This window comes from Petromyzon marinus, chromosome 43 (genome assembly GCF_048934315.1).
Source record: "Petromyzon marinus isolate PM22_M1 ecotype Great Lakes invasive population chromosome 43, UKy_Petmar_22M1.pri1.0, whole genome shotgun sequence".
Lineage (NCBI taxonomy): Eukaryota > Metazoa > Chordata > Hyperoartia > Petromyzontiformes > Petromyzontidae > Petromyzon > Petromyzon marinus.
The window spans coordinates 5,068,805-5,202,844 of record NC_133709.1 but is presented as its reverse complement, the minus strand read 5'-3'; the positions used below and the strand labels follow the sequence as shown (position 1 = coordinate 5,202,844).

The window sequence follows — 134,040 nt, the reverse complement described above, 5'->3', positions numbered from 1 at the left end:
CTTCACCTGATGAAGGCCGCTTGTGTTGTGGCCGAAACGTCGTGAGAATATTATTGTGTTATTTTATTTTATCAATTTATTATTTTATTATCATTCTACGTGACTTTACCGAAAGAACCAAAGAAGATGAATCATTGCAGTCACGAAAGCTTTAAATCGAAATTTAAACGCTGGAAGTTATTATTTTGCTAGATGGGCAATGTCGTTTTCTCATCTACGTATTGAGTTGCATCAACCATCACTGTGGCCTGCACTCCTTTAACGGACGAGGAATCGCAAAAACGACGCGAACTCTCTCCTGAAGCGTTCCCGTCGTGGCCAGCAGATCTCGACGTTGACGTTTACCTCCTGAACTTACCGTATACGCAAGAATAGAAAGGTTGCGATAATTATTTGTCGTGAGTGCATAAGTCGAGTTATTTTATTTTGCGAAGGCTATTCGTGCTATTTTTTTTCCTGGCAGCATATGTTTTGTTTGATAAAAGTTGCTGAAGGTCATTGTTTGCAGAAAAAAAAAAACCCTGGACATCGTTGCAATCGAGATGTCATATCTCACGGGATTGTCCTCACCCTGGAGGTGTATTGACTTTCGGCGTAGTGACTAGGGCTCTACTCGACAGAGTTCCGAACCGGCCACACGGCCTCCTGTGTGTTGTAGCGAGGCCTGCACACAGAAGGGGTGTAACACGCGACAACCCGAACTGTAGCTGTGGTGGTGCAAGACGGACGACGATGATGACGACGATGACCTCTGATTAGCACGGTTGGCTACGTACGGTGCGAAAGACATTCAACATACACACACGCATACATGATGCACGTTGTTGGAGACTATCGGCTCATCAAGAAGAATCCTGGAAATAATGAAGCTGCCGCCTGGATGGGCGCAAACGCGCACGCTAGATGAATATAACGAAATCATATGCTGAGAGCCTATGTTGTGTTTGATAAAAGATCAGAATATTCATCATTTGCATTTTCCATTCCCCTGGTCAAATCAAAACAGACGAGGTAGGTGTTCCTCCGTCTCAAGGGTTTTTATTATCCAAGTAGAGTATTTTAATAAAGAAACTGAAGGTGAATATTCTCGGGAGCTGCGAATTAAAGGGACGTGCACTACAGAGACATTCTCAAACCGTATACATGGAAACGCACTTAATTGCAATAATTTCCATGGAAACCCATCATCATGCCTGCACTCAAACAAGAACACTCTGTGCTTCCATAATGTGCAGGATGCTTTCATTCATCCTTACAAATTACAGCCTCTGCATACGTTCCTATCACTGTTTTAGAACATTATGGTCATCGTTTCAATGCATAAAATATCGCCTATTTAGCATGCAATGATTCGCTGCACAGCGATTCCATAAATAACAATAATTGAGGATATCGGGATTTGATTTGAGAATCAATTCTATTTTTGTTTTAATATTTACTCTCTAGCTTGTATTTTATTGCCGCCTTGGGGAGGATTTCATCCAGCAGTGGACTGACCGTGGCTGTGAATGATGATTAACACACACACAGCACTTGAATATGACCCAAGATCTCTGCTACTGCTGCTGCCTGTGATGTCGGTAATAACGGTGCGCGCTTTTCAAACTGCATGCAAACACTGGACTCATCCCCCCCCCCCCACACCATATCGTAAGAAGAGAAGGTCCTTGCCCTGTAAAACGGCACTTCGCCAGCATTGCTTAGAAGTGTAGTGTAGCAGCGCCGACTGGCGGCCAGAAGCAGCAATTGCGAGTGGACCCACCCAAGGGGACGAACTGGGTCAAGGGTCGTGGAAGAAATCCATCTTGTGGCTCCCAGAACTAGCTAGAAGGTTCGAAAAGGGGGGGAGGGGCGTGGCCACGGCAGGGCCGGGCCCAGCTGGAAACGTAAAAGGAGGCGAGAGAGGGAGCTCGGGGCTGTCTGTGGGAATCAGGGGTCGTCTCGCCGTGGAAGTCGTCTTCGTTGTAGCCGTCGCTGCATGCCGTCCTTGTCATCGCCCGACGTCGCCGCTGTTGCATAGCCAGCGAGCTACCCAGGCAGTTAGCGCCGTCGAGCTTGACGGTCAGCGTTACATTATGTGCTCAGTGAGTCGTGTAGCGTGAGTACGAGCACTATAGATAAAGAAGGTGCCTCTACAGTTATTGTCTCCGGAGTCCTACATTACACAAGCAAGCCTGATTGCCCATGAGACACTCGGCGTGTTGAAACCGGCCCGTGCAGAGCTTGCTTTGCGTCGAAACAATGCTGCTGGAATGCCACACTCCCAGACGGTAGGCGGTGCACCCGCTGATGTGGACACGGGATATGTAAAGGAGGCATTGTCTAATGATTATTTTGAGGTGTGAGCGCGGCGCATTCTATTCCCACGATCACCCCTCCCCTATACCCCTCCCCCCCGTCTCTCCCCCGTCTCTCCTCGCCCTGTCTCTCCCGTCATTTAGCTCTGGATAACTTACATTTTTTTACTCAATTATTTCATTTTAATCTGAACAAAACGCTACCACGATTGAGGCTTTTTTTTAATCAGTCCCGCATATTTACGCTGACATTTTTTGCACTCATTGTCTGTAACGCGACACGAATTTTTTTTAGCAATATTCTGAATGTCATAATTAAAAAAAATGTTGTTGGTATTTAATCAATTTCTAAGCTGTAGCATTCAGATCAAAACAAACCTATCGCAGAAATTCTCTTCCTATAAAACAGCGTTGACGTCCCATTTCAGCAGCTATTACCCCGAGGGGCAGGAATAGTCGCATTGAGACATTAGTGGAAGGCGCCTTAAAAACACATATACATTATTACAGGGTGCTTCAGAAATGTTTTAACACTTCTGAGAATTTGCAACAATAACCACGTGACATGTGCTGCTGCCTCCGGGCTCCTAGAGACCACCTGGTGAAGATTCCAGGGCACGCGTTGGCAACGATGGCGAACACGTAGGAGACTCTGTGACTTTTCGAAGCTATTAACATTACATTTGTTCTCATGTTACAGTGTATTTATCCATTCTTTGTCAATTAAAAACGATAGTCCCATGTGAGTGTAAACATTTTTTTGAAGCGCACTGTATTATTAATAGGTGCGAGTTCAGGATACGCGTGCACATTGAGGCCGTCGCCTTAATTCGAGTGTAATCCCATTGACAGAACTGACGCTGGTTTGATGATGACATTGACGAGGCTTCAGTGGGCGCAGGGTGGCACGGCCTAGAAGGGGGCCTGGTTTCGATTCCTGACCGGTGTGAATTTTTTCTCTTGCGCAGAGTTGTGACATTCTCCCCCAGTTCTGCATGGCATTCCTCCGGGTTCTCTGGTTTGCTCCCATACTAAAAGAAAGACTCATACGGTGCCACTGATATTGGCCAAACATACCAATGCAACAAAAAAAATTGCCTGTCGATTGCTCAATTTGAGTCACGTGATAACGGTCTTATGGGCGAGATCGTATAAATATAAATGTGTTGTTAAACGGCGTAATAAAATGGACCCCATACAGCAAAACATTTGGCAGAACCCCCCCTCCAACTCCCCTCCTCTTTAAAAAAAGAGTTGAGACTCAGTGAATCATTCCCGTCTAAACAAAACGTAGTAATTGATAATAATACAAATTACCTCTTCCTCCAGCACCAACCCTCCCTTCAAGATTCACCCTCCTCATCTTTATCCTCCGCCCTTCTTAGCCCCGCTCCCCGTTTCTGCCCCCCCACCCCTCCCCATGTCCCTGTCCTGTCCCCGTCCCTTCGTTCACATTCATCCGGCACCCTGTTCCTTTGCTATCGCTCTCTATTTAATCCGTATGCTTTAAGGAGGTTGGTCTTACTCATTGGTTTTTTTCGGTAAAGTCACGTATGTAGAAATAAAATAAATTAATATTATAACAAAAAACAATCACGACGTTTCGATCACAACGCAAGCGATCTTCACCAGGTGTCAAGAACAAATCACGGAGGTAAATACAACAAAAAGGTGAGAGGCGAGAATTCAACAAACCTGAAAAAAAACATTATATGAAGCACATCCAGTCAGGCCACCAACACTGACACTTCCTGGCGGACCACGAATTTCAGAAGAATGTTAAATTTCGTGTTCAACCTTTGGATTGCACATGCCAGCATAGATAGAATGAAAAATACGAGGTACACGGTCAGTAGAAATACATATACAAGTCCACCAAGAGGTAAGGAGGGAGGAAAGACGGACAGGGAGGCAGAGAGAGAGGGGTCGGAGGGATGAACAGAAGCTTAAATAGGAAATATGGTTGGAGGAGGGGAGGGGCCAGAGCGAGAGCGGCAGCTCAAACACGCACATCTTACACATACAAAACGGCAGCTCAAAAAAGGACCACCTCTTGTAAATACAAAACGGCAGCTCCAAAAATGACCACCTCTTGTAAATACAAAACGGCAGCTCAAAAAAGGGCACATCTTACACATAATTACAACGGTAACTTCCCCGTAGAAGTGTGATAATAAAGTATTAAAACTTTCGTGACTGCATAAAATTACTCATTGGTTTCTTCGGTAAAGTCACGTATGTAGAAATACAATAAAGTTATATTAAAACAAAAAACAATCACGACGTTTCGATCACAACGCAAGCGATCTTCATCAGGTGTCAAGAACAAATCACGGAGGTAAATACAACATTGACCTTTCTCCCGATCCCATTCCTCCCCCTCTTTGCCATCACCCCCCGCCGCCGCCCTTAAACCGGCCGCAACGCAAACCCAAAAACACCATCAGCAGGTGTAAGCCGAGCGGTGGTGGCCGTGGACGCCTGCAGTCCAGCGCCGTGGAGGCGTGGATTGGTGGATCGCACAACGTGTTACCGGAACGCTCCCTTCCCATCGGCGAGGTGCTATTCCGCTGGCACGCGCCAGGGGAATTCAGTATAGCAACAACAACAACAAAAATCCCGGGGGACTCCACCACTCCCACCTGTTCGTTCTGTGTATTGGATCGTGTTTCCCCCTCCGAGGGATCCGGTTTCCTCCCACGCTCATTAATTGTCCTATACCACCTTGATATACAGAGGACCGCAGAGCGTGGGAAATTGTCGTCGCCGGCTCACCGCTCGTTGTGGTTCCTCATCACGCCTCTCAGTCGCTCCTTTCTCTCCCTGCGCAAGGGTGAGCGGACACTGTGCGGCGCGTCGCAAGTCGAAGTGGCGATTATGACGATGATTTTACTTCCCTATCGGGTACTTTAAGACGTTTTGCGTCTGGACGCACCGGAAGATGATGCATGCCGCGAATGGCACGTCTGCCCGTGAATGCTTCAAACCCAACGAAATTGGGCCAGGCAATGCGAGTCGTTTGGCTGTCCCCGTCGGAACGTGGATTCCAGCATTGAAAGGCGCAAAACGAAGTGCACATCTCCGGAGTGGAAGGCTGCCGCGATGGTTTTAGAGTGCGGCTCTGGTGCAAGAGGGCGAGCTTAGCGTAAAGCTAAGCTGATGTCCGTCTGTGGCAGAGCGCTGGGTCCCAGGGCTTGACGATTACCACTTAAGGTAATAAGTTCTCTTGCGGCGAGCTTAATGCATGTCAGTTGCCTAATCGTTGTGACGATACGATTACAAAGCCGCATTCAAACTGATTTAATCCCCCAACGACATGTATTCTCGTCTGCAATAAACGCGTTACGGAAAGAAACAGCGCTTTCTCTCTCTCTCACCACAAACTCGGTTTGTGTCCTGTGCCTTAACGCTTCGACTGGAGAGATATAAGTGGCCGTATTGGATGCATTGGTCTGAGGTGCAAACTATGCATCGAGTTCGTCGATTAAAACCGATTGCTTAAGTTTGCGATGCAGCATCATCGCATCGTGCGTGTGGTAAGGAGTGACCTTTTAATTGTTTATCTCTTTGGCTTATGCCGTTCGTGTAAAATCAACCGCGGGCCACTAGGAGCCACGACGTTCAGCTGCAATGTGAAAAACATAAGCGATTATGGAATTGGGATCGTGATCCCCCAACATGCAGGAACAAGTAATTGATCACCGTGGGAGCGAATTGTTACACCCCAATAAGTTCTCAGTTTGATTCCAGAGCCCGGTTGTACATTATTTGCCTTTCCCAACAACCAGTTTAAAAAAATATATATATTTGAATTTGATTTTATATTTCCCACTGTATGTTCTTTCAATCAAGGCTATTGCTAAGATGTAGTTGTCTTATTGTTGCTTTGATTCAATGTTATGTTTGTCTTCCTTAAATAATGATACAATTGTATTAAACAATTGCATTAAACAATTGTATTGTGGCAATTCATGCTAACGTTAAGAATGTGATACTTCATTTGAAGCTTTTGTTACGTTGAGACGGTACGTATGGTAAACTATTAAAGACACTTACTAAACATTTATTTTTATTTTAGCAGGTAAGGCCCACTGAGCTATACAGCTCTTTTTCAGAAGCCACCTGGCCACAAATGATAGCTCAACGAAGTGGCTTATCGTGTGCAAATTTATTTATGAACTTCTCGGCTGTAAGGCGAACCACCAAGTGTAAGTACAAAGCACTTGGTCACATCTAGACTCTGTTGTGCATACCGTGTCATCTCATACGATGTACCCAATTTCTTGTGCAGGGAAATTGAGTTTTCAGGTCCATACGGCGTACAGCCGTTTCAATGCGGGGGTGGGGGGGGGGAAACACGTTTTTGTCTATTTGTTTGTGTTTCTCCCTCGTGATGGGACTTTGTAAGATGAACATTGAGATTTATAAGGGCACAGGGTGACCAATAAGGTCTGAATACTGTTATGTAATAAGGTACGGCACTGATAAGAGATTGACAGGTATGGTTGTGTCTTTAGTAACATCCAGGGGTCGACAGCCAACATAACGAGAAGAGACACGTGTTTCGAATTCGGTAAGAAACTCAACGTCAAGAGCCGCAATGCACGCGGTCTCCCAATGAATGCATCATGACGAAGCGGTCCTTAAAGAGCGGCAGGTTGCTGACCCCCTGCTCGATACGATGCAACGACGCGTCCACTTGAGGACCACGTGATGATACTTTTGAGTAAACAATGAATGAACGACGGCTGGGGGACAGCCAGGCGCCGAGAAAGCAACGGGATTGACTGAGGACTTGGAGAGAGATAAAAAGCTAATATGTAATATAAAAAAAACAAAAAAAAACACACGCTTTAATGAAATGTACCTTACAACTCGCACGACTTCAGGAAGTGGCCCCGAATCTTGCCATAACGTAAGGGGCTGTGGTGATTTACAGCCATCGTCAGTTTAGCGTGGACAATTATAGCCAAGCCGAAACATAACATATAAAAAAGAATGTTTTAAAACATGTTTTTTTATGATAGAATATAGTATTGTCATCAGTATGGCATAAGTATACCAAGTTTGCAGTCGATACCACATTGGGAAGTGGGTACAAATTGAGTTGCAATATTTGAGGATACAACAACAGACAGAGTGAGTTAAATAAAAGCGCGTAAAAAGATTTGGCGAGAGAGCAAGGAGGGGGAGAGAGGGGGGAGAAAGAGACCAAGGGACGGGGATGGTGGAAATGAGGAGAGGGAGGAGATTGGAGAGATTCGAGGGAGCCTTCTTAGAAGGTTCCTTCTGGAAGGTTCCAGGAGGAACACGCAGAAGCAAGTTTTATAGAGGGGACGTGACGGTGTGCTGATTTTTTTAAAATCTGAGAGCTGTCCTGCGTGGAACGAAAAAGTTCCCTTACCAAGGACGACTCGCGTGGACACTCTTGAACGTAGATCTTACATTAGCTTCGCGTACGTTCGAGTGATTAGGCATGCGCGCTTATTTATAGTGGGTAAATGTGTATGCGTGTGTATTCTGTGTGTTTATGTACTCGTGTGTTTGCATGGGCTTGCTGCTTTTGTGTTGAAGTATGCACGGACGCGCGTGTGTGAAATGCGCGCGTATGAAATGCGCGTGTGTGTGCGTGCGTGCGTGTGTGCGCGTGTGTGTGCGCGCGTGTGTGCGGGCCACCCACCCCCTCGTCTGCTGTTCCGGCCTTCATAGGTGCTCGTTAACAGCACTTGCCCCTACAGTCTGTTAAGGCTATAGGGGGATCTTTGTCGTTTTGTGTAATACGCACGTGTGTGCAATACGTGCGTGTGTGCGTACGCGTCTGCGTGCAATACGCGCGTGTGTGTGATACGCGTGTGTGTGCGCACTTGTGTGTGATACGCACGTGTGTGCAATACGTGCGTGTGTGTGTCCGTGCGCGTGTGTGTGCAATGCGCGCGCGCGTGTGTGTGATACGCGTGTGTGTGTGCGCTTGTGTGTGCGCGCGCGTGTGTGTGATACGCACGTGTGTACAATACGTGCGCGTGTGTGCAATGCGCGCGTGTGTGTGTGTGTGCGCGTGCGTATGTGTGCGCGCGTGTGTGTGTGCGCTCCGAACCTTGGTCGCATTCTCGCTCACGGGACGATTATCTGAACCGGTCCTGGGCCTTCCCTAAGTCGACTCAGCCTCCTATCAGCACATAGTCCCGTGTGTAAATGTCGCCACTGGGGAGACAAAGGCGGTCGGGCGTGATACTGGTCACCCCACCTCCGTGTGAACCGCTCCGGCCTTCATAGGTGCTCGCCAACAGCACTTGACCCAACAGTCTGTTAAGGCTATACGGGGTATATTTGTCTTTGTTGCCTGGGACTGTTGTTGTTTTGCTGCCTTGCCCAAATGTAGCATTTATTGTTGAAAGTTCGGCTACAATGTATGCACTTATGCAATTTGTTTACTCATATATCTTTTAATTTCAGTGACTTGCTTCCCTTTTCGCTGCATGAAAACTAAGAATAGGTTTTAGCCCTTTCTGGCAATAAAAGATATCCAAACGCCAAATAGAAACCTTTTTGCAAGGAAACGAGTCTGCATTAACCACACACAGAGTACTTGTGACAAAACGTGCAAAACAAACGCGCTACGATAAAGTATGTACTGTTCGCGTGTTGGCGCTCTCTGGTGTGACACTGATGAAACAAGGCCACGAAGAAGGCTGTCTGGTGTAGGCAGTCTAAGGACGGGGTGCCTTGCAGTAAATCTGAAACTTGCGAGCGAAAAGCAGACCTCGACGTGATAAATTCATTGCATCCATTCGTGTGCAATTTGTAAGGCCGCGGTGACACACGTAACTTATTTCATTTAAAAGGCTATAATCCCTTGTTCATCACGACGTCCTTTTTTTTTACTTCGATGTCTCAACAGCGTTACGGAGATCGCGTTACGCGAGGGTTCTGCCTTTGTAGTGAGGGTTGCGAGTTGACGCCGAGGAGGGGCGGAGGAGGCGCCTCAGGCCCTCACTTTCTATAAAGAGACGTCAAATTTTGAACGCGTTTGTGTAAAAGTTGTTTAATTTCCGCGCGACCTTCTTGTGCATTTGTGTAAATTTCCACGTGGGCATGAATATTAAAGAAGGGGGGGTGGGGGGGGGGGCTCTTTTGCAGTGACGTCGTACGCGGGACGGACAGACATTTCTGGGTGATTATAGTAGGTGATTTTGGGTCACATCGCGCAAGTCAAATGTGTGTCATAAACCCTCCTCCACCAGACGCAGCCAATCAATAAAGTTGTCACGTGAACAAACGTGCCAACCGATGACTGCTTCAGTACACCAGTGCGCTGGCTAGTAATCTACAACATTTTACAATTGGGGACAAACATTTTTGTGGATTTCTCTCCAGCACACCAGTTTGCTGAAGTGGTAATAAATTACCACTGAAGGTACCTCGGTCGGTCTGTAATTCACGTGATTTTCTCTCAGATATTCCTCAGACATCTGTTCACGTTAAGCGGTCTTTTTGTGTGAAAACCAGCTTCATGCCAAGCAGAGAAGGCTGGTCAAAACAATTCAAAAACAAATTTTCAAAACGTTTGGATTTAATGGAAATAATTAGAAAGTGTAATGTATTTACTGTACATGGTCTCTGTTCCATCGTTTCACTACGGATGAGTGGCCTTTTTATGTCAAGATAACGAAGTGCGGGGTCAATCCGATTAATGAGGAATGTGTAAAGTTCATAAATAACCTAGGTAAAAAAAAAACACATCGACTCTCAACCACAGTCGCAATGTTCAATATATATTTTGGTATTGTTCCTGGGATAAAATCAAGGTCTTGGAATGTCACTTCACTCGCACGCACACATGGGGTTGAAAGTTCAAATATGCCACTGCTTGGAAATGGCACCCATAATTTAAGTATCTCCCGAATAATCACATTTATCCGCAAGTGTCTTGTCTACAAAGAGAAGAGGAGGGAAGAAACGTGGCTTGTTGAATACGTACCCATACCTGTCATCACTCCAACGCAGACCATTTATAAGGGCTTCTTCCCTCCAGCTGAACGTGGTGCATTTCGTTAGCACACTCGAATTGCTGCCCAGAGGGGCACCGCTTTGATTTCATCACTCGGCGTGCTAGTTGCAAATTATGGCGCAGCTTTCTTAAAATCGCCCCCGCCCTCTATCCACTCAGCAGCATAAATGGGTACGACACAGTGAGTCGATCGGCAGGCCGCGTGTGGTGGGATAAATTGTGGGTATTCCTGCCTCTCTCTTTAGGGGTTTAACGATTAACCCCCCCACCCTAGCCCCGCCCTCCACCAACGAGCCTATGAATTGTCACAAAAAAATATATGTATTTGTTGCGTCTCATTTGTATTCTCTCACTTCCACCGTTGAGTTAGCCCCATTTGCCTTAACGTATATAATTTGCACTCAATTGTGATGCAAAGAAAACCATCGAAACTTACGCACGATGTGATTCATCTATCGCATTACTCGATGCTTTGATGCACCGTTACCCCATAGCGATATATCTAGGCGATGGAGGTGTCATTATATTTGTAAGTTGTAAACGTATACTGTAAACTTGTTGACTGTGTACTTATAATAAAACAATATATATAGCTTCAGCATAGGGACATCTCTACAGTGCACGCATGGAACACGTGATCATGCAATTTTAAAAATATATTTTTGCTTTACCAAGAATCAAACTCACGTCAGATGCTTTCCAACATGTGTTCATATTTGGAAGGTTCTCATTTTCAGTGTGGAGACTGGCAGGTAGAGCAACTCTCAGGGCTACAGCTTGTTGACATATTTGCAAATACAGGTATTTTTTTCAATCGCTGGATTGTGTCTTCAACACCCCAACAATTCACACCACTTCACCCCAGCCATATGCCTCGTCGGTGGCAGCGCACTGGAGACCAGAGGACAAAGAGTACATGAAATGTTCTTAATTGTCATAAGAGAAAACGGATTTATAAGTTACGGTAAATTGTGGAGTCCCTTAAGTCGGATTGGAAGTCCCACTCACGTAAGAGTTGTTGCTAGGGGCCCACGTCATCACTCCCACTGGACCAGCCAATCACCAGCCAGGAAAACAACAACAATGCAACACGGCCGTCATGACGGCATCGTTCCATATCTAAGGTACGGTAATTATGTTTATGTTTCGGTGTTAATGTTATTAACAATGCCAGTAATTTAATACGTAAGCTTTCATGACCAATGATATGATTCATGAGTAGTTGTTTTTTTTTTCTGGATAAGACCTCCACCACCTGACATAGCCTGATAAATCGGGTTACCACGTGGCCATACGCGCAAACTTATTTTTTCAGCGAACCGGTCATGTTGAAAAGAAAACAAACATGACAATGATAAACGACTAACCATATCCGTCGTTTCGCTGGGGGATGAATTTTCTCATTAATTTCATTATGCTATTAGTTACAGAACGTCTTACAAGTGGTCCTGACCAACCCCGAAACATATCACAAAAAATAACAAGTAAAACGTTTCGATTTTTACTTTACCAGGTAAAGCCCACTGAACTGTTCGCTTCTTTTTCAGAGGCTACCTGGCCACGAACAACAGCTCGACGAAGTGGCTTATCATGCCGAAAACTAACAGCAGCCAAATAACAATCTAAACTGGCGCGTCACTATTCACCCTAAGTTACGAAAAGTTTCGCATCTTTAGCTTTACGCCATTTGCCAGGGCGCGCCGTGCGAGTCGTTCTCTGTTCATCAGCCCAGGCTCACGCGTGTACACTTGGGGGGAGGGGGGCGAGAGGGGGCACACGAGACGTCGTGAATTAGCGTGTCATTTGTGCCGAGCGACAGTGACACATGTGCGGTTGGGGGGATGGGGGGGGGGAATCCGAACGGCAGGACGAAAGTAAATACGCTCAAGACCGCTTGACGGGTTGGTTGGGGTGCAAAGTTAGACGAGGCCACAGGTCAGGATGTGGGACTTTCCTGTGTTTACTTTTCAAGGTAACAAATTATGGCTGTGTTGCGGGGGCGGGGGGCATGGCTGAGGTCGCTGCGTTGAGCACGGCACGTAGCTTTTTGTGGGGGGGGGGAGGGGTTGATATTCTACTGGTGGTTCTTTCTGCTGTGAAGGGGAAGTTGGGTTTTGCTTACGGGCGCGCTCAGCCGGGGACATTAAGATGCTGAAGCTATGGTTGCCACCAGTAGCCTAACTATCGCGGGGCAGGCAGGGGGTGCCTTGCCCCCCCCCATCCCCGCCCCCCATGGTGGCCAAAGCTACTAGTTGGGGCCACTTTGACAACCACCATGAGATCTGTTTTCAACAACAGTGTAAAAATAACAAAATGTAAAACTGGGCGCCCCTACAGCGTTAAACGTTCGAGACCGTGAGCATAATGATGCGATCAGGCAAGAGGGGCTTCGATATATAAATAGTCTGGATGCGGCCCGTGCGAGACAAATGAAACATTGGGACCCCACTTGTTAATGTCGCCACTACGGCACCGGTTGCCACCTGTCCCGGTTGGACCAGGCCCGGGATTAGCATATTTGTCCGCGAGGCAGGAATTGATTTCTACCGAGGCTTGGCGGTGGCATTGTGTTGAATTTTATGACATTTTACTCCACAGTCAATACCACTGTTGACCCTTAAAGAAAATGTATAATTGGCAACGTTTCGGACAATGACCCTGTTTCATAACGCATAAACACGTGATATATATTGCTGGACATTTGTATATGTGTGGCAAACGGAAAAAAATATCTGGTTTGACTCATGAACTGTATGAAATTCCCATGGCAACGCTTTATAAACTGTCTACAAACCCAGAGCAGATATCTCAATCGCCGGTACCACCTCCAGTGCCATATCTTTAGTTGCTCCAATGTTTGTACGTGGCCAATAAACAGTGAACTATGCCATATAATTTTGAAATTAGTGGGGTTATCAAGTAACTCTTATTAGCCGTCTAAATAAATGTCCATTAAGCTTTGCTCCCTTAGGTGGCATCGATATTTGATATGGCCCGTGGACTTAAACGAGCCAGCACAGAGGGGAGTAAAAGGCAGGGGGGGGGGGGAATTTCTGCTTAGGACATAAATATAATCAGTCAGTACATCTGTGACAAAAAAATACATCTTCACCTAAAAGACAAAAAGTATGTTTTACACGTCTCGTCAATCACCAGATCAGTTTCTGGAAGTGCTGAATTTCTGCAACACTGGGTCAATTGGCACCATCCCTCCCTCTCTCTCACACACGGACATTTCTTTCTGATGCTCAACAAAGTGTACTTTGATGTTTCTAACTTTTCATATATATAAAACAAATTGCAGTGCCACATTCAGTATATGCATTTGTACATGACCATTGTCCTCTCCATCTATTGATTGCCCTGCCATCACAATGCCGAGAGAGATGCACAACTATCACTCTACTGCAGAGCGGTACTCTCTCATTTGTAGCCCTGCAAATACTCGCTGACGCCACTTCCGGCGAAAGGGAGGGCCTCCCCGCTCTAGAGAACAACTCGAGAGGGTGTTTTGGACGACTCTTCCACGCTGAAGACGTGGGAGCGACCCACGCATTACTCCACCATGCGACCTACCGATCGACTAACTGTGGTGTCTCCCCGGGGTTGATATGAATCGGGGGGGGGGAGGGTGTTAATAAACTTGCATGATTGTTTCGACTGCCGCGTCGGGCGATAGAACCGGCGACCTACAACCACCACGTGCTACCGATTATACTACCACGGCATCTTATCTCCTATCTATCCGCATGGAAAATGAGACGTGAAAGGGAATGAGTTTTACTTTTCACTTTGATGAAAGGCGTTTTTTTTTTGGGTGGATGTGATTACTCGCGTTGATTCTTATTCTTATATTGAAAATGTATTGAGCGCTTAACTAAAGAAACAAACGGCACGAAGGGGTGCATGAGATGGCAGGGGCGTGCAGGAGTATGAGAATTGGTGACCGCGATAGAGCGTAAGTAGGGGTTATGGAAGAGTAAGTGAATTTTTGTTTAAAAAAAATAATAAGATGGGTTTTTATTTTATGTATTTTTTTTACAAATTTTGTCATTCGCAACCGGGCGGAGACCATCACCATCTCTATACGCGGGCAAACGGAAAACCAAAATTCACAACCGCGATCTCGCTAGGTCATTATTGCGACTCGGTGCTTCGACAGGAATATGATGATCGTTTTGAGTCGGACAGTCCCACCCTCCCCCGCCCCCCGCGTCTCTCGCCTGGCAGGAACTTGTTGAACGTGTCAGCGACACTTTCTATTTCGCGAATGACGATCGCGTATCCCAGCGCTTTGCGCGGGCGTCCGTTCGGCGAGTGACCCCCCCCCCCCAACGCGAGATTGAGACCAGCAATTGTCGTCGCGAGCCCCCCTTGCACTTTTCGCTTTGCTTGAGTTGACAAAGCGGGATGGATCCATCGCAGCTTCAGGCGCGTTCTGAATTCCCATGTTGACTCAGCCGGGAGTAGAATGTACGGGGAGAGTCGTTGACAACAGGGGTCGTTGCCTCTGGCTCACGCCAGTGGCGAGCGATAGATAAAGAATCACAGAGCTCGGGCAATGTTGTGGCGCCGGCGCTCTGGCTGCCTTCCGGCTTATCTGTGGTTTCGCACGCCTCTGAATCATTCTCTCTTTCTGAATCGTTCCCTATCTCTGAGAGTGAATGAAAACTGTGAATTACAAGTGATCTCTATGGAGGGCCCTCTATAGGCTATTTTGGCCTCTTTTATATTATATATTCATTAACATATTCCACCGTAAATTGTTTTAACTAACATTTCAACTGATGTCACATTTTTTAAGTATTGCTGAAGGCCCCCCCCCCAATCCCCCCGCCAGCAGTGGCGTGAGCAAGAAAATAACAGGGTTGAACCTTTATCCAAGCAATGACTCCAATCATACTACAACAGCAGAAAGCAAGTTTTGCTGGCTGGATCAATGCATGAATTCCTGCCTGACTGGCGTGCAGCCAGTTGCGCTTGCGCGGTGGCGAAATCACCGCGCACGTCTGCGTGATGATGTCCCCGCATTCTACAGAATTGAGCCATGTTCGTGCGTGCTGACATCCCCCCCAACCCACCCCCGGCTCTATATCCCGTGCAAATGCGAGGGATACGCTATTATATAATATACAACAAACTATACATTTAAAAACAAAAAAAAGTGTTTGCTCGATGGCTGGCTGATGGGACGGGTGGGACGGAGGGACGATCACGTCCGAAGCACCGCGCGCGGCACCGCTCATTAATCGTACACAAAAAAAATGATAGAGGGGGAACGATCAGTGAATGTACGAGACACAATATCGCTCCAGATTTGCGAGGCGGTCGTGGATGAAGGAACGTTCCGTGAATCTAGTATTGGCTATCAGCACATGTCGAGTTTTCCGTGGTTGCGTATTAAGTCGCGTTGCAGCAGGGGGGGGGGGTTGGTGGTTCGTGGTAATTGATTGGTCTATTTATTTATTTAGCGGTGGACCTTTGAAGACCGCGTCCGATTGGCCAAAGCCGAGCGGCGGCGGCGGTTCTGAGTACAACATCGCTTTCTGAACAATAATGAGAAGCTGCTGCCTTGCTCGGCTCGGAGCAAACTCTCACTCCTCACTCACTCATGCGAGCCGAACGCGAAATTTCATCTTGACTGAAATTGACCGATGCCGTAAAACACATTTCTATTTTGTGTTAAATTGCTGCCCGTAAAAAGATGTTAACTCCCCCCCCCACCCCCCATTTTTTTTTACACACAGTGATTTCTTGAATAGTTAAACAGTCGTGACACATTCCCCAGATTACAAGTCGCACATTTTGACACGTGCTTGGAAGGAAACGCGTGGGGTGTGTGCGCGTGTATACGCGTGTGTGCGCGCGCGTGTGTGTGTGTCACCAGATTTGTATAACCATGTTGACATTGGGCACAATATTTATTCATGATCACGTTTGCTGACTACATGCCCCAAAGAGGCAAAGTGTTCAGCAACTAACGGCACTATTAGAATGTGTAACGCTTCGTGTGCGTCTTACTTTCGGGAGCATCAAAAAAAATCCGGAGATATACGCTGCTTTTTTGGGAACTACAGCTCCCGATTTCCGTACAAAACTTCGAATCAGTCTAAATAAAGAAACAAACAATAATACGAGTATAAATAATAATATAGTAATACGAGTATTATTATTATTATTTGTTCTTATTATTTGTTTAATGATACCCGTATTATATATATTTTTAATATGTATGTTTTATACGTATACAAAGTTCGAGCCATGTTTCTCTTTGCAATTTCTCCACGTTTTTCCGATAAACACAAATAAATTCAATCTAGATTTGAAGTTTTCGTGACTGAAGGGATCCATACTCTTTGGTTCTTTCGGTAAAGTCACGTGGGTAGAAAATAAAATAAAAATAAATGACTTCGGCAAAAAAATATTCTTGCTGTGGGTTTTCCCACCTGATGATGATTCCTTGTGTTGCAATCGAAACGTCGTGATTTATTTTTTTTATTTAATTTTATACCTACGTGACTTTACCGAAAGAACCAAAGAGTGCACAAATAAATTGTTGAAATTTGATTCGCTTAAATCGGTGGGTCTTACTGCAGCCTTGCACCCCATTGGTGCTCTCTCGTATTTAAAAAAAATAATGTTAATAAATACATAGGGTAAAGTCACGTAGAAGGGGAATAGTAAAATAATGCAAATAAAACAATACAATTCTCACGAGGTTTCGATTGCAACACAAGCAATCATCATCAGGTGTGAAAACCACAGCGAGAACATTTGATAAAAAGTGGCGCTTTTTTTCCTAACGTTAGCACCACATTTTCTTGCCGTGGTTTTCACACCTGATGACGATTGCTTGTGTTGCAATCGAAACGTCGTGAGAATTGTATTGTTTTATTATTATTTTATTATTTCCCTTCTACGTGACTTTACCGAAAGAACCAAGAATATGAATCCCTGCAGTCACGAAAGCTTTAAATCGAAATACATAGGGGTTTGATGAAACAAAGTAAGTTGTAGGAATAGGTTTTACCCTTTTAACTGGCACAAAAACTGACACCTTTGTTCAAGGCATCATGTTTGCAATAACCACAACACAAGCAGTCAAGTCAAACATGATGCCTTGAATAAAGGTGTCAGTTTTTGTGCCAGTTAAAAGGGTAAAACCTATTCCTATATCTTGTTTCTGGCAAAGGAGGTCTCATAAAAGTAAGTTGTAGTTACGTGCCGCTGCTTAATCTGTGTTTCGATGATAGGCCTTCTAAAAAAAGTCTGTCCATGTCTCGCACCCCCAGAGAGGGCATCTCGCACCCCCAGGTTAAGAACCGCTGGCTTTAATAAAGGTCCCTGACGGTCGATAAATGCAGTGGATGAATTTTGTAAAAAAAAAAGACTTGGAGGAGGGTGGAGGAGGCGTGGGAGAAGCCTCGTTTGTTGGAACCCAATGATTGGTGGGTGAGACGGTGTGGCGATGGTGGCACGCGCCTGCGTGTTCGATAGAAAATCCCCGCGGAAGCGAATATCACAGAACTACTGGCGACCCCTTTCAAATTACACATTTTTCATCCGCTAATCGTCAACGCAGCCTTAAAAAGAAAAACAAACAAACATATACTTGGAGATGTGTCTTCATACGAAGAAGTACCATTGCCTGAAACGTCACCAACTAGATATATTTCTTCGAACACCGCAGTGTTGTTGACTAATGTGTTGTGATTATTCTTATTTGTGCTTTATGGGCCACTGCCAACGTAGCGGCATAAATAAAATAATGCATCGCGACCACTAGGAGGTGCTGCTCTTTTCCCAATGCCGCGCTGCACATTTTCAATTTTACGGCAGCGAAACTGATTAATTATGTCTACTGTATACGGTGTATATTTTATTATTTAAGTCTACTGACTCGCTTACACGCAAGAACACGCGTGCCAAAAGCAGGACGTCACAGAATGTCATTACCACTAATTACTTAAGCGCTTTTGTTTAACCGGTTACCCGTGAGAAAAAAACAAAACACACACCAAGTCCACGTCTATCCATCCAATGGACATCTCAAAACACCAGCAATTGTTACTTTCATGTGTGTGCTGAACAGCTGCGTGAGCTATCAACAGCCGTCGCCCCATATCGTAAACTCCCGCAGTCTGCCTGCGTAGCCTTCAACGGAGGGACCGCACAACGACACGGACACTCCTCTACCAATGCCCTCTCGTCCTGGCCAGCAAAAACCTCGACATTGGGCATTTAGCTCCCGAGCACATTGCTGCTGCCGTACGCAAGCAAAATAAGTATCTGTTACACCCTCCCCTTGTCCCCTCCCCCCCCCAATATTATCTCCCTATCTTATCTATCTAGCCCCACACCCTCTTCATGTGCCACTCTCCACATCCATTTGGCTTCATGTCGGCCTCGTGATAATGCACCTAATGTCTACAGACCTATTCATCGGATTCTGGGAATACTTATATAGGGCACCATAATAGAGGATTAGTATGGAAAAGGCGTACCGCGTCGTCGAGTTGTAGTGCCTTACGCCGATAAATCCCTACACCCAAGCCAGCCAGGCAGTGTCCCGGAATGTATCGGGTGAGAAATTAAGCCCCCGAGTGTTTAGAGAACGGCACGTGGAAGGGGATATCGCAGAGCCACTGCCAGACCACGAACCAATTGAGCATCTCGGTACGCTTGACTTTCGCTCGTCTCGTGGTCAGTGCGCCTTACGCTGCTGCTACAAGTCCCGCAAAGTATCGAGTGAGAAATTGAAACCCCGCGTGCGACCCCCCCCCCAACCCACCCACCTCCCTGTAGCACGAGAGGAAGAGCGGTGGTGATCGCAAGGATCCGCAGCCAGGGGCTGGTCACTTTAAGATGTTTTTTTTTATTGTTCGTGTTTTTGTTTTTCATGTTTGTTGCGGGTTGCACCCGATTCAAGAGCCGAATGGCTCACAGGGCTATACCAAAATAAATGGAACTATGAAATGGCTGTCCGTGCGGTTGCTTGTGCCACCGCACGGCAGCAAGTCTCGTGGTGGAAGGGCGAATCGTTGGAAGCTGGTGAAGCTGGGCTGGCACAAGCGCTGCGATAGCCCTCGCAGGAGAAGCCCGGATCGACCGGCGAGCCCCGCCATGCACCTGCACAACAAATGTTTTGACGCCTCCTTATTTGTTTGCGAAACTCCCCCCCCCCCTCCCACCACTCCCAACCTTAGGGAGACTAAGGACCCCCCCTCTCTCCCACACCCCCAACCCCGCTGCAACATTCCCCCAGTGGTGAGACAAATCTAATAACGGATGAGCCAAGTTCCGATTGCTCGGCGCACCTCCGGCATAATCCGACACAGAAGATTCCTGGCTGCCCTCCTCAAACCCCTCCCCCCCCCCTACATCGCATCCCTGGCACACGAATGATGGCAGCGCTGGCTGACGGGGGATACCTGATGATGCTAATGATGATGCTAATGATGATGGTAATGATGATGCTAATGATGATAATAATGATGGTAATGATGATGTTGTTGCACACATGTTAAATTGGGCATCCGACTGGACATCTGTGACCAACTGGATACCTGTGGAAAAGAGCTTTACAGCTCATCGGATTCCTCCAGTATGAATACAATATTCTGATTGTGACCAGTTAAAACAACAACAACAACAACTGTTGTCACCCAGAACAAAACCGTGGGACAGATGACTCACAAGAGACAAGAAGGAGGAGGCGGAGGAGGAGGCGGAATCATCAAAGCGATGATTCACCACACCGCTACTCCTGCCACAATTATAAAGCTGCTGCTGCTGGAACGTCAACATCAGTCTCTCTACGAGTCGCTCGCTTTGATCGATCGTTCCACCACCATCACCAACAAGTGGCAGGGGGGGGGGTGCAGCCAGGCAACAACGAAACTCAGGGCGGTGATGTCACCACAGCGCTTGTGTCAGGCGATGTCGACTTCGAGGTCACGTGAAGTGTTGACGTGCACGCATCACACACACCAAACAAACTAGAGACCAGCTCCCCCCTACCCCGTAAAGCCTTTTAGAGGCTGATCGGGCAAGTGCTGCTAGCGAGCACCTATTCAGCCCGGGATGTGGACAAGAGGCGGTAGGTAGCTAGCACCACGCCCGGCCGCCTTTGTCTCCCCCATGTGCTTATGCTTCCGCACCGCACCAGCTACCAATGTTTCAGGGCGGTTCGACCTCGGGGAGGCAGGGGGACCGGTGCAGATAATTATCTCTGAATTACTGTATTGGTCGTGAACGCGAATCGAACTCGAATCGCCGGGTTCGTAGCGCAGTGCGCTAACCACTGCGCCACCGCTCCCGACAAACCACTGTGCCGCAGTATATACACACACACACAGTGTATACGCACACAGTAAAGTATGAGTTTTGATTCTAGTGTGCTGATCTTTGAAGGTGCATTGAAAAATGTTTGATACTCCTACTGATACTCCTGCTGTTATGGAGTGATTCATGCTGCCAGCTATGGCTGTAATGTTTGGTCGTGCATGTTATGTATATCATTTATTGTTAAATTCGAATCACAGTTCCTATGATGACTGTTACATTGTTTTTATAGCTTTATTTGGTGATTTCGAAAACGTTTTGGTTTAGCCATATTTGTTTGCTGTAGTACAGAGTTAGACTGATAACTTTAATCTAAATTGTCTTATGGTTGTTATTGTTTGACTTGCATCCCACTGGCATTTTTGTACACAGAGTTGATACGCGGTGCTTTTCTGGAAGACGTTGCTGTTTTTTTCCTGGATTTTTCTGTTTGCGCGATTCTGGAAGACTTTGCTGTTTTTTCCTGGATTTTTCTGTTTGCGCGTAGTCACTTTAAGATGTTTTCTTGTTCATTTTTTTGTTTGTTGCGGTTGCACCCGATTCAAGAGCCGAATGGCTCACAGGGCTATACCTAAAACTGAAACACAATACAGTCTTAAATAAGAATCCCACTCCTCCGTCTACATGATCTAAATGAGCTCAAGTTTCCCCCTGAAGCACGTGACATTTTTTGGGCACCCCCAACTCTGAATCCCTCCATTCACCCCACCCCCGGAGATAACAGAGACGCTGTTCTGCGCAGCGCCCTTCGTTCTGTTTGCTCCTTCCTCCTCTCTCCCTCTCATCAACACCTTTTTATTCCAGACATATTGGTCCTCCTCCCCCTCCTCCTCCCTCCCTCCTCCTCCCTCCTCCTCCCTCTTCCTCCCTCCTCATCCCTCCTCCTCCTCTCCCCTCCCTCCTCATCCCTCCTCTCCTGCTTACCCGGCGCTCCTTCTTTCTTCCCGGTGGTCATCCTGGAGCCGTGTCTTTTTTCGTTGTTCTTGACGACTTCCGTCCGGGGATCACTTCCTTCCCTTTGCCGGTCATCTTGGCCCCCTGTCTGCTGCCATTCATTCCCGTTTGGTTGCCCCCGTAACTTTTCCACCATTTCCCTCTTCATCCCCATTCTTTCTCTCCTCTCTTCCCTTTCCCCCTTAGTTTTCAATTATTTTCCCATTCATTACATCATTGACTCTTCTCCCCTCTGTGTTGTGCGCCACGGGTGCACACCGTACACAGTTGTATAATTATCAATCTCAGAAGTACGGGATTCCTTCCTTCCAACCTCATTGATACTGGACATCTGTGAAAAATAAAGAGCTTCATAGCTCATCGGGTTCCTCGAGTATAAATAACAAGACCATTCTGATTTAGACTCTTTGACGGAACGATATCCCCGTTTAATTATTGAAATTCTGGACGATGGCCAGCTATAGGCGACAATAACAATGGAGCGGGTAGCCAAAGGAGTATACGAATGTTGGGACATTACGTAGTCCGCCAGGGAGATGGAGCGATTAAATTAAACGAACCTCTAAGTGCTGCTATTAGCAGAGACAAAGACGAACCCGGCCTCCTGAGTTCAATACCCCCGGTCACATCAGCGGCAAGCATCAGTGACGAGAGATGTCTGTGATAACTGCACCGGTCGCGGGACCTCCCTTAGGTCGAGGCAGCCTTAAATAACTACCTGGTGCTGTGTGTACACATTAGCAATTCACGCGGGAGGCCAAGGAGGCCGGGCGTGGTGCTGACCATATCCCCCCCCCCCCACTTTCTCCGTCTCGAGCTTAATGGGTGCTCGCTAACAGGACTTGTTCCGACAGCTATATGCTGTCGGAACAAGTCCTGGCTGTAGCGGTGGAGAGGTGGAGGCGGTGGTGGTTGTAGCGGTGGAGAGGTGCATGGTAGTGGTAGCGGTGGAGGCGGTTGTGGTGGTGGTGATGGTGGAGTTGGTGGCAGTTGTGGCGGTGGTGATGGTGGATGCGGTGGTGGTGGTAGAGGTGGCGGTGGTGGTGAAAGAGATTGTGGTGGTGGCGTTGGTGGAGGAGGTGGTGGTGGTGACGGTGGAAGAGAAGGAGGAGGAGGTGACGGTGACAGTCACAAAGCGTGAGTCGTGGAGGCTTGAGGAGTTTTTATTATAAATCAGAGCCTGCGAGCCGAGAGGCTGGAGCTAGCGGAAGGGAGGGAGGGTGTTACCGCCTCTCCTCCTCCTACTCCACCTCGCGCAGAGAGCCCAGTGCGTGCGTTGCGTGCGTTTGTGATTCCTCGACAAGGAGACGTCGGAGTTTCAAGGCTTTTCACGTCTGCGGCGAGGCGAGTTTCGAATTCCCTCGGCGCGTTAAAGCGAGACGAGTGTCGCGTTTTATCCGCGCGCGGCGATGATTGGTTGAACGATTGACGGCGAGCGACGTTTCGTTGAAATTGTTCTTCTGCGTCGGTGATGGACGGCACACGCTGAGATGATGCGACCGAACGGTCATCAGTGGCGGTGAACATTTTACTTGTCCGGGTCAACTCGTTCGAGAGTTTTAACACTTGTGGGCAAGTGCTCGAGTTAGGTATGTTTGCACGGCGTTATAATTGTTATTATTTGTAAGTTTATTACTGGGGAAGCGTCATGTACTACGGCTGTATGGTACAAGGGATCGTTTTATCAAATGGACACACACAGCGCAAACATTTATCGTATTCTCCGGAGTATAAGACGCACCCCCCCCCCCCCATGTTTTTTAAGTAAAAAGTTTGGTCGGGGGGGGGGGCGTCTTATAATCCGGTACACGTGTGACATGACATGTCACACGTGGATCGGGCACGAAGTTGTGTTGCTCATCTTACTTTGCGGGAGCGTCTTATAACCCGGACTATACGTTAGTTACGTGACATTTTAACACCCTCAATATGCATATTACTGGAAATGTTCACGTAGAATTTGAGTAGACAGTACTCACTTGTATATGTGTGTAAAAAAATAATTTAACAACAAGTGCTTTTTAATGATCTGGTGCCAGTACGTGACGACGTGCAGTGTTTTAGCGAGTAAAATTAGAACGTTATAAAACAATGAAAATAATAAATTAAGCTACGTAGAGAGAGAGAGTTGAGTATACACATTGTAATACGATTTACCCCGCACCTCCGATTAGCACGGTTGGCTACGTACGGTGGGAAAGAAGTTCAGCACACATACGGCGATGGAGACAAATGAACGCTCACGCGCAGCCCTTTGCCAATCGACTGCCGGATTAAAGCTTCCCTGTGCCGTGTCGGTCATATGTGTGATTTGGCCATACTTCACCACGCTGATCAGTGTGGGTTGACGAAGGGGTCGATTCTGCGCTCGGCTAACATCAGTGGCGAAGAAGTAAACCGCCCCCCCCCCCCACCTCCCCACACTAATCAAAGTGGTGAAGTATGGTCAATAAACCCTCCCCCGTAACCGTTACCTCGTCGGGAGGTATTCATCCAGCAGTGGATTGACAAACGGCTGTGAATTATTCCAAATGTATTATACTGCATGTACTATACTGTATATCATGCACAGAACAGTGTATGCAGTGTACGTAAAATATGTCTGTGCGTTTACCATCAGTGAAAAACGTACGCTTGTAACATTGTAATGATCTATAACGATATAATGCGTACTGTGTCTAATGTTGTAATGACATAAAGCCATGAAGTTGTGAAAAGTGACGGCAAAAGTGCAGCCCTGCAATTAACATAGAGGCCTCCACTACTAGAGAGAGGGCGCGCTTGACAGCCCCCCCCCCCCCCCCCCCCAGAAGGGTAATTTGCCTACTCTTCCACGCTCTGTTAGACGTCTTGGAAGAGGTGGGAGTGACCCAGGCTTAGCCTCACCACACGGGACCCTCCGGGAGGATTTACAATAGAATGAGTAAGCAGGCAAAGCGCAGACGTTACTCCATATAATATGTGAGTTACAATACAATTGTACGTAACATAGCACAGCAACAGTTCAGCCCTGAAATGTCTCACGCCACTGCTGGACGGTGTAAGTACTCCGTTATTCGTACTCCGTTATTGTTGAGACATTGCAATCCACAATTGGCGCTCGTTTGCTAATTTATTTAGTTGGTTTGTGTACGTGCTGTCGCATGTTCATGCGTCTCTTTAAACTTTCCTCGTGTTCCCCTGACTTTCCCTTCCCCGCGCGGTTAAACTATTAAACTGTGTTGTGTGTGTTTAACCGGGTGAGAGCTCCTACCGTTTAGTACGCTTGGCTACGTACGGTGCGAAAGAAGTTCAACATACATACGCCGTAGGACATAGTAACCCTTGTACAAGAGTGAGCTGAGTGTCCAAATAACGACGGGCCACTGTTGTTGAGCGAACATTTTGTGGCCAGGTCGCTTCTAAAAAAACAAAATCAGTTCATACCTCGGTGAGCTTTGCCTGGTAGGATGGGGATGGTTTAGTGATGTATTTGTATGTGTTTGGGTGATTTGTTCACCTTTATTGTACTTTGCACGACTATCATTTCAGTTTAGTTTCAGTTTTATTTATTTGGAATAACCCTGCGAGCCATTCGGCTCTTGATTCGGGTGCATTTATAATTTACTGTACACAAATTGAGACATCCCCTACAAAAACTATAAAATATACCAGGAATGGCACCTTTTGTTTATGCTGCGTACGAAACTGTGCAAAACAAATCCCATTTTGATGTTAGATCACAATAACTATCATAATACAAATTAGATTAAAAATCTAAGTCTAACTCTATACTAAATAAAAAAAATCGGGCTAAACTAAACCTTTCTAGAAATTACTAAAACATTGCTATAATAACAATGTAACAGTAATCATTAAAAATGTGATTGAAAGTTAACAATAGCGACATACATAACATATATTACTAAACCTAGCATCCTTCGCTAGCTGCATGAGTCAATCCATAATCGCAGGAGTAACAATAGTAGTAGCAGCACACTATAATCAAAATACATGATAATTTATCATGTTGTGCTGTTTGTCGTTGTGACGTTCTTGTCCCGTGCCCCATACTGGACACGGTGAATAACCATTCTGATTCTAATTCTGAATAATGCCGTGGCATCACGGCCACCAACACTGGACTTAATCTAGAGGTCGTCGGTTCGATCTCCGGGCACGGCAGTTGAAACAATGGCACCAGTTTCTCATATGACCCCCCTCCCCCAACCGTGCCCCCACCTCTCTTCACCCAGCAGTACGAACGGGGGGTATAACGTGTGGTGGAGTAGAGTGTGCACACCCTGTCACCTGCGTGGAAGAGTAGGCCAAAAACACTCGACCTTCTGCAGAGCGGGCTCTTTAGAGCTGCCCGTTCGATCCGATCTCCAGGCGCGCGAATTGCAAGAGTCGGACAGTTTTTAGTTTTTTTAAATATCCCCTTCTGCGTCCAAGCAAGCAATCAAAACGGCTATTAACGGTAGGCACCACGGTAGGTGAGATGTTAACTACCTCGCCTGATGTGCAACGAGGTCGTCGGTTCCATCGCGACCCTGACGCCTGCTGTATAATTGTGAGTTTGCGTCTCTCTCTCTCTCTTCCCGTGGATTTTTCTCCGTCCTCCGCTTCCCCCCCCCTCCCTCCAGATTTTGTGAATCGAGCGTTTTTGAGTATTTGCCTCCCGTGCATTTCCACTTGATGACGATAAAGCCACTTTCGTTGAGCTGTATCATTTTGTGATGGCCAGAGTCGCTTCTGAAAAAGAGCTACGGAGCTCAGTGGGGCTTTACCTGGTAAAGTAAAATAAAATGTTAACAAGTGGATTGCTGCGGGGTAAAGCGTGGGGTAACCAAACACAAATGAGCCTCTTCCAACAAAACGTCTCGCGTGGAAGTGTCGGCCACAGATCCCTTCCAGGAGTATGCTCTCTTTCGATATTAGAAGTGGTGGCGTGATCGAAGCAATTGAGCGAGCGTATAATTGCTATTACATTTAGCGGAAGGAAAATTGTAATGGGGGGGGGGGGGGGGGGTGGAAAGGTTAAGTCCACTCGTTCGCTGTGCGCGGCTTGAGTCACATTGGAGCTTAACAATGGAGTGGCGGTGTGGGGTGAGGGGGGTTGCGCATGCCGTGGATGTTCGCACTTAAAAATGGGTCGCCTTTGGAGGAGAGACGTGGATGCAGCGCTGTGCGGCATTCCATTCGGGCTTTTGCTTTTACAAAACTAAACTGCCGATCAATGCGACATTGGAGCACAACAACGGCCTTGCATTCCTTCGGGGGTTGGGTGGGTGGGGGGGCGGCGAACTGATGTGTTTGGTCGAAATAACAATTCAGCAGCGTTTTCACTCAACGCAGACGAAATGCGGGCTCCTAATAATTCGCATTACTTGAACGGTCTCCATCTGGCGACAGCAGCAGCCACGGCCAAATCCACCGCTGGATGAAGGCCTCTTCAAGCAGTCGCCATCTCTCACGATTCCGCGCACGCAAACAAATTGCACGTGTAGCGAGCACCCTGCACACGAGCCGATTTTTAATCGCTCCATCTCCGCAGTGCACGCGTCCTCGGATGCATTCCATTCCGTTCCTTGGCTGCCACCCCACAGATATTCTTTGACAATCAGCCACCAAGCTCTCGAGATGTGAACTACCTCGCTTGGTATGCAGGAAGTCGTGGGCCCGATCCCGACCCTGACGCCTGCGTATGTGTAGTTTGTGTGTTCTCCCCCATGGTCGAGTGGATTTCTGCTCCAGATTTGCCCTCTGGGGTTTTCCCCCTCCTCATTTCGAATCGATATGTGTTTAGAGTTTTTGGTTGCTGCCAATTTCCGCGCGATGGGCCACTTTGTTGAGCTATCATTTGTGATAGCCAGGTCGCGTCTGAAATGAGCTGTATAGCTCAGTGGGCCTTACCTGGTGAAATGAAATAAAAATAAATATTTTTAGTTTAGTTTTCCTGCCCAAGCCCGCATAATTCTCTTAACAGTTTAAATGGCACCGCTAGCCTGCGAGCGTTCTCTAATCCTCATCCTGTTCCTCGAATTAAAAGCATCGCCTCTGAGAAACAAAAATAACTATTGTTTACATTTGATATTAAACTGCAGTATTAGGCTTGCAGCGATTTCCCCTCTCTTAGTAGAATACAAAATAGTAATAATTATATAAGCACATCGTTGATCTACAGCCCTTTCATATTCTTAGTTCTTTCGGTAAAGTCACGTTGAAGGGAAACAATAAAATAATAAAATATATAGAACAATAAAAACATTCTCACGACGTTTCGACCATAACACAAACGGTCGTCATCAGGTGTGTCGGTTTGCGTAAAAAAATGTATGCAAAAATTCCCTTCAACGTGACTTTACCGAAAAAACTAAGAATATGAATTACTGCAGTCACGAAAGCTTTAAATCAAAATTCTACAGCACTTTGTCAATCTACTTTGATGGATGAAGACCTCCCATCGCCGTGTCGGTCATGGGGGCTATTTTGAGTTGTTTGACCATACTTCACCGCGCTGGTCAGCGTAGTGCGGAGGTGGGGGGGGGGGGTTAACGTACCAGTTCACATATCACTCACCACAAATGTTCTTTCCCCGTGACCGGCAATCGAACTCGTGTCCTCGGCTGCAGTGCAATCCGCTGCTCCACTGTTCCACGCCCCCACCCCCACCCCCAAACCACCCCCCTATTTAAATTCCCTGTGCTGGTGTCTTGCTGGACTTGTCAATTTAATTGATGCCATTGGTTGGACTGTCACTAAAGCAGGGACACGGTGTCACACACACACACGCGATCATCGTTGCACCGCTTACCTTAATCCCACTGTCAAAAGTAACCCGTTGATACATTTTTTGCTGGAATTGACCCCAGTGCCTAAGACATAAATCACCGGCCTTGCGGCTGAAGATAAGTATGTAATGACAAACTTTTTTTCTTTTACGTAGAGGTGTTGTGTAGTGTGTTTAAACAACAAAAAAATATGAAGCAGATGCATTGTCTGATTATTTAAGTTTGTTCTAAAACAGCAATGAACACTTACTTAGATACTACTATCCATTCCATTTGGGGGGGGAGGGAGAGGGTAGAATTATTGAGAACTGCCTTTTGTGTTCAGTTCTCGTTGTCCTTCAGTCGCCCACGCAGGGAAACTAAAAACAACATGCGGATATTCGTGATGCACCGTAGCGGGGGGGGGGGGGGGGGGGGTGTTTAATCCATCCTGCTACTTTGGCCGCACCAAAAAACAATCGCCGGTAAAATTTACGATCGAGGGAAACTGCGGCAAAACTGAATGACAATTCCAGCAAAGTTGAAGTTTATTAACTGCTGAATGATTTTTTTTAAATCACGTGGTCTCGTGTATTGCTTATCTGGTTTTCATTCCGCAACAGCTGCCATAAATGTTCCCGACTCTCTCGCTTACCTACAACATGAAGCAACAGTATTCAACACTCCTGTCTCTGCTGACGAAACCCTGAAGGTGGAAACCTGTCCAGAATCTGGCAACGTTAACACTGCAAAACAAAAAAAAACACATTGGCCCAGAAGGCGCAGAGGTCGAATAATTTTTTTGTTGCTTACCGTTTTGTGCCGAAACAGAGCATGGTATAATATTTTCTTTATTACAGTTGGGTCAACAGCTTACACTCAATACTCGTGCCTTTCATCTTGTTCCATGTCTTGAGTTGGATTACCGGCTACGGCCAACGTCAATGGCAAAGTGACACGCTGAACAACGTGAAGTGTACAGGCCTTCAAAGCTCATTGATAAAGACGATGAATGATCAATATGTTTGACGTCTGAAAGGTACCACTCATCCGCACCTCCGATTAGCACTGTTGGCTACGTACGGCGCGAAAGAAGTTCGCCGTACATACGTACAGCCGAGCGCGAACTCGACCAACTGCTGAAGCAATATTTCCCCGCCACCCTCCCCATAGAATATTGTACGGTAACGCCGTGCGTTTATTAGCCTGTGAATTGCATCTTCTCTTTCCAGACAGGGTCTGGCGCCCGGTCTCTCTTTCTACGGCGATCTATAGGCAATTTTGCCGAATGAAGTGCGCGCGGGCGCCACTCGCATTAGTTGAAATTTAAAGGCTCTGTATCGTGCGCCTTCTTGCAGCGTGTCAAATTGATTCTTCACGGTGTCCCGACTCATCACGGACACTTCGGGCTTCTCATCCGCCAAATCTCCTCCGCGTGATGGCTTCCCTTCCACGCGTACGTCTCGTCCGCGCCCGCGAATGAAATTCCAACCCACGTTCTCGCAGGCTGCAACCGAGGCCGCACGCGCACACGCGCGCGAGCGCGCCACCCGGTTGACCTTTCATTTATTTGGCGACACTTTATGCGCATTGATTGGCCGGTGTGTGACACGAATCTTCCGGAATGTTGCACCCAATTTTCGTCCGGTCTCAGAAGCTAGCTTCATCAGGCGACAGCCATCATGGGACAGCCACAAATGTGGCTGTCGCCTGCTGGGGCTGGTCGTGATTATTGGCGAAACGTCGTACACTCAAATTGTAATTTTTTTTATTGGATTTGCTCTCCAACACAGCGATGGTGCTGTGCTAGTAACGAATTGGCACGTTCTGTTTACGTGACAAACCTTACTAATTGGCTGTGTCAGGTGGTGGCGGGTTTAACGACAGGCGCAGAACGTATAAGCTCTGCACAGAAAGGTGCCCAAATAGGGAATTGAACATGGGCCCTCTCTTGCTCCGAGGCACGGGTGTGTTTTCCCACCGCCCCGCTCTGCCGCCCGTTGAGACTTTTTCGTTGATGATCTGGGCAGTAATGTCAAAGGCCAACTTGTATGTTATTCGATCATTAATAAGGATCGTGAGAGTGGTGAGGCTCTGGCCACCCGACTTCACACAGTGTTTTATTTACTCTCGGGCTGGGCTACCTGATTATTTAAACACAGTAAATGATTACCAATAGTCACGTTCGAATACCTCGCTCGTCAGATAACGTGAAAAAATATCTCACAACAACGCGCACGGCCATGTGCGTGTGTGTGCACGCTTACGAACCTGGCGACCCAGGTTCGATTCCCGCTCACGGCCAACATCAGTGACGATTGTCTGAACCGGTCCTGGGCCTCCCCTAGGGCGACTCAGCCTCAAATTTGTACCTGGTGCGGTGCGTAAAAACATCGCCACTAGGGAGACAAAGGCGGCCGGGCTTGATGCTGGCCACCGACCCCCTCGCGTGCCGTTCTGGCCTCCATAGGTGCTCGCAAAGGGCACTTGCCCCAACAGTCTCTGAAGGCTATACGGGAGATATTTGTGTACCGCTGTGCGGGAGGTGATGGCCGGGTGCTTGGTGTCATCTTGGGCACCACGAGCTTGCCGTCACACCGGGCACGGATCATGGGGCCGGGGGTTTCTCGCCTTCAGGAGGCAGGATGTGGCGGTTGGTGAGGCACTCGGTTAATCGATCACTAAACAGGGGTTTCATTACAATTTGTTGGCGACGAATTGCCTTCACAGGCGAATGCTCCCAGCTCTGTCGCAGCGCTTTAACGTCTCGTTGCCGCTTGAGGCTCTATTTGTAATCACAGTACAATAAAACAAAACCTATACTCTACGTATTAAAAAAGGGGACAGGGTTTTAATTTCCACCGCGGGGCTGCTAACGGGAGATAAGAACCACTTCAAATGCCTTTTTGAGCAGGAAACCGCCGATCTTTTCCTTAAAAAAATGTTTACATTGTATTTTACTATATATACTGCGCACATTTTAAAACAGTGCCGGATGTATGTTACGTGAACGATTTATTGTTTTTTTCTGCGGAATTTAAAAACGCCATTTGCGCCTTTATCCGAGCATCCTGTGGACAGGTATAGTGAGCAGGCAATAGCAAAACACAGCAACAAGTGGAGTATGCAAAACCTTATCTCTGTGTGGATTCCGAATGCTCAGACCGGCTGTGATTCGGGGATAGAGAGCTGCTAGGCCTACCCAACTAAAGGGTAATACAGGGTGTTCTTTTGGGTTAGGTCGAGTAAATATAAAAATGTGTCGTTAAACCCGCCACCACCCGACACAGCCAACTAGTAAGGGTTGTCACGTAAACAGAACGTGGCCAATTCGTCACTAGTACAGCACTACACCGGTGTGTTGGAGAGCCAAGCCACAACATTTACAATCTGAGTACGACGTTTCGCCAGTAATTACAACTAGCTTCATCGGGCGACAGGCAAATTTGTGGAGAAGTCCTCCTGTTTCGTCCTTATAAAAATAACCTCTATTATGGATGATATTGGTCGCGAGAGCCTACGTGTTAAACCAACACATTTTATTTGTCTAATTCCGCCTACGTTTGGCCAAGCGACCAGCTACAGTATTTGACAAAGTAACAGTTTTTTGTTTGTTTGTTATTGTCCCCGTTAGATCTCAGAAGCTACGCAGAGTTGAGGCCTTCTGGTTAGTTGTTTCTCGGGATGCTGGACTTCCCGGGCATGCACCAGGTGTTTTAACTTTGGCTGCGCAAAGTGGCCCAGGACAACGGGCGGTGGAGCAAATGAACGCCGTTGTGTGGCTGTTACCTCGCCGCATGCGTTGGGTCGCCTCTGCTTTTCTTCCCTTTCCATACCCGGACGACGCGAGGCAGCTACTCGTTCGTGGAATCGATCGAGCACGCCCCCTATTCACTCGAGGGGACTTCTCGCGAGCAAACAGGGGACCCCATAATTATTCAATCACAGTTTCCGTGGACGAGTGAACAGATGTCCCGACGGATGGGCACTTGTGATTTTAAATGTAGCTGAAATGCCAACTTTGTGGTGGGGGGGGCTGAGAGTGGCTCCTATTAGACGCATTTATTCGTGCAAATTGCCCCGTCGTATCTGCGCAGTAAGGGTCAGGTAAACGCGCCTCTGCCCGGTTACCCCTCTCCGTCTTCTTATTCGCACAAAGGATCAGATAAGGGGAAGGAATTAGCGCTTCCACCCTGGGTGACTCACCTGTGGATAAGACACGGACAATTCGATTGCTTGAGCATCGCTTCCAAGTGACTCTTCTTATCCACGCATAATCACGTAGAATAGGAAGGGATCGATATGGCAATGAAAGGATTTCGTGTGGATTGATCGGGGGGCGGGAGGGCTGGGGCAATGGGAGTAGCGGATATTAGGGCAGGGGTGGGGTTGGGGGGGGGGGGAGGCTCCTATAAGCGAAGACTCCGGCGCACATACGAGGCCCTGGTCACGTGTTTTCGGGCTCCGCCGCGTTTTGCTATTGGGCACGACGCACGAGGGTTCCGCTCCACGTTCCGGACGGACACACACTCACTCAACCGATCGGACGAGCGAGCGAGCGAGCGAGCAGTCGCGTGCAGCCGCGGTGGCCCACGGGGTTTGCTTCGCTTGCGGCCTCGGTGAGTTTCCTCTCGCTGGGGGTCCCGACTCGACGGGTGGGTTTGAACGATGAGGTCGGCCCGTGCGCGGACGCCCGGTGGATCACTGCGCGCGCAGGATTGCGGGAGAAGGCAGCGTTCGTCCAGAAGTCGATGGATTGACCTTGGCCGATGTCCGACGATGGGGCTGCGAGTGCCGAGTGCGTGGGTGATGTTAAGTCAGCCCAGCTGTGGCGGAGCGTGGGAGCGGGTCTAATGGTAACCTCGCAAGGGGTTGGATTCTCCACATAAATTAAAGAAACCACACCACTGAGACTTGGCGCGATTTTGGCCGTGTAGGACCAGACATTTTTCTGCATTCTCCAAACACATTTTTTTCATATTAAACTATTTTAACGAGATAAACTCTCCAGATGGAAACACCTTCCGACATGCACGGTTGGCTACGTACGGTGCGAAAGACGTTCAACATACGTGCGTACATACATCACTTTTGCAAGGGTGTCCAGACACACATTGTAATTGCATTTGCTCTTAGATTTTTATTAATGATCGTATTCTCTAGAATATCAGATGCCCTGGATAGTAAGACGAACCCCAGCACTTGTGCCCGTTTTTAATAAAGTTCAACAAATCTGGACACACACGCACCCACCTATCAGATAATAAGACATCTAAGTTTTTATTTAAAATACAGGGGATTGAGGGGGGGGGTCATAGTCTAGAGAATACAGTATATCCCAGTTTTGTTACCAGAGATTATATAATTAATTTCAATTAAATCTTGACTTAAAGCTTTCGTGACTGCAGCAATTCATATTCTTTGGGTCTTTCGGTAAAGTCACGTGGATAGGTTCAAAGAAAATAACAAACAAACAAAAACCTACGACGTTTCGATCGCAACATCATCATCAGGAGGAGGAAAAAAAAACCCCATCGTAGTTTTTTTAAATTCTTTTTTTTGTTATTTTCTTTTTGTTATTTTCTTTGAGCCTATCTCCGTGACTTTACCGAAAGACCCAAAGGATATAATTTCAATGAATCATATTACTATATATATAAAAAAATATATAGAATCTATGCCTCGATTTTCCCGGTTGGCTGCTGGCACGGCTCCTCTCCAGCCCAACAATAACTCGGTAGGTGGTCGCTGCTTGCGGACCGTTGCCACCGCAACTTAGCTGGGCAACTGGCGACGCAGGATCTTGGGTGTAACGAATCAAGGTTGAATTGAAACGGCGGAAGACGTTCCGAAGGCATATGATGTATGGCGACACGCCGCAGATGTGGGAGTAAGGAATGCCGATGACAAGCACGGTTCATTTCAAATCACTCGAGTTTTTGTCAATTTGTGCTCCCATTCATGTTAAGTCTTTAGCCAACATAGTCTTGAAATCCTCGTTACTATATACGTGTAAAAAAAAACAACCTTACAATCCGTATTTCGTTGGGATTTTATTATGTAAAAAAAGCAAACTACTTTGAGTGCTCCGCGCACAAAGATTGTCAGAAGAACAGGGAGATGATTGCTGTGTTATTTTACGTTGCAGAACCACGGGTTATCTACGAGTAATAGTGCAACAACAATAATAGCAGCAACAATTATAATTAACTGTAAATTACTCAATTGGGATTACACGTAGCAACATTGCTCCCGACTGCAAAAAAAATACTTGGCAGGACTACTGATAAAGTACAGTACTGGTACCTCAGTGAGGCTTTAATTCATGAATGGCTTTTTATTTCGTAACATTACGTGTGCAGAAGGTTGGAGAGTGGTGGCACCGTGATAGTTTATATATATTTTTAGTATCAGGTCAGGCCCACTGAGCTACATAGCTCTTTTTCAGAAGCGACCTGGCCATAAATGATAGCTCAACAAAGTGGATTATCGTGTAGCAACGTATAGCCGCAGCCAAATACCCTAAACGCGTGATGTTGATTGTAAGTGTGGAGGGAAATACCGGAGGACCCGGAGAAAAATCCACGTGACCAGCAGGGGGTGGGGGGGGGGGAGACAAGTTGATGCAATATTGGAAAATGAACAAGTGTAACAAATAGGTTTTCAGCAAAATTTAAAATACCCACACAATGGGATCGGACACGCGCGAGCTCATAAGAGTATCGCGAGTGGCCAGATCCCATCATCATCACCACCACTAACTGTCGTGATGGTCGATCCACTGCTGGATGAAAGGCTTCCTTCCCCAAACCGTTGCCACCGCCACCTCTCGTGACCCTGCGATGCATTTGCCGACAAACCGATCTCATCGCTTCATCTCTTCCGTGGACGTCCTCCACTCGGGACGCATTCCAATCCGTGGCTTTCCACTCCAGCTCATCGCTTCCGATACCTGCGTCCTTAGTCTCTGGTATTACTCGGGCTCAATGCCCGAGGAAGAGCTGCGGAGATGGGACAAGCACCGACACAGCCGGATACATACAGTGAGGGAAAAAAAGTATTTGATCCCCTGCTGATTTTGTACGTTTGCCCACTGACAAAGAAATGATCGGTCTATAATTTTAATGGTAGGTTTATTTGAACAGCCTTGTGTAGGTCTACAATCTTGTCCCTGACATCCTTGGACAGCTCTTTGGTCTTGGCCATGGTGGAGAGTTTGGAATCTGATTGATTGATTGCTTCTGTGGACAGGTGTCTTTTATACAGGTAACAAGCTGAGATTAAGAGCACTCCCTTTAACAGTGTGCTCCTATTCTCAGCTCGTTACCTGTATAAAAGACACCTGGGAGCCAGAAATCGTTCTGATTGAGAGGGGGTCAAATACTTATTTCCCTAATTAAAATGCAAATCAATTTATAACATTTTTGACATGCTTTTTTCTGGATTTTTGTTGTTATTCTGTCTCTCACTGTTCAAATAAACCTACCATTAAAATTATAGACCGATCATTTCTTTGTCAGTGGGCAAACGTACAAAATCAGCAGGGGATCAAATACTTTTTTTTCCCTCACTGTACAAAGGGCATCATCTACAAAGAGCAGGTGTCTTGCGGCGTCACGCATCAGGGATCTTCCTCGGCGGTGGGCGTAAAATTATTATTAGGTCCTCGTGGGATCTTTAATAATGGACCAGAGCTTTGTTCTATAACATTAAAAATACATTTGAAAGAGCACCCCCCCCCCCCGCATCCTCTTTATCAGAGCCGCATTCAAAATTTCAACACGCACAGGATTTTCATATGTCTCGACCGTAAACAAACCTCACTGTTATGGCATGCTATTTGCATGAAGGACGCTGTATATAAAATTACGGTATTATTGTTATTACGGATATTGATTGCACACCTCTAGCCTCCCCGTGTCGCTGTTGTGAATCAGGGAATATTCCTCCAAAATGTCACCTATTTTTACCTTTTAAGACCATGGGGTGCTATTGACGTTGGCGTTTTGACACACACACACAAAAACCCGGATCATTTGTAAAAAAAAATTGATTGCATATAACCTCTTTCTCTGCATAGTGTAATTTGGTTATTGTAATAATCTCCACTCCTATACGCAGGCTTTCACAATCAATGTTGTGATTCATAAGTGGGTTATTTTTGGGTTATGTTATCGTGGAGGTATGGTGTCAAGATGCTTGCTTGCTTTTTAACGCTCCGATTTGGCTGACAAAAACCAAATCGATTGGCACAATGGTATTTATTGCAATTCAATGATTGGGACGATATTGGTCGTGAAAGCTGACGTATAAAATGTAATGGCTCCCCCCCCCCCTGACGTGACAACTTAGTTTTAATTGCTTCTTTAAAGATGGTGGAGAATTAAAGTAAAAAAATAACATTCCACTTGCACGACACTCACACCCAAAATAAATTAATTATGAATCATAGGATGACGATGTTTGCTGCGTTTACCGCACGGTGAAAGTTTAACACGGAGGCTCTCGCGGGAGTACTCAGATTGTGAATGTTGTGGATTTGCTCTCCAAAACACCCGCGTGCTGTACTAGTAACGAATTGGCATGTTCTGTTTGCGTGACAAACCTCACCAATTAGCTGTGTCGGGTGGTGGCGGGTTTAACGACACATTTATTTGCATTCAGATTGTGAATGCTGTGGATTTGCTCTCCAAAACACCCGTGTGTTGTTGATGTAACGAAATTGGCACGTTCTGTTTACGCGACAAACCTCACCAATTAGCTGTGGCGAGTGGTGGCGGGTTTAATGACGCATTCATATTTGCGCGATCGAACCTAACAACAAAAAAAACCTATATTCTGGACGAATGGTGAAATATTCCACACAGCGCAGATGAAAGTTTTTTTTTATTTTTTTTACGAGCGCAATCTTTTGTCGTCGCGTACCGTACCCGTGTCGATTCTGTTCTTTTTGAGATAGCGCAAAGTGCACCCCGCCATATAATTTGCAAGCTACGGGGGCTGTCGCGCGGTGGTCAGCGAGGAAGCTCGCGAAGAGCTGAAGGCCGAACCGACGTGTCCATTTCAGTGGGCCGGTGTCCACGTGGAATATTAAATAATGTCGAGCCAGCGTGCTTCGGGGGAGATACGCGAATTATTTCAGGTGACCCACGAAATGAGGACACGTCTGGGGATTCCAGATACAGCTCTGTGTCGTCTGCGCGTGCGTTCGTGGCAGCTGAGGCGCTGGGAATCTGGTGGTCACGTGAGTTTATGTCAGCATAACGTTTATTTTATTAAAGCAACAAAATGCAAAAAAAAAACGCAGTCGCCAAGCACAGAGCTCAGAGGCCATGAACGTCAAACGGCCGCCGACAAACAGCACTGTATCGATGTTGTAATCGATAAAGAGTTGACACGTTGCTTGGCTTTGAGCGAGGTTAGAGTTGTAGGAGCTTGGGGCGTGAGAGAGACGGTGGGAGAGAGAATCCAAAGTGGAACAGCGGGAGCAGTGCGAGGGAAGAAGCAGAAAGACCCTCGGTGGTGTAGCCCGCAGTGTGGTGGTGGTTGAGTGAGTGTGTGGGTGAGTGTATGGTTGAGTGAGTGTGTGGGTGAGTGTATGGTTGAGTGAGTGAGTGTGTGGGTGAGTGTATGGTTGAGTTAGTGTGTGGGTGAGAGTATGGTTGAGTGAGTTAGTGTGTGGGTGAGTGTATGGTTGAGTTAGTGTGTGGGTGACAGTATGGTTGAGTGAGTGAGTGTGTGGGTAGGTGTATGGTTGAGTGAGTGTGTGGGTGGGTGTATGGTTGAGTGAGTGAGTGTGTGGGTGAGTGTATGGTTGAGTGAGTGAGTGTGTGGGTGAGTGTATGGTTGAGTGAGCGAGTGTGTGGGTGAGTGTATGGTTGAGTGAGTGTGTGGTTGAGTGTACAGTTGAGTGAGTGTGTGGGTGAGAGTATGGTTGAGTGAGTGAGGGTGTGGGTGAGTGTATGGTTGAGTGAGTGAGTGTGTGGGTGAGTGTATGGTTGAGTTAGTGAGGGAGAGTATGGTTGAGTGTGTGAGTGTGTGGGTGAGCATATGTATGAGTGAGTGTATGGTTGAGTGAGTGTGGGGGTGAGAGTTTGGTTGAGTGAGTGTGTGGGTGAGTGTATGGTTGAGTGAGCGAGTGTGTGGGTGAGTGTATGGTTGAGTGAGTGTGTGGGTGAATGTATGGTTGAGTGAGCGAGTGTGTGGGTGAGTGTATGGTTGAGTGAGTGTGTGGGTGAGAGTATGGTTGAGTGAGTGTGTGGGTGGGTGTATGGTTGAGTGAGTGTGTGGGTGAGAGTATGGTTGAGTGAGTGAGTGTGTGGGTGAGTGTATGGTTGAGTGAGTGAGTGTGTGGGTGAGTGTATGGTTGAGTTAGTGAGTGTGTGAGTGAGAGTATGGTTGAGTGTGTGAGTGTGTGGGTGATTATATGTATGAGTGAGTGTGTGGGTGAGTGTATGGTTGAGTGAGTGTGGGGGTGAGAGTTTGGTTGAGTGACTTAGTGTGTGGGTGAGAGTATGTTTGAGTGAGTGTGTGGGTGAGTGTATGGTTGAGTTAGTGTGTGGGTGAGTGTATGGTTGAGTTAGTGTGTGGGTGAGTGTATGGTTGAGTTAGTGTGTGGGTGAGAGTATGGTTGAGTGAATGAGTGTGTGGTGTAACGGTTAGTGTGCCGCGCTAGGAATCCGGCGACCCGAGTTCGATTCCCTCTCACAGCCAATATCTAAACCGGTCCTGGGCCTCCCCTAGGTCGACTCAGCCTTAAATGAGTACCTGGTGCGGTGCGTAAAAACATCACCACGAGAGAGACCAAGGCGACCGGGCGTGGTGCTGGCCACCCACCCCGTTGTGTGCCGTGCCGGCCTTCATAGGTTCTCGCTAACAGCACTTGCCCCAACAGTCTGTTCAGCCTATACGGGGGATCTTTGTCTTTGTGTGGGTGAGTGAGTGTTGGGTGAGTGTGTGAGTGAGTGAGTTGGCACAGTAGGAGGCACAGGTGATGCATCGGCTAGTCATCTCAGTCAGTCGACCCGTGGCACCTGGGTCTGCCCCGTGACCTCCTGCCGGCGGGCGTTCGACACTTCACGTGGCCTCAACGTGCACCTAGCCTGGCACAAGCGTCGTGGTGACGTCACCGCCACTAATGGCGGTTGATGAGTGAGTGCTGGGCGAGTGTGTTATTGTAACCTGCGGTGTGATGGTTGAACACTGCATGGAAGGGACGGCAAAGCCAGTCTGGTAGTTCAAATCCTCAACAGGGGTGGAGGAATTGCAGAGTGGCGATCACGGGCACACAGTAACCATGCCCAGCAGCGATAGAAGAGTCATGAGGAGGTGACTGACCGCCGACGAGTGAGTGACCGGAGTGTATCCGTGAGTGCTGAATCATCGGCCAACCCGACGACTTTACATTGAATTCTATGAGGTCCGGCGAGGTAGGAACTGCAGTTCTGTTTCCTAGTGCTGCGGGAGCTAATGCAGCTACGGGAGCGTAGCTTTGTTTCAAGGGATGCGACACAATGATAAACTCACGTTAATTGCTAAACAGGTTGAGTAAACGATGTGCACTTTGCTCTAGCTCTCACGCCCCCGTGTGTGTATGTATGTATGTTGGACTTCTTTCGCACCGTACGTAGTCTAATCGGAGGAAAGCCTGCGATGCCCGCAGATTTATTGGGCCGTAAGAACTCACAAAGGGGGCTGGTGGAACAAAGACTGGAATTTGTGCAAAAGAAGCGTGGAGAGATGCAACGCTTGACAGTTCACTGGCGGACACAGAGGGGTGCACGTGGATTGGAGAGCATAACGCAGAAAGGCTCGTGCCATGATTAAAGCCGTTGAGAGAGAATTTGCATGTTGAACTTCCTTCCCACCGTACGTAGCCAACCGTGATAATCGGAGGTGCGGAGTTAAGCGGACTTGGGCAAAACACTTAGGGGCCGTCCATAAATGACATCGCGCACCTAGGGGGTGGGGGGGGGTCGGACATGTGTGACGATGTGTGACGAGGGGGGGGGGTGGGGGTTGAGAAATGAGACGTCACATCAAAATGCGCAACTTTAAATAAATATAGGCAACACGTTCTACTTAATTAAATATACTTTTAAATAAATGTTTTCTCCTACAACATCAGAGTGCAGCGCCACATTAAATACGCACTACAATGACTAATAGTTTAAAGCGATTTGAAGCATGTTTTCTATTTTTTTTGGGAGGGGGGTGGCAGAGCTTTGTGACGTCATATTTGAGGGGGGGTCTGACTTTTTGTGACGCCGTGTGACGAGAGGGGGGGAGGGGGTGGTCAAAAATCGTCCATAATCGCGTGACGTCATTTATGGACGGCCCGTTAGTGGTTAGAAGGAACGAAGGCCGGTGGCTAAGACTCATCGTGGAGTTGCAGCCAAGGAGTGGAGCGCGTCCGGGCAGACGTCCAGTAACAATGCACCACTTCAAGGTAATGGATTTACGTGTAGCTCTTCTGGCATTGTGAGATATTATTATTCCCATGATGTGCCCCAGGTTTCCGTTCCTCAGGTGGCGACCCTACACTGTCCTCGACCTTGGCTTCGACCTTGAAGGTCACTGACGCAGTTCGTGAATTTGAGCCTCGATCTTTGTTAAATGAACAATATCCAGCATTTGTTTTCACATGACTGAGTAATTTCCATTTTGACTTAAAGCTTTCGTGACTGCAGGGAATCAAATTGTTTGGGTCTTTCGGTAAAGCCACGTAAATAGAAAAATAATAAAATGATAAAAAATAATAACAATATCACGACGTTTCGATCGCAACACAAGCAATCGTCATCAGGTGACAGCTGCTGGAGCAGGAAAAAAATATTTATTTTTGCTGGAGCAGGAAAAAAAAATATTTTAAAAATATATATTTTTTTCCTGCTCCAGCAGCTCTCACCTGATGACGATTGCTTGTGTTGCGATCGAAACGTCGTGATATATTTATTATTATTGTTTATATTTTATATATTTTTTTCTATCTACGTGCCTTTACCGAAAGACCCAAAGAATATGATTTCCATTTAATGCTGATACTATTTATCTTGCTCCTCCTTCAACAACTCCCCTACTCTCGTTGTCTCTTCCAGTTGTGGCCCTCCGACAGGCACCTCCGGTTGTTGAGGGAACTTGTTTCACGTTACTTTTAATGATCCGTCTGCCTCCTTTTGCCATCATAAAAAAATGTGGACAACAGCGAGTTGGAGAGCTCTTGCAAAGTTAACAATGAAAAGCCACAGAACAATGTGGCTGAAGAGCCAGGTCATTGACGAGTTCCGACTTCTACGTATGGCTGATGTTGGTACAGAGCAACGTCTCTAATTTTACATTCGGGTGGTTGAGCCGGATAGTTTTGTCAGGGGTAGCGGAGTGTGTGTCACTGTGGTGATGCCTCCGTATTTGTGGATCGGTTATTGAGTAGTTATACATTCCATTAACATTGCGATGACATCGGTGAGCATTAACAAACGCTCAATATTGCGCATGAAGCATGGGAGAGGCGTGCTTGGAATTACGCTGATAGACAGAAGGCGGAGCATGTGGATCGGAGAACCTATGCAAGTTCGGGATAACATATCGACCGCTGGGGCAGGACAAGTCAGTGGTCGGTGGTCGAGGCTAACGGTAGATTGGCAGCCAAAGGAAAGAACACACCCGAAAGGATGCCCACCATGGAGATGGAGCGAAGGAATCGTCGAATGTGCACGTGATCGATGGCTTGCTGCATCGCAAGAGCGCGAGAGGTGAAGAGGCTTGCGGAGGCCTTCATACAGCAGTGGATCGATCACGGACGCCTTGTTAAATAATAGGTGTGCTTTTAAATAAAACGGAGTAGCTAACAAGGCAAACATTTAAATTGTGCATGTGCACCTTCTGTGAAGCGCAAAAATGTTATTTCATCAGCACAGTTGTGATGTTACACTTAGCTATGAATGCTTTGTGAATTCAGTGAACAATCTTCTATGCCACAGTGAAATTAACGAACAACATTCTTAAGCACTGCACCGTATGCACATTCATCCAAGGGGCACATTTGCATTACATCTGTGTACATGAAATCGAGTTGTCAGTTCACAGGAGCATCAAACACAGCTGTGAAATATACTGCGCTTGCGATGTATTCCTACAGATTCAGGGACACACGACCCCACGAGTTGGTAGTAGGGCTGAAGGATTTGGGGAAAATATCTAATTGCGATTTTCTGACAGATATTGCGATTACATTTTTTTTAAGTCAAGCTTCAGTTCAATATTGACTGTGTAATAGATTTAAAACACGTGATGGAGCATTGCCATACGATACCATCAAAATATAAACTGCTCTATATATTCTAATGCAAGGATGACTACTTTAACGATATGACTTGCTTCCAACATGTATTTATTGAAATGTTTTAATTGAAATAGAACAATCAGACATAGAGCAATTCTTAAATAAATAAAGTTATAATACTAAAAAAGAAAACAATTCCTATAATAAAGTAATAGGACTTTTCAAATCGCAAAAAATCGCAGCCTCTGCGATTTGCTGTTCGCATTGTTTCAAATTTGCGATTTCGATTTGAAAACGATTAATCGTTCAGCCCCAGTTGGTAGCACTCCTGAGGCATCGCGATGCTATTCCTCTCAATCCGAGGGACAAGAGGTATGGTCCACGAAAGGCTGTCCCCACTGCCAAGGCATCGCCACGACCACAAGCTGCTTAGCCGGATTTCCATGGAGTCTATCAGCAGAGCACACGGCGTCCGCACCTTGAATCGCGCAACTGGCATACAGCAGCATTAGCGGATGCAAATAAGCACAACATTCAAATTGCTAATCAGAATCAGAAAGGGGTTTTATTCGCCATACACAGACACGGAATTTACTTTGGCAGGATGGTGCATACATTCAACATATAGGAATCTAAAATCTTAAATAAGTGGTAAACAATCTTACTATAATAAGGGTACAAAGTCTAACTAACACCAAGGGGCTAAAGTATATAAAATTGAATAAATATCGAATATAAAATAGCTTTAAGATACAATCTAAAAATAAAAAAAATACAAATAGGGTAACAGTTAATATTGGCAAGGTGTTATTTTGTAGATAAAATGTTAAAATCAGTGTAAGCCCTTGGCCTTTTTTAACAGGCCAGCAGCAGATGGGAAGAAACTGTTTTTGTGGCGTGAGGTTTTGGTCCTGATGGACCGAAGCCTTCTGCCGGAGGGGAGTAGCTGAAACAGAGAGTGTCCAGGGTGGGAGGAATCGGCCATGATCTTCCTCGCTCGCCTCATGGACCTTGTCGTGTGCAGGTCCTCGAGGGTTGGTAGATTGCAGGCAATCACTTTCTCAGCAGTGTGGATGATACACTGCAGTGTGCTCTTGTCCTTGGCAGTGGCAGCAGCGTACCAGACGGTTATTGAGGAGGTGAGGATGGATTCAATGATTGCTGTATAGAATTGCACCATCATTGTCTTTGGCAGGTTGAATTTCTTCAGCTGCCGTAGGAAGTACATCCTCTGTTGTGCTCTCTTGGTGAGGGAGCTGATGTTCAGTTCCCAATTGAGGTCCCGGGAGAGAATAGTGCCACAGGAAGCGGAAGGACTCTACAATTTTGACTGGGGAGTCGCACAGGGTGATGGGGGTGAGTGGGGTTGTATTCTTCCTGCAGTCCACAACCATCTCAACTGTCTTTAGAGCATTTAGCTATAAGTTGTTCTGGCTACACCAGGTCACCAAGTTGTCAGCTTCCCACCTATAGTCAGACTCATCCCCACCAGAGATCAGCCCAATGAGAGTGGTGTCGTCCGCATACTTCAAGAGTTTGACGGACAGATGATTGGAGGTGCAGCTGTTGGTATACAGGGAGAAGAGCAGTGGGGAAAGGACGCAGCCCTGAGGAGTTCCGGTGCTGATGGACCTGGAGTCAGAGACTTGTGTTCCCAGCTTAACGCACTGCTTCCTGTCAGACAGGAAGTCTGTGATCCACCTGCAGGTGGAGTCGGGCACGTTCAGCTGGAAGAGCTTGTCCTGAAGCAGGGCAGGGATGATGGTGTTGAAGGCAGAGCTGAAGTCCACAAACAGAATCCTGGCGTAGGATGCTGGGGAGTCCAGATGTTGTAGGGTGAAGTGGAGGGCCATGTTAACTGCGTCGTCCACAGACCTGTTGGCTCTGTAGGCAAACTGAAGGGGGTCCAGGAGAGGGTCTGTGATGGCTTTGAGGTGTGCCAGGACCAGGCGCTCAAAATACTTCATTACCACAGATGTAAGGGCGACCAGTCTATAATCATTTAGTCCTGTTGGCCTTAGCTTTTTGGGCACAGGGATGATGGTGGAGGACTTGAGACAGGCTGGTACATGGCATGTCTCCAGGGAGGTGTAAAAGATGTTGGTGAACACCGGAGACAGCTTGTCAGCGCAGTGCCTGAGGGTGGCTGGAGAGACAGAGTCCGGCCCAGCTGCTTTGCGTGGATTCTGCCTCTTGAAAAGTCTATTAACTTCTCCCTCCTGAAAGGAGAGAGTCGTCTCTGTAGTATGGGTGGGGGATGGGGCCTCTTGGGTGGGAAGGGGTAGTTCAGGACAGTCCAATTGTCTTTCAAATCTGCAGTAGAACTCGTTCAGGTCTTTGGCCAGGCGGGAGTCGTTAGTGGTGTGGGGGGCTCTGGGTTTGTAGTTGGTGATCTGCCTGAGCCCTCTCCAGACAGAAGCAGAGTCGTTAGCAGAGAACTGGTGTGTTAGTCTCTCTGAGTACAGTCGTTTAGCCTCTCTCACCGCTTTGCTAAACCTGTTCTTCGACTCCCTGGAATCTGTTTCTATCCCCACTCCTAAACGCTTCCTCCTTCTCCAACCTCAACCTTCTGAGCTTTGCTGAGAACCAGGGCTTGTTGTTGTTGAAGTTCACCCTGGTACGTGTTGGGATACAGCAGTCCTCACAGAAGCTGATGTAGGACGTCACAACCAGGTCAGGCTATCAGGAATACCGCTTGTTACAATTAGCCTGATTTAAATGAAAAGCAACCAGCGCGCACAGGCAGATGCCACGGTGGGGTTGGGGGGGGGGACAAACGGAGAACAGACACAGCAGGGCAAGCCGGCTTCACTCACATGGATGATGCACGGCCACTCGACTGTAAACAGCGTACGTGGCCTTTAGTGCGGCTGCTAATGGGAAGCAATTAATGTGTTCACAATAGGGAGCTCGTGAGAAAGGATTTTAATGGATGGAAACACACGGCCACTCAATTAACATAGCCCACATTCTCAAACGGACATCTTGATCGCGGTCGATATTGCAATAATCTCCAAGGACACACGTTGCCTGCCGTTTATATAATAGATACAATTATCACAAGTTTAATGCTGTTCATCTTTCAGAGTTATGCGCACAGAAGTTCTGTCGAGTGTACGGATTCCGTGAGAATGGCATGCGCCCGTCTGCCCTTTTAAGACTGACCCTAATTTGAAAAGCTCGCGTGGTATGTTTTGTAAAAATGTGTAAATAATTCACAACACGGATGACGATCTTGGTAAAACTATAGGACAGGTGGCAACCCTCCTTTGAAATGATTGCAGTCACCAGGGGCGGAGCCACAGGGGGTGCTGGGGGGGGGGGGGCTGGGGGCTCAGCCCCCCCCCCCCTGAAATTTTGGGAAAGTCGGTAATCGGGATAACTAGATATCCGGCTGCTGCAAAATGCTGCAGGCTGCCACCTCGTGTGCTGCCCTGCAGGCTGCCACCTTGTGCTGCCACCTTGTGCTGCCCTGCAGGCTGCCACCTTTTGCTGCCCTGCAGGCTACCACCTTGTGTGCTGCCCTGTAGGCTGCCACCTTGTGTGCTGCCCTGCAGGCTGCCACCTTTTGCTGCCCTGCAGGCTGCCACCTTGTGTGCTGCCCTGCAGGCTGCCACCTTGTGCTGCCCTGCAGGCTACCACCTTGTGTGCTGCCCTGCAGGCTACCACCTCGTGCGCTGCCCTGCAGGCTGCCACCTTGTGTGTTGCCCTGCAGGCTGTCACCTTGTGCTGCCCTGCAGGCTGCCACCTTTGGCTGCCCTGCAGGCTGCTTGAGCGGCAGCCTTTCAAACTCATTAGCCACATCAGCGGCTCCGACCTATTAATAAACTCCGCGTTCAAATCCAATAAAATGTGTTTTATACATTTGTGGCGCCCAATGGAAAACATAAACAGTGGATATCTCACAATATTGAAGTCAGCCCCCCCCCCCCCAAGTCAAAATCCTGGCTCCGCCCCTGGCAGTCACCTTATTCTCTATTGTGGAGACTCTAGACGTGTGAGACAATGTTCATTTAGCCATGCTGCTTGCTGTATTGGCAGGGGTGCACAAATCACTGTAAATGGAACAGCAGCAAAACAACTCGACACATTAAATTTTGATTTAAAGCTTTCGTGACTGCAGTAATTCATATTCTTAGTTTTTTCGGTAAAGTCACGTTGAAGAGAAACAACAAAATAACAAAATATATATAAAACAATAAAAAATTCTCACGACGTTTCGACCATAACTCAAACGGTCATCATCAGGTGTGTTGGTTTGCATAAATTTATTTTTAAACGGCACATTTATTTATTTATAATAATAAAAAAAACGTTGGCGTCACGCGCAGCGATTTGGCAGTTTGCCCAGGACTAGTCCATCTATTTTTTTGAAAAGAGGAGGGGGGAGACGAAATTTTTTATAATGTATGCTGTCTGAAAGCCACTGTAAGCGTGAACAATCAATTAAGAACTGAAATGGTTTATCAAATCTTTCCAATGATTGCTAAGATAGAATCCATCTTCTCGGTTGAAATTGTCTCTGTGCTTGTATATGTGGATAGCCTCATGAACGAATCTCTCATGGAAGCCAGATGGCTTACAAAGAACCTCCGTCTTGGAAAAGTCAATGGCATGTGAGCCTACTGAATTAGAACAATGATCTGCTACGGCCGAGGTGTTGGTCCTACCGTGTTTAAGGTCTGCTTTATGTTCACGAATGCGGTCCGAGACATGGCGTTTGGTTTCTCCAATGTAACTACTACCACAGAGGCAACTTAGTTTGTAGACACCAGGGTATTGTATGTCCGGAATCACATCTTTTACAGACGGAACCAGATCACGGATTTTATGTAATGTGTTGAAACGGACCTGGATCTTGTGTTTATTCAAGATTTTGGAGATCTTTTTTGTGATCCCAGCAATGTAGGGTAAAGTGATGGTTTTGAAAGGCTCCTCAAGAGGGTTCTTCTTCATGGTTTGAGTGATAGCTTTGCGGATTGTATAGTCGGAGTAACCATTAGCCCTAAGAGCTTGGTGTACGTGCTTGAGTTCACTGCTTATGTGTTCCTGGTCGGATATGCATTGGGCTCTATGATACAGAGTCTTGATGAGAGAATTCTTCTGTGATGGATGGTGGTGGGAATCCGGTTTCAGATAAATGTGCCGTTTAAAAATAAATTTATGCAAACCAACACACCTGATGATGACCGTTTGAGTTATGGTCGAAACGTCGTGAGAATTTTTTATTGTTTTATATATATTTTGTTATTTTGTTGTTTCTCTTCAACGTGACTTTACCGAAAAAACTAAGAATATAACTCGACACATTGATTAATAACACTGTGGCCTTATTAGACGTGTTTTTTTTTAAATAGGCAACGTTTTGGCCAATGGCCCTCCTCCACAGCACATGAAGGACCATTTCCCGAAACGTCACCTTTCAAACATTTTCTTTTAGGGCTACAGTGTTACTGGCGAATGTGTCAGGGCGTGTTATGGGTGACTCATCTTCCCAGCGGTTAAATGCATTGCCATAATCAAGAGCCGTAATTATTTTCTAGAATCATGTTTTTTTTAAATATATGTACTTGTGAAAATCGCGGCCTCTGGTGAACCTACAGGGGTCACGTTAACCCATTACAGATAACATAATGATATAAAGTATCATACTCTTGTCAATCCGCTGCTGGATGATGGCCTCCTTAATGCTATTTGGTGATCATGGGGGGTTGCTTTTTTGTACCATACTTCACCATTCTTTGGCACGTGTCGTGAAGGGTACTGCAAGATCCGACCATGTCCGTCGAGTGCTCGCTGAGCTGCATTGGCTTCCAGTTTTGCCGAACGAATACATTACAAGGTGGCACTCGTTACACACAAAGCGCTTGTCACAAATGAACCACAATACCTTGTCGATCACATCAAGAAGCAGATATCATCACGCAAACTCCAGTAATCCTCGCTCGTGGCTTTTAACCAGCGAACAAAGACGGAACGTCGTGATTTTTGTTGTTTAATTTTTTCACCTACGTGACTTTACCAAATAGAACCAAAGAGTATGGATCCTTGCAGTCACGAAAGCTTCAAATCTAGAAAAGACGGTCACCGCATAGCGTTCCTGTCAGATGCGCTTTTGCGGCCGTTTGGAACGCTCTTCCCTCGGATATTAGGACGCCACTGGAGCTATGCATTTTAAATCTAAATTGAAAACTAAATTTCTCAAGAATTTCACTTTTGTGTTTAGTTTCGTTGACCTTCCTCCGCGCACCTCCTTATTAGCACGGTTGGCTACGTACGGTGCGAAAGAAGTTCAACATACATACATACGTACATGTCACACTGGTTAGTGCGAGTGGTTGAAGCAAGAGGGTGCTGGGCGGTAGGGGTGTTGCAGGGTGACTGATCTCACGGTGCAGCTGATGTTAGCGATAGAAGTGCTGCCCGTCCATGCATATTCCTGGCAAATTGCATTTTCAGAATGGCCGTAATTGCTTCGCTGTGGCAGTCATTCATTTTCTTCTCTCAAGAACAGAAAGTACACATCCCACAAATTCTCAATAAATTGAATATTGTAAAGCATTCTAATAATCCATGTGCAAATGACTGCACGCACTGCCAAATAAATGGTGGCAGTGTTTGGTTATCAAGCGCCCCAGGCATGCTGATTGCTGTAACTGTTGTTTAATAAAAGAGACGTGAAGAGAATTCTGTCGACCCCTTTTTTACGAATGGCTCCTGGTGCGCAAGAGATATCGTGGGTTCGATCCTGGACCCTGACGATGCCTGTTGTATATTTGGAGTATCGTGTGTCCTCTCTCTCTCTCTCCCCTAGCGACGGTCCCGTGATTTTTTTCTCCGGGTTCCTCCGGTTTTTTGTCTCCCCCCCCCCCTCCACATTTAGAAACAACATGCGCCTTAGATCATTTGGCTCCTGCTATAAATTCCCACGTGCGACGATGATGAGATGAGCCAATGTGATGAGCTACCACGTTGTGACCACTTCGCCTCTAAAACAAGAGCTAATTTGCTCAGTGGGGCTTTAATACCTGGTAAATAAAACAGTTTTAGTTTTACACAGTAAAAAGCCACGGCTGCTCGTACAAAATTAATGTTATAGAGTTCGTGTGTGTGGCTTTTCATGTTTTCGTTTTGTTTTCGATGACAGGGAATTTATACAATCCACAGGAGAAAAAAAAAACATGACTATAATGAACCAATTTAAGACTAAATGTATTAAGAAATCAGTTACCGTATTCTCATGATTATCAGACACACTTTTTTCCGCGTTCATTTTAAAGTAACAGTTGGTGGGTGATTCTTATACATACGGTAGGCATGTGCTTTCGTGTGTGTGTGTGTGTGCACAGTATTTGACCAAATTTGTATAACTTCATGAACACCAGGAATATATGTGGGGTGCAGTGTTACTTTTCGGAGGGTCTTGTAATCGTAAAGAATACGGTACCCTTTAGGGGGCTCACCTCTGCCATATATGGGCAGCGTTTCTCAACGTGCGATCCTCGCAGCCAGTTTGAATCTAGGCAGGTTTCGTTTTCGATTATTTTCTTCACACAGTCCTAGTTGAGTCGAGAACAACCTGCAGGGAATGCCTTCAGCTTCACGACGGGGGGGGGGGGGAAGTGATTTTGTTTTAAAAAACTAAAATTCACGCATTCGTCGCTCACATTTTGGATGCTGGTAGTTTACCTACCTTGGTAGTTTATGTCTGTATGTCGATCTTCTTTCACACCGTACATAGCCAACCGTGCTAATCGTAGTATCGTATTTACAAGCACGTTACCACTTTGGGCATGGAATCATTTAAAATGCAACAAAAATTCGGACCAAATATTCGATAAACACTCTTTTTCCTCATTTGCCAGGTGTTTTCTAGACGACGCTGACAAAAGACGGGTCGCAAACGGCAGAGCCGCGGTGCCTGCGTGAACGTTCGTGGTGGAGTAGGCAAACAAACGACTTGACCCCGCGTGAGAAGATCCACGACTTGTCGCCACGAGCAGCTGGCCGCCTGAGAACAGTGAAGCGACGGCTTGAGCAACGTTTGGAAAGAGGCCCCCTTCAAAGTCCTGCAGAAGAAAGGGCGCAGCGGAAACCGCTTTAAAACAAACACGTGTCCTGCATGAAGGGTCATACCGCCGTGACAGTGGAATTTGTTGCGTGATTCAAGACCGAAATCGAGCAGGTGAAGTCTACTTGCCATTCATTGCAATTTTTTTTCCTTTTACGAAACCCGAGTCTAGAATAATTTACGGGTTGACCTTTGACAGATGCGATGCTTTGTCCCTCCTGAGTCCACAGGCGCATTCACATTTTCTGTGGATGAATCACAGCACAGCTTTTGAGCACGAGGCAATGCGAGAGATCGTGATTCACAGAGTTCACAGGCACAAGCCAGTTTATGTTCGTGATGGGACCAAACGTAAATGGTGAAGTCAAGAGGTCATCATTGTAAATTTATTTCATGCCATCACACCTTACCACCATCACCCGCTTCCATTTGCTAGGTCGCATATTCGCTGTAAAGTCGACACACGACCATCAAGGTCTGCTCTTGCAGAAAGTCACAATCTGGCTTTAGGACTTCAGCTGTCACACTATGGGTGAGACCCCCCTTCCCTCCCCTAGAGAGGGCTGCGGCATGGATACCGTGCAGGATAAATTAAAACTAAACTTTATTTTTATTTTACCAAGTAAGGCCCACTGAGCTATATAGCTCGTTTTCAGAGGCCACATGGCCAACAAATAATAGCTCAACGAAGTGGCTTATCATCAAGTGGACATTTATAGCAGCCTAATTCTCTAAATATTTAATGTGCGCGGAGCATATCAATGCCATGTTGCAGCGGCAAAACACTCGAATGCACAACGTGAAACGAACGCCTTCCCAACACCGCGTGGACTGGAGTCGTGGACACGTGACCTCTCTGTACATTCGTGACCTGGCATGGGAAATGCGGGGACCGGTGGTCTCAGGCCACCAAGGTTGAGGCCTACCACCATGGGCCTCCACCTTGGTCACCAACCTCTCGGTGCGGCTCCGGTGACTGTCTTGGTGAACTGCCCTCTCCCAGCCCACCCTCGTGCCACGCATCGCTGCCTCTTAGCCTGGCTACGTCTTTCGAGGTTTCCTGCAACGTTTGAGTCTGAACATCCAAGTTGCTCCTCCGTCCCTTCCATGCAGGGTGAGAAGAGAGCGGAGAGGCAGGCAGGGGCGAGTCTAAGGGGGTAAAGGCAACGCACAGCCATGAGCTGTGAAATCAACATTTTTGTCCTTCCCATGTCTCCCCAGGAATTTTTTTACGGCACTTTTGGCCGGAGGGACCAGTGGCAGATCCAAGTTGTGAGGGGGGGGGGGGGGGCTTATGGGGTGGAATGTCACTTGAGATCCATAAAATTGATATTTTATTGGTATTCACCAGAGAAAATATGTTGAATGGTTTTTTTTTAAAGATTGATATGAAATGCAGTGCCCTAATTAGATAAAAATTTTGGGACCCCATTGACAAGTTTCTAGATCCACCTCTGGTCGGGGCCTTGAATTCCACTGTCTATCGCACGAAGGGCACTGCAAATTGAAGACTGATGATGCATTTGTCAACAGCCAGCATTTTCAGAGCTGCAGTCGCACAGAGAGAGAGAGAGAACTCCATCCATCTCGCCGCGGGTCTCACCGCTAACTCGGGGAGACCCAGCGCTGAGCGCACCCTACTACAGGTATTTTTTTGTGGGAACAAAAAGTAACAATAATAAACTTCTAACGACGTGGGTCACGAAGGTCAGATTCACGAGCTGGCGAAGTTACATTGAGCTGCCTAGCTCCTAAAAATTGGGAACAAATTGCTACAAACTCCGATGCCACAATTAGTCGACAGGCAAGGTCGTGCATCGCTAGACGAGAGGTGATGGACAGAGCTTGGCGATCTCGTCGTCGTCATCATCATCATTGGGCACGGCTAGTCGAGGGTGGGGGGGGGGGGATGGGTTCCCTCCTTCAGGATGGAGGATGTGCGGCCAGTTCGGTAATTTTAAAGGGGCTCCGAGCAATCGACTTCCCCCCAAAAAGTAGTCGATTACAATTTTTAGTCAGACAAACGACTTAATTGACGAATGATGAAAAAAAATGAACCCCCCCCCCCTTCTCCGGCCCCTTGTCTTCCCTCAGTATGCTCGTTACTTCTTCCCCTTTCTTCTTCCCCCCAGTAAACATGTCAAACTTGGGCCAACGTTGGCACTGCGGTGGGAACCGTTGGACGAACGTCGGCAAAAACATTGGCCCAACAACGTACTACGTTTACTGGGAGCAATCCCAGGCCATAACACCGGGCATGTTGACCTCGAAATCAAATGACTGTTGCATTTCACCTCTGCACGTATATCTGCAAAACCTAACTCTCTCCACTTGCACACATGCGCCTCTTAGCAGTTGGGCTGTGAGAGGGAGTATATATATATTCATATTTTTATGTTTTTAACAATTCCAGAATGTGATCGCAAACAACAACAACAACAACAAAAACCCCACAACAATTGTAAGATCTTTAAGGCGGGCCAGTGGACAAGGGCTCCCACCAGCAAGCTAAGTCGACAAGGACATGGCAGCAGGAAACACGGGCGATTGATTATTCCTGGTTCTTCAGAAAAAAAAAAGGTCAATAGCACGGAGGAGCGGAGTGTGAATTAACACCACGATGGTCCACCTCATTTCTGTGAGCCACGGGAAAGCAAGGGACAAGCGTTGAAATGACACGTGCGTGAGAAAAAAAATGACTAGCCCGTATTGTTCAAGAATATCAACACGTCCGTCAATAACACAGTGGCCGTAATGGGAAAAAATATATATATACACCAGGTGACATTTAAGGGCAACGACCCTTGTTCATAGCTAAAAAAATCATGTATGTGCTATAATTTATGTGTTGTGGACAATTGCCAAAAACATTTTCTATGGAATAACTTTCGTTGTATATACAGTATAGATCTTCACAAATCCGACAACAATCATGAATTACAGTAATTATTAATCTCGCATACTGTCACACAGCTCTTCCCCCCACCCACCCGCATCAATGATGCAACCTTCCGGGAAGTCCTGCGAATCGAGGAAAACGGTCGCCTTCCCCTTCATCAGGACGTCAATAACATCCCTCATCATCGCTTGAAGTCACGCCAAGCCCCTTTGTATTCATGCGCTTTAACCTTCAACCATGCGAGTTCAACACCCCGATGAAGCTTGGAGAGCTGAATGGATATAGTAATAGGTTTTACCCTTTTAACTGGCACAAAAACTGACACCTTTATTCAAGGCATCATGTTTGCAATAACCACAACACAAGCAGTCAAAATGCAAACAAAAGAGACAACTCTGATAATAATATGCACTGTCCTTGAATTTGATTGGTCCCCACCCAAGACAGCTTTTCTTAGAGCCTAGTCTCCACTGGTGTTGGACCGGAAGATGCCAAAAGGCGTCACACAACTCAAAAAAGAGCTGAATGGAGTTCAAAAGAACTCACAAATTCATTGTGAGAGACCCAGTGCAAAAGCTCATGGTCCACTCTAAATCACATCCACCGCATAAACCATGGCACAAAATCAAACTCTCTCCAGTGTGTGACTTTGGTGATGCAGAACAGACTGTACAACGTTTGACGACGCAATGGCCGATCCACAAATACGAAAGAGACATCACGGTCGATACACTCCACTGCTCCTGACGCGGTTATCTGGCTTGACCACCTGAATGTGAAATTGTAGTTGTTGCTTGCGTCTACATCGGCAATATGAAAGATTATCTATCGCTTGCTGTGCCTTCGCTTGCTTCCAAAGTACAGTAAAGCATTCTCCCTTGCTTAAGCAGTTTGCACTTTTAAAAAAAAAATCATTTTGTCCAGTAAACTCTTTGCGTGTGATGGTGTAAACTTACCTTCTTTAGATGTCCACACATGTAACCTTTTTCATATACATTCCGCCCTGTGCACAAGTCCCCTGCGTACCGCATGAGCGACGTGCCACGTTCATGCGTTTCTGTTTTTTTAAAAAATATATAGTTCACATGCACGACGCCCGCAGAATGCGCACGTGGCTTTATGCTGCCACATCCGGAAAGAACAAATATGTTACGCATTTTGTTGTTGTCCTTTTGCAGAAATTCTGGGTATGCAAAGTCGTCAAAATGAAGTTCCATGAAACCGAGGTGATTTTTCCGGAAGCTGCGTTGACATCGACGCGGAGACGGTGCCGAACGGTGATCGCGATCCACCGGGTGTGAGCGAGCGCGGCCCACGATATTTCATGAGCGGAGGACGTTGAAGCGCATCTGCCGGCGTCGATGGACCTCGTCACACATGGGGCTCAATATCAGCAAGATGTGGTTACTGTTGCTCGCTTCTGCCATGCCGGTGAGTCTCCAGCATCTCACACTAGGCATGTACTGATTCACACCCACCCGGTGTCAAAATTCGACTGATTAGCCTTACAAAGGAAGAGCTGTACGAAATACCGGCTCACAGGCTGGGCCAAATCTGGCCTGCCAAATCATTATAATCCAGCCCGTGGCATCACTAAGATTAACTGACGACAGCCTGGATTAAATCTGAGATTAAATGATTTCTAAGTGCACCGAGTTGATGGTCTCAGCCCCCCGTGGACTTCACAGTCTTTCCTCCTTATACACGGGGGGTGAGAGCTAGGCCAAAGTGCAGATCACATTATTACTCATTCTGTTTTGCAATTAATGTTATTCTTGGTTCTTTCAGTAAAGTCACGTAGAAGGGAAATAATAAAATAATACAAATAAAACAATACAATTCTTTACGACGTTTCGATTGCAACACAAGCAATCATCATCAGGTGTGAAAACCACAGCAACACATTTTCTTGCTGTGGTTTTCAACCTGATGATGAGAATTTTATTGTTTTATTTGTATTATTTTATTACTTCCCATCTGCGTGCCTTTTACCGAAAGAACCAAGAATATGAATCGCTGCAGTCACGAAAGCTTTAAATCGAAATTCAAATTAATGTTAGTTTAGCACTGTGTCGCACCCCATCCTGAAACAAAGTTATGCTCCATAGCTGCATTAGCTCCTGTAGCACTCGCAAACCGAACTGCAGCTCCAACCCCCGCCACACTTCATAGAATTCAATGTCAAGCAGTCGGGTTGACCGATGAGCCAGCACTCATCGATCGACTCTGGTCACTCGCTCGCCGGCGGTCAGTCGCCTTCTTTATCGCTCTTCTATCGCCGCGACCACGGTTAACGTCCCCATGGACTCCTCCAACCGTGTTGAGGACTCTGTTCACCAGACCGGCTGCTTCCACCACCGCTCTGCTCCACCGCCGTAGTGCAGGTCACAAAGGCTCTTTGGGAACTTTTATTTTCCCCTCGCATTGCTCGGCTTTAGAATTCCCTCCCCAACGTCTCTCTTTTCCCAATCTTTGCTAAAAAAACAAAACGTATTGAAGCTTCTTTTTACACATTTATTGTGCCGCTTGGTATTTTGGGCCTTTGAAACCCTTGCTCAAAAACCATGATTAAAAAAAAAACAATCCAAAGTACTGTGATACAATTTGGCAGACAAGTGTAAATCTGTTTCACTGTAAGTGATGAACTGTTATATTATAGTACATTGAAGCAGTCCACAGCAGAATATTTTAACTTGAGATTTAGTCTTGAATGTGGAGTTGCAATCTCTGGGGTACAAAAAAGTGGGGACGTATCAAGGGAAGAGGACTCTGAATGACAGACGAGGGGAGTGGTACGCCTCGAGTGGTACGTATAATATTACGTATGCGACTGACAAATAAAACGGGATTTTTAACGTCTCTGGAAGACTTACATTACAGATGTCCTCGTGTGGCTACTTCAACAAAGAGGATGATCCCGGGAAAACCAGGACAGGTGGCAACCTCATTGTCGATTGTGGAGAACATAGAGATGTGTGAGAAGTGACTCATCCTGTTGGCGGTTCCATGAATTGTCCCGTTTAAGCGCCGCGATTCACCTGTAAGTGACAAAGATGGGTCATGTTAACCCATTACAGATAACATAATAATATAGGCATTTCGATTTAAAGCTTTCGTGACTGCAGGGATTCATATTCTTGGTTCTTTCGGTAAAGTCACGCAGAAGGGAAATAATAAAATAATGCGTGACTTTACCGAAAGAACCAAGAATATGAATATAATATAGGCATTGTGACGCGGTGGCATTTAGACACAATATAAATATTAATTGTAATGTATTGTACCTATGGTTGAGGAGGAGTAAGAGCTTTGCTCCATGTGTGGGTGTCTGAGTATGTCTCTGTGTGTATGTGGGTATCTATCTATATATCTGTGGGTTTCTGAGCATGTCTGAGGGTCTCTGTGTGTATGTGGGTATCTGTGTCTATCCGTGGGTCTCTGTGCATGTCTGTGGGACTCTATGTTAGTCTAGAGGCCTATCTGTGAGTCAAATAAATAAACACGTGAATCCTTGATTCCTTTCAGAACGCAGTCACTGGGTTAACATTTTCACTCCCACCACGGCACTCCGGGGCGCACCGTCCCATTTCCACCACTGATTGTACTGTATTGTGTTCTGCTTCGTCGTTTGTCAGGGAACAAACAGCAAAATACTCATGGACACCTACACAAAATGGATGCTCTACAGCATGGAGTGCAAAAACAAAATGGAGGTTCAGCCGCATCCGGATGGTAAGGAGCTTTGCAATGTAATCTTGATGTGTAAATGTATTCGGGATGCTAATCCCGAATTTTGAATTCATCCAAAAGAAGAAAAAAAATCCTAAAATATGAGTGATAACTACAGATTCAGTTGTCGGAGTTTGGAGTGCGGGACGTAGTTAAGTACAAATGTTATATAAACATTCGGTGAGCTCTGGCCCAATTCTGGGTAATACATGATGTAACTAATTGAATTAACATATGTTCTACCTGATTTAAAGCTTTCGTGACTGCAGTAATTCATATTCTTAGTTTTTTCGGTAAAGTCACGTTGAAGAGAAACTAAGAATATATGTTCTACCTGCCAAGGGTTATTATGCTAATTCATCGGCATTGGTTCAAGCAAGAAAACCCTGGGACAGCTTCGAACTCCTGGGCCTAAATATCGACGTGGCCTAAGCGGCAGCACGTTCACCACTTTTTCACAGAGGTTCGCGGTTCGAATCCAGAGGTCCCCCTGGTTAATGCTGCCGGTGTATTAACCAGGGCGAATGCTTGTGTATTAACCGTGAGAAAAAAATATCGCGATTACGCGCCATCTGCTTCACAGTGGTCGTTAAAGATCCTGTGATGTCATTCATAAGAGTTCCGGCGTCACAGTCCGAAATCACTCTCCACAAATTACTCAATTGGGACTATACATAGCGATCGCTATGTCCTACTGCGAACAAAAACTTGACCGGATCCTCCTGAAAAAAGAGACTTGAGACTCGGTAAACACGTGCGACGACAAAAATAATGAAATAAAAATAGCAGTCAGGATTGATAAACAAATATTGCTGGCTTACCAGATGGTATTGATAAGAGCACTCCAGATTGGGCCACTAAACCAGTAATATTTCCATGATGTAGGCTTTCTCCCAGGACCATAAAAAAGTATTTTGGAGGCCTGGAGCAAGATTCTTATTGAAGCCTCTTTACGGCCCTCTCAGCCCTTTCTAAAGCCCCCTGGACCGTTGTGAGACCCCCCCTCCCCCTCAGCCACCACCCCTCACCCCTCCTCTCTCTCTGCAGCTCTGCTTCCCATGTCTGCATAAAGTGTTGGCAACCTGTTCTGGTTTTTCCAGGATCATCCTCTTGTTGAGGTAGCTCTTCTGGGAAATCTGTAAGTTTCCCAGAGACATTACAAGTCCTGTTTTTTTTTGTCAGTTGCATTATAATAATGATATACAGGGTGTTTGAAAAAGATGGGCCCGATTTGAAATCGCTATATCTCTGCAACCACGAACCACTTGAAAGGGTGGGGCATAGAGTTTCAAATGATTACCGCGATGCCTCTCGCAGTGCACAAACATCCCCTAGCCTCAGTCATTCGCAAGACAGTGACCCCACCGCAACACAAGGGGCGTTTTGCGTTCTGCAGTTGAGCAAGACTGAATCTGTAATTGCGGAGCAGCGTGCGTTTCGGCATTGATCCGCCAATGTCAAAGAGCATTCGTCGTTGGTACCGACAGTTTGAGGAAACAGGCTGTTTATGTAAGGGGAAGAGCACAGGGCGACCACGCACCTCAGAGTAAAGCGTGAGAAGAGAGGCGTTTGGGACGAATTCAACTATCGTCTCGATGTTGTCCGTACAGCAGGTGGAGGGCACATAGAGCATTTATGAAATGGTTAGAATAACTTCATAACTCATTCAACCTTTTTAACTTATTCATATTCTTGGTTCTTTCGGTAAAGTCACGTAGAAGGGAAACAATAAAATAATAAAATAATAATACAATAAAATTCTCACGACGTTTCGACTGCAACACAAGCAATCATCATCAGGTGTGAAAACCACAGCAAGAATTTTTTTTTCAAAATTTCTTGCTGTGATTGCTTGTGTTGCAGTCGAAACGTCGTGAGCATTTAATTGTTTTACATTTTTATTATTTTATTGTTTCCCTTCTACGTGACTTTACCGAAAGAACCAAGAACATGAATCCCTGCAGTCACGAAAGCTTTAAATCAAAATGTAATGGTAATGTTGCTTAAAGCGCACCCGCACGCACACAACTTTTTGCGTAATTGTAACATGTTGCCATCGTGAAATATACTGCTTTTGAAATTGGGTCCATGTGTTTGAAACACCCTGTACATCATGATAATAAATATATATACCATTGAAGACAATGCGTTTTTACATGAAGTTCCCCCCTCTTCTGGTATTGTGAGATATTCCTCTTCCCAGGGGGCGTCTCAGTTTGGTTTGTATTCGGCACTCCCCTACGGATTCTACAAGCCTTGACCAATTTTTTTCATCGTACGGCTGATGTTGATGTAGAGCAAGGGGTGGGGAACCTTTTTTCTGCCAAGGGACATTTGTTATATTTTTAACATCATTCGCGGGCCATACAAAATTATCAACTTAAAAATGAGCCTGTTATATTTGGTCAAACATTTAATTAACTCACCCCTAATGCGATTGGCTGGAACTGCTTCTCTTTGGCGAGGCGTGTGATGATGTTAGCTGGTATTGACGATGTTGTTGCTACTCGCAACTGCTTTTCCAGGTTTGCTCCTAGATTTATTTAATTTCGAGTCCCGCCTGTGGTTGCCTTGGCAGGGCCCGTCCAAATGATTTTATGGGCCTCATATGGCCCGCGGGCCGGACGTTCCCCATTCCTGATGTAGAGCAACAACTACATTTTTTTTTACGTTGAGGTGGATTAGCCCAGATAATTGCGGTCAGGGGTGGCAGAGTGGGTGCATCGCTGCCGTGATGATGATGCCTCCTCCTCCGTCGTGTTTGTTATTCGAGCAGAGACTCGTTTTATGTTGCGTGGTTCCATTCCATGTGGTGATTACAGTCGCGCACTGGAGATTATTATTGTTATTTTATTCCATTTGTGCGTCATTAAGTACCTATGATTAGCACAGTTGGCGACATAAGGTGCGAAATCAGTTCAACATCATACATAGTACAAGTATCCATATCTGCTGCCATGGATTTTGCGGATGCGGTTTAGGGTTGACCAACATATTAGCGGCAGTCTTGTCTTGCGTAGCCGCCCGGTAAACAGTGACGTGTGCTCTGATCTCCCGTTCCTCTCTCTCCGTGCCACCGTGTGCAGCAGGCCTCTTCTGCAATCGCTCATTCGACCAGTATGCATGCTGGCCAGACGGGCAGCCCGATTCTCTGGTCAACGTGTCCTGTCCCCCATTCATGCCTTGGTTTGAAAAAGGTGAACAATATTGGGTCGACGTTTGCATGTGCACGCGCGCATTAAGCGTAATCGTAATTACAATCGTAATTGTATTTCCTATTCGCTGGAGCCTTTTAAAGCAGCCTCCCTCAAAGTGCTTTAAAACGCCAATGGATACGGTCAAATCAATATGCGTGTCAAGCGAACATAATCAAATAATCCAGCAATATACAGTGTAAGCAAAGGCACGCGAAGGAGCGGGTATGGAAGAAGCTGGCGTGGCCTCGTTGGCATGGGCTCTCGTGCAAACAATGAAATGGGGCTCGCTGTCAAAATGTCCCCCCTCTTCCAAAGCCCAGGGCCTCTTGCCCCAAGGGGCTTCGGTGCAGTTGCACCGCCTGCACACTACTCGATAGCTACGCCACCGATGGCAGGGGAATTTAGTGAGCCAGTAGTACAGCAACGGAGGTAGTAACTGCTGCCCTGCAGTTGTTCCATCACAGCTGCGCCAAGCACCTGAAGCCTGTGACACGCGATAACACGAGCCGCAACTCCAGCAAAGAGACGGAATCTGAGACGGGGGCAGGAAGAAAAGTGAATTGCGATTGATCGACATCACGTTGCAGATAGGGGACAGGTCGTCGGCAGAGGATGAGAGGAAGATCTTAAAGAGCCTGGACTTTGAACGAGGGCAGCGCAGACGGCTGGAGAGAAAACTTTGTAGACTGTGGGGGAAGCTACAGAGAAGGGTAAACTTTCCCAATTTGCCAGAAGGCCTGCACTGATTGAGCGTGGGGCACGTGAGGGAGAGCAGAGCAAGATGAGAGAACGAGAGAGATGGGGGAGGAAGGAAACAGCGAGTCCACACAGAGAATCGTTACAGCAACACCGCTGTGCGTTTCCCAGGGCTTCGTTGCAGCCTTGAAGCAGCCCGGAACGCCGTTCTGGGAATAATTTCGGCACCCAGCCACACACCATGTCACTTTATTTTGAACTTATGATATTTGTTATTATTATAATAGAAACATAGGGTAAAGTGATATTGGCGATTAGCACGGTTGTCTAGAACATACATACGTACATACATATCTTGCACTCCACTGCTAGTGCCTAACGCTGATAAGCCCAACACCAAGTGAGCCTATGACAGCATTCTGGGAAAACTCAAGTGAGAAATGAAGCCCCTGGTGTTTCCGGTGTGGCCGGCAGTGCGAGGCGGGCTGGCGTTCCGGAGGTGCGGTGCAGACGGACAGTGGGTGGTGGACGGGGATGGCCTGCCCTGGAGGGACATCTCGCAGTGCCAGGACGAGTCGCCCAAAGACGTAAGATGCTTCCCACGCTCTGCCACGGCTGGCCTAACCCACTTCGCACACATTTTCTGGAGAGGGAGACCGATAATTAGATTTGCTATTTGATGGCTCTGATTTTGTACCTACTGTGTGGGGGGGGGAATATATATGTAAAGCCTGTTCAATTAATCTGGAACATAATTTCAATCAAAATGACACTCGTTAAATGTAATCTTAAAAGTGTTTCTGTTCAGACTAACAACCAGTTCATCCTTTGGATGTAACCGTTCGTCCGTCCATCCCTCTCAAGACAGCCAGCAAAACTCTTTATCTTACATAGAGCCCTGTCTCTATCCAACGTTCTCTTGCCTTCTCTGTACTGTACATCCAAATGTATATCGTGTTCTTACTTTGTCTCCATTTCTATCCCTCTTCTAACTCTCTCCCTCTATAATCATCTCCTCCCTCCACTATACCCCACCCACTTCTCTCCCCCTATATCTCTCCATGTGTGTGTGTCTCTCTCTCACCCTCGCTCTCCTTATTCACACCTCTCCCTTTCCCGTCTCAATCTCTCTTGTTGCTCCCTAATCCTCCCGCTACATGTTGATTTTCCTTTCCCTCCTCTCTTCGTGTTGCGCCAGTCGGGAATCTGGGTATGAATCAAATCAGCAAACCTTTTTCTAATATGGTATGATGTTTCTTCCCGCACATGATGAGCATTTTTGGTTAAATTAAATAACCCTTCAAAGCTCCGAAAGCAACAGAAGCCTCATGTCGAGACGCAAAACGTGTCAAAGATTCTGTTGAAATGGATGGGAAAATATCATTCACAAGGAACGGCTGCGTTTAGACAGGAGAGGAACATTCAGACCCTTACATGGGTGGCTTCATTTGTGTCAATCAGCACGAGCATTAACGCACTGGCATTCTTTAAACGAGGCGACACTTGAGGTTGCCATGGGATCATTTAGAAAAAAAACCCCATCGTCGCTTCATTTTGGGATTTAACGTCGTCATTGCTGCTGCGCTTGCCATCAATTTATTCTCGTGACCATTTGCGCTCCCTGTCTCCGCTATCATCACTCTTCTTCTTCTTCACGTTTTTGCTGACATTTGGGCGGCAGTGTGTATGTTAAGTTGGCCTATATGGGCATCCTGTAGACAAGCGGCGGCTTCAACGCAGACTCACCTCCGATTAAAACGGTTGGCTAGGTACAGTGCAAAAGAAGTTAAACACACACACACACATTTCTACATGCGAAAGCCGGGTTGTTAAAAATGCCCGATTGTCTTCTTCTGTGGGATCCGGACATCGTCATCGTCATTATCAGCCATTCTCAGTCCACCACTAGATGAAGGCCCCTCCAACCGGCTGCCGTCTCTCGCGAACCCACGGATGTAACAACAATGATAGTCATCTACCCTGGGCACTCGCACATGAGCTGATTCCATCGCTCCATCTCCCCGGTGTGTGTAACCCTGCTAGTCTCAGTGAGTGCCACTCGTACCTCACAGCAAGGAGGGACCCTGGCTTGGAGTCGCGACTCGGGTGCCGTTCTGCGTGGAGTTTGTACATCCCACAACCCCCCCGCTGTTACGCACGTATTTCCTCCGCGTTCTCTGGTTTGCTAGCATAGCTAAATATAATAATGATAGTAATAAACTAAAACAGAAACCCATACAATGTAACCGATCTTGGGACATAAATCCCACTCAATTGGGATTACACGAATAGCGGCGCGATTGCCCCCTTTACTACGACTACTACAGCAACAACGACAAAACACGAACAACCTGGCAAGGACCCTCCCGTCAAAGGGCCCTTGAGACTCGGTGAGACTTCCCTGTGGCGAACGAGCGTACAAACGCGACGACAGCTTGGTGACCTCGGACGACGGCCACTGCGGGTGCAGAACGGGACGCGGAATCTGCTGGAGGGCTTCAAGAAGATGTACACGGTCGGCTACTCGCTCTCGCTGGCCGCCCTCGTGCTCGCACTCGCCACCTTCCTGATGTTCAGGTGGGTCGCTCGCGCGGTGCACGGGGGGTGTGGGGGGGGGTGTGATCGTGTCGGCCACCCTCTCGTCGTTTCCAAGCAGCACTCTGCGTGCAACTCGTCTCCCGCGTCACGTCGCTCTGCTTCGGCGCTCTCCCGTTCCCTCTCTTCTCTCTCTTCTCTCTCTGTCTCTTTCTCTTGGGCAGGAGGCTGCACTGCACCCGCAACTACATCCACATGAACCTGTTCGGGTCGTTCATCCTTCGAGCCATGTCCATCCTGGTGAAAGATGCCCTCCTGGAGACGCACTGGGAGATGGACCCGAGCAACGCCACCGAATGGGGAGCTTTCCTGAGTGCAGAGGTGCGCGCGTGCGTGTGTGTGTGCGTATGCGGGGCTAAGCGGGCGCGGCACGGGCTAGAGAAGAGATGGAGTGATGTGGTACAGGAGGATGTGGAGCTGAGTGGACTTGCTGATGACCGGTACCAGCGGTGTCAAGATCGGCCTCTGTGGAGGAGGCTCGTGAAGGACGCTACTGGGCAGTTGGAGGCAGTCGCCCTCCAACAACAACGGAGGGCGGAGGAGCGACGCTCACAACACCGAGCGGAGCGCCGGGTGGCTAAAGCACAGCAGGTTGGCACAGTAGGGGGCACAGGTGGTGCAGACAGTCATCTCAGTCAGTCGACCAGTGGCACCTGGGTCTGCCCCGTGACCTACTGCCAGCGGGCGTTCAACACTTCACGTGGCCTCAAGGTGCACATAGCCTGGCACAAGCGTCGTGGTGACGTCACCGCCACTTAGTGGCGAATGTCGGTTGTTGTTGTGTGCATGAGTGTGTGCGTGTTTGCGTGCATGAGTGCATGCGTGCGTGAGTGCGTGTGCACTGCAGGAGGAGTGGTAGTGTCGCGGTTAGCGCACTGCGCTACGAATCTGGAGACTCGGGTTCGATTTCCGCTCACAGCCAACACCGGTGACGATTATCTGAACCAGTCCTGGGCCTCCCCTAGGTCGAGTCAGCCTAAAATTAGTATCTGGTGCGATTTGTAAACATCGCCACTGGGGAGACAAAGGCGGTCGGGCGTGGTGCTGACCACCCACCTCCTCGTGTGCCGTGCGGGCCTTCAGAGGTGCTATTCGCTAACAGCACTTGCCCCAACAGTCAGTTAAGGTTATACGGGGGATATTTGTCTTTGTGCACTGTGTATGTTCTGGGCCTCCCCTAGGCCGACACAGGTTCTTTGTCTTTGTTGCGTGTATGTGAGTCACTCCCACCTCTTCGAAGGTGTCTGGACCAGTGTGGAAGAATAGACCAAAATATCCTCTGAAGCGGTGCGAAAGAAGTTAAACATGCATTACGTTTACACATGCGGTTGCTAAAAATGCCCGATTGCCATCTTCCGTGGGATCTGGACATCATCATCGTTGTCATTATCAGCCACGCTCAATCCACCGCTGGATGAAGGCCCCTCCAAGCCGTTGCCGTCTCTCGCGAACCCACGACGGAAGAGGAATAGCAGTAATCTGGCCGGCACTCGCACACGAGCCGATTTCATCGCTCCCTCTGCACCCGTGCATGCAGGTATGCGCGTTGAACTTCTTCCGCACCGCACGTAACCAACCGTGCTAATCAGATGTGCAAGGCGGAGGGCAACGGTGGACGGCCTCTCGGATGCATTTTCATTCCTCTGCCCGTCATCGTTTCTCCACAGCGCGTCAGAGACTCCAGCTGCGGTCGCCTCTGGCGTGCTATAAATAAGTAAAAAACGAAGAACATGGCCTGTATTTTTGTTTCACGAGGAGCGAGATAAATGGACAAACACGTCGCTGCGACCGAAGTGCAGCGTGCGCGCATCCTGCCACCGTAGCCTGTGGCTGTCGCTATCAAACCCGGCGGAGCGAAAGGTCAAGCGTCCGAAATTCTCGGAAGGCGTGCCGCGCGAGCATCTCGCTAATTAGGCCCCGTTCGCTTGGGGCCGTCGACGTCAGCGTTTCGTGGCACAGCTGCAGGCGCCGTTTGTTTTGAGCCACGATCCAGTTGCAAGACCCCGAGCAGTGGACGTTGCTAGTGAAATTACTTGAGCGCGTTGGTGCGGGGGCAAGGACGACAAACTGGGCGCACAAATCGGCTCTAAAGAAATTCGTTTTCAATCTAAAATTCGAAAGTGCGCAGCTCCAGTGGCTTCCCAATATGAGAAGGGCGTTTGCGGACGGCTGCAGAAGCGCATCTGAGAGCACGCGCCGCGATGGCCGTCGTTGATCGACGGTTGGCCACAAGATGCTGCGAGGATGAACGAACTTTTTTTTTGTATACCAGTGGACAAAAACATAACGACGAAACGTTTAACGTGTTCTGCTCCCATCACCGATTTCCACGAGAATTGAGCCGGCCATTTTCGTGGGACAGATCAGAGCAGAAACGAAACTAAACTATTTTTTGTTATTATTATTTTACCAACTAAGGCCCACTGAGCTATATAGCTTTTTTTTCAGAAGTGACCCGGCCACAAATGGTAGCCCAATTAAGTGGCTTATCACGTGGAAATGTATAGCAGCCAAATACTCGAAACGCATGTTGCTAAACGGGGAGGGAAAAACCCGGAGGACCTGGAGAAAAATCCACACGACCACGGGGAGAGGCATGAAAACTCCAAAATATGCAGGTCGGGATCGATCCCACGACCTCCTGCATACCAGGCGAGGCAATTAACATCTCGCCACCTTGGCGCCAGAACAGAACCAGCACAACGACGGGCAGGCACGACGCGGCCGACACGACCGCCACTCTCGCATCCCTCCTCGGGTGACGGACAGCCGTCGCTGTGGCCCTCGTGCCGGGACACGTGAAGACGTCGAAGGGTCACGGGCAAGAGGTCACGAGCCCCCCGTAGGTGTGGTGGCTTCAAAATGTTGTTTTTCATTGCTTGCTTGAAAGCACCGAGTGCGAGACCAAAAAGAAAATGTGGATGCAGCAGCAGGCTTGGCGGGCAGCGGAGGGCAGCGAAGAAAAATCCATCAGCTGTTCTGTACCAGCGCGGTGAAGTATAGTCAAATAACCCCCCCCACGACCCTCGCAGCATGGGGAGCCCCTCATAAAGGGCCGTGCATGTACACACGCAACAAAGGGGCATTTGTGGTGTGCCGCGCAATCAAGCGGCCGCGCAACGATTGAGCGTAACAAGCGAGGTCTGGTGCTTTTTGACACGCGCGTTAAATCAATTTCCAGGTATGAGACCTTTGCCTCGCCCCCGCACTGCTTGTGGCCCACACGCACGTCCCTCGCAAATTAGTTGAAGCAGACACCACTTAGCGCTGCATTTCGACGATCGGAGGGGGGGGGGAGGGGGGGGGGGCACTTGCGTTTCCCTGCGCAGATCAGAGAGACCTGACGAAGCGCGAGTTCACGTTAACCAGCTGGCCATCGAACAAGGACAGTCACAGCAATCGCGCGCTTTCAGGCGCGCTTCTGCGGCCGTCTAGGAATGCTCTTCCTGCCAATATCAGGAAGACCCTGGAGGTAGTGCCCTTTTAAATCAACTAGATTGACGAGGTAATTTCTTTGGACCTGCCTGCTTTTTGTGTTTAGTTTGTTGTCCTTTCTCCGCACCGCCAGTTAGCACCGTCGTTGGCTACGCGCGGTGAAAATGACGTTCATTATACGTATGTAGTGTTTATGATGACGAATACACTTCTTATGAGGCACGCTCTTTTTATTGTAATTCTTCTCTTTACACAGTCCTTAGCACACAGAGGGGTATACGGTCCCCTCGCCCGATACCCTAAGAAGGTACAGCCTCCGGACTTAGCGTGACCTACACACAGGTCTCTTGCTAACCTGAGGAGGTACAGCTTCCTATCTTGGTGGGACTTACTCACACGTCTACCGCTACCCTAGAGTCCTCCGGCTGGCACCTAGGGGAGGCTATCTGACCCACCGCTGGCCCGGCGGGTCTTGACCACTGGATACGCCGAGCCTTAGCCCTCAGAAGGGCCTGAAGGCTGGGTCCAGGGTCCTGTCTATCTTCAGCCCGGGCTTCGGTCTTCGTGTAGGGAGAGAATTCCCCGTGCTCTGCGTGGTCACCCTTCTTATACCCGTTTGTGGCCAGGTGTAACCAATCCCACATTCCCACGTGGAACTGTCTGATTGGTTCTTGCCAAACTGTGGCTACGATCCACTTCACCTCGTCTGACCCCAACCGTTGCTCACACAGAGGTAACGCTGCACTGCCCCTTTGATACCTAGTGACAATGCAGGTTACTGAACAGTGAGCAACATAATAAAAATATAAAACCCTAGTTTTATATTGCTATTATTTTATTGTTTTCCTTCTACGTGACTTTACCGAAAGAACCAAGAATATGAATCCCTGCAGTCACGAAAGCTTCAATTAAAAAATTGAACAGTGAGTAGTTAGCACCTCTGCACATACATGCTTGAGAAGTTCAACATACATACGTACAGCGACGGAAGGTGCAGTGCACACGCGGCACACAGAATAGATGCCTCTACGATCGCCATCCGTCAGGACCATGTTCAAGTTTATTTTGTCTAACCAGGTTGGGAGCTCAAGGACCAGGATATTGTCTCAAGTGCAACAGCTGCCTGGCCTATCAAAAAGTGCCGAAAGCAAAAAGGAAAGACTTGAACGAAAAACAACCGTAATAAACTTTTATTTGGGTTAGATCGTGTAAATATGAATGCGTCGTTTATATTTACGCGATCTAACCCAAAAAAAAAACCTCCATCATGAATAACACTGGTCGCGAAAGCCTGCGTTTTGAAAAAAAAAACCCACAACCATATTACGCGAGGAATCGCAAACTGTGCAAACGTAAATCTCTGTTGCGCCACAAAAAATAAATCGGGGATTACATCGTGGGACCCGTCCACTGCGGAGATGGAGCAATAAAATGAGCTCGTGCCCAGTTGCTGGCTGGATCGTCGCATCGCAGGATCACAAGAGGCGGCAGCAGCTTGGGGAGGCCCTCATCCAGCAGTGTATTGGCCGTGGCTGGCGATCGATCATTCCGTGCGACACACTCCTTTCCGAGCGGATTTCTTTTTTCACCAGTGAACATTTCATAGTTACGGCAGGGAACCCGGAGGAACCCCATTCAGAGCAGGGGGAGGGGGAGAACTAAGTACGGACAAACTCAACACAGAAAGGGACCCGAGTTGGGGAGTCGAGCCCCGGGGCCTTGTTGCTGCGAGGCACAAGTGCTAGCACTGTGCTGCTGCCCTGCCGCCCCGTGTTACCTATAGAAACACAGCCCCTAAGAGCCCCTGGGTTAATCTCACAGCCGTGGCTGCGAGCGCCGAGGGCCCACGCCCTGACCAGCCGTCACCGGTGCAACCAGCGGTCACCGAGCCCTGCTTACCCCGAGTGGAGGATTCGAGTAGGCAGGGATTGGTTGTGTTAAAGCAACCACGACGGTTTGGTGCAGATATAAAACAACAACAACAACAGCACAAATTGCCTTGTGCAGAGAGCCCGCCGTTCAATCATGAGAATTGACTCCAAAAAAACCACGCTGGAAATGAAAGCAGTAACCCGCACGCGCGCGTGCGCGTGTGCATCGATCATCGCTGCACTTGCGCTATGATTGCGGTGACACGGGCTCGTTTTTTAGGCCATGATGTGTTGCTTCAGTGGCAATTGGAAGTCCGAACCCTCCAGATTGGCAGGCTGTGGCTTGCGTCACCATTGGCACAGGGGGAGACAAAGGCGGACGGGAAAACGCCGTGCTGGCCGCTCCACCCTCTCGCGCCGCATGCCAGCATTCATGGGCCTTTTGCCCCAGCGGTGTGTAAAGGTTGAACGGTGACCCTGTGCTTTTTACATCGATACTTCAATACTTAATTCATCATCTACAACAAAGTATCGGATTTGTCTTACATTCCCACCCGACTCGCCCACCCACCCCCCCCCCCCCATGTCAAAACTCTAAAGGTCTGGCATCGGGAGTTTTTTTCTGGAAAGTTGATGAGGGAATTTGTAACATTGATACGTAAAAATGTACAGGCCTTAATCATCGTGGGGATTGTTCGACCATTCTTCACCACGTCGGTCAATGCGGGTTGGTGACGGTGGGGTGTGCCCAGGGCCGGCTCGTACAGCAACCCCCCATGCTGATGTTAGCCGTGGCCGGGGATCGAACTCAGGCCACCGCCGTGCTCGAAGAGCAGCGCGACAACTCTCGCGTGCTGACAACTCCGCACTCCAGCGCCAACACCATTTCACATAACGTATTAACTCGTCCGCAGTGAACTCTCTCGCACTGCTGTATTGGGGCTGTTGAGTAGGCACCCCATGGCAGAGAGGTCACACGTCAATCTACTCTAGAAAGTGAATTGTCACGGCCTCCGGTGTCCGCATTGTAAACGAGCGCATGCTCTCATATCGCTCCTCGGTATCGCTGGGCGGAGGTGAGATTTGACCCGCTGAAACCCTGGCCCTAATCACTATTGACTTTTCATATGCCCCACACACTGCACAGTGTGTGTGTATATATATATCTGGGGTTTACAAGGGCAGCCTTTGCTCAAAAGCAGTATGAACAATCCTCAAATTGAGAAATTGTAAAGGGGACAAATGCTGTGCATTTATTTATAACAATGTATCGCTCGCTTTACGCAGGCAGCCAGCCGGCCGGCGAAGACTATTCCGTAAGAAAAAAATATACTCCGCTAACCTGTGCCGCCCAGGTCATCGAGTTTGGTGGGGATGCGGCCGGTTTTCCGTCAGACAGACAGAGGAAACGCGTGGATTTGGGAAGAGACGCGGATGAATGACTCGAAACTGTGAAAGAGAAGTACGTTGTCGGCTTTGGGCAGCAACTTCGTTGCTCGAAGGGAACGATGGACGAAGGTCGAAGAAATACGACGGAGTGGCAGCCGAGGCAGCGGGACGCGTTGAGCCGCGGCGACCCGAGTTCAACTCCCGCTGAACGACCCAACACCGGGGACGATGATTTGAGCCGGTGGTGGGTCGAGCCCAGGTCGACTCAAATGAGTGCCTGTTATAGGGCAATTACAAGGAGACAAAGGCGGCTGGGCGTGGTGCTGCCCTCCCACGCATACCCCCCCCCCCCGCCTACCCCACCGCGTACCTTACCAGCACTTGCCCCAACAATGTGTTAAGGATCTACATCATTAGACTTCCTTTGCCAGTACCAAAGTATAATAATAAGGGTTTTCCCCTTTTTTTCTGGCAACAAAACTGAAACCTTTTTACAAGGAACCATTGTGTGCATTAACCACAGTACTTGTGGTCAAAATGCAAACAAAAAACACACTCTGATAATATATCACCCCGAGCCCTGATTACTTTGATAGCGCATTGTCTTTGAGCTGTACGCCTTTTGGCGTCCTCTGGTCGAGCACCAATTGAGACGAGGCTCAATAGAAAGCTGTCTCTGGTGTGGACCAATCAGTTTCAAGGACAATGCATATATTATCAGTGTGTTTTTTTTTGTTTGCATTCTGACCACAGGTATTGTGGTTAATGCAGACATGATTCCTTGTTAAAAGGTTTCAGTTTTTTGGTGCCAGAAAAATGGGGGAAAAACCCCACTATGATTACAATGTGTTAAGGCTATCCGGGGCGGGGTGGTGGGAATCTTTTACCTTTTGTGCGTGCCCTTGCCCCGCGTGCGCCCTCTCGCCAGGTGGCCGTGAGCTGCCGCACCGCGCAGGTGCTCATGCAGTACTGCATCGTGGCCAACTACTTCTGGCTGCTCGTGGAGGGTCTCTACCTGCACACGCTGCTCTCGGTCACCGTCTTCTCCGAGGAGGCCCACTTCCGCCTCTACCTGCTCATCGGCTGGGGTGAGCATCGTCCGTGTCTTCTTCGTCTTCCTCCTGATCCTCCTTCTCTTCTTCTTCTTCATAAGGCACTAAATCAGCAGAGGCGTAACAAACTATTTCATCGGGGGGGGGGGGGGGCTATGCAAGATAACCACTGTGGGCCATTCCTCCTTTCATCCCGACTCACTTTTACTGAAATACCTACGGACGTGTTTAGCCCGTATGCAATAATATGTAGGCTATGTTTCTACATATTATTTTAGTTGCACCGTGTATTTGGAGTTTAAAAGGAATACAGTCTCACCACAGTGACAGTATTGATACAAAATATATTCAACGGTAATGATACTCACAATTAAGTTGTGCATCTGGCTTTGCTTTGATTCCAGCCCCATCGGTCTCGGATTGCCTCAAAGGGGTGGTAGATCGTGCAACTGTATGCCGCTCTATTGACAAGATAGCAACAGATGCGTTACAACAGGAAATGTTTTCGATTTAAAGCTTTCGTGACTGCAGGGATTCATATTCTTGGTTCTTTCGGTAAAGTCACGTAGAAGGGAAATAATAAAATAATAAAAATTTAACAATAAAATTCTCACGACGTTTCGACTGCACCACAAGCAATCATCATCAGGTGTGAAAACCACAGCAAGAAACATTTTGATTAAGCTAGTTGTGATTCCCGCCACTTTTTTCGAAATTTTCTTGCTGTGGTTTTCACACCTGATGATGATTGCTTGTGTTGCAATCGAAACGTCGTGAGAATTTTATTGTTTCATTTTTATTATTTTGTTATTTCCCTTCTACGTGACTTTACCGAAAAAACCAAGAATAGGAAATGTTTTAACGAATATTTTTTTTGTTGAATAGAATTTAGCAACATTTTTTTCGTGTTTATCTTATTGATTCGGGTTCCCCCCTTGTAGTCGTATAACGCTGCCACATGCCCCCCCCACCCCATAGGTGCATCCCTGACTACCACTCGAGTACAAGATGTACACAAACTTGTCAACCCCTTATCAGTGCCTACCTTATTACAGACCAATTCAGACCTTGTTGGTCATCCCGTGCCCTTATAAATCTCAACGTTCATCCTACAAAACCCCATCGCGATTTCATGGATCGAGTAACGATACTCATTGTCGGCAAGGTCAGTGATTCCTTGTGGATAATCGCATCATCATCATCATCATTATGAAAAATATCTATTTTTGCATATTCTTGTATGACATTTATGTTTTGTAAGTGTGTTGTTTTTGTGTGTGTGTGTTTTTTTTAGTGTTTTAAATGTGTTTGCTGTATGCAATGAGGCATAAATAAACATACAAATGGACAAGAAATTAATATCCTACTGTAAACATAATACAGTTTTTTTTGGGATAGATCGTGTAAATATAAATGTATCGTTAAACCCACCACCACCCGACACAAATCTGGCTGTCGCCTGATGATGCCGGTTGTGATTACCGGCGAAACGTCATACACAGATTGTAAATGTTTTTGTTTTGCTCTCCAATACACCGGTGTGCTGTACTAGTAATGAATTGGCACGTTCTGTTTACGTGACAAACCTTAATAATTAGCCGTGTCGGGCGGTGGCGGGTTTAACGACACATTTATATTTACGGGAACTAACCCAAAGATAAATCTGGATTATGGATGATATTGGTCGCGAAAGTCTCCGTGTTAAACTGCTGTAAACAGTTACTATATTTACTTTACCCTACTTACCACTCCAATCTCGAAGACTCTGCATGGGGTGATATATATATACGTGCAGTATTTCCATTGTTTAAGTTGTATGTATGTAGTGTATAATGTACTATTTCTAATATCCAACAACGTAATCAAGCAAATCGACTTGTTTTTGGCATGCTACTTGGTTGCATCGATCGCTCGACCGAATTACTACTTTTGGAGCGTTTTTTGCCGGATCGAACCCGGGACCGCCGGACAATATTGGAAGCCGGATAATCGATTATCAACTTTATTTGGTGTTTTCGGCAGTAGAAAGCAGTGCAGAAAGCGCGTGGCGGGATGTGTACCGCAGCGGAGGGATCTATGCGTGGGTACTGTATCGTGGTCGGCGTTGACCACCTTTGCCGCAGACCAAACCTTGGATATATTTCTCGGCCAGCCTTGGTCTGTTGTGAATCACTGCGCAGTGTTATGTCACAAAGTTTTAAGTGTTCAAGCTGCAATAATGTTTGAATGCGGCAACGCCGGTACCAGATGTCGGTTCAAATAAATTCCTGCCATCCGAAGACAAATGCCAATTCCCAGTCTGTCTGGGTCAGCCTATATATATATTTACACACACGTCAAAACCCCTCGTGAGGAACCACGGGTGTTTTGGCTTTACTCTGTGAGCTTCGAAAGTCGCGCTTATGTTCTGTACACCGGTGTTGTTCATTGCATGTCCCGCGGACCACTGGCGGCCTCTGGTAGCCTTTAGTGCGGCCCCTGACGTGCAGCCCCCCACAGTACACAAATCCAAAAACACCCCCCCCCCCCGCCATCATTATCGTGCTGCTGTCAAACCCCCAATGGTTTCAAATGGTGTGGCGGCCTTCACGCTGATGTCTTATCGGCGAAAGTGCCCCCCCCCCCCTTGCCCCTCTGAAAATTATGTATGTTTAACTTATTTTGCACCGCACGTAGCCAACCGCGCTAATCGAAGGTGCAGAACAACACTGATGTACACCAAAGGAAGGTTGTAGCAGTGTGCTCACCGAATGCATAATGCATCGCCAATTGAGGTTAGAGATGGACGCGATTTGTTTACTCGAGCAAAAGATGGAGGTCGCCTGTCGGAAGAGGTGGAAGTCACAAGGGCCCGTTGAGAAGTAACAGATGATTTTGAGAATCTAATTTTTGGGTCCGTGTCTGCTTAAGATACATAATTCTGTTGATGATGTGGGCAAAGAGGGGGGGGGGTGGGCGGGGGTGGGAATAAGTGAGGAACCGGTATTTAACAAACAAAAAACGCAATTGAGGACACTCTACCAAATCACTATTAAATATCGCCTTGCTTTACAACGAAAACAAGTCATCGCCCGCCGACCTTAACACTATACAGCGACACACGGCTCACCACGGGACCGTAGAACAACGCCTAAAAAGGAGGGCAATTCTCGACCGTGGCCGTGGGCTTTCCAGAACGGACGGCCGAGGGACGACGGGAAATCGTTCCCTTCTCAACTTGTGCATGCCCGCCGCCGCCACCGCTCCATTGCTTGGCACGCCGGGAGGGATGGCACGGGTTGGCCAAACTCGCTGCGGGCGGTTTTTGCGACCTGCCGGAGAGGGGCCACCCGCGGCTGTTTAATTCTCCGGCCACGGGCCCGAGTTTACAGCAGACCGACGGGGCCAGTTGTCAAACGCACGTGACGGATCGCACGCGCCGCAGCGCGCAAAGGGAAACTAATTGTGTGCTCCTCAGAGGCGTGCGCGCGCGCGCGTGTGTCATTTGTCACCTTTAATTGCTTACGCTTTCTGCACTCGCACAGTTGTGCACTTTGAAATACGTTCAACGGCATATTAATAATGTGACAGACTTTGCAGCCCCCTCTGTCTGTGCTCTGTTTGGTTGAAGTGCAACCACGCGCCATGTCGGGCATGGCGGTTAGTTGACTATACTTCACCGCGCCGGTCAAGCGCAGGTCGGCGAAGGAGGGAGGGGAGGCGCCAGGGCCCGTTGAGATATCACTCGCCACTGATGTTAGCCGTGGCCGGAGATGGAACTCGAGTCTGAGTGCTGTACAGGATGCCAAGCGCTGCACGTACCGCTGATCTTTCTGCACGGGTAGCAAGGAGACAAAAGGTGCAGCCCTGCAATGGCTTGCTGGCTCCGCTGCTAGCTGAATGGCCTCCACTCGAGGGAGCTCCAAAGTGTTCCCTCTCCAATGCATGTTCGCCTCCACTTTCAAACTGATGAGACTTGTTGGCAGAGGTGAGAGTACCCACACTTCACCCCACCGCATCAAATGAGTGTGCTGTACCGGCTTATACTGCTGCTTGGGCGGCAGAGGCGGTGCAGGGTTGGGTGTGTGCGTGCGGGTGCGCTTTAAGCAACATTACGATTAAATTTTGATTTAAAGCTTTCGTGACTGCAGGGATTCGTAGTCTTGGTTCTTTCGGTAAAGTCACCACGTAGAAGGAAAACAATAAAATAATAAAAATACAAAACGATAATTTTAGAATTTTATTGTTCTATATTTTTATTATTTTATTGTTTTCCAACATTACCATCGTTTAAACTGCCACAGCTGGAGATTCGAACCGGCAGCCACCGCCTGGATTGCAAGTCCATCCGATGTGCTAACCGTTACGCCGCGGCAGCGTATAAGTCTTGCAGTGTGGCCGCGCTTATTATTCGCTTGCGATACATTCAGACGAACGTTGGTTTTTCCCGCTCCGTTGAGCATCAGACGGCACTACGTCTCCTGTGTGCAGCCTCGAGCCAGCGGTAGAAATGCCACGTTCCTGTGTGGCACCTCCAATGTGGTATCCGCGTTGTTATCGACACCGGAGAGACGATGGGCCAAGTCGACCCACCAAAAGGCATTTTTTACTTCGCAACCTCCAACTACGAGCTATTAGTGTGAAGCGCATACATCAGCGCTGGGGATACAGAGGTGGTCAGGCATGGTGCTGACCACACTAGCCTTAATAGGCGCTCACTAACTGCACTTGCCCCAAAAGTATGTTAAGGCTATACGGGGGATCTATGTCTTTGTACCTGTATGTATGTACTGTGTTTGTACATGTATGTGTAATGACTCGCGAACAACTTCTGTCTTTCTGCTTGATTTATTAGGGCATGTCGCGCAGATAACGTACCCTCATATCCCACAGTGCGTAGCTACGACTAGCATACAGTACTTGGGCTAGGATAGCAACAGATACTTGGGCTAGGATCACAACAGATACTTGGACTAGGATCACGACAGATACTTGAGCTAGGATCACGACAGATACTTGGGCTAGGATCACAACAGATACTTGAGCTAGGATCACAACAGATACTTGGGTTAGGATCACAACAGATACTTGAGCTAGGATCACAACAGATACTTGGGCTAGGATCACAACAGATACTTGGGCTTGGATCACGACAGATACCTGGGCTAGGATCACAACAGATACTTGAGCTAGGATCACAACAGATACTTGGGCTAGGATCACGACAGATACTTGAGCTAGGATCACGACAGATACTTGGGCTAGGATCACGACAGATACTTGAGCTAGGATCACGACAGATACTTGGGCTAGGATCACGACAGATACTTGGACTAGGATCACAACAGATACTTGGGCTAGGATCACAACAGATACTTGGGCTAGGATCACAACAGATACTTGAGCTAGGATCACAACAGATACTTGAGCTAGGATCACAACAGATACTTGGGCTAGGATCACGATAGATACTTGAGCTAGGATCACGACAGATACTTGGGCTAGGATCACGACAGATACCTGAGCTAGGATCACGACAGATACTTGGGCTAGGATCACAACAGATACTTGGGCTAGGATCACGACAGATACTTGAGCTAGGATCACAACAGATACTTGGGCTAGGATCACAACAGATACTTGAGCTAGGATCACAACAGATACTTGAGCGAGGATAACGATAGATACTTGGGCTAGGATCACGACAGATACTTGGGCTAGGATCACAACAGATACTTGGGCTAGGATCACGATAGATGCTTGAGCTAGGATCACGACAGATACTTGGGCTTGGATCACGACAGATACCTGGGCTAGGATCACGACAGATAATTGGGCTAGGATCACAACATATACTTGAGCTAGGATCACGACAGATACTTGGGCTAGGATCACAACAGATACTTGAGCTAGGATCACAACAGATACTTGGGCTAGGATCACAACAGATATTTGACCTAGGATCACGACAGATACTTGGGCTAGGATCACAATAGATACTTGAGCTAGGATCACAACAGATACTTGAGCTAGGATCACAACAGATACTTAGGTTAGGATCACAACAGATACTTGAGCTAGGATCACAACCGATACTTGGGCTAGGATCACGACAGATATTTGAGCTAGGATCACAACAGATACTTGAGCTAGGATCACAACCGATACTTGGGCTAGGATCACAACAGATACTTGAGCTTGGATCACGACAGATACTTGGGCTAGGATCACGACAGATACTTGAGCTAGGATCACAACAGATACTTGAGCTAGGATCACGACAGATACTTGGGCTAGGATCACGACAGATACTTGGGCTAGGATCACGACAGATACTTGAGCTAGGATCACAACAGATACTTGGGCTAGGATCACAACAGATACATGAGCTAGGATCACGAGAGATACTTGGGCTAGGATCACAACAGATACTTGGGCTAGGATCACAACAGATACTTGAGCTAGGATCACAACAGATACTTGGGCTAGGATCACGACAGATACTTGAGCTAGGATCACAACCGATACTTGGGCTAGGATCACGACAGATACTTGGGCTCGGACAGCACCCAAGCGCCTCCGCCTGATATTCCCCCCAGCGTGGCCCCGCCTCCGGCCACGCCCTCTTTCCCCGAACTGTCTCAGCCAATCCCGAACATCCCCCCGTGGTTCACTCCTGTAATTACGCCTGGTGACCACCTGGCCACGCACTGTCCCTATCCCCACCATTATCGCCACCCACGCACCGGCTCTCTCGTTCTGCAACTGTCCCTACATTATGTATATATGTGTGGGGAGCGGTACTCTAGCGGTGAGTGTGTTGGGCTACGAAACTCGGGAACCCGGGTTCGATTGTCACTCACAGCCAACACCGGTGACGATTATGTGAACAGGTCCTGGGCCTCCCCTAGGTCGACTCAACCTCAAATGAGTACCTGGTGTGGTGTATAAACATCGCCACTGGGGAGACAAAGGCGGCCAGGCGTGGTGCTGGCCACCCATCCACCCCCTTGTGTGCTGTTCCGATCTCTTATAGGTGGTCACTAACAGCACTTGCCTCAGCAGTCTGTTAAGGCTGTACGGGGTATCTTTGTCTTTTGCGCGTGCAAAGATTAATTTATGCTTGGTTACATATATACATTCATCACTTTAACTTTACTAAATCAGTGGGGTGGGAGAGTTAATTTTTTTATACCTCAATATTTATTGGAACCGTTGTTATTTCGGTTAAAATAAAAATTAAAAACACCTCAGAATTATTATCTCGCGGAAACACACACAGCCCAAAATAGGAGGCAGTTTAACAGCCGTCCTCCTCATCGAGGCAGAATATGGCACGGAGAAATTTGGCCGAGTTTGCCTAGAAAGTTGCCAAGCTACACACAGGAGTCATTTGGCCACAGGTCTTGCGCGCCTCAATCAGAGACTCTCGAGCTCAAAATAAACAAACTCCCCACCCCCCCCTCCCAAAAAAAAATATAGAATTGTTTTTGGAAACGTTTTTTGATATATATAAAAATATAACAATCGGTGTTAATGGCTTTATATGGCAGTTTCATTAGGCCGTGTGACTCACGGTGTTTTAATGAAAAGCCAGCTGTTCACTCTTGGGTGCGGATGATATTTTCCGTCTTCTCTGGATTATGAGACACACATTTTTTCTCACCCTGTATATTAACGCAAAATTAATTTCGGGCTGCGGTCCTATAATCAAGTAGCTTTACGCGTGTATGTCTGCCCACATCTATCTAACGTTATTGACACTGGACGCAAGTTTCATGCGCCTCATACTTCGCGGAGCGTCTTATAATCTGGAGAATACGATTGTAGGGGTGTAACGAGTCATAGATTCATTGATGTCTGTTATCCCCCCCAACCCCCCTTGCTTCAACAACTCGCACTGACCAGCCGGCTGTGTGTGTGTTGAACTTCTTTCGCGCCATACGTAGCCGACCGTGCTAATCGGAGGTGCGGGGGAAGGACAACTAAACACGAAAAGCACTTCTTCTGAAGAAATTAGTTTTAAAACGAGATTTTACAAGTGCTTAGCTCCCAGTGGCTTCCAAATATCGGAAGGAAGAGCATTCCCGGACATCTGAAAGGGCGCGATGCGGCGACCGCCTTTGTTCGATGGCGAGCGCGAAAGCCACCGCCGCTGCGAGGACGACCGCAGTTCGCCTGATGGTGGCTTACGCAGCTTGGTGATGAGATCGGGAGAGGTTCATCCGTGGCAAGCACGAGGTCAGCCGGAAGCCAACGGCTGTCTCGCCCACACGGCGGGCTGCGGCGAGGACGTGCGCGGACGGGGCGCGACGCGGTGGCAGCGAGAGGGGCCGGGGCTTCTGCCAGGCCCCCGTCGTTGCTCCGCCGATTAATTATTGGTAAACGCAGCTGCGAAAGCGTTCACCGAGGTGGTGCGTGGAAAGTGCTGTGATTTTTGCCAAAAATTGTTCTGTGTCGTGGCAAGCCAGCTTTTTTTTTCAAGTGAAATTTTACACGTTGCCTCACCGCTTTGGGAATGTATTCTCACCAGAGCCTACAGTTTGCTCAATGTCACCGACTATTCAATCTTGGCACGGATTTTTTTTTCTTTACAATTCGAAATGAATGCTGAATTACTGTTTTGAGACACTTCATATATATTACAAATTGGGCGTGCTCTGTGTCAATTGTCACCGACAACATGTGGCATATGTACGACGATGATGACAGTGGCAGTGGGTGCTCATAGCCGAGGTGAATGATGATGATGATCAGATTTTTTTTATTAATTTGTCCCCATCACCATTTTCCACCTCCCTCTGCCAAAAATCACGACACTGCGAATGCGCGTCTATATACAGGGCGGTGCGTTTTAGAGATATCACAAGCTGATTAAATGGCACGTGTGTGTGTCGGTGGCTTCGTCGAAATTTTAAGAAAAAAAAAATAAAAACTGTAACCGCGCAAAATAACTTAATTTTGGATAACCGTCGGCAACATCGCCACCTACTGGCAGACTAACATCCACTTTCAAACCGGCGCTGCATTCACCGTGTGTCACACAGGGGACAGCAGCTACTACACGTGTAGTAGCTACTACATATGTACACTACATATGTAGTAGCTACTACACATGTAGCTACTACACGTGTAGTAGCTACGGGCCCCGCACTTTCAAGGGCCCCGCGCTAAACGCTTTCAAGCTATCAATTTCGGTGCAGTGATTCTGCACTTGCTCTATTACTATTGTACTGTACCGCCTTCAACTTTTATGATCTGGCTGTATAGCAAATAAAAAAATACAATTACTTTACTGTGCAAGCAAAAAAAATGCGTGTTTTAATATTTAGGGCCCCTTTATAACATATGCTACTGGCCCCGAACTATCTTAATCCGGCACTGGCTCGCATATATTCGGTACGCTTCTGGACGCAATACAAATGCGAGTTGCTGTTTCGGTCCACACCAGAGTCTGATTTCGAGAGGTTTACTGCACGATCGGTGATTCAGGGGGCACTGGCGAATGCTGATCGCAGTTTCAACGGGGGTTCACATGAACTCATTACAAACAACGTAAACAGTCTATATATATTTTTTAAAAAAGGAGTCTATAATGCTTAAGACTCGATATTAATCAATGAACATATGCATTGTTAGACCCCCTCGTAAGAATGTACGCGTGTGCATGAAGACAAAGATCCTCGTATAGCATTAACAGACTGTTGTGGGCAAGCGCTCTTAGCGAGCGCCTATGAAGGTCGGCACGGCACACGAGACGGTGAGTAGTAGCCAGCACTATGCGCGGCCGCCTTTGTTTCCCCAGTGAGCGATGTTTACACACCGCACCAGGTACTCATTCTGAGGCTGTGTCGACCTCGGGGAGGCCCAGCACCGGTTCAGATAATCGTCACCGATAGTTGGCCGTGAGCGGGAATCGAACGCGGGTCACCGGGATCTTAGCTCACTGTGTTCACGACTACACGACTACTGCACAAACGGCGCACACGCACGCAATCAGCTGGCTAATCTTGACATATCAACTTTGAATATATAGTGTAAGATTATCCTTAGCGTTTCTAAGAGGTGGCGGTGGGCGTTATTTGCAATTACGATACTGACAGTGGGGGGGGGGGGGGGGGAGGTAGGGATGAAGGGTTCAATGAGTACGCCCTGAGTAGTTGTATAGAAGCACATTGGGGTATAATAAGATATACTTGTTCCTTGGCAAACGAGGCCACTTCTATTCATTCAACCAGTAGAGGATGTACTTTAGTTAAAGGTAAAGGTGCAGCATTGCTTGCTTGCTCACGTAACAAACAAACAAAATATTTGACCAGGTAAGGCACACTAAGCTACGTGACATTTTTTTTCAGAAGCGACCTGGCCAAATATGATAGCTCAACGAAATGGTTTATTACGTGGATATATATAGAGCGGCCAAATACTCTAAAAGCATGTTTCTTAATGTGGAGGGAAAAACTGGAGGATCCGAAAATCTACGCGACCACGGGGATAGAGACATGCAAACTTGGGAATGGAACCCACGACCTCCTGGATACCAGGCGAGGTAGTTAACATCTCGCCACCATACGTAGCCAACCATTGTAATAGTAGGTGCGGGGGTAAGGACAACGAACTGAACACAAAAAGCAGTTCTAAAATAAATTAGTTTTCAATCTAGATTTAAAAGTGCATCGCCTCCAGTGTCTTCCTGCCAAAGGAAGGGCCTTCCGCTAGAAGGTATCTAGAAGGTAATTTTGGCCTACTCCTCCACACAGGTGGAAGCACGCACACTACTCCACCACACATGGCCTGCCGATCGACTTAACTGTCGCGTACCCATTCATACTGCCGGGTGGACAGAGGTGGGGCCAATTTAAGAAACTCGCCCCGTTGTTTCGGTGTGCTAACCATTACACTATGTACATACGTACATAATGTCAGCCGCAAGTTGCCTCTCATTTATTTACTGTCGAACTGACCTAGTAGGCGGGCAGTCCTGCGGAGTCTTGCTTTTCCGAGCAGTTCAACTGGAAACCTTGCTTCATCAAGCAATGGTAATACATCCGTGCGTTCGTATTGTTGAGTTTCATTTCCCTACATTGGCAACAAAAATGTGGCTCTTCTTGTCTGCAGGCACGCCGGTGATCTTCGTAGCGCCTTGGGTCGCCATGAAATTCCTGAGAGAAAACAGCGAGTGAGTATGACATAAAATGCTTCGTGTGTTAAAAAAAGAAAAAATCCCCCCCCCCCATAGTACAAAAAATCTATTGGCAGAAACTTCTGTTTAATATTACAGAGGTTGCGGCGTGAGCGATGGTTAATTTCGAAGGCGGCGGTAAATTATATTGACTTATTATTTTATTGTTCGTGGAAATCCTTTTCTATTAAAGGCAAGTTAACTTTTGCAGTGCAAGGTTGTATAGTGCATGCTCTCGCGGCTCATTTTATTTGCCGCTTGTATGTCGGGGTACATTTTTTTAAACGGTTATGTTTATAGACTAGTTCATGAAGCCTGTCTTCGCCGGGCAAAAGTTTTCAATAGATATAATAAGTAATCTGGTATGATTTTTTTTTTTACAATTTTTATCTATGATCCGACACTAAGTCGTCCAAATTTTTTTGTATTTTTCCACCAAAAAACTAAAATTGTTGACGGCTTGATTCAACTTTTTATTATTTAAAGAAGTACCCATCGGAAAACCGCTTAATTTAAAGATTCCAATTTTTTTTTTAATAGAACAAAAAATGATTAAGTGAATTCTCTGTGAGTGGAAGCTCGTATTTTTTTTTACCGTCTTCAAGTTATTCAGATTTGAACATCGTTCAAACCCGCTTGCATCCGAAATATCTCAAAAACAATAGAAGATAGAACAATGGTTTTCACTTTAATTTTACTTGCCATTTAATTATCAAAGGAAAACACCACAATGTTGCATTTTGAATGGTTTCTGAACGACACTCACAAACATGTTTATGGGCCACTTAAAAAACGATATTTGGGGGCCTTAAAATGAAAAATCTCGGATTTTCGAATTGTTCCTGATGTTTGTGTCCTAAAAGCTACTTATGTACCAACATTCAGCGTTCTACCTTATCAGGAAGTACCCTAGAGGTTTAAGTGACATACAGATTAAGGCCCATAATACAGGTTTTTTTATTATTAGATCGCGTAAATATAAATGCGTCGTTAAACCCGCCACCACCCGACACAGCCAATTAGTAAGGTTTGTAATATAGACAGAACATGCCAATTCGTTACTAGTGTAGTGGCATCAAATGAGTCACTGGAGCGCGTAACGCTGGGGACCGGTAGAACGGGATTATGGGGAGCAGCCCGGTCTAACCAGTGGGACACGTGGGCGAGGCCCGGAGCCTTCTGGAGGATCCAGAAGGGGGCGTGGCTGAGGGCAGAGCCTGGCCACGCTGGGGAGGATAAAAGGCGAGCTCCGACTCACAGTCAGGGCTGCTGCCATCTGGAGTGGAACTCGTCCTGCTGCCATTGTCGTGGTCTTCGCCTCTTCAAGCTGTGGGTCTGGCAGCAAGTTGCCTGTCCTGACCCGGTGTGTGGTTATCCCCCTATGGCTGTGAAGGTCGGAATAAACAAGAGAGAGTGCCTCCTACTAGTGTCTCTGAATTAGTACACTACACTAGTACGGCACACCGGCGCGTTAGAGAGCAAATGCACAACATTTACAATCTGAGTACGACGTTTAAACTGACAGATTAAGGTATTTTATTATATCGATAATTTACGTACAGTATATATCTTGTGGAACACAATACGGTGATGCAATTCACCAGATGAATTTTTTTTGGGGCTTACAAAGTGTCCCACCACGTCAAACGAGTGAATTTTGAGACGGTTCGCCGCTGCGTGAAGTTATTACACCCTGGCCGCGATAATAAAAAAAATAATCTTTAAATGGTCACGATTGTGACACCGTTAAGTGGCGGGTGCCCAACGAATACATCCCGGCAAATAAAATCACGACAATTACATTCGTGCAAAAGATAATCTCTATATAAATATAAAAATTGACACATTTGTGTCAACGAAGAATGATGGATTTTTGTTTCTACCAAATATAAATAATGCTGCACTCAGTTTCTTTCTTCCAAGGTGTTTCAACGCAATGGATTGTGTGAAACGTGTGAAAGTGCCGTGTGCGCTCGTTGCGTTGTTTCAGTGCATTTGTGAAGAGGGCAAAATCGAGCATTTTGAAATAAAATCTCTCAAAGTCATCATCATCATCATCTCACGTGGCTTCTATCCTTTCACTGCCATTCCATCACCAGTCCTATCCTTCGGCCATGAGTCCTGCGCAAGCTCACTTAGTTTTCTTGAAAGTCGACACGATGCCTCTGTACAACTTGAGTGCCTCCTCTTTCTGTCTCTCAGTGTCATTCACGACACACAGCTCTCAATGCTAATTTGAGTCCGGTACATTTCGGCGATTGTTACCACCTTCTTCGTCAATGTCCATGTCACCCATCCGCGTGTTACAGCAGGTGGTATAGCACAGTATATTCACGATTCACTAATAGCAGTGTACCATCGCCTTATATTGGGGAATGTTCCGTGGAAGAAGATATCATAGAACTGATTCTGAAAGCTTTGACCTCTTATCCATGCCTATGGGGATAGCGCCTTCCAACTGCCCTGCAATATATACATTACAAGAAAATTATATATTCAGATCTGAAATTGAACCGAATAAAGAACATGACCAAGCTTCAAGTTTATTTTGTTTTACCAGATGAGAACTCAACAGTATCGTGTCACGTGCAAGAGTCACCTGGGACATAAGTGGGAAGTGGAGGTGGTGTGTGTCACCCAATGAGTGAGTGACAAAGGATGAACTACGGCAATATATCTGCCACCCGTGCGATTTCACGTTGGTTAACGCTGCCTGCGTGCTGGTTGTCTGTGCTGTGCAGGTGTTGGAGCCAGAACAACAATTTGAGTTACTGGTGGATCATACGTTCCGCCATTCTCTTGGCCAACGTGGTAAGCATCAGGGTAGACTTGATTGAGGTCTTCTATCAGAAATTTACACATGTTAAACGAGTGGTTTCAGGTCATGAGAACATTTAAATTAACTCGGAGCTTAATATAATGCTGCCCAGAGAATGCCATCATCCAATTCACCGCGTTAACACTTCCCTGCATACTATGAACACTTGAATAATTTCCGTGATGAGACGCATCGAAAATTAACCCCACTAAACTCGATATATTTTAACGTCGCAGATGTTTTTAATTTTTGCTGATTTACATTTGACGTCATTCTGATGGTTAAAGTGAATTATAAAGGGAACGCTAAACTTCACGATATCAAACTGATGTTTAGTCTTTGGTTTGAATCTTTGATTCTCAACTTTGTAGCTTTAAAATTCGACAATCCATCGCATGCGTGGTGTGTAAGTTTTTCTGGAGCATAGAAGTGTGCCTGGCATAAATGTGTTTCTGGCGAGATGATATTTCTGATATTTTAAAATCATTGTGCCGAGAATTAATTTTCTCGATTAACTTTTCTCCACTGTACTTGTTGATTTTACCAGATGAGGGTCACTGCTTGTCTGCGAAGGGATTATCGCATGAACAATTCAACTTTTCCTCATTATAAAGGTCACTGTGTATCCGCAGGATTAAAGGAAATGTGATCAGGAACAGCTAAAGGCAAATGTACAGCATATTGTAGATGTTTCTTTCAGTACCTGGTGTGTGCCGCCACGGTCTGACGGTCAGCGCTACTTGACCAGCAATGCCAGAGGTCACCGGTTCAACTCCATCTCCTGGTGCGATGGTTGAAATAGATGGGGGCAAGATTATTAAATCAACCTCACCGGCAAGCCACCCTGCAGTACCCAATGGTTATACCACAGTGTGTCAGTCGGCAGGTCGTGTGTGGTGGGGCAGAGTCTGGGTAACTGGCACTTCTTCCAGGACGTTTGGTCAGTACAGAAGAGTCGGGGGGCCTCTCTCTACAGCTCGCTGTAGTGGTGGCTCCTTCCGGCAGCAGGGGACCGTGAGCAGGCAATTGCAGGGCTGCACCTTGACCCTTGTTTGTTGTCTAACAGGAGATTTTGTTTCGTTATTTCAGATAAACTTTGTGATTTTCATAAGAATTCTCAAGATTCTCATCTCTAAGCTGAGGGCGCATCAGATGGGGTACACAGACTACACATTTCGGTGTGTGTGAATGTTAAATGCTGCGCGCGCACACACGTACACAGTGCGTACATTATTTGGCAACCCAACTCAAATTCAAGATTTAATAAATGACGCTCGGTTCTAGATTCATTTTTTTTAAATCACCGCTTCAATCGCTCGTCAAATATATGAACTTGAAACAAAGATTGAGCGTCGTCTTTTGAAATATAATTACCCTTCACGTGAAGCAGTGAACCTTTGTGTCCTGCTGCTGTTAGTGTCCCAAGAAATGGAGATCACATGGCTCGGGTTCAGAAATTGAATACTGTGCCAGTAACAATTCACCCTCTATCCCGATGCGATGAATTTCAAGATTCAGTTTTGCGATTTTACTCAATCATCGATTATTATTTTAATGATAATATCTTTCTAACGCGATGACTGCAGGAGTCACATGAGCCAAAATACAGCTGTAACATTTATTCGATAACGTAAAAAAATAATCTATAAATCGATTCGAAGTTATAATGGATTACATTTTCTGAGGTCGATTTCTCAGGGCCGCTTTAAAAAAAAGCATTGCAGCAGCCCCTACAAAGGCACGCCTAGCGTGACGTGCCTAGTGATGCGATGACATCACCAAGCCCCACCCATTACCTCCCGTCCAGCAACACACACAGAAACAGAAGTGAAACTTTTTTTTCCCCTGGGTCCTCTGGGTTTTCCCCTCCACGTTCAGCAACACGCGTTTAGAATATTTGGCTGCTGTACAATACCCATCGGTGAGCCACTTCGCCGAGCTCTCATTTGTGGCCAGGTCGCTCCTACAAAAAGAGCTGTACAGCTCAGTGGGCCTTACCTGGTCAAATATATATTTTAAAGTTTAGTTGAAGTGGATCTCTTCCGCCCGCAGTGGCATGAGCGAGCAACTGCAGGGCTGTGCCTTTACCTTCGAATAATCGATGAAACCTAACGCATCGTAACATCGTCTTCACACGCCCCTTGGTGCCCCGTGCCCTGCGTTGAGGTTGGCCAAGTCGACGCTCACCCTCATCCCGCTGCTGGGCATTCACGAAGTGGTGGTGGCGCTCATCACCGACGAGCAGGCGCTGGGAGCTCTGCGGATCCTGCGGCTCTTTTACCTGCTCTTCCTCAACTCCTTCCAGGTGAACGCCGACTCGCACGGGAGCTGCGGCCGGACACGCTGGCAAATTGGCACTTGGAACAAGCTGCAATCCTTGCACACTCTCCCCCCCCCCACCGCCTTGTGCAAATCCACGGGGCAATCGCGCAAGCCGCTGGAGAGATTAGTTCTCGGAAAGGAGTGATATTTGTTATATAAAATTGGGGGTGAGTGCCTTGAACTACCCCCCCCCCATAGTGCCGCCCCTCCCACCACACCCCCCCCGCCCCCCCACCGGCAAATCCACAAACGGTCCACCAGAGCCACCCGGCCACGATGACTCCGAAACGACCGACGCCGTGCGCTTCGTGGCGCCGCGATAATCTCGCGCGGGGGGGGGGGTTGGGTGGGAGAGTTGGGGTGGGGGGGGCACGACCGCATCACGCGCGCCACTGAGACACGCCGCCAGAGGTCAACTCGTTAACCGGAGCAACAGCATTGGGGCCGCCGCCGCCGCCACCGCGGTACAACAACAACAAGAACAACAAAAAAACAGCGAGACAATTTCCTCCGCCGGGCGACCTTCCCGCAGGAGTGCCCACCGAGGCGGCGGTGGTCTCAATTTTACGCCCCCCTTCGAGGTGAAACATTCGCCGATGGCTCGAGCGGCGGAGAGTTTTTTTTCCTCGCCGGAATGAGAATGCTCACGGCGACCCTCGACGAGCCGAGTTCATTTCCCGGCCCGGAGTGCATTACCGGCGTTCAATCGGCTCCTTGGGCGGCGGTGGGTGCCGACGGCCGGATTTTCGTTTCCCCGCACAAGGGGTGATGCGTCTGTTTGCGAGTGATGGCCCAGTTTGTCTTAAAAGATGCCCGCATCTTCCCTTCACACCCCTGCAGTGGACTGACAGCAGCGGGGGTGGGCCGTTGCTAATTGCCTGGCCATAACAGTTGATCGCTAAGAGCATGCGCACTAGCAGCTTAAAAGGAGGGTGAGGTTGGTAATTGCTCGCGTGTTTGTCCCCGCGTTGTGCACCGCAAAAATTCATTGCCATTCCACCCAGCGCTGCGGTGGGTCGGCTTGACATCAACCGGCACTCCGATTCCAGCACCCATTTCCCCGTATGTGTCCTCACCGAGAAACAATAAGCAACCTCGTAGATGATGATAATAATGATACTACACACAAAGGACTCTGCGACTTGAATAACACAGTGATGTTTTTTTGTTCTTCATTTTTTTGCGGGCCCGTAGGGTCTACTCGTGGCCATTCTTTACTGCTTCGTCACAAGAGAGGTACATGTCGATGGCCTTGCGCTGGTACTCGCTGGTTTGGGCGATGGATATGTGTGCGGTGTCTATTGTTGGTACTTACTGGTAAGGGTGATCAAAATATGGAGTCTCGTGTTTCATATTCTTGGTTCTTTCGGTCAAGTCGCGTTGAAGGGAAACAATAAAATAATAAAAAATATATCTAAAACAATAAAATTCTCACGACGTTTTGACTGCAACACAAGCAGTCATCATCAACACAAACAGTCATCACCTGATGATGACTGCTTGTGTTGCAGTCGAAACGTCGTGAGAATGTTATTGTTTTATATATATTTTTTATTATTCTATTGTTTCCCTTCAACGTGACTTGACCGAAAGAACCAAGTATATGAATCTCTGCAGTCACGAAAGCTTTACATCAAAATTTGAGTCTCGTGTTGTTACTGTGCTTGTACGAGTAAAGGATGTGTGGGTTCTACTGCTCGTGTTGGGGCTAGGGTTGTTTGCGATATGATTCTACGATACACTGTGCAATATAATATCAACAATAATGATAGAGTCTGTTTTGCGAATTATCGTTATGTCGTGATTATTGCTGCTCATTACATTTTCCTGGGTATTTTATTCCCTGACATATAATTATCCAAAGCAATTGACAACGTGGTGATTCTACGAATCGGTCAGTTTATGTCATTTGTGTAATTACGTTATTTTTGGTTTAACACGCGGGTAGGCTTTCGCGACCAATATAATCATTAATACATGTTTGTTGTGTAAGATCATGTAAAAAATTGGCATGTTCTGTTTACGTGACGAACCTTACTAATAGGCTGTGTCGAGTGGTGGCGGGTTTAACGACACATTCATATACTTACGCGATGTAACCCGCCCCAAAAAACAAAACCTGTATTACGTACGATATTTTTGCTTGCTGTGACCGAGAGAATGCACATTGTACAAAATAATCTTCGTCGTTGTGGAGAACATAAATAAAATAGGCAGCCAATGCATTTCATTCAAATCCCCGTCCCTTCACGTAAAGCGAAAAAATTGTTGTACACTTTTTGGCGTCTTCTGGTCCAACACCAATGGAGACTGGGCTCTAAGAAAAGCCGTCTCGGGTGTGGACCAATCAAATTCAAGGACAGTGCATATTATTATCAGAGTTGTCATTTTTGTTTGCATTTTGACTGCTTGTGTTGTGGTTATTGCAAACATGATGCCTTGTATAAAGGTGTCAGTTTTTGTGCCAGTTAAAAGGGTAAAACCTATTCCTCGAAAAAATTGTGTTTTTTTTTCTCTCACAAATCCCATTGGCCAACACAGCCTCCTGCAGCATTTCAGCAGCGTTGGTTCGACGCAAGCAAAACCTCCGTACCGGCTCCGACATTCACTGTCTCGTTATAAGTGTGTATATCGTGTGCTTGTACGCGGTACTCTTTAACATGAAATACGATATTGTGGCAAGCATATGTTGGGCCTCAGTGATGAGCCAATTCACCAGTGGTCCGGTGGAGACTAAGGAATGGCGTGCTCCGAGATTATCGATCAATGTTGCTTGGAGCATTAGTGCAGCGGTCCACGCACTGCGCTACGGACCTGGTGACCTGTGTTAGGATCGCCATCCATGGCCAACCATCGATGGCGAGTGGCATCTGAACCGATCCTGGGACTCCCCCTGCCCCGTCAACACACACGTTGACTTAGAGGGGTCAAACGTGGTCAAACCCCACCCCCCACCCCCCCTCCACCATGACTTTCATCCAGCTGTGGATCCGCAGATTCGGATTTTTTTCTTTCCCTCTGCCATTCCTCCTCTGTGGATACCAATAACGCCTCCACGATGTGTTTATTTTTTCTGGCTGTACTGTGTGCCGAACGGCCACGCGGTACAACGCGAAAACGCCTTGGAAAAGCTGCGACAGCGCAAACGCGACAAACCTTCGCGGAGTAAAAAAAATAAAACCTACAATTTCTATTCGCCTACTCTTTGGTTTTTTCGGTAAAGTCACGTAGGTAAAAAAATAAATAAAATAAAATAAATGAAAACAACTAAATGAAAACTATTGAGCTGTTTTCATTTTTTTTATTTTTACCTACGTGACTTTACCGAAAAAACCAAGGAGTATGAATCCTTGCAGTCACGAAAGCTTCAAATCTGTCTGGGGGGACAATTGAAAAAAAAGCGTCGAAAAGGGAGCAATTGAAAAAAGTGATGCCCTGAGAATTTCACTTTCATGACACTTGGATGTCTCTGCCTTCGAGCACAGAGAGAGGGCAGAGCATTTACTGTGGTTGGATATTTATAGGACACCGGAGATAAGTTTTGTACGATTCAAGTCGTCTGCATCTAAACTTAAACTAAAAACCAAATTATTTTTTTATTTTACCAGGTAAGGTCCACTGAGCTATATAGCTCTTTTTCAGAAGCGACCTGACCACAAATGATAGCTTAACAAAGTAGCTTATCATGTGGAAATTTATGGCAACCAAATTTTCTAAACGCAATGTTGATTCGAAATGTAGAGGGGAAAACCGGAGGACCTGGAGAAAAATCCACGCAACCACGAAGAGAGAGAGACACGCAGACTCCAAATATGCAGCAGGCGTCAAGGTCGGGATTGAACCCGCGACCTCCTGTACACCAGGCGAGACAGTTAACATCTCCTAGCCACCGTGATGATGATGATGAGAGAGAGAGACACGCAGACTCCAAATATGCAGCAGGCGTCAGGGTCGGGATTGAACCCGCGACCTGCTGTACACCAGGCGAGACAGTTAACATCTCGCCACCGCGGCGTCTTTGCAGGTTCAGGCCGAAGTCCGAAAGCGCTGGCACCGGTGGAGGCTGGGCCAGGACCTGCAAGGGCGCCACATGTACATCAGTGTCACGCGCCTGCGCACCTCCATCGGCCGCGCGGGCAACGGCGACGCCGGCGCGAAGAGAGACGACGGCTCGGCACCCTTCGGTGCGGTGCCGGAGGCGGCGGTGGCGTTCCGCAGCACGGATCGTGAGGAGTCCGCGAGGCCACGCGACGCCCCCTTCCCCAGAAGCGACTGGGTGCCACGGGGACGACTTGGCGGACATCTGAGCAGGGATGAATCGGGGAGTGGGACGGCGGCGACGTCAGGGGCAGCAGCGGCTGGAGGTGGATTTTTGCCTCTGAGGCAGGCGGCCTGTGGCCGCGCTTTCCTCGACGAGCGGAAGACGGAGAGCGATTCCGGGGGGACTTTCACTGACAGCGACATCGCACCGGCGCTGGTGACGGAAACGCGGCCGTAGTGACCCCTTTGTCTCGAGGTTCACGTTGACCGTCGATTCAAGAAACGTATTCACGCGGATATATTCAAATTACTTCACTTCAAGAGCACCGTTTGGATGCCGGAACCTTTGGCGTTCTGGGCCCTCTGGGCCCTGTGCTCAGCAGCGGTGATTTAAAACAAACATATTTTTATCGCCGTGATTATTAAGTTACAAAGGGGGTATCCTTAAAAATGTTGACTTGAAAGGGTACTCAAGATTTTAAGCGGCGATATTCGCAAGAAGTGACGGACACCACCGTTTTTATTTTTATAAGGCAAACGAAGACGACGAAATAAAGAAAGCCTCAACTTCTGCCGCTACATCAAAGTGGTCTCCGGTCACCTGAACGAGAGCTATGAATATTTATTGTGAAACCTCCCGCGACACGGACGCTCATAGAACTGGTCGGGTTTATATACTGAGAGAGAGAGAGCACTCTATAGAGAACTCCAGAGCTTTGAAACAACAGCAACCAGTGGAAACTGATCTTAACAGAACAATGTACAGGGACTCCTCTGCTTACAAACATTCGACTTTCAGAGATACGGAAAAACCTGTCCGTATGTCCAGTAGGGCTGAACGATTAATTGATTTCAAATCAAAATCGAAATTTTAAACAATGCGATGAGCAAATCGCAAAGGCTGCGATTTTTTTGCGTTTTGAAAAGTCCTATTACGTTCTTATTGGAATTGGTTTATTTTTTATTATTATAACTTTATTTATTTAACTTAACAATTGTTCTATGTTTGATTGTTCTATTTCAATTAAAACATTGTAATGGATACATGTTGGAAGCAATTCCGATATTTTAAGTTCTCATCCTTGCATTAGAACATATAGAGCAGTTCATATTTTGATGGTATCACGTGATAATGCTCCATCACATGTTTTAAATCTATTACACAGTGAATATTGAACTGAAGCTTGACTTTAAAAAATGTAATCGCGAATCAAATTGCAATATCTGTCAGAAAAAAATCTATTAGATATTTTCCCCAAATCGTTCAGCCCTAATGTCCAGTTGCCTGTTTGGACTGAGAGTCGTAAGTTCAACCACGGAGCGATAAATGGCGGTGGTTGTTCGGTGTTATTACCCAGCATTCCCAGCATGTGTGCCTGGACCGCCGCCAGTGTATGTTGTTGTGTTGTCACTGTGCGGTTAACTATGACGTTTTCTGTGATTTTCACGAACACGATGCTATTGCCTGTTACAAGTTGATTTATGAAGAGAAGAAGAGAGCAACTGTGCAGACATCTCTTGGTCAGTTTATCAAGAGAGTAGAGAGGAAACACGAGCACCAAATGGAATTGGCATCTACATCTGTAGAACGTGAAGATCCAGTGGCATCTACATCTGTAGAACGTGAAGATCCAGCGGCATCTACATCTGTAGAACGTGAAGAACCAGCGGCATCTACATCTGTAGAACGTGAAGAACCAGCGGCATCTACATCTGTAGAACGTGAAGAACAAGCGGCATCTACATCTGTAGAACGTGAAGAACCAGCGGCATCCACATCTGCAGGACGCGAAGAACCAGCGCCAGCGGCATCTACATCTGCAGAACGTGAATAACCAGTGACATCTACATCTGCAGATCGTGAAGAACCAGCGGCATCTACATCTGTAGAACATGAAGAACCAGTGGCATCTACGTCGCCAGGAGATTATACTACTTTTAAAGCCATTCCCCATGTTTAGTGTACATGCCGTACAACATGTTTGTAAATCGACAGGAGTAAAGTTGGACTTATGAACAAATCGACTTACGAACAGACTTCTGGAACCTAATTCGTACGTAAGTAGAGTGCCTGTAAATAGCTTTTACCGTATCTTCCAGATCACAAGACGACCTGGAAAGTTAGACGCACATCCTAAACATGTGCACGATGTCAGTAGTTCCACAAATCGGGTGTCACACACATACATAGATGCCTACCGGATTCATTATCAGATGCACAAGCAACTTTTGCTTTAAAATACGTTGGGGGGGGGGGGGGGGGGGCGGTGGAATAAGTGCATCTTATAAGACGGTATAATTGTTTTTGTATTTAGCTGCTAGAGGACTGAGTGAATAGGTTTGTTTGTGATTGTGACCGACACAGCTTGCCTCAGTGCGTCGGTGGGCAGCACCTCCTGCGTTGTTGTGTTGCCGGAGCACGTTGTTGTGTTGCCGGTGCACGTTGTTGTGTTACCAGAGCACGTTGTTGTGTTACCGGTGCACGTTGTTGTGTTGTGTTGCACGTTGTTGTGTTACTGGTGCACGTTGTTGTGTTACCGGAGCACGTTGTTGTGTTACCGGAGCACGTTGTGTTACTGGTGCACGTTGTGTTACCGGTGCACGTTGTTGTGTTACCGGAGCACGTTGTTGTGTTGCACGTTGTTGTGTTGTGGTGCACGTTGTTGTGTTACTGGTGCACGTTGTTGTGTTACTGGTGCACGTTGTTGTGTTGTGGTGCACGTTGTTGTGTTACCGGTGCACGTTGTTGTGTTACCGGTGCACGTTGTTGTGTTACCGGTGCACGTTGTTGTGTTGTGGTGCACGTTGTTGTGTTGTGGTGCACGTTGTTGTGTTACTGGTGCACGTTGTTGTGTTGTGGTGCACGTTGTTGTGTTACCGGTGCACGTTGTTGTGTTACCGGTGCACGTTGTTGTGTTGTGGTGCACGTTGTTGTGTTGTGGTGCACGATGTTGTGTTACCGGAGCACGTTGTTGTGTTGTGGTGCACGTTGTTGTGTTACTGGTGCACGTTGTTGTGTTGCACGTTGTTGTGTTACCGGTGCACGTTGTTGTGTTGCACGTTGTTGTGTTGCACGTTGTTGTGGTGCACGTTGTTGTGGTGCACGTTGTTGTGTTACCGGTGCACGTTGTTGTGTTACCGGAGCACGTTGTTGTGTTACCGGAGCACGTTGTTGTGTTGTGGTGCACGTTGTTGTGTTGTGGTGCACGTTGTTGTGGTGCACGTTGTTGTGTTACCGGTGCACGTTGTTGTGTTACCGGTGCACGTTGTTGTGTTGCACGTTGTTGTGTTACCGGTGCACGTTGTTGTGTTACCAGTGCACGTTGTTGTGTTGCACGTTGTTGTGGTGCACGTTGTTGTGTTGTGGTGCACGTTGTTGTGGTGCACGTTGTTGTGTTACCGGTGCACACGTTGTTGTGTTGCACGTTGTTGTGGTGCACGTTGTTGTGGTGCACGTTGTTGTGTTACCGGTGCACGTTGTTGTGTTACCGGAGCACGTTGTTGTGTTACCGGAGCACGTTGTTGTGTTACCGGAGCACGTTGTTGTGTTGTGGTGCACGTTGTTGTGTTACCGGTGCACGTTGTTGTGTTACCGGTGCATATTATTTATTTTTTCTAAGTGTATTCGTGTAATGTGCCGTGTAAGTTTGGTCATTATAATATTGGAAGGCATTCATGATATCCGGATTTAAAAAAAAAGACCAGGCCTGCACTGGGATCATTGCCGGTTTAGCAATGAACTATTGTATTTTATATCAATGTGGAGGTCTGTACACCGGTGTTACGCGAGGCTTTGGCATGCCACTATAAGATGCCATGGCACACTCTCCGATCCATATTTTGTATCCACTTCCTCGGGTTGCCGCGACAGCATTTCCACGATAAGGTATTAAATTTGACGTTCATCACGATGTAAGTTTGCTGTGACGTTTTTATCTCACGTTATTTACGTCATAATTAAGTGGTTCAATGTTACTCCAAGGGCGACTCGAGAGTTATTAAAAAAAGTAATTCAACTGCATTTCACCCAACATAAGCCTGCCATAAGTCTTTAAATCATCTAAACTTTTACAATTTATAACGCATATAACGCACACGAAAGCCAAACAACGATGTTATGTAAGCACCGTTCATTTAATGGTTTAAGCCAATTTCTCTTTTTAATAACTATTACCATCGTAAATGTAAATTATTGTTATTCCATCTTCAGATAAGACACAATTCTTGAATGAAGATGATCAGCGGTAATAACGGACGATCCGATCGATGGCCGTGGTTCTTTGTATCGTTTTGTGATTCGTCATTGGCGTCATCGCTCCGTCCCAGAGGAACTCCACGCAGGCAGGGAGACGGGAGTCAAGCATCGACGTCTCCAGCTCCGAAGCAGTCGAAGTTTACGGCGAGGTCAACCTCGTTTATTTCGAGCTGGGGACGCCTTTCGACGATTCACAAAGACTCTTTTTTTTTGCAGGAGGAGGAGGAGGGTCCTGCGTTAGATTGTTTGGCCAGTTCCTTTTTTTGACGGAGTGTTTTTGCATGCATGCATGTATGTATATCTTTGTATGGATATGTACGTTGAACTTGTTTCGCACCGTGCGTAGCCAGCCCGTGCTAATCGGAGGTGCGGGAGAAAACCTCCGGAGGAAATCCCCCCGGAGAAAACCCAAACATAACGAGGGGACACCACTTGCATTTAGAGCAGGAGTGGGGAACGTCCGGCCCGCGGGCCGTATGAGGCCCGCGAAATCATTTGGTCTCTGGCCCTGCCAAGGCAACCGCAGGCGAAACTCGAAATTCAATAAATCTAGGAGAGCAAAACCTGGAAAAGCAGTTGCGAGTAGCAACATCGTCATTACCAGCTCACATCATCACACGCCTCGCCAAAGAAAAGCAGTTCCAGCCATCGCATTACGGGTGAGTTAATGAAATGTTTGACCAAATATAACAGGCTAATTCTTAAGTTGATAATTTTGTATGGCCCGCGAATGATGTTATAAATATCCAAATGTCCCTTGGCAGAAAAAAAGGTTCCCCATCCCTGATTTAGAGGGTCGCCACGGTCGCGCAATGTTAACTACCTCGCCTGGTATGAAGGAGGTCGTGGGTTTTACTCTCCAACACACCGGTGTGCTGAACTAAGTAAAGAATTGGCGTGTTTTGTTTACGTGACAAACCTTACTAATTAACAAAGACCATGGATTTGTGCGGCGTCTAAATGTGACCGCATCTCCAAGACGCTCGTCGAGAAAAGGCAACGCAAACGCACACACATCTTGCCACTGTGGGAACAAACACAAAAAAAAATCTAAATATAATTAAGAGTAACTCACCCCCCCACCCACCCACCACGCTGTTAAAATATCGAAGCGATGACAGGCCCCGGGAGGTCAGGCAAGGGACCTCGAAGGGAGCGCTGGGATCAGGGCCAGCAACAGAGGGAACATAAAACAATGAACAGAACGAAAGACGTGAATAAAAAAAAATCATATATATACACACACGTATATTAATGGAGGGAAGAAGAAAGAGTAATGTTTTTGGAATTGGGTATCGGAAACACTTGAGCGGGGTTTAACTCACCGCCTCAACCAAAGCGGAGGTGGGGGAGTGGGAGGAGGCTCAGTTAAGGGCGCAGCCCTGAAACTCCTTCCTCACGCCACTGCTGATGGATGGGCCTCCACTATTTTGGCCTACTCTTCCACCGCGGCTCGACATCTTTTGAGGGAGGCGGCAGCTGCTCACACATTACTCCACCGCGCACGGCCTGCCGAACGTCGCTGTACCGCAAGACACATTTCATCCGTGGAATGACAAAACTGTGGACATGTAACAGAATTGTACGCGGCAGGTAGCAGGGTGTATATTCTACATTTCCTCCGTTGGCAGGTAGTAATGGGAACGGCTGAACTAAGTTCAGTACAATTGACATGGGGGGGGGGGGGTGGTGGTGGGGGGGTGCTATTTTCATCCCGAGTGACAAACAACCCAGGGCTTGAACCCATCGACTCACACATGCCAGCTCGGTACACTGACATGGGCCTTACTAACCCATGCAGGCAGGCATAGGCAGAGCCGAAGCATTGCCGAATTGTATTGCCTCGTCTTTCTTGCAGTCTCGTAAGGTTGCAGTGACAATACTTTTGCCGTGCAAACAATGTCGCAGAGTATTGGTTATCAATTTTTTAGCACGATGCCTTTGTGTACATTTCATTGAAACGTTTATATATTTTGAGCTGCGCCGTGTTGAGTAAAATATTGACTTTGTTTTTTGTTGTTGTTGTTTGTGAATTGCAAGTGCCATTATCTGTCGAGAACTCACGTGAAACTGTTGTACCGTATGTACAGTACTGTGCTTTCTTGAAAATAAAATCCCGTTAAGTTATTGCAAACATATATCCCGTGTGCGTGTGTGATTGATAAGTATTGCAGTTTTCGTGTAACTGAGCTGGGTGACTGGCTGCATGGGATTTTCCGTGCAACAAACAAACATTGAGTTGAAACGGAGAAAGAAGAGGTTTGGAAGACATGTGTGGAATACAAGGCCGTAATTATAATATATATTCAAATATGCTCAAAATGTCCCCCCCCCCCCCAATATATTTCTATAAAAATATTAGAAAATAATAATTATGTATATAAGAAAGAACAATTTGTTAAACCTTGGCCACAATATCTGGACTTGTCTTCATATAACAATGCATAGATTTCTCTTTTTTATTGTGGTTATGGTTGTACTTTATTAATCCCTAATCTCTGCCATTACACACAATGAAACAAGAAATGGTAAAGAAGAAAAACAGAGCAATGTAATACAATACAATATTGGACATTATTGTAAAAAAAGAAGTAGAAAGTCCATCCCATGTTAGTGAATTTTTTAATATTTTAGGCAGGAAATGAGTTTTCAAATTTAGATTTTTTTTCTGGGGGGGGGGGGTGGGGGGCCCAGACCCCCTGGAAGATTTGGTCCCCCCAATGTTGACTCCTTGGCTACGGCCTTGGTGGAATAACAGTGGTTGGAGTCAGGGTTTCAGAACGCTTACACGGTTCTTTTAAAATCTCTCAAACGTTTCAATTCGCGCTCCGATTAAAGTAATTCTGTCACGAGAATATTAATTAAATCCGAGAAAATATGTAACGGAAATATTTGTAAAAACCTCACAATAAAAATGTATCTTGCCATTTAATGTCGTACAAAAAGCTGAGTACATAATTGCGAGAAGAGTATGAACGTGACGAGTGTCGCCTATTTCCCGTTGTGAGAGTGGCAAAAATAATTTCACCTTGCAACGCACCACCTCCTCAACAGACGATTATTTCACTCTCGTGGAGGGAGCGAGAGAGAGAGAGAGGGAGGGAGACAATTATTCAGAAGAGGCACGAGGAGGAACCACGGATAAGCGCGAAGGCGGCTATCCTTCGGCGGTGAGCTTGCGCCAAATTCCCCACCAAGCTCTGTGGTCCTCTATACGTCAAGGTGTTATCGGCCAATTAACCCTTTCCCGTTCCGAGACGACTGCAGGTTGCAGAGTAGGTTTTCGGAACGAGCAAGCGGTTCAGCGTTAACTCTGTTTAGAGAGGCGTAGCGCCGTTGTTTTGAAAAGACATTCACTCATCGCAGAGAACTGTAGCGACACGACCGCGCTCTAAGATAGCTGGCGCCAGACTGTGCCACACGCCCTCCCGCATGGCCTTGTGTGAGCCTCGGTAAGCGTTCCGACCTGAAGACGTACCGATGACGTACACGTGCGTCCACGCGTACGTCATCGGTACAGTACGTCATCGGTACACGTACGTCATTGGCACGGGAAAGGGTTAACCCATTCCGATGATGGATTAAGCATGTGGGAGAAAAGCGGAGCAGCCGGAGGAGACCCACGCATTGCGAAGGGACAACGCTCTATCTCACACAGACGGGGGCCCACGTGTGCCATATCAGCTGCTCGTGGAGAGCCAGGGTGTGGCTCCTCCTCGACACCCATGGGAAGGCAGTTTCACGACATCCGCGTGGGATCCGCCAACCCTTGCTGCCTCCACAGCGCTGGATTACAGGCCACGCGCGCAGAGACCACTTCCCGCTTCGTGGCAGCGAGATTGGTCAAAACCGGTGAAGAGTTCGTTCGCTTAAATGTTTTTTTTTTAAATATAATATTGGTGTGGAAAGCCAATAGGCTGATGGACTCAAATATATGTCCATTCATATTTAGTAACATAGAGGTATGCTTACGTTGGCTTTTAATGTAGATGACTTTGTACTATTTTCTTGTCCAAACATAATCTATACGTGTTGGCATCAAGTCACGAGGTGAAGGCATTTCCATTCAGAACGACGGCCGCTGAAGGTGCGTCGCACTGTGTGGGAGAGCAGTTCAAGAGATCTAACACGGAATATGTTTTTTTGAGTTAGATCGCGTAAAAAATATGCGTCGTTAAACCCGCCAACACCAAACAACTAGTAAGGGTTGTCACGTAAACAGAACGTGGTCAAATTCGTCACGAGTACAGCACACCCGGTGTGTTGGAGAGCCAAGCCACAACATTTACATCAGTCGACAGCCAGATTTATCGACAGATTTTTATATTTAAGCGATCTAACCCAAAAAAACCTGTACAATGGATATTGGTTGCGAAAACCTACGTGAGGATTAACGCGCAGTAGGCTTTCACGACCAATATTATATATATAAAAAAATATATTTTTGGGTTAGATCGCGTAAATATAAATGTGTCGTTAAAGTCGCCATCACCCAAAACAGCCAATTAGTAAGGGTTGTCACGTAAAGAAAACGTGCCATCCGTTACTAGTACAGCACACCGGTGTGTTGAAGAGTAAACCCACAACATTGACAATTCGAGTACGACGTTTCGCCAGTAATTACAACCGGCATCATCAGGCGACAGACACAGCTGCGGAGAAATCCTCCTCCTGTTTCGCTCTTAAATAAAGGGCTAGATGTGATGTCGTCAATTGTGAGCCAATCAGGTGCTAAGGCCAGATGGGAGGGGGGTAGGTCAAGGTATGCATATAAATTACAATCGCTATCTATTATTACAGGCAGTGCCAGGATGATCCTAGTGGCACAAGTAGCTACTACATATGTAGCTAGTACATATGTAGTAGCTACATACGTAGTAGCTACGGGCCCCGCACTTTCAAGGGCCCCACGCTAAACGCTTTCAAGCTATCAATTCCGGTTCAGTGATTCTGCACTTAATCTATTACTATAGTACTATACCGCCTTCAACTTTTATGAACGACTGGGTGTTTAAGGCTAGAGATTTGTCGGATTATCTGGCTGAAAAGCAAATGAAAAAATACAATTACTTCACTATGTAAGTAAAAAAAAAATTATGCGTTGTAATATTTACGTGTTTATTTAGGGCTCCTTCATAACATATGCCACAGGCCCCGCACTAGCTTAATCCGGCACTGATTACAGGTTGGGTTATTTATATGGAAATCAACATACATTATGCACGCACATTATGCATGCGCAGCATGCACGTACATCCTTTCGGGGTTTTTTTGGTGCAAGAAATCACAATTCCGGTTCTTGTCTGCTCGCAGTTAATCGCCACCGACGTATGGTGACCAGTATAGGCACGCAGTTTTAAACAGTGTTACACATTACCGTTCAAGAAGACTACGTCACGGAACTATTCAATAGACATCTTCTTATGCCGTGGCAAAAAAAAAAGATTTCTCGGGGCTGAGATGATTGATCTCAAGTGGGAAAAAAATTACACGGACTTAATGTGTTTGGCGGGTTTTGTGTGCACGTGCAATCATCTGTGATGCGGTGGGGAGTGGTGGTGCAGCGGTTAGCGCGCTTCGCTACGAAGCTGGCTACACCAAGTTCGATTGCCGCTCACGGCCAACACCGGTGGCGATGATCTGAACCGGTCCTGGGCCTCCTACTAGGCCGACTAAGTTTCAAATGAGTACCTGGTGCGGTGTGTAAACTTCGCCATTAGGGAGACAAAGGCGGCCGGGCGTGGTGTTGGCCACCCACCTCCTCGTGTGCTGTGCCGGCCTTCATAGGTGCTCGCTAACAGCACTTTCCCCAACAATCTGTTAAAGGTTATACGGGGGATCTTTGTCTTTATTTGTCATTTGTGATGGGGCTGAGACCATCAACTCCTCTATCTTGGCAAATGCGGTTTATTCATTTTTATGCATTTGAAGCCAGGATTCTCAGCCCATATACAGGGTGGCCCAAAAATCAGAACACATCGTGTTATTTTATTTATTTTGACAATGGCATTAAAGCATTGGAATTGTTTATTCTCCAAGTTAATATTGCACCTAATACCATTATTGACGTCTATTTTTATTCTGCCGTTGCAGATGACGTTTAAAAATGGAAAGAAAATTGACGAAAGACAAACGAGCTCAATTAGTTTCTGCGTATGCTCAAGAAGGCAGCGCGTGCCGATCAGATGCTGAAGGCTTTAATATGTTGCGCCATGACAGAAATCTTGCATTTCCACCTGTCAGAATAGCGATCGTGCCTTTTAATGGTCTTGGAAACCAGTTTGAACATTCGTTAAAATAAATGAAATAACCCTGTGTGATTTATATTCTTGGTTCTTTCGGTAAAGTCACGTGGAAGGGAAACAATAAAATAATACAAATATTAAACGATAAAATTATCACGACGTTTCGACTGCAACGCAAGCAATCATCATCAGGTGTGAAAACCACAGCAAGAACATTTAAAAAATAATGGCGGTGGTTTTCACACCTGATGATGATTGCTTGTGTTCCAGTCGAAACGTCGTGATAATTTTATTGTTTAATATTTGTATTACTTTATTGTTTCCCTTCTACGTGATTTACCGAAAGAACCAAGAATATGAATCCCTGCAGTCACGAAAGCTGTAAATAAAAAAAAATTCCTATATGATTTCTCAAAATAAATATAAATAACCCGACGTGTCCTTACTTTTGGGCCACCCTGTATTTGAGAAAATAACAGGTGGGTTGCATATACCACGGAGGTGAAGATTTATCTTCCTATAGCTCTGAATAAAAGCAATTCTTAAGTCCAGTTACAGCATATTTATACTGGAATGCATTGAACGTATCAATCTGAAATTGGCTTAACACTTCGGCTTTCGCGACCAATTTTATTGATAATAAAGGTTTTATGGGTTCTATCGCGTAAGTATAAATGTGTTCTAACCAGCCGCCACCACCAGACACAGCCAGTAAGGTTTGTCACGTAAACAAAGCGTGCCAATGAGTTTACTACTTCAGCCCACCGGTGTGTTGGAGAGTAAATCCACATTTACAATTTGAGTACAACAGGTGGTGGAGGGTTACGACACGTTTATTTTTACGCGATCTAACCCTCAAAACCTTTATTATGAATCTGACCTTGGCCTACAAATCTGAGAGAGAGAAAACATTTTTTTCACATGGCCTAGTTATAAAGCACTAAAGTGTAGCACAAAATAACAGAAATAAAAATATGGTTATGACGGAAGGTTCCTAGCATCTCAGTGCTTTGGCAGGGGATGACGCTTTGAATTAAAATTGTACAATCATGCGCTGTCTCAAACACTGCGCATTGCTTCTGCGATAGACACACCTGGGAATCAATATCAGGGCCGCTCGCTCGCACGCCACACGTTTGTCTGCCGTGGCTATTGAGGCCATCTGAAAGATCATCGTCTACAATAGACTACCCGCAGACAATCAACAGGCTGTCAACGGACTATATGCACACTGACACGAAGTGTGAAAAAATTAAACCTTTCATGCGGCGGAAAGCCATCGCCGCCGATCGCATGAAATCGCACGTGGTCGCATATTTGGCTTGGCCCTTTCTCCCACTGTCATTATCTAGACACGATAAGTGATGGGTGCGATGGAAAGTCTAAATAAAAGGGCCATCGTATTAACTCGTGTAGATCGTAAGCCCCAGTGTTGGACCGCCACCAACATTGGATTGTTTTCTTGCTCAGGGAGGCCTCAACTGAGTCCCAAGACTCGTTTGCAAGGAGGATGCCGTCATAGGTTGATTGGTCAGCCACGGGAGTTTCATAGTAGGAGGCGATGCTGCCGTGCATTTTCTCAATTTAATAGCTCAAATATGTTTGCTCTGGTGGGATTCTAAGCCTTATGCCAGGGTTTTTAATTTTAAATAATCTCGCGGACTTTTAGGAAAGGTGCAGCCCTACAACTTCTTCCTCATGCCACGGATTGGCAGAAGTGTCTCCACTCCAGGGAGCTCCAGAGAGCCGTTATAGTTTTGGCTTGCTGCTCATCGGTAGACGGTTAAAAATGTAGCTGAGATTCACACTTCTCAATTTCTAGTTCCACTGTTCAATGTAGTAGCTGCATAATTGAAAACATTTCAATTGAATCCTTTCAAAGTCACCCATTTGTCACCTACGTTTTTTTCTGATCACAAACTTCTGTCCGGTGTACGCTAAAGTCTCACTCAATACGGAAATGGAAAAGTGAAGTCTCAGTTTTTAGGGATCAAACCCTTCTCTCGCTTTCCTTCTTTCGGTATAAAAGTCAACAGCTGAGATTCTCTTTCGAATCTCTTCAGATTTAAAACTTGCTCAGGATCCGCCTTATTCCATGCATATTTAGCTCTCCATGTGCCTCTGTGACTGTAATGCATCGTTTTAAACCGGTAAATATTTGGGGAATCGTCTTGAAACTCGCAGCACTTCCGTTGAACAGGCACATTCATGGAACCAGGGAAGCACGACCTTCAAAACAATAAAACTATAATTTTGTACATATATATGGTATAAGATTTATATTCTTGCGTGTGATGGCAATACGTGCTGGGGCCGAATGCCAATATCGAGGTCCGCTTTGCCATGACGAGGGGGCTTCAGGAGAGGGCCCGCGTGGTTTCTTTTTTTCCGGTGCGCCTCCCACGTTGAAGAGTTGCGTGGCCGTGGGGTCCATCGTTTGGGTTGCGTGGCCGCAGTCGCACGCGCCACCGCGGCTGGTGTTCGTGATGATCCATCAACGGAGGTAGAAGAGCGCAATCGGTCTCTTGATGCTCCGATGCGGTTCATGGTTGGACGTCTGTGAACGACCGAACGACCGCACATCTGTGGAAAAAAAGTAGAGCTTTGTGGCTCATCGGATTCTTCTCAAGTATAAATACATATTCTGGTTTTCGTTAGGTCACCGAGTGTCTTCGAGGAGGGATGGCCAAAGCCAGGAGGTGCGATCGTGGTGTGGGGCTCGAATGAGGCGGTGATTCCGTGCGTCCGCGCCGTTCCACTCCGTTCCTCTGCGTGCTCCGAGGACGAAAATGTACAATGCAGAGTGTGACAGTGAGGAGAATGGGGATATGAAGAGTTAAGTGGGTGGTGATAGTGGCGGATAAGATGTGAGGCTCGTTGCATCGGGCGGCACAAAGCGTAACGTTGGTGACATTTGCGAGGCGATTCAAAGTGGACGTCAGTTTTACGAGTTCCACAGATTGCGTCACGTTTTCGCTTTTTTCTCATCACGAAGTACACATATATTTCTCCTAAATGTCTACCGTCATGTCTACTTTTCGACAAATTAGAGACGTTTAGCATCCCACAAAGGAATGCCATCTACCGAGGATCTAGATTTGAAGCTTTCGTGACTGCAAGGATCCATACTCTTTGGTTCTATTCGGTAAAGTCACGTAGGTAAAAAAATAAAAAAATAAAACAACGTGACTTTACCAAATAGAACCAAAGAGTTTCTACCGCGGTGTCATGGTCGGCATACTTGACCCCGCAATCCAGAGGATTCGCCGGTTTGACTTTCTTGGCGCAAGGGTGGTTGAAATGTTTGAGCACTTTTCTTAAATCCCTACCGCTAGCCCCCTCGCCACCCGGCCGCGTGTGGTGGTGGGGGCGGGTAAAGTGTGGGTTGTTTGCTGTTTGTTGTTGTTGTTTATTAAGTCTGTTGAGCCACCTGGCCAGGATTGGGCAAAAAAGACTTGGCCCACTTTTTGTTTCGTTCCGTTACACCCGAGCAAGCGGGGAGAGCATAGACGGACTCTGACGCGTGTCAGGGGTTCGCGTCGTCCCTCACATTAGGAATCGATGGTGCATTTAATTGTATCACCTGCTTGGTTCTTTCGGTACAGTCACGTAGAATGGAAATAAAATAATAAAAATAAAACGTAATTTTATTTTCATTTTTTTCATTATGTTTTATTTTATTATTTTATTTCCATTCTACGTGGTGACTTTACCGAAAGAACCAAGAAGATGAATCCCTGCAGTCACAAAAGCTTTAAATCGAAATTTAATTGCATAATTTTTCCTCTTAATTGTAAACTACTGAACATAAATTAATAAAGGTGTACAGATTGGGAGGTGCTTTGCCTGCTCCCCCCCCCATGCTCACACCTCTCTCAGGATGTCTGGTCCGGTGTGGAAGAGTAGACCAAATCACCCTTTAAAAAAAGGGGGGGGGGTGGGCTTTCTTAAACTCCCTCTAATTGAGGCCCTCTTACCTGCGGTGCAATTATCCCAATTGGCTCCAGAGGCTCCAATCGGAGGATCGTGCGTGCCACGCCAGGCCTAATGACTCCCTCGCCTCCCTCCCTCCCCCCGCGCGATGTCTCGTTCTTGCCGTCTTCTCGCCTCGCCTCAATCGCAGTTGAGGCATCACTGGTGAGCGATATCTGAAATCGAACGCAATTCACGCAGCAATGCAATGCGCGCGATCTATCACGCCCTCGCCATCGCTATAGATTCACACAGCTCGTCATCTCTGGAAGATGCAGAATAATTTTAGTTTTTTTAAAATCTGAATCTTTACTTAGACTACAGAAGTAATCCGATGAGCTCCGGTGCCCTCTTTCACAGATGTCCAGTAGGAGGAGCGTTAGAAAGTTACGCGTGCACGTGCGTACATAAGCACGTTGAACTTCTTTCGCACCGTACGTAGCCAACCGTGCTAATTGGAGGTTAGCACGCTTGGCGAAGTATCGGAGGGGTAAGCATCACGTTCTATTCCTGGACTGGTGGCAAGTAAGGTGAATGATTAAAACCAGAATGGACAATGGCTTAATCGAGAGACAATGCTGCACTAATATCTTGAAACTGGGTAACGTGACACAGATAGCGGGCATGTCAATCAAGGACTCCATCGCGTGAAATTGACTCACGCGAGTAACAGTTTCACACAGCAGCGTGTGTGGGTGTGTTTACGTGCTGATAACTGTTAAAACTATAAATATTTTATTTTATTTTACCAGGTAAGGCCCACTGAGCTATATTGTTCTTTTGAAGAAGCGGACGTGGCCACAAATGATAGCTCATCGAAGTGGCTTATCATCATATAGAAATGTATAGCAGCCAAATACTCTGAACGCACGTTGATTCTAAATGTGGAGGGGAAAAAATCCGGAGGACCCGCAGGAAAAATCCACGCGGCCACGTGGGTGAGAGACGCCACACGATCAGGATCGAACCCACGACCTTCTGTATACCAGGCGAGGTAGTTGACATCTCGCAACTTAACTTGAAAACCCCATTCATCTCTCTCATCCCTGTCCTGTCTGCATCTCACGCCTCTCATCTCACTACGTCTACGTTTCCCTACTCTCACCACATCTCTGCAATCGTCTCACGAGGATTTGTATAAGCACCATTGGGTCAGCACCACCACTGACTTGATCAATCTGCAACAATGTATATGTTATGAAAAAAATAGCATAGGTTTCACCCTTTCTAGCGCTAAAACAGGTGTTAAAGATATTCTTAGCTCTTTCGGTAAAGTCACGTTGAAGGGAAACAATAAAATAATAAAATATATATAAAACAATAAAGATGCTCACGACGTTTCGACCATAACACAAACGGTCGTCATCAGGTGTTTGTGTTATCGTCGAAACGTCGTGAGAATTTTTATTGTTTTATATATATTTTATTATTTTATTGTTTCCCTTCAACGTGACGTTACCGAAAGAGCTAAAAATATGAATTACTGCAGTCACGAAAGCTTTAAATCAAAATTTAGGTGCTAAAGATGTTCGAGCGCCAAATAGAAACGCAAGGAATCAAGTCTGCATTAACCACGCGTGCCTGCGGTGAACATGTAAACGGAAACTTGTTCTGATAATATGATGCATTGTCTTTGAAACTGATTGTCCTACACCAGAGGTCGGCCTTCTTCATGGCCTTGTCTCACCAGTGTCAGACCAGAGAACGCCACAAGGCGAACAGCACGAAGGCAATGCCACGTAGCAGGGCACTTATCGCTCGGGGTGAGCAGCTACTAAAGAGGACCTTTTAGCCACTAGCAAAAACAAACGGTCCCTTTATGTATATGTGAGTGCAATTTGTTATTCCACGCACTGTCACGATTGTCTTTTCATTGACTCGCTTAACTTGTCTCTCTCTCTCTCTTACGCTTGTATTTTTGTTGCTGATGTAACTTGCAGGATAAACACAGATTCTGATCCCGATAGTGCGGCGCTGTTAAAGTGCCCGGTCGAGATGCATTGAACAAAAAAATAATAATTAACCATTTAAAGTGTGAAGGCCAACTCCAGGGGGGCAATCCACCGACGGCGTCTTCGACTTCGCCAAACATTTCGCTCGCGGCCGCTCTGAAACGGACGTCGGAATTCGCGAGGAACGAAGGTGGCTCAGAGGGGGGGGGGGGGGCGCTTGTGCAACCGCAGAAGACGGTGATTAGAACGCCGTGCCCGCTGTGGATGGACTCTTCACGCGTAGAGCAGAGTGGGGGTGGGGGGCCTTGTCAAAGCGGAGACAACACCACTTTTGGTTACCAAACCACCACCTCCCCCCCCCCCCTCCATGGCAATCTCAGATAAGATCGCCCAGCTCCTGGGACAAATAGACTGCATTTCAAAAGAAGAGACTGCTGCGTGCGTGCGTCATTGGGAAACGACCGGGGGTCCGGTCGCTTCAGCGTGCACACAATGCAGGGCTGGAACGGGCCCTCTTTGCAGAGAGCGAACAAAACAACAAAATGACACAAAAAATTACTCCTCCTCGCAAGGGTTTCATTTCTGCAGCGGGAGCTGTCCGGGGCTGAGTTGCTGAAAATATATCCCGGGCGCACCCCCCTCCCCCCACTTCTCTGTTGGGGGTGGGGTGGGGGGCGGTCCACGGTGGGGTTGGCGTAAAATATTCCGCGAGAGATGAAGGCCCCCACTTTGCTGCTCACGTTGCACTCGATGGCCGACTCCGTCGTGTGTGCGTTTTCTGGCTGCACGCCGCCGCTCGTTGCTCGGCACTTCACGCCGCTGTTTGTTGCTCGAATGCGCTTCGCTCTCGTGCCGGCTCACCGGTGAGGCGTCGCCCAGTTGCTGACTGCCAGTGAGAGCACCGAGTGTTGCGGGCAAGGTGACTACAGGCGAGCCACAATGGCCTGGTGTTACGAGGGAGTTTTCGCGTCCTTTTACAGATGATTCGACCACTGCCTATGCTCATTGCGGTGTCGTTAAAGGGCAGTGCTGTATTTGCTCGAGACGCATTTAAAATGTATCTAAGAGTGCGAATTTTGAAAGGCCAAATTCAGAGGCCATTACGCTTCTTCAGTTCAGGCCCCGAAGAAGCTCCCATCATACCTCATAACGGGCGGTACAACCAGATTTTTATTTTATTTTACCAGGCAAAGGCCCACTGACCTCTTAGCTCTTTTTCAGAAGCGGCCTGGCCACAAATGTATAGCAGCCAGATACCCTAAACGCATAACGTTGATTCTAAACGTGGAGAGGACATCCGGAGGACCGTGAGAAAAATCCACGCGACATGCAGGCATCGAAAGGGGCCGTGATCGAACCCACCACCTTCCTGCACACCAGGCGAGGTAGTTAACATCTCGCCACCGCGTAGCACGCATTGTCAGAACCATGTTACTGCTCCATCCGTGGGATAAATTCAGGCCTGCCTTTGCTCTCATCCTCCACGGACGCTGTGCATGGACGGGGGTGGGAGGAAGCAGCCGAAAGGATTAGAAGAGACCTGAAATGTAATTGCCAAACGTGTAATTTAGTTTTCACTACGTTTATTCCCAACGCTCAATTCCTCACGCCTAGCCCGCAAACCATCATCATCGTCATCATCCTCGAGCGGTGACTTCAATTTGCACTCTGCAATCGCGGTGAGGATTTCGACAAATTGCCGACGATTACCCCGGAGAGAGGCTCTCGCTTCTCGTATATCACCTTTCGCGAGTGCGCGTCGGGCAGTGGGCTCGGCGGTCGAGAGAGCGAGAGAGCGAAATATAACGAGAGAGAGAGAGAACGAGAGAGAACGAGAGAGAGAGACTTTTGACTTTTTAAATCTATTTTATTGCTTCTAGGAAGCGTCAATGCCAGCAACCAGTGACAGCAGCGTCAATGTTCAACAACAACAAAACAAGGTGTTCATCACGCATGACCGGGCATCATCTCTGAGAGAAGGGGGAGTGGGAGTTAAAATGCGTAGTGAAGGGAAATATTTACAATCGTGCATAGGGCGTCCCCGGTGCCCCCCCCACCCCCCATTTCTTTAAAAAGACACCCTCCCCCCCGGTATGACCGTGGTACGAGAGTTGCAGCTTTAGCCGTGCTTACATGAGGGCCTTCAGCATTGCCAGTGCCCCACAGCCACGACTATCGCCTTCCAGCCTTTGCTTCCTGGTTTTATAGATCGCCAGTTTTGCCTGGGGGGCGCACACAAAGTGAGCGACGTGGCGCCTGGTGCCGGCTCGTCACGGCTACTCCGTGCACGGAATGCACTCTCATAGAATGGGATGTCCAGCCTCCTGAAGATTTGTGCTAAGGAGCGGAACAGTGGGTCAAGCCGCTTGCGCTTGAGGCATCGGTGGGCGAGATCCTCTCTCGGTCCGACAAACGCACCAGGTGTCCGGAGTTCCTGGTGAGGCTCGGCTGACCCAAACAGCTGAGGGCACAGTCCAGTGCGCCAATCTCCATTGAAGGTCGCCACAGCATCCATCAATGGGGAGAAATATTCTCTCCATTTTGTCTCTTTGTAATTTCTCCAGGTCCTGAAAATGCAGCACTTTTACAGAGTAAGTGGACAGCTCTTTTTTTTGTGAGCCTCCCTCAACGAGACGTCTCTGCATCTCTCCATTTTCAAGAGCTTTCCCCTGTCCTTGCGATCGGAGGAGGCGGCGCAGGAGAAAGTTATTTGGGGGAAGGAGCGTCCACCGCTGTCGTCCGACATCTCTAGCTCCAATCCCAGTTCCTGCAGCGTCCGCAGGGCCTCCCGCAGCAGCTTCTCCCCGGCGAGCATGGAGCGAAGTCCGGGCCCTCTTCGGAGAGCGCCAGAGCTGGCCACCACCTCCGCTGGCGAGCGTCCACCAGGTCGCTGACCCGACTTACTCCCTTCGGCAACGAACCGTAAGGCCGGGGTGTTTCCTCTCTTTAGGCCTTGAAAGAGGTTGTTTGCGAACAGCGGTTCCTTTAGGAAAAGTTTTGGGTTATAGTGTCCAGGCGTCCTCTCTCATGCAAAACTATGCCACGCGTCCAATAGGCTGCGGTAGTACATTGGCAGCGTCGGCTGGTCGACCGGCCCCAGATCCGTCAGGAAGAGCTCGCATCCGTAACCCAGTTTCCTCGGCCTGTCTCAGCAAACCAAGGGCCAGCAACTTCCAGGGCAGCTCCTCCGGCTCGTACAGCAGGCGCTTTATTTCCAGGAGCCTGAAAGTAAGCATGATGATGCGGGAGACGAACCGCCGCTGTAGGTCTCGCTGCAGTTCGGTGCTTTTGAGGAAGGGTGGCACGTTGGAGGTCAGCACTTTGACGGCGGGTGAAGAGAGCGGGGCACGCTGCACGAACAGCTCCCACCTCCGATGATGTCGAGTCCCGTCTCCACGAGGCGCGCCGCCAAACTCTCCTCGGGTCATGTAGAAGACCACGACGCGGTTCTGTCGCTGGGCAATGGGGATGCCTGCCAGACCAACACGCTCGACCACCACGGCAATGACGACCTCGATGACATGTCTCAGCTGGAGGAAAGCACATGACTGAATTCCTCCTCCGAGAGAGAGAGAGACTCTTACTTGTCGTACTGTGCCATGATGAACAGCGGCAGTACAACACGAGTGATAAGAAAAGTCGACGAAAAGTTACATGTTATTTAAAAGAGAGAAGGAGAAGAGGAAAGAAGGATGAAGAAAACAGAAAGAAAGAGAGAAAAAAATGAGTGCTGTTAGGGAAGGAACAGAGAGAGGCCCCAGGCTGCTAACCCAAGCAGACCTGGGGCGTGGTGGTGGTGAGTGCCGTGGAGACGAAGACAAACCACCAGAAACGCAGAAAAATAGGTAACACCACGTGCAGTAACATATACTCACAGTTAAGGGGAGAAGGCTGTTGGACACAATCCGATGTTTTTTTAATTAAGAAAAACGAGAGATAATATCCACTAAAGGTGAGTTAACTCTCTCTCTCTCAGGCGAAGATTAGGATGGAGGCGAGGATTAGGATGGAGAGACCCAGAGAGAGAGAGAGAGACCTGTTGTATATCTCTCTCCCCGTGGTCGCGTCGATTTTCTCCGGGTCCTCCGGTTCCCCCCCCCCCCCCCCCACATTGAGAATCGACGTGCGTTCAGATACATTTGGCTGCTATGAATTTCCACGTGACGATAAGCCACTTCTTTGAGCTACCATTGGTGATAGTCCAGGTGGTTTTTGAAAAAGAGCTATATGATAGCTCAGTGTGGCCTTACCTGGAAAAAAACCCCTGAAAATTGTTTGTGAATGAGGCGTTTCCAGCACTGGCTCTGCAGGGCCTGCGAACGGGAGATGACCACCAATGCCTCATTGCTCGGTGGGGCAGAAAATCGTTTCGACTCCCGACCCCCTTTTTATTTCACCGTTGGGCTTATTTTTTGTCGATTCCTTTTTTGCTGAATGCTCCCGTGGCGCCTATTTCCGCAGCTATGTTGGTCAACCAAAAAAAACGAAAAACCCGAAGGTGCCAAGCCTCGCCGTCCATTCAACGGGGGATTTTTAAAGCTAAAACATTCTCGGCAAACGTGGAACGTCGGATTAACCTTGGTCCGACGTCCAACGGTCCACTGGGTCGCCCATGTACAAATCCCATGCTGCCAGTAATTTTAATGCCACATTCCTCTTGCAGGAATGCCTCTTGCAGGAATGTGGCATTTAGAGTCTAATTATGCAGGAACCACTCGTGACTCACTTGACAAAGTCGTGCGTGTTTTATTGACTCCGTATCTTCTGGATTATAAGACGCACCCTCCCCCCCCCCCCAATTTTTGCTTTATTATACAGTAGGGGGGGGCGGATGTGTCTTATAATCCAGTGTCTGTATGGGTGACCAGAATAAACGTACACAAATCATATGAATGAACAACAACCGCCAATCGTTAAGTAGTGGCGGCGACGTCACTACGGCGCTTGTGCCAGGCTACGTGCACGTTAAGGCCACGTGAAGTGTCGTTTTTTATTTTCTTCTGATGACGATTGCTTGTGTTGCGACCGAAACGTCGTGATAGATTTTTGTTAATTAACTTTATTTCCATTTTTATTATTTAATTGTTCTGTTATACGTTACTTTACCGCAAGACCCAAATAATGTGAATTCCTTGCAGTCACGAAAGCTTTAAGTCAAAATTTAAAGACAAAGATTTTAACTTGCTTACGAGTCACCACCTGCAGGGGGCGGGGGAGGGGGGGGTGAAACATTGCAAGCGCCCAAATCGGTCGCGATAATGCGTCGACATTGCAGTGACTGCGCGTCGCCGACTCGGAACGTGACGGCGACACTGGGACTCGTCCACAAATGCAATCCGCCGCCATCCCCTTAACAGCGGCGAGGCTTACGGCAGCTGTGGCCGAGGTGATAAGTTTATGAACCTTATGGCGAGACCCCGGGGTCCCGAATAAAAACGGAAGTAAATGTTTTTGTCTTTGTGCGTGTCTCTCTCTCTCTCTATCTGCATGTGTGTCCGCCTATGTTCTTGTCGTGTCTGTGTTTTTTTCATTCATTCTTAACTGATGATGGTTGCTTGTGTTGCAACCGAAACGTCGTATTCTATTATTTGATTTGATTTGATTTTCTACGTGACGTTACCGAAAGAACCAAAGAGTAATTCCTGCAGTCACGAAAGCTTCGAATCTAGTTTAAATTCGTAATTAATTAATGTATCTTCTGGGTTCTTTCGGTAAAGTCACGTAGAATGGAAATAAAATTATAAAAATAAAACATAATAAAATAAAATTCTCACGACGTTTCGGCCGCAACACAAGTAGCCTTCTTCAGGTGAAGAAACGGGTCTGTCCAGAAGACAGCGCTGTCTTCTGGACAGACCCGTTTCTTCACCTGAAGAAGGCTACTTGTGTTGTGGCCGAAACGTCGTGAGAATTTTATTATATTATGTTTTATTTGTATTATTTTATTGTTTCCCTTCTACGTGACTTTACCGAAAGAACCAAGAAAATGAATCCCTGCAGTCACGAAAGCTTTAAATCGAAATGTAATTAATGTATTCTTGGCGACTCCGTCCCACCGCGCACACAAACGCCGCGCGAGCCGCCTGCCGCGGATCGTCCTGTTGTCGTGTCGTGTCCAAGCGCAGCGGCGAGGACGAATGCGCAGAAGAAACAAAACTTTGAAACTCTGATTAGCGCATCGTGTAGAGCTCGTCGAGAGGAATCGATTGCCGCGTCGTTCGCCTTCACAAGACATACAATGACGTCGCAACGCAGTTTACGCGAGAGCCCGGGGCTTCTGGGACCCCAGGGTCCTGCCATAAGCTTCAAATGACGAACGGGGCGTTCTCAAACTTCCAAATCAAATATTTTTTAACGACGCAAGAGGCTCCAGATCCCCTCCCCCCCCCCAAAAAAAAAATATATATTACATTTCATTTTGAGAAATCCACGTTCAATAATTAAATTCGAAAACATCTCGCATGCATATTGTCGATTTTATGCAACGGTCAGTCGAGCACAGATGAATACACCATACTCTGGACGCGTGCTCCTGTTGTATAAATAGGCCCCGGCATATACAACACTCCCGATTTTCAGATTCATCCGGCATATTTCGGAATTTCAGGCCTAGATACGAAACGTCGGACGATCCGTTGTTGTCGCTGTCGTTGTTCCGGATTGATCCGGGAATCGAAGTGGCGTCACCGATATGAAACAAATCGTTTGATTATGAGAAAAAGAGGATCGGTTTTACTCTTTCGGGCAATACAGCGGGTGTTAAGATGTTCAAACACCAAATAGACAACCTTTTGCATGGAATCAAGTCCGCATTAACGCCACACGGTACTTGTGGTGAACATGCAAGCACGCGTGTTCTGATAATATATGTATTGTCTTTGAATGTGATTGGCCTACACCAGTGACGGTTTCAAATACACTGCATATATTATGCATATATTACACTATGTAACACGACTTTTGTTCCTGAGGTAGTAAGTGTTATTTCCTAATTGCTTATGCCTCAAGAGTATACAAAATGGATATTGTTACCCACAAACTTTGCTTTTGTGACACTGGTCGTGTTTCCAGAAAGGGTGAGACCTACCCTTATTTCTGACACCTTGATCCTGGCCAAACAAAGGTCCCATGACGAATCATTTGATGCTGATACTAATAATAATAATAACAACAGTTAACAATAATAATAATGAAACAAAAAAACTCAACGCCTTGGCCAATAACAGTGTGGCTTTAAACGGTAAAATATATCATGCACGCATCTAAAAAAAAATACCAATAACAGTGTGGCTTTAAACGGTAAAATATATCAGGCAACGTTTCAGGAAATCGCCCTTCGCCGTCGCATGCATGTGCAGTGAGTCCAACTGAGTCGCCGCCGACGTCCTGGGAGCAACACTATTTATTGCATCAACTCAACACAAAATAACGTAACCTACACTCGGGTGATGAATGCCCATCTAACCACGCTACGGCGGAACTAGACACGGTCCCGCTATCCCGGCCCGGACCACAAGCTGGGTACCGGACACCGTGACTAGAGGCTTCTTCAACCCGGCGTGGATCTTCATCACCAGCCACACGAAGAACCCCGAGCTCCTCACGGGGCCCCCGTTACATCGGCCTGGGTCGGGGCTGGCTCCGCCCCTCGCCCCGCCCACCTTCTAGATCTCTCGAGCTCTTTCCCGAAGACTCCCGAGAGCTTTTTTATACCACGTGACCGCCCAGCGGCCACCGTCCACCGGTGGCCCCCCTCCAATATCATCCGGTCACGTGTCGGCAGGTCAACCGGCGTATCGTGCCCCAACGTAACCCTGGCTGGCTGGCGCTTCCTCTCGCTCCCTCACCGGGAGCCTGCACCGTACACCGTACGTGGTGCCTCCGCACTGACCAGCGCTCACCCAAGCCCCGCTAGGGCTGGTGGTACTACGCCCAGTAAGCGGGCTGCACATAATGACAACACATTATCCGCCGTGGCCTCGCAAGCCCGGCACCACACAGTGACATTCACAGTCACTACACATACACAGAGAGGCCAGAGAGATAGCGTTGGGAATAATAATTGGAGACTGCACTTCACACCATGGAGTATGAGCAGAATTTTTTTTCCCAATGTTTCCTGAGGAATACATATATTTTTTTTAAACGCAAATTGGATGTAACGCGATGAATGTATGAGGGAACGCAGTTTTTTTTATATATATAACGCGCATGTGGATTTGGATGTAATGCGATCCAGTGAACGGAACTACGTCGCGCGAGTCAGGATAAGCGGTTGTACGGCTGCCTCAGCGTTGCATCATCACGCGAGGCATTGGGATACTGCTGGATGCTTCTAGATGCTGCTACCCACGCGCCTCAGTCTTTGTTCAGCCTACGTACGCATCCCACGTGTTTTCGCGGACTGTGCCTTACCCAATGACGTACATTATTTATTGTAACGCGGTGTTCTTCAGGAATGCAACTACCGCGTTTTCGGAGAACAGACTGTATCGACTGGTAGCAAATGAGTACCATACAAACCCTTCAATAATAATAATCATACTTTTTTGTCAATGTATTGCTTTTTTTAATGTCGGCTTTTCGTTGTTGTTTTGTCTCAGGACAATTTTGGATATTGTTTCAAACATTGATTACCTTTGGCTTAGCTACCTTATGGAATGAGATTACCTGTATTCATGCTGACAAAAGTTACATAACCCGACACAACGCGATGCCTTGTTCGGCAGGACACGGGCAGTGAGACGTCGTGCGTTTTTGGAATGAAAAGATTTCGGATAATTTGATAGAAAAAAAAAATCGTAACTCGCTCTGAGTTGCGGGGATTTTTTTCAGATCCATCCTAAAATTGTGAACGCATCCTCAGTTTGTGCCAAAACAAAAAAAATCAAACGCTTGCATCAATAACAGTGGTCTTAAATTTTTTTAAAAAAAATGTAATGGGCGACGTTGTGGGTGATGTTTCTTCTGCATAGCACGTGAGTTATACGTTGTGGTTTATACGTTGTTGTTGTTGTTGTGTGTCATGAACTTTGCCTTGGACACCAACCGACGAAACCAACAGTGGGAGATTTTTTAAAAATAATAATAATAAGCCATCATAATTCATTAAGTTTCTCAGGCTGAGCTGACATTAAATGTACCCAAAAAGAAAAACGTGGGCACAAGTTTATCAATTAACTCAGTGTGTCATAACCGCTGTGATTATGCCAGCTATTATTTCCATGCTACCCGCAGGCTGATATACAAATGGGGCTTCTATCAAGAGTTGCGAGAAAACCCGCAGGACAACATAGCCTTAATGATATGTATATATAGATTTTTTTAATGTGAACCCTAAAGTGATAATTTGAAAGTATTAACCAAAAATGCAAGTGCCAGTTCCGCTGGAAATAATTGGTCAGTCAACAATGAGGGATAGTGTCATCATCATCATCATAATCATCACGATCCACGGACAGATAGTCCGTAGGTGTCCACTGGACATGTAATTTGTGTCCACTTTCCTCTCTGCCTTGTGCCAATATGCTCAGGTAATGCCAACATCTCTCTGGCACCAATCTCTCACGATGCCGTCGTCAAGTCGTTCCTCTCTGTGAGGTCTTCCTCTCTTCTTTGGTTCTTTCGGTAAAGTCACGTAGAATGAGAATAAAATAATAAATTAATGAAATAACATATCGCTAAAATATTTTAATCTATTAATTTATTATTTTCTTCTCATTCTACGTGACTTTACCGAAAGAACCAAAGAAGATGAATCCTTGCAGTCACGAAAGCTTTAAATCGAAAGTCTTCCTCTCTCTTTCCGGTTCCTTCCATTTGTGCGAACAACAACAACACGTTACATGTACCTGTCGTTGCCCATCCTACACACGTACGTGTCCAAATAGTGGCAGTTTCCTTCTCACCGCTTCCTGCATCGTCAGGTCTTCTTTCACGTGCGACCTTTTTCTTCCACGTTGGTCACTCTTCGGTGTAAATGGGGTGAGTGTAAATCGCATGAAAATAAGCAACAGAAAAGCATCAAATATGCTGTAAATCAACCAATTGTTGGCCAATCTTCCGATAAGTTGGAATATTTATTTTCAGAATTTACATAAAACGAAATAACTATAAACTGTATTCGTATATCGAGCTCGTGCCGATCTCAATCATCACGGTTGCTTCACCATACTTCACCACGCTGGTCAGTGCGGTTTTTTTGCAAAGGAGAGAGGGACCTCGGCTAGGCTAGGTTAAAAAAAACCACGCTCCACTGATGTTGACCCTGGCTGGGCAATGGAACTCGGGTCACCGGGTCTATGTCGCCTCGTGTACACCACACTGTGAACTTTGAACTCGTGAGATCATTTCTCTTCACTGTGCGCACGTTTCTATCGGTGCTATGTTTCCATGAACGGAATTGAGTCTCTTTTTGAAATAGCCTAGTAACGTCATATACAGGGGTGCTTCAAAAAAAGTTTTTAAAAAACACGTTTTGAAGCACCCCTGTATTTTGTGACGAACGCCTCACCTATTGAAGCAGCCTCTCCCTTGCGATGACTGTTATATAGAGGGATCTGTCACGCGAATCGTATTTCATTTCAGCCCATTCACTGTTTCCAAATTGCATTTACTTGACAAAATGATCAAGGACGTACACACAGTACCGTATTGCTTGGATTATAGAACGCACTGCAAAGCAGTCACCAAAATTGTACAAATCTGGTATCGCGCACACTCACAACTACCGGATTATAAGACGCACCCTCAACTGAACTTTTTTTTTAATACAGGGTGACGCGGGGTGGGGAGTGGAGGTGCGTTTTGTAGCATGGAGAATACGGTAACGTTGTGGGTCGCCTTCAAGCAGTAGAATATAACTTTTTGAAGGTAGTAAAAACATTTTCACAAGTCGTCTTATCGAATTTCAAAACAACCCTCTCATCCTCTGGGACAAACTCCAACTGAACCAGCACCCAGCCGGGCACTTGGGAGTATCCATAACCCGCCCGGGACCTCTCACGTGGAGGTGAGGCCGACTATGTCTAGTCGATACCTTTCCACCTTCTCCACTAGCTCCAGCTCCCCCCCCCCCCCAGTGACGTGACATTCCACGTCCCAATATCTAGGTGTTCGTCGTTCGGGTCCGTTCCTTCCGAGACTCATCCATCTCCATGCCCCACTGGAATCGCACTCCCGCCCCTCGCCCTTCGTCCTGCGGATGGTAGGGCCCACAGGACGACGCCACGTAGCCATTTCGCCGGCCAACACCACCCCCAGGCCTGGCTTCAGCGGGTGTGTCTCGGTACACCTTGTCCGGGCGAGGTTCTCTGATTTGTATACGCATACATAATATCACTTTTTGAAAGGAAAAAATATGTTTTTGATTTAAAGCTTTCGTGACTGCAGGGATTAATATTCTTGGTTCTTTCGGTAAAGTCACGTAGAAGGGAAACAATAAAAATTTGAAATGTTCTTGCTGTGGTTTTCACACCCGATGATGATTGCTTGTGTTGCAGTCGAAACGTCGTGATAATTGTATTGCTTTATATTTTTATTATTTTATTGTTTCCCTTCTATGTGACTTTACCGAAAGAACCAAGAATATAAAAAATATATATTATACAGTAAAACCTCCTTATTTCGGTATTTGATCATTTGTCATTGGGGATAATTCGGCACGGATACGCTTTTGGCATATATAGTGTGAATAATTCGCCATGAGCCGAATTGTCGTATCGAATGGCCCAACTTCGGTATAGCACGTGGAGTGACGCCACGCGCCACGACCAAAACATGACTCAGTCTGGTGGCGGCGTGTGTAATGAGCGTTAGTGCAGACCCGTCGCTTTGGACTTTACCTTGTTTATGCACTCACTCTGTGCAAGACAACCCTCTCAGAAATGTCTTCTACACCTACATCAAGAAGTAATAGAAAGGGACTGAAGTGTAAATCTCTTACTCTGCACGTCAAATCCAAAGTTTGGGGGAGAATTGATGCAGGGTGTGTGTGTCGATGCGTATGGCGTGTGAAGAGATTGGAACACACATTTGTAAACAAACAATTATTGGGGCAGAAGGCACTGGGGAGTACCATTGTACATAATTCGGAATATTGGTTAATTCGGCAAGGCCAGAGCCCCACATGTGTCGAATTGACAAGGGTTTACTGCATAACAAAGCGAATTCGAAACCCGTGAATGACCTGATCCGTTCAATTACCCTTTGCCGATGTCAGACTTCTTCAGAACCCACCCATCCAATTAGCAGCCGGACCTACCCCCCCCCCCCCCCCCACCACAGCCTCCGAGATGTGACTGAAATCGCACGGCGAGATGCCATGGCTGCAGTACAAATCGTACCCAGGTTAAGTACGGACTTGTCGTGCCAGCCTCGCCAAAAATGACCCACGATTACCAGCTCGGCGTGAGCCATCATTAAGGACCCCCCCGACCCCTGCGAGCATTTACAGAGATAATTTGCTGCCTTATCCGCTGTTGGTTAATTCGAACTACTAATTGCCCCCTTTTTTGTAAACCGTCTCGGTGGAGTCTTTGTGAAGCCAAATTAAATATATATGCACAGTATAATAAATTAGGGTGGGACTGTATGTAACATCAATAAGGAACACCGAAGCGACCATTCGATTCGACTAAAGTATCACGGTTGTGCGTAATTCAACAACAAAGAAACAATCCTGATCATTCAACGCACTTTGAAAAATAAGGAAACCGCATTTACACCCTGAGAGATTTTTCAATCAGATAGTTACATGTGATTGTTTATGGTTGTTAGGCAATACGACGCATTCTGTACACGCGGAACACTCTGTACCTTTGATACACTCTGTACACGTGACACTCTGTACCTTTGACACACTCTGTACACGCGACACATCCACCAGTCCTTTGCAGCCTGTTGCGCTGCGTTTCTTTTTAATGTTGAATCGAGCTGGTGTCGTGGAATTAGAGACCCAATGTGTCGAGAGATTTATTTTTATTTTACCTTTGTCCCAATTTATCTTGGCATAGATAGATAGGCGTTGACGTGCACGCGTGATGCATACCGTGTCAACCAATACGGTTTACCCCGTATTCTTGTAACAGGGAAATTGAGTTTTGAGGTCCATACGGCGTACAGCCGTTCCGATACGGACAAAAAAGATGTTTGTGTCTATTTGTTCGTGTTTCTCCCTTGTGATGGCACTTTGTAGGATGAACGTTGAGATTTATAAGGGGCACGGGGTGACCAATCAGGTGTGAATTGGTCTGCAACAAGGTAGGGCACTGATAAGGGGGTGACAGGTATGGTGATGCCGCAGATCCGTGAATATCCACCCATGCAAGGCACCGCCCGCCCTTCTCCGTTCCTCTGCTAAAATGCCAAGGAACCATTCGCTTCCACGACATTTCAACCGCCTGTAGAGAGGGCATCGGTGGTGGTCCCTAGAAACCGCCGCGGTGTCTGTATCTGGATCACACCGTGTTGGACCGCAGCCATCCTCGAGTCCACACAAGTCTGACCACACCCCCCGCCCGCCCCCCCCCCACTGCTTCTCTCGGCACAATGCCCCCCTTTTTTGTTTCTTACAAAAAGTATTTTATTATTTCTTGAAATGATTCTTTCTTCATGAGCGCAGAGGATATGCAGTGGGGGTTGACACCAGGACAACCCACATTGCGGATTAACAGTGCAATGGGGAACCCGTCTAAACTCGCACGTTTCAATAAACTCTTTAAATAAACCCACTGGTGCCTTCCTAAGCTCTGATACCCGTGTAGGAAAAACATGGATGGGGGTGGGGGGAAATGAAATGGGGGGGGGGGGGGGGGGGGGGTGGGAGAGTGCCTAAATGCCCTCATGAATGCTGTTGAGAATCAATGTCCACTGGATGGAGAGGTAGTGACGGGGTTCCACGTTGGGTGATAAGCTTCCTCCCCGCCACTCAGAGTGGCAGTTCGATTGCTGCAGAGCGGCAATTGTTGACAATTTATTGGCCCATTCCTACAGTGTTGGGGGAACCAATGCCCCCTCTTAATGCGTGCGGCGTTGCGTTGGTTGAGACCAGGGGTGGCCAATAGGCCATGAGCAAACTCAAACACTTAGAGGGGCCCCTATCATCCTGGGCTCACCCTTCCCCCCACCCCACCCCTATCAGCAACCCTCACTGACCGGCGTGGTGAAGTATGGTCAAACAACCCCAATGACCAGCGTGGCACGTGCAGGCTTTTACTGAACAGCACCTTGGCAAAAGGTATATTCGTAATAATAATACAGTGTGCTTCAAAATAATGTAAACACTTACATGGGACTATCATTTTATTAGAATAAGAATGGATAATACACTGTAACATGATGACAAACGTAATGTTAGTAGCTTCAAAAAGTCAAAGAGTCTCCCACGTGTTCGCCATCGTTGTCAACGCGTGGCCTGGAATCGTCTCCAGGTGGTCTCCAGAGCCCGGAGGCAGCAGCACATGTCACGTGGTTATTGTGGCAAATTCTCCGAAGTGTTAAAAACATTTTTTTGAAGCACCCCTGTATTTTGTGACGAACGCTTCACCTATTGAAGCAGCCTCTCCCTTGCGATGACTGTTATATAGAGGGATCTGTCATGCGAATGTTATTTCATTTCAGCGTTATAATTTTTGAAGCACCCCTGTCTTATTACTATTATTATTATTATTCTCATGAATAGACTCCCCCTACAGATACTCATCACGGTGCGTTCGTGTCACGGTGCTCGTATCCGGACATCTATTGAACGCGGAACCAGACATCGTACAAATGCTGCGCTCTGGTGTCTCCATGGAGGTAGAGCAGTTTTACCTTTTTGATACTCTTGGGAAGGGAGGCTTCGAAAAAAATTCTGATCTCAGATTTCCGAAATAAGAATAAGAGCACGTCGACTTTCGCGACCAATATCATCTATAGTAGAGGGTTTTTTTTTTGGGGGGGGGGGTTAGATCGCGTAAATTATATAAATGTGTCGTTAAAAACCCGCCACCACCCGACACAGCCAAGTAGTAAGGGTTGTCACGTAAACAGAACGTGGCCAATTCGTCACGAGTACAGCACAACCACCGGTGTGATGGAGAGCCAAGATCTAACCGAACCCCCCCCCCCCTCTATTATGAATAATAAGAGCATTAGCAGCCAGGCAATGATTCATCCCACCTTGGCAATTCGATTATTTTTAAATCGAATTCGTTTGTGTGTGTGTGTGTTGTTGCTGCCTCGTTTGAACCACAGCCATTGGGGGGGGGGGGGGGTGGTGGTGGGGGGTGGGTGCTGTGCGCAAGCTAGTGTAGCGAGTAGCGCTCTGCGCGACGAACCCGGCCACCCCAGTTCCATTACCGCTCACGGCCAATACCGATGACGATCGTCTGAATCGGCCCTGCTGCCTCTCATAGGTCGACTAAGCCTCAAATGAGTAGCTGGTGCGGTGCGTAAACATCGCCACTGGGGAGACAAAGGCGGCCGGGCGTGGTGTTGGCCACACACCCCATCGTGTGCCGTGCCTGGCCTTCACAGGTGCTATTCGCTAACAGCACCTGCCCCAACAGTCTGTTCGGGTTATACGGGGAATCTTTGTCTTTGTTTTGTGGTTGTGGGGGGTGTTGGGGGGGTAAAGGGGGTGATGGGGGGTGTTGGGGGGGTGAGGGGGGTGGGCGGGAGGGAAGTCGGGCACCGCAGGCTGTGGCACGGATACTGTGCAGGAGAAATGTAAAATGTGCGTGGGGGATCGTTAGCGCCGTGCCGCTGGCGACAAGCGACACTCGATGACACAACATGCAACTACTACTAATGCCTTACAAAGCATAAAACCACGCTCGCACCCAACGTGGAACAAAAAAATGCCCTGCCGACAAAAAAAAAACCCACACTGAATACACGACACGAAACCAATGCTGAAACACTCCCACGGAGCGCAACAACAATAACCGATTATGTTTCGCACGCCCTTTGGTCAGTAGGAGAATGGCAGATGTACGGATACTTGATGCGCAAATGAAATGATACGTTACACAAAAAAATAATTTCTCCCGTGTGGATCTAGCGGGCGGATCGGTGGGACGTCGGTGTTTGAGCTGAGTTCTCGAACAAAGCGCGCGCGGCGGTCCACCTCGCGATCTTACCGCGACCGCGACCCTCGCCTGCGCTCGCGAGCTCTAGGGGGCCGTCCATAAATGACGTCACGCACCTAGGGGGGAGGGGGGGGGGGTTGAGAAATGTGACGCCACATCAAAATGCGCAACTTTAAGTAAATATAGACAACACGTTCTACTTAATTGAGTAGACTTTTTAGTAAATGTTTTGTTCCTACAACATCAGAGTACAGCGGCACATTAAACACGCACTACAATGACAACAGTTTAAAGCGATTTAAAGCATGTTTTTTTTTGGGGGGGGGGGGGGCAGAGCTTTGTGACGTCATATTTGAGGGGGGGGGGTCTGACTTTTTGTGACGCCGTGTGACGAATAGGGGGGGGGTTAAAAATCGTCCAAAATCGCGTGACGTCATTTATGGACGGTCCCTTGGGGCTTCGCGACCGACAAGGATGAGACCGCGGATAACGAGGGGCCGAACTGAGGAGGGTCTCTGCGCATGGGGGGCTCACTCCCGGGGGGGGGGGGGGGGCTCACTCTCGCGCGACCGGGCGAGGAGCTCGAGGATCGATGCGGGAGAGACTCAGAGTCGAGCCGTTGCTCCTGCGGATCGAGAGGAGCCAGTTGAGGTGGTTCGGCCACCCTTGGGGGGCTGAGGGGGGGGGGTGAGGGGGGGTAGACTCACCCTGGAACTCTACCGGGCAGCAGCAGCAGCAGCAATGTCTCCCTGGACGAAGCGGGGCCAGGACACGGGACGATGTCGCTCGGCTGGCCTGGGAACGCCCTGGGAATTACCCCAGGAAGAGCTAGAGTCTGTGTATAGTAGTGTAGTGTATAGTGTAGTGTATAGTAGTGTATAGTAGTGTATAGTGTAGTGTATAGTAGTGTATAGTGTAGTGTATAGTAGTGTATAGTGTAGTGTATAGCAGTGTATAGTGTAGTGTATAGTAGTGTATAGTGTAGTGTATAGCAGTGTATAGCAGTGTATAGTAGTGTATAGTGTAGTGTATAGTAGTGTATAGTGTAGTGTATAGTAGTGTATAGTGTAGTGCATAGTAGTGTATAGTGTAGTATATAGAAGTGTATAGTGTAGTAGTGTATAGTTTAGTATAGTAGTGCTTAGTATGGTAGTGTATAGTGTAGTGTATAATACACTACATTATACACTACACTATACACTACCATACTATACTAAACACTGTATATAGTGTAGTAGTGTAGAGCTAGAGTCTGTGTAGTCTATAGTAGTGTAGTGTATAGTAATTTATAGTAGTGTATAGTGTAGTGTATAGTAGTGTATAGTGTAGTACTGGTTAGTGTAGTATAGTAGTGTATAGTGCAGTATATAGTGTAGTAGTGTATATTAGTGTATAGTGTAGTAGTGGATAGTGTTGTAGTGTATAGTGTAGTGTATAGTGTTGTAGTGCATAGTGGTGTAGTGTATAGTGTAGTGTATAGTGTAGTGTAGTAGTGTATAGTAGTGTAGAGCTAAAGTCTGTGTACAGTCGTGTAGTGTATAGTAATGTATAGTTGTGTATAGTTCAGTGTATAATGTAGTGTATAGTGTAGTGTAGTAGTGTATTAGTGTAGTGTAGTAGTGTATAGTCGTGTAGAGCTAGAGTTGATATATAGCAGTGTAGTGTATAGACGTGCATAGTGTAGTGTATAGTGTAGTGTATAGTGTAGTGTGCAGTGGAGTGTAGTGTATAGTGTAGTGTAGTGTGTAGTGTAGTATATAGTGTAGTGTATAGTGTAGTGTGTAGTGTAGTTTATAGTATAGTGTAGTGTATAGTGTAGTGTATAGAGTAGTGTATAGTGTAGTGTATAGTGTAGTGTGTAGTGTAGTTTATAGTATAGTGTATAGTGTATAGTGTAGTGTATAGTGTAGTTTATAGTGTAGTGTATAGTGTAGTGTATAGTGTAGTGTATAGTGTAGTGTATAGTGTAGTGTAGTGTATAGTGTAGTCGCCAGGGACAAGCGGACTGAGAAACGAGTGAACGATTCTCCGTGCGCGACTGCCGTAGCCACCCAAAAACGATGGATGCCCTCGTTTGGAATCAAATTTAATTGCCCTGCTGCTGGCACTGCTGATGCTGCTGCTGCCACTTTAGCTGCCGCTGCTGCTGTTGCTGCTACAGCTGTAGTTGCTGTTGCTGCTGTAGCTGCCGTCACTGCTGCGACCGCTACTACAGCTGTAGCTGCTGTTACTGCTGCAGCTGTAGCTGCTATTACTGCCCCTGTAGCTGTTGTTGCTGCTGCAGCTGTAGCTGCTATTATTATTATTGCCCCTGTAGCTGCTGTTACTGCTGCAGCTGTAGCTGCTACTACTGCCCCTGTAACTGCTGTTACTGCTACAGCTGTAGCTGCTACTACTGCCCCTGTAGCTGCTGTTACTGCTGCAGCTGTAGCTGCTACTACTGCCCCTGTAGCTGCTGTTACTGCTGCAGCTGTAGCTGCTATTACTGCCCCTGTAGCTGCTGTTACTGCTGCTGCCGCCGCTGCTGCTGCTGCAGCTGCTGTTTCTGCAGCAGCTGCAGCTGCTGTCACTGCTGCGACCGCTGCTGCAGCTGTGGCTGCTATTGCTGCTGATGCTCCTGTAGCTGCTGTTACTGCTGCCACTGCAGCTGCAGCTGGTGTTGCTGTAGTTGTAGCTGCTGTTACTGCTGCAGCTGTAGATGCTGTTACTGCTGCATATGTAGCTGCTATTACTGCTGCTGCTGCGGCTGGTGTTGCTGCAGCTGTAGCTGCTGTTGCTGCAGCAGCTGCAGCTGCTGTCACTGCTGCGACCACTGCTGCAGCTGTGGCTGTTGTTGCTGCTGATGCTCCTGTAGCTGCTGTTACTCCTGCCACTGCAGCTGTAGCTGGTGTTGCTGCAGTTGTAGCTGCTGTTGCTGCTGATGCGGCTGTAGCTGCTGTTACTGCTGCATATGTAGCTGCTATTACTGCTGCTGCGGCTGGTGTTGCTGCAGCTGTAGCTGCTGTTACTGCTGCATATGCAGCTGCTATTACTGCTGCTGCTGCGGCTGGTGTTGCTGCAGCTGTAGCTGCTGTTACTGTTGCAGCTGTAGCTGCTGCTGCCGCTGGCTGTTGAACGCGACCACGCTCGTCACGGCCCTCCGTGTCCGTGACGCACGGCCCGCGCTGTGTGCCGTGCGTAATGGCCAGGATGGGGCATAAAATGTTTACATTCCACTTAGCCAAGTGTTTTTAGGTCCGCTTACTCACCAACAGTAAATCCCTTTATTTGATACACTATCAGCTCCTAATACGACACGGACAGATGGCAGATTTTGAGAGAGAGAGAGAGAGAAAACACGTTTATTTAAGTAATGTGTTCTTACCGTTCTAGATTTTAAAGCTTTCGTGACTGCAAGGATCCATACTCTTTGGTTCTATTGGGTAAAGTCACGTAGGTAAAAAATAAAATAAAATAACAAGAATCACTTTGTTATTTAATTTTTTACCTACGTGACTTTACCCAATAGAACCAAAGAGTATGTTCTTACCGTCATTCCGTGTGTCAATTGTTGCTTTGTGGCAGTTTGGCTCAAAATCTCCCAAGCTCACCTGGCAGCGCTTCATACCGAGCGAGTGTTACCTCCTTACTTTAAGAGTGAAATAGTGGGCACGTGGCTACTTTAGCAGTGAGCTAGTGGGCACGTGGCTACTTTAGCAGTGAGCTAGTGGGCACGTGGCTACTTTAGCAGTGAGCTAGTGGGCACGTGGCTACTTTAGCAGTGAGCTAGTAGGCACGTGTCTACTTTAACAGTGAGCTAGTGGCCTAGTGGCTACTTTAGAAGTAAGCTAGTGGGTTAGTGGCTACTTTAGCAGTGAGCTGTTGGGCTAGTGGCTACTTTAGCAGTAATCTAGTGGGTTAGTGGCTACTTTAGCAGTGAGCTAGTAGGCTAGTGGCTACTTTAGCAGTGAGCTAGTGGGCTAGTGGCTACTTTAGTAGTGAGCTAGTAAGCTAGTGGCTACTTTAGCAGTGAGCTAGTGGGCTAGTGGCTACTTTATCAGTGAGCTAGTGGGCTAGTGGCTATTTTAGCAGTGAGCTAGTGAGCTAGTGGCTACTTTAACAGTGAGCTAGTGGGCTAGTGGCTACTTTATTAGTGAGCTAGTAGGCTAGTGGCTACTTTAGCAGTGAGCTAGTGGGCTAGTGGCTACTTTATCAGTGAGCTAGTGGGCTAGTGGCTATTTTAGCAGTGAGCTAGTGAGCTAGTGGCTACTTTAACAGTGAGCTAGTGGGCTAGTGGCTACTTTAACAGTGAGCTAGTGGGCTAGTGGCTACTTTAGCAGTGAGATAGTGGACTAGTAGCTACTTTAGCAGTGTGGTAGTGGCCACGGTACCCATCCACCATAAATGAGCCCAGAACCCTGCCACCATGGCTTCACGGCCTATGATTAGATTACGTTATTATTGTGATTGAATTTCCTTCCCCTCATCGTCAGCAGCCATGGTCATTCCACTGCTGGATAGATCAAATGTGCACAGATTGAGAAGATGATTGGCAAATGTGAAGTTGGATTGAGCAATGACCTGCTTAATGGAAAAGCAAGCGATTGGTAAAAAAAATATACAATTATTTGACTTATAATAATGCTTTCATTTTCTACAGCAGCAATTAATGCCAACAGCATTCCAATTTTACGCGTTAAACCATTAATCAGTAACCACCATATGGACTATGTACTGCAACAAACGGAACACACTCGTCAAGAACACTATCGCGGCCTTCAAAAGGCAAAATATATAACAGGCAACGTTTACGGGCAATGGCCCTCCTTCAAGCGCACGTATAGAGAGGCCAGAGAGATGGAGTGAGTGAGAGCCGGCGACTGCGATTCATACCATGGGGCCTGATGAGAATTAAATAATATACAATCGTTTTCCGATTACCAATGGTTACATCGGCGTAACGAGAATAGCTTCACTAATAGTGGTCACCGAGTAACAAATCGTTCAATAATCCAATATTCGTTACAGTCATTCCCCCATTTACGTCTCCCCCCTTTTTACGTCGTTTTGCAAATACGTCGTCGCTTTATTAATACCACGACCCGGTTTGCGTCTTCTCAACCCCACACACTCACGTCGCTCACAGCGTCGTCCATCCTCTCTCGTTATCCATCGCCTCTCACAGCCTTCGCCTCCACCACCTCGCCTGTAAAATCGCTTTGATTTTTCGTCGTTGTCGATATTCATCGACGCACCTTTTCATGAACCCATCCCCGACATAAACCGGGGTATTTACTGAACTACAGTGTGGCCTCGTTCTTCGCGAGGGATACGTTCTGGAGGTGCTCGTGAATAGCAGATTTGGCGGATAATGATATTGGCCAACATGAACCTATCTTTTATATCATCACTTTATCCCATCACTTTATTTCTCTCTCTCTTTCAATGCAGTCGTGGGGAGTCCAAGATGCGATTCGCGGAAAGCCAAAAATAGTGGATAGCAAGTCACGTGATTAACGAGGGAATACTGTCCTAAAACAAACGCACGAAATGTGTATTTAAAAGTACAATGATGAAACGCCGCCTGGAGCATCGGCACAGGATCCGCGAGGTCAGAATGGGAATCTTTATTTCGACAGCAGTAGGAATCCGATGAGCTGCGAAGCTCTTTTGTTTTACCATTGATGTCCAGAATGTGGCGGCTCAGCACGTGACAATAGCGAACAACGATGGGAGCGCAAAAAAATAGAGGCAGTGGTAAGCAAGCCACTAAATATAAACGAATAGAGGCAGTGGTTATCAAGTCAGTAAATATAAACAAATAGAGGCAGTGGTAAGCAAGTCAGTAAATATAAACAAATATAGGCAATGGTTATCAAGTCAGTAAATATAAACAAATATAGGCAATGGTAAACAAGTCAGTAAATATAAACAGATAGAGGCAGTGGTAAAAAGTCAGTTAATATAAACAAATAGAGGCAGTGGTAAACAAGTTAGTAAATATAAACAGATAGAGGCAGTGGTAAACAAGTCAGTAAATATAAACAAATAGAGGCAGTGGTTATCAAGTCAGTAAATATAAACAAATAGAGGCAGTGGTTATCAAGTCAGTAAATATAAACAAATAGAGGCAGTGGTTATCAAGTCAGTAAATATAAACAAATAGAGGCAGTGGTTATCAAGTCAGTAAATATAAACAAGTAACCAACAACAATCTATTAGTCAGATTTATGAAGCTTGGGCAAGGCAGCAAAAACAACAACAGCAACAACAACAACCACACCGAGATAACACCGCACCAGCAATAGTCCCTCAATACAATGGCACATTCACATTGATCAATACAATGGCACATTCACCAGACAGTCTCGTCCCTTCACCTGATGAAGGCCGCTTGTGTTGTGGCCGAAACGTCGTGAGAATATTATTGTGTTATTTTATTTTATCAATTTATTATTTTATTCTCATTCTACGTGACTTTACCGAAAGAACCAAAGAAGACATTCACATTTATCAATACAATGGCACATTCACATTGATCACTGCAGCAGCAGCAGTCGTGGTGGTGGTAGTGGCCGTTGACCCGGCAGCATCGTCGAGGGGGGGGGTGGAGGATGAGGGGGGGGGCAGGGGGCAGCGCGCGTGCCTCGACACGCGAACGCACACGCGTGGATGGGCCCCCCCCCCCCGGGTGTGACCCTCTATGACATTCGCTGCTCGTGTGAAGTCAAAAACGCGGAAAATCCAGCCGAGTGTTTGCGCGTGCCCGGTCGAGCGCGTTGCGAGAGAAAGTGGTGGTGGTGGTGGGGGGGGTCACTCCTTCTGCTGGGTGTCGATGGTTCGCTATTGCTGTTCCCTCTGCGGTGATGAATGGAGGGGGGTTGCCGTCATTTACAGATTTAGATTTGTTGTTGTTAGCGGTTTGCGCCGCACCGATTGGATCTTTCTTTACAAGCTGCGAGCATTGGGTGGCAATGCGCTAACGCATTCTAACCTCGTGCCAACATTGGGCCCACGCGCTGCATGTTTGCAGCGACTTGTGTCGATGAGATGTTAACTACCTCGCCTGGTATACAGGCGATCGTGGGTGCGATCCCGACTCTGATGCCTGCTGCTGTGTATTTGGAGTTTGCGGGTCTCTCTCTCTCATTATCATTATCACGGTGGCTAGGAGATATTGACTACCTCGCCTGGTATACAGGCGGCCGTGGGTTCTATCCCGACCCTGACGCCTGCCTGTTGTATATTTGGAGTTCGCGTGCCTCTTTCCACGTGGTCGCGTTGATTTTTATCCGGGTCCTCTGGCTTTTTCCCTCCGCATTTAGAATCATGCGTTTAGAGTATTTGGCTGCTATAAATTTCCACATGATAAGCCACTTCTTTGAGTCTATCATTTGTGGCCAGGTCGCTTCTGAAAAATATCTCAGTGGAGCAATACCTGGTAAAATGAAAACAGTTCCGTTTAAATAGCTTAGTTCTGAGTCCTAACGTGTACAAAAGCTGGCCATCATCATCATCGTCGAGCAGTGGATAGGCAAATTGCCGATGACGACCAAGTTGCGTGTCTCAAGGCTGCATGACCAATGACACTGATTGCATAAACAGTGACTGAATATTCCGTGGCATCGGCACTTCGCTTGCCATGGCAGGAGAGTCGGATGGGAGACAAATCGTCGAGGGCGTTTTCGTGCAAGCGAACATTTCCCCACATTGTTCCATTGTCCAATTTTAGGCGAAGAAAACTAAAAACCCACGTGCCCCCCACCCCCCACCCCCCCCCCCCCCCATTCACACGAGCGCGCAAAAAAACATATTTGCAAACCAAAACGCAATCGTAAAAAAAATAATGATGAAATAATAGCAACACATTTTTGCTCAATGTTACAAGAAGTACGGGTTGTTCGCAAACCCATTGGAGCTGCTCGGACTTCTATTAAGTTTCCCTTGATTTAAAAGCAGGTGATGAGTGCATGTTGAGGCCAGAGGCCACTTTTTTCAAGGGTTACCTGGGTCAGATGAATGCAAATAACCAGAAATCAGAGCTCGTGATGAATGGGACACATACACGCGCGCGCGTGTGTATGTGTGTGTGTTTAGGGTGTGGAGCGGTGGTGTAGCGGTTAGCGCGCTGCGCTACGAACCTGGCGACCCGGGTTCGGTTCCCGCTCACGGCCAACACCAGTGACGATTATCTGAAGCGGTCCTGGGGCCTCCTCCCCTAGGTCGACTCAGCCGCAAATGAGTACCTGGTGCGGTGTGTAAACATCGCCACTAGGGAGACAAAGGCGGCCGGGCGTGGTCCTGGCCACCCACCCCCTCCTGTGCCGGCCTTTATAGGTGCTCGCTAACAGCAATTTCCCCTACAGTCTGCTAAGCCTATACGGTGCATCTTTGTTTTCGTTTTGTAGGGTGGGGAGCGGTGGTGTAGCGGTTAGCGCGCCGCCCTGCGAACCCGGCCACCCGAGTTCGATCCCCGCTCACGGCCAACACCGGTGACGATTATCTGAACCGGTTCTGGTCCCTCCTCCCCTAGGTCGACTCAGCCGCAAATGAGTACCTGCTGGCTACCCATCCCATCGTGTGCCGTGCCGGCCTTCTTAGGTGCCACTCGCTAACAGCACTTGCCCCAAACAGTCTGTTACAGGCACCACGGGGGATCTTTGCGGAGCGGCACGTCACAGGGACAAGCCACTTGGTGACCAGAGCAGTGTGGGGAAACTTGTCAGAGACAACGTCGGCGGTCCGGCATTACGGACTTGTGCGACAACTGAGATTAATCTAGCAGAAGGAAGGAGGCGATGACAATATTTCCTTGTGGCCACTCTCAGATCAGTGGAAACCCCGACTCGCCGCTTATCGGTTGCTGGGGAGTTCCGAACTCCCCATTGCCCTACAAACCCCCCCCCTCCACCCCGAACGCTCTTTGTTGATTCTCACAATTTTCACCGCCTGTTTTCAAATATTTGCACCGATTCGGTCTGCCCAGCCCTTACACACACACACACGCGCGCCCTCCACTGCTACCGATAGAACACACACACACACTCTCGCAAGTGTGCGTGTGTGTTTTACATCATACACACACACGCCCTCTACTGCTACCGATAGAACACACACACACACGCAAGTGTGTGTGTGTGTTTTACATCATACACACACACACTCTCGCAAGTGTGTGTGTGTGTGTTATACAAGAAATCAGGGTGTGCGTGTGTGACGGGTGCTGCTGGCAACCCCCCCCCCCACCCAATTCGTGTGTTCCGTGTTGGTCTTCATCGGTGCCACTCGCTAACAGCCGCTTGGCCACAAACGTCTCCGCATACTGCACGAGGGATCTTTGTCTTTTGGGTGGATTCGTGGTCACGCTGTCACCCTGCCTCCCTGTGGTGGCGGTCCACAACATCTGCACGTCACCTGAAGCTGTCATCCGGCACGC

At 47.2% G+C, this 134,040-nt stretch overlaps 1 protein-coding gene across 7 annotated transcripts; it reads left to right on the top strand.

The window, feature by feature from the left end:
- Positions 1-22,732: 22,732 nt before the first annotated feature.
- LOC116951503 (glucagon receptor-like) lies at positions 22,733-98,524 on the top strand. Of its 7 annotated transcripts, none has more exons than XM_076073724.1 (15): positions 22,735-22,947; positions 50,502-50,821; positions 54,785-55,037; positions 57,242-57,338; positions 60,425-60,532; positions 61,703-61,815; positions 63,699-63,805; positions 63,988-64,144; positions 71,447-71,606; positions 82,668-82,728; positions 85,473-85,542; positions 86,639-86,727; positions 87,716-87,854; positions 89,066-89,107; positions 91,896-98,524. In XM_076073724.1, the coding sequence occupies exons 3-15, from the start codon at positions 54,984-54,986 to the stop codon at positions 92,367-92,369; spliced, it is 1,671 nt and encodes a 556-aa protein (XP_075929839.1). In that variant the 5' UTR covers positions 22,735-22,947; positions 50,502-50,821; positions 54,785-54,983; the 3' UTR covers positions 92,370-98,524. The 7 variants fall into 7 exon arrangements, with proteins under 7 accessions (XP_075929842.1, XP_075929840.1, XP_075929841.1 ...); XM_076073722.1 differs by having other exon boundaries at positions 22,736-22,947; positions 60,422-60,532; XM_032970179.2 differs by lacking the exon at positions 22,735-22,947 and adding an exon at positions 22,955-23,192 and having other exon boundaries at positions 60,422-60,532.
- The last annotated feature ends 35,516 nt before the right edge of the window (positions 98,525-134,040 follow it).

What these genes read in the sequence shown, in the direction of transcription:
- LOC116951503 (XM_076073723.1), top strand. Translation starts at nt 54,984, where the DNA reads ATGGGGCTCAATATCAGCAAGATGTGGTTACTGTTGCTCGCTTCTGCC. An exon ending in GCCACCTTCCTGATGTTCAG is followed by an intron (nt 63,806 to 63,987) that starts GTGGGTCGCTCG and finishes TCTCTTGGGCAG; the next exon opens with GAGGCTGCACTGCACCCGCA. An exon ending in TCTTCCTCAACTCCTTCCAG is followed by an intron (nt 87,855 to 89,065) that starts GTGAACGCCGAC and finishes GCGGGCCCGTAG; the next exon opens with GGTCTACTCGTGGCCATTCT.